This window comes from Palaemon carinicauda, chromosome 17 (genome assembly GCF_036898095.1).
Source record: "Palaemon carinicauda isolate YSFRI2023 chromosome 17, ASM3689809v2, whole genome shotgun sequence".
Lineage (NCBI taxonomy): Eukaryota > Metazoa > Arthropoda > Malacostraca > Decapoda > Palaemonidae > Palaemon > Palaemon carinicauda.
The window spans coordinates 48,988,141-49,112,707 of record NC_090741.1 but is presented as its reverse complement, the minus strand read 5'-3'; the positions used below and the strand labels follow the sequence as shown (position 1 = coordinate 49,112,707).

Below are 124,567 nucleotides of genomic sequence, written 5' to 3'. Positions count from 1 at the left end.
GTGCCTGAGTGTACCCTCAAGCAAGAGAACTCTAACCCAAGGCAGGGGAAGACCATGGTACAGAGGTTATGGCACTATCCAAGACTAGAGAACAATGGTTTGATTTCGAGTGTCCTTCTCCTAGAAGAGCTGCTTACCATAGCTAAAGAAATCTCTTCTACCCTTACCAAGAGGAAAGTAGCCACTGAACAATTACAGTGCAGTAGTTAACCCCTTGGGTGAAGAAGAATTGTTTGGTAATCTCAGTGTTGTCAAGTGTATGAAGTCAAAGGAGAATATGTAAAGAATAGGCCATGTGTTTCATACACGTTCATATAGATTCGCTATTGTTTTTTTAATATCTGGCTTTCTCCCGCACTGATAATGAAACCTATTTAAGCTTGCCATCCTATGTTTTAGATTGTTTGAATTCTTGTGACATTCTTGCTCTCAACTGATGGTATATAAGCTCGTTATCTGTTGAATAAACCTTAGTTGCATTCACCTCGCCTCTCTGTTAGAACCTAACAGTTAAGTTGCCACAATATAGACCCGGTTTAAAGGTTTAAAGGCCACCCGTGAATGGCATAGGCAAGGGACAGTGACTTTGTGCTATCAAGCAGTACAATGTCCTAGAGACTAACCATATAAACATATGATCAGCGCCCAAGCCCCCTTCTCCACCCAAGCTAGGACACAGGAGGGCCAGATAATGACTACTGATGACTCAGGAGGTAAACCTATAGGCTCCCCCAAACACCCCACCCTTAGCTCACAAGGATGTTGAGGTTGCAGCGACCAAAGGAACTAAACGAGTTTGAGTGGGACTCGAATCCCAGTCTGGCGTTCACCACCAGTCAGGGACGTTACCGCATCGGCCAGAGAACCTTTATAAAGACACTTGCTTTTTACACCTGCTACTGTTTAATGACCTAAATGTTCACTAGCTCAGGAACGTGGGATGGTACAGTATCTACTTAACGCCCTCAACCTGACCAGTAACCCCCCCCCCCTCTCCCCCTCCATAATCAGTTTCGTGTCATTTCAATCCCTTTTAACAATCTCTTCGATGGCCGTCCAATAGAGAAGCCCTTCTGGAGGTTATATTTCATCGCAGTGGATGAGCAAAGTCGTTTTTAATTAAAGTTGACCTTTGATTTGATTCCAGGTTCTCTCTCTCTCTCTCTCTCTCTCTCTCTCTCTCTCTCTCTCTGTATGGTTTTAATCAAAATCTTCAAGTAGTGGATCTATGCAAATGACCCTTTTCAAATATGATCTCTCTCTCTCTCTCTCTCTCTCTCTCTCTCTCTCTCCGTATGGGTTTAATCAAAATCTTTAAGTAGTTGATCTATGCAAATGACCCTTTTCAAATATGATATCTCTCTCTCTCTCTCTCTCTCTCTCTCTCTCTCTCTGACATTCATAACAAAATCTTGACAACACAAATCAACTCCAATTTTCTTCTTTGTCTGCATCTTTTCCCACTTCTATGTGGGGTCGATGTTTCTGGTCAGCTTTCTCCATCTACCTCTGTCCCACACTTCATCACCGGTTAATCCCTTTGATCGAAGGTCATCTTTTGATACAGTCCACCCACCTTTGCTTTGGTCTCCCTCTCCTTCTCGTTTCCTGTACCTCCATTTCCATCACTCTCCTCCCAATATACTGTTCATCTCTTCTCGTGACATGACCATACCACCTCAGTCTACTTTCTTGGATTTTATCTGATAGTTTTCTAACTCCTGTGGTACCCCTAATTACCTCATTCCGTATCTTATCTCTTCTTGTCACCCCCACACATCCATCTCAACATTCTCATCTCTGCCACATCCATCTTCTTCTCTTCTGTCTTCTCTCCGCTCCATACATCATTGCCGGTCTCACAACTGTCCTCTGTACCTTTCAACTTAACCCCTATTTTCCTGTCGCATAGTACTCCACGCACTTTATTCCCAATTCTTCCATCCTGCTTGTATTATGTGGTTTATTTCTGCCCCCAGATCACCATCCTCTGCAACTGTTGATCCTAAATACCTGAAATTCTCAAATCTTTTCAATCTCCTTGTAAATTAACTTCCCAATTCTCCCCATTTTTCAATCTCAAATACTCTGTCTTTTTCCTGCTGATCTTCAATCCTCTATTTTCCATTTCTCTTCTTCACTCCTCCAGTTTCTCTTCTACTACCTCTCGCCTAGTGCTACACAGTATAACATCATCAGCAAAAAGCATACACCAAGGAGACTGATCTCTAATACCTTGTGTTACTACATCCATGACCAGATCAAATAGGTAAGGGCTCAATTCAGACCCCTGATGTAGTCCCATATTTACTGGGAAACTTTCTGTTAGGCCTATACTGCTCTTAACATTTGCCTCTGCCCTCTCATACATATCTTGGGTGATTCTTACGTATTTCCCAGGGACTCTCCCTTTTCTCTCATACATCTCCGCAGCTCCTGACGTGGTACTCGATCGTATGCCTTTCTCTGTGTCAATGAAGACGATATTTAATCCTTTCTGTTTCTCCAGATGTTTTTCTATCATCTGCCTCAAGGCAAATATTGCTTCTACAGTCTGTCTTCCAGACATAAATCAAAATTGTTCCTCACCAATTGTTGTTTCATCTCTGAGTCTCTTCTCAATGATCTTCTCCCATATCTTCATAGTATGGCTTATCAATTTCATGCCTCTGTAGTTGCCACATTCCTGGATGTCTCCCTTCCCCTTATAGATGGGAATTCTTAGGCTTCTCTCTCTCTCTCTCTCTCTCTCTCTCTCTCTCTCTCTCTCTCTCTCGCCATTTAGCACAGGCAATGGACTTATCATACAATATTTAAAAAAAAAAAAAAGTTCAATTTTTAAGTGTACGTGGATTTAACACTGGCATATTTTCATCACCTTCCATTTATTGTTAACGTTATTGGGACATGTATATGTATGTATATAATATATATATACATACATATATATGCTGTGTGTATACACACACACACACACACACACATATATATATATATATATATGTGTGTGTGTGTGTATTGTATATATATATGTGTGTATATATACATATATGTATGTTTGTTTGTTAGAAATTCCTATATATATATATATATATATAGTGTGTGTGTGTGTGTGTGTCTGTGTGGTATACTATATTGTTGTCTAGAGAAGAAAACGATAGAACGATTCATGATATGAATAGCAAAATTCTCTCTCTCTCTCTCTCTCTCTCTCTCTCTCTCTCTCTCAGTATGCGAATCGAAGCCTCGATGTCTCTTATAAACAAAGCTAGACAAAGAGAAAGCCGAGAGAGAGAGAGAGAGAGAGAGAGAGAGAGAGAGAGAGAAGTGTCATGGCGAGGAATAATTTGGTCGGTGAAATTGTTAGCGAATCAAGTGTGGGGCGATTTAGGTTACGGTCGACTTCTGATTCTTCTTTGCGCTCTCTCTCTCTCTCTCTCTCTCTCTCTCTCTCTCTCTCTCTCTCTTCGTAATTATAACCAGCTGGTTCGACAATTGATGGGGTATTGTGGTTTTGAATGGACCTCTGAGAGCTACCTCTCGCCCTCACCTGGGTATGACTACTCTCTCTCTCTCTCTCTCTCTCTCTCTCTCTCTCTCTCCCCGTACCTGAGGGGCGTCCAGAAACCAAGTTAGCGTGACAAGATATATATATATATATATATATATAGATAGATAGATAGATAGATATATATACACATATATATATATATATATATTGTATATCTATATATATATATATATATATATATATTTTCTTTATATAGGGGAGGATAGTTGAGCACCTGGCAGTCAGTCGACTCGCGTGGATTGCAGTCAGAGTTTGTATTAGTCAAATCCTCATGTAGACGGGAAATTGAAAGGCTAACATTGTCTGCAGTAATAATAATAATAATAATAATAATAATAATAATATACCTTTCATATATGTATAGCAAAGGGTTAAACCTTATATGTGCATATATGTATACAGTATAGAAAATATGATTGTACAGTATAATGAGCGGCTTGCCTGTATGTATGTACAAGGAATATATATATATATATATATATATATATATTGTATTCATGTATGTATAAAAGATATAATTACATTATATACTATGTATCCTTTGATACAAATATGTTCAAATACTATTCATGCAGTAATATGTGATATATAAATTTGGTCGTACAATATATGTTTATTTTTTTATATTGATATATCTATAAGTAACGTGTTTATATATTGTATATGTCATATATGTACGGCATGTATGTATGTATAAAATTATCTTTCGATAAATTAAAAGATATTAAAACAGAGGCAGATTATAATAATTATAATGATTATAATAATTATGATAATTATGATAATTCTCAATATAGTACTTTTATAGAGTCACAGGATGTGTGTGTGTGTGTGTGTGTGTGTGTGTGTGTATAAATTTCACACTTTTATGTGTGGGCACAAATCCAGCCTGTAGGCCTATGCCTAATTATGTATGCGTATGTCAATATATGCAGACATAAACATATTTAGCATGCTGATATATTCATACATAATCTAGTTATCAACACTAGAAATATCACTATAAGGGAAGGACACTCCAAAATTAAACCATTGTTCTCTAATTCTGGGTAGTACCATAGCCTCTATACCATGGTCTTCCACTGCCTTGGGCTAGAGTTCTCTTGCTTGAGAGTACACTCGGGCACATTATTCTAACATATTTCTCTTCCTCTTGTTTTGTTAAAGTTTTTTTGTATAGTTTATATAGGAAATATATATTTTAATGTTACTGTTCTTGAAATATTTTATTTTTCCTTGTTTCCTTTCCTCACTGTGCTATTTTCCCTGTTTGGGCCCCTGGGCTTATTATTATTATTATTATTCCTTTTATTTTCATCAACCGGGGTTGTGGTGGGCAATGTGGTAACGTCCCTGACTGGTGAACGCCAGACTAGGGTTCGAGTCCTGCTCAAACTCGTTAGTTCCTTTGGTTGCTGCAACCTCACCATCCTTGTGAGCTAAGGATATTGGGGTTGAGGAAGCCTACAGATCTATCTGCTGAGTCATCAGCAGCTATTGCCTGGCTTGGGTGGAGAGGGTCCTTGGACGATGATCCTATATGGTCAGTCTCTAGGACATTGTCTTGCTTGGTAGAGTAATGAGTCCCTTGTCTCTGCCTTTCATGAGCGGACTCTTTAGTTCCTTTGGTCGCTGTAACCTCACCATCCTTGTGAGCTAAGGATATTGGGGTTGGGGTGAGCCTATAGGTCTAGTTGCTGAGTCTTCAACAGCAATTGCTTGGTCCTAGCTTGGGTGGAGAGGGGCCTTGGGCACTAATCATATGTATATACTGTATGGTCAGTCTCTGGGGCATTGTCCTGCTTGATAGGGCAATGTGTCCCTTGCCTCTGCCATTCATGAGCAGCCTTTAAATCTTTAAACCGTCCTTTCGTCCTATCCTCAATGTCTCTCTTGCCTCTGCCATTCATGATCAGCCTTTAAATCATTAAACCAGCCTTTTGTCCTATCCTCTTCACATCAAATTAAAGGATATCCTCCCCGCGCTGCTACAATACACACACACCCTTTAATCCCCCAAAAGGAACCTCAAATAGGATATTTGAAACAAGAAAAAAAAAAACCTCTCCCCAATCGGACAGGATTCAAGCGAGCCATTAGTATTCCCCCTCCTGATTCGCGAAAATCTATGATTCATGACATTTGCCTTTGAACTGTGGATTAGAAGAAGGATTAATCCTACAGCCACTCGCGAAGGAGGAAGCTGTGAGGAGGGAAGTTGTCCTTCGCTTGAAAACCGCGAGTAATTGAACCTTTGGGAAATGGTGTTTGAAATATTGTTATTTCATACGACAAACTCTTTTCTCAGTTTAGAATGTGGTGGTATTTGTTCTCTGTTTTGGGGGAATGGTCTAAATTCTTTATTATTATTATTATTATTATTATTATTATTATTATTATTATTATTATTATTATTATTATTATTATTATTATTATTATTATTATTATTATTTTAAATCTACAATGCATATATTATGGATTTTAATACCCAAGATTATTATTATTATTATTATTATTATTATTATTATTATTATTATTTTAGATATACAATGCATATATTATGGATTTTAATACCCAAGATTATTATTATTATTATTATTATTATTATTATTATTATTATTATTATTATTATTAGTATTATTATTTTAAATATACAATGCATATATTATGGATTTTAATACCCAAGATTATTATTATTATTATTGTTATTATTTTTATTATTATTATTATTTTAAATATACAGTGCATATATTATGGATTTTAATACCCAAGATTATTATGATTATTATTATTATTAGTAGTAGTAGTAGTAGTAGTAGTAGTATTTTATTTTTTTATAATCATTATATTATTATTATTATTATTATTATTATTATTATTATTATTATTATTATTAGAGACTAGTGATATATAATGTAGGATTTTGGGTTGCATCCAGCTTCTGCAAAAGTCCTGGAGACCCTGATACTTTGAACTTTCCTATTTTTCTCTCCCATTATCTTCCACTCTTGACGTCTGCAGTCAATAAATTAGCTAAAAAAATAAGGTTTTTATATTACGATGAGCATTGCTATAAAAGACTCCATAGAAAATGGAATGAAATACATCCCGTTTTCTATGCGTCCAAAACTGGCCTTGCAAGTTGTATAAAGTGTTAGTGCTCTCATTTTCAAGGTAAATTACCCCTGATTGAGTAATTTTGGTTGATTTAAGGAAATTTCTAGAGTAATGGTACCTTCAAGGTAATTTCTTTCATTAAGTAATCTTTTGATCATAGAGTAACATTATGTATCTAAAATTTATCTTTAAGATTTTTTATAAAATAGAGAGCTTTTATTAATCATGATATAATTGGTTTGCGTTTTATGATTTTTTTTTTTTTAGTATTTAAGGTAATTTTTTTAATTTGAGGTAATTTCTGAGGTAGTATTCATATTATTCATATATTATAGACTCCAATTATTATTGAAGTAATGGGGTCTTTTGACTGGCCAGACAGTAGTACATTGGATCCTTCTCTCTGGTTACGGTTCATTTTCCCTTTTGCCTAACACATACACCGAATAGTCTGGCCTATTCCCTACACATCCTCTTCTCTCCTCATACACCTGACAACGCAGATTACCAAACAATTCTTCTTACTGCACTGTAATTGTTCAGTGGCCACTTTTCTCTTTGTAAGGGTAGAAGAGACTCTCTAGCTATGGTAGGCAGCTTTTCTAGGAGAAGGACACTCCAAAATCAAACCATTGTTCTCTTATCTTGGATAGTGCCATAGCCTCTGTACCATGGTCTTCCACTGTTGGGTATGAGTTCTATTGCTTGAGGGTACACTCGGGCACACTTATTTCTCTTCCTCTTATTTTGTTAAAGTTTTTATAGTTTATATAGGAGATATATATATTTTAATCTCGTTGCTCTTCTTAAAATATTTTATTTTTCTTTGTTTCCTTTCCTCACTGAGCTATTTTTCCTGTTGGAGCCTCTGGGCTTATAGCATACTGCTTTTCCAATTAGGGTTGTAGCTTAGCAAGTAATAATAATAATAATAATAATAGTAATAATAATAATAATAATAATAATAATAATAATAATAATAATAATAATAATAAGAAGAATATTAATATTAATAATATTAATAATAATATTAATATTAATAATAATATTAATATTAATAATATTAATATTAATAATAATATTAATGATAATATTAATATTAATAATAATATTAATATTAATAATAATATTAATATTAATATTAATAAAAGTAATATATTGGTAATTATAATCTGTTAAAGTCATCTTCATACCTTTAATATGATTGATTTTATATGGCAGGGGAATATTACCTGGATGTCTTTATAATTTATCAAAAAATAAATAATAATGAATAAAACTTAATACTTACTAAATTGGCCAGTAACATGTAACACATTATTTATCACAATAGCAACATATAGTTATAAATTAATTCTAAATTAATCAGGTCTTATGAAAGCCATTTAACTTTTAAAATGACATCTATGCTTTTATGGTTTTAATTGAATATTCTTTTAATTTTAATTTATAATAAATGATATCAGCGTCAATGACCTTAGATGTCAGGACGCCAGAAAACCTCAAATTCATCAATCAATTAATCATCATAGGTAGTAGGTTGGCCAGGGCACCAGCCACCCGTTGAGATACTACGGCTAGAGAGTTATGGGGTCCTTTGACTGGCCAGACAGTACTACATTGGATCCTTCTCTCTGGTTACGGTTCATAGTGTGGCTTATTCTTTACACATCCTTTTCTGTCCCCATACACCTGACAACACTGAGATTACAAAACAATTCTTCTTACTGCACTGTAATTGTTCAGTGGCTACTTTCCTCTTAGTAAGGGTAGAAGAGACTCTTTAGCTATGGTAAGTAGCTTTTCTGGGAGAAGGACACTCCAAAATCAAACCATTGTTCTCTTATCTTGGATAGTGCCATAGCCTCTGTACCATGGTCTTCCACTGTCTTGGGTTTGAGTTCTCTTGCTTGAGGGTACACTCGGGCACACTTATTTCTCTTCCTCTTATTTTGTTAAAGTTTTTATAGTTTATATAGGAGATATATATATTTTAATCTCGTTGCTCTTCTTGAAATAATTTATTTTTCTTTGTTTCCTTTTCACACTAAGCTATTTTCCCTGTTGGAGCCCCTAGGCTTATAGCATCCTGCTTTTCCAGTTAGGGTTGTAGCTTAGCAAGTAATAATAATAATAATAATAATAATAATAATAATAATAATAAGAAGAAAACCTCACTTTCTATTTGCTACAAAACCAGTATTTCTGCCTTTTAAAATGTATGTCTGTCACTTTCTTTGTCATTAGTCTGCATTACACAGTTTATGGTAGTGACTATAGTCTATTTCTTTTAGCGAGGCATATTTGTACCGACTCGCAGCGGTGCCCTTTTAGCTCGGAAAAGTTTCCTGATCGCTGATTGGTTGGACAAGATCATTCTAACCTATCAGCGATCAGGAAACTTTTCCGAGCTAAAAGGGCACCGTTGCGAGTTAGTGCAAATCTGCATCGCTAAAAGAAATAGACTATAGTTTCTATCTTTCATCTACCGAGTCCCAGAACTCTTTTATTATTATTATTATTATTACTAGCCAAGCTACAACCCTAGTTGAAAAAGCTAGATGCTTTAAGCCCAAGGACTCCAACAGGGAAAAATAGCCCAGTGAGGAAGGGAAATAAGGAAATAAATAAATGATGAGAATTAATTAACAATATATCATTCTAAAAACAGTAACAGCGTCAAAACAGATATGTCCTACATAAACTATTAACAACGTCAAAAACAGATATGTCATATATAAACAATAAAAAGACTTTATGTCAGCCTGGTCAACATAAAAACATTTCCTACTTCTGTTTTGCTGTTTCCTTAAATTTCCAACCTTCAAGAGGTGGATCTATCACTTCTGTGTTGTGGAACAAGTCCCAAATTAAAGATCACAATTGTAAAATAAAGTTTTATTTTGTCATTAGAAATGTTCCCTCCCATAAAACTGGTTACTGAATATCCACAACCTCTGTAAAAACTATTACAATATACATATTCATACTTGAACAGATATACAGAGAATTGCAAGCACATAACTTGGGTAGATTATGCAGACATTCTAAGCCACTTCTCGGGTTATTACACATTGGCTACCGTTGTACGTACAAAACTGGCACAATTTTGTACACAAAATATATCAGCATTTCTGGGTCAACCTGTGACGGCCGGTGAAAGAGTCCTTCTTTACACTTTTTCTGATTTAATCTTCCAAATATACCAGAGAAAGATAAAAGCATGGAATGCAGAGGTTACTACCCCACGCGAGCACCTCGTGGGTGTCGTGTATACATCAGGGCGTGTGAAAACCACTATTCACAGGCAGCATTATAAACCGAGTGAAGTTCATGATAAGAACGCACTACCGTTCTGTTTCCTTCTTGTTTAAGCACACAGCCATGTCTAACAGCAGCATTCAACATATACCTGATGATTTCGCATCACCCGCATAATTCGTCACGTATATTGCTTGGCTAACATTGATTGCTACATTACTTTACCTATTTCCTATTCATTGGAACATTTTGGGAAATTGTATGAGCGAGATCCCCATACATCATTTATTTATCAAAGTACCGTATTTAAAGTGAAGAAAATATACTTTTTGTGGTATAAAGAGGAAGATACAGTGAACCACTTATCAGGAAGATTTTATAATCATGTACTTAAATAACTTGAAGTCTTTGTGCTGAAGATACTTGATAATAAAAGAGGGGGGATGTGAGCTTACTATGTATGGAGAATCGTAATGGAAAATTATTCGGACAGAAAAGACTAATGTACAGTAGCTAGAAAAGACAAAATCACAAACAGGGTTTAAAATTGCTGAAATCATATATCTCATCTCAAATCTGTGATGAAGACAACCATATATAAATATATATATATATATATATATATATATATATATATATATATATATATATATATATATATATATATATATATATATATATATATATATATATATATATATATATATATATATATAAAAGCCATAAATACCTCTAAATATCATATTCTCTCTGCTTTGAGATCAGAGACCCAAGGGGAATTAACTTTATGTTAATAGCTTATGATCAGCCAAGGATTCGAACCCAGACCAAGTCGAAACTGAGGTTGCCGTCGAACTCTTTACCATCAGACCCTGAACAGAGCGAATTTAATATTAAGATATATATATATATATATATATATATATATATATATATATATATATATATATATATATATATATATATATATATAATGCATATATAAAAATAAGAAAATGACCAGAGCATTACCGTAATTTTAAAATTGAAAACAATACAACACTTCAATTAGTTATTATGAAAATAAAAAATTAAATATCTAGTAAGATCAACATAATAGCGAGCTTCTTATAGGCAAATCACAGCAAAAGTGAAAATAGTGCCCTTTTAGCTCGGAAAAGTTTCATGATCGCTGATTGGTTGGACAAGATAATTCTAACTAATCAGCGATCAGGAAAATTTTCCGAGCTAAAAGGGCACCGCTGCGAGTCGGTGCAAATTTGCCTCAATAAAAGAGAGTAGCCTGCTGTAATATCAACAGCCTAGTCCTGCAGATAAGAAAAGAAACCGAGAAATGTCAAGTTCTTCAGAATTATATGTAATATGATGCTTTACTAAGAGCGTACACTGTACTGTCTGTTGCGACTACTCAATATGGAAACTGACAAAATGGTGTAAGCAGACTATGGCACTAAACATTTTCCGGGAAAGGAAAAGGTTGACTGTCCCTGTGTAATCACAGACTATAATTCAACACTATCACAATAGTCTTAGCAAAACTACTATTCTTACATGAAATACAAAAAAAAAAGGTTAAATTACTGTATTCGAAACGACACGCACATATGATAAAATCCCTTCAACTATCATTCAAGTTTTGAATATCATAAGCAAAGATTTTTTTATAAAATAGATTAGAAAACGTTCAGTGCTACTCAATCGTTCTTCACTAATTGCGTGTGAACAGGATCCTAAAATGGTATTGCAACAAAAAGCCACCCTGATTGAAATGTAAATTTTCTTTCACAAATGAACGGAGAAGGATATATTTTACATAAAAAACAGCAGTCATGACTACTTGCAAGCTTATACTACATATTTGTTTTACAAGCTTTGGCTTTGACACAAACAATTACTTTGTATTTATGTTTTACTATCTATGATTCCCATTTTATGGGTCATGAAAATCGTAATGTATAAAATCTAACAACCGTGTAATAAAAATATGTCAGTAATTAAAGAACAGTCTTAAAGTAATAACCAGTTACAAAGAGATGGAATAGTTCATATTATAAGGAGCATAGCATAGATCCCTTCCAAGTAGTATACAGTAAAAATGACCTCAAAGTACAGTATTTGGTTCATTCAATATTTCAAGTCTTGTCTAATGAAATCAAATTCATTATGCTTTCCTGTCATCTTGGTTTCCTAAGTCAGCATCTCTTCCACGTTAATTTTTGAAGTCAGCAAAGCAGACCTTACTCCAAATGAATTTAAGAAATAAAACACTTGAGGGCTGAAAGACATTTTGTCAGTAATCAACCTGCCCACTAAAACAAGCTGTAGTTAAATAACTGGCTTATCTCATAGCACACCATGAAAAATGACATACCCCTACTACCTTAAGGTTCATCAGTCCATAATGGCAAGAAAGAAAATATAAATCAGATACTCTTCAAGTAAAAAAAATGTGTATACCACAGGACACCAGATTACAGAAAGTGCATATATATATATTGTACTAGTGAAAGAAAGGCTAAGGGAAACTAAAAGAAGCTACTTTTTATGAGGGTAGTAAGCTGAACATGATACCGATGACTTTAACCATTAGATCTGAGATTCATTTGTAACTTTGTTACAAGCAATGGTTGCAACTAAGTTGAACTAGTGCACATTAAACCACAAGAAAACAGCATGTGAGACTTATTAACTATACAGAAAGAAATGTTAACCCTCTAAATAATAAACTTAATAATTGAAGAGTTTAGTTTATGTACTGTAGAATATAGAAATTTATAAGCAATCATAGTATGATGTTACAGAATAGTTTAGAAATTGTATATTTCCATAACCCTTACTCATTATTCATATCAAGATGCAGTTTTGTCCTTCAGAATGTAATGCTTATTGTGGAGCATCTAACTATCCCCAAATAACTACAACCACATATTTTATTCTTCTCACTTTTTTTTTAGTAGGGACATGATAAAATGGCACCTCAACAGATCCATCATATTGGTAGCAGATAATCTCATGGGAAATGGCCTTACATATTGTGTATAATAATGATAACAGTAATAATAACAATGTACTGTACAGTACTAGTCATAATAAAGAATTTGCACATCAGTACCAATAACTGAAACCAGTCAATGTACAAAAAAGAAATATGGCATCACCTTTTTCTACGACTTGTTCGAAGAATAATGAGCAAGGCCACGGGAAAAAGGTTTTAAGTCAACCAATCTCATTGATCACACTAAAATGGGGGCTAAAGTACTCTTTGAGAATAAAACTTAAGAAAAACAACATACTGGGCACACATTGAAATTATTGGTTGCATCGTGTCATCAACTTGAACAGCTGAACTCTTATGAAATTACAATTTCGCTTATAAAAAGTATTGTGACAAATTAAAATACGTACTGATATCAGATCATAACAATGAACCATAAAAAGGAAAGATTATCCATTATGTGTGAACAAAAGAAAGTGAGCAATTGTGCTCAATTTTTACTCCAATGGGTAATAAAATTAATTCGCAAGGGTACCATCCACTGTGTATGTACTGCAATCTCTACCGTATACACAAAGAATTTGATTATGCCAGATGTGGTACAGTATTACATAAAATACAGGTTTTATCCAGAGACTATGGTTAGAACATATGACAAGTATCCATACAGCATCATTCCTTCTTGATTTACTTCAGTGAATATTGTATGTACATATTTCTTTACATGTCACACCTGAATATATGCGAGTACAGTATATCCTTTCCTATACAAAGATAATTTCCCTCACCTGAGATATTGATAATTTTTCTGACTAAACACACTAGTTAAGAAGTTTCATATCCCCTGGTTCTAATTACTTCTTCAGACCATACATACTTCAAGGTTGACACAAGATACCATTGTATACTATAGTCCATTTCTTTTATCGAGGCAGATTTGCACCGACTCGCAGCGGTGCCCTTTTAGCTCGGAAAAGTTTCCTGATCGCTGATTGGTTAGAATTATCTCGTCCAACCAATCAGCGATCAGGAAACTTTTCCGAGCTAAAAGGGCACCGCTGCGAGTTGGTGCAAATCTGCATCGCTAAAAGAAATGGACTATAGTAATTTGTTCATACAATATAATCCAAGAATCATTATACTCTCTAAAAATTATGATACAATATCTGACTGTATTAGGCCATATAAACGCTCTATGGTGTAGAATTTGTATGTGCCATACTGTTATTTATAAATAATTGTAATCCAATCTACATATAAGACAGGGAAACTTTGGCGAAAAGTAAGTTGAAAAAATAAAACATTCATTCACAATATGCAATATACAGTCATATATTACATGGTAAAATTGTTCTACTGTTGTACTGTACTTCAGTACTAAGATTATTTTGCATTTTCCGTACTCCCATTCAAACTCTCCTGTGGTTGCTCTCATCTTACTTTCAATTTTGTTTAAAATAAGAATGATTTTCTGTACTTATTTGTTATATGCATCAGGGATTCACAGTCCTCTATAAAAGATAATACTTCAAAAGTAAAATATCTCATTGCAACATTGTCTTTATTTTACACTGATCAGTAGGTCTAAAACATTATTGCTGGTCATTTTTTTAGTTCTCATAACCATCGAACTCATCCAGTCAACTAGCAGGGCCTAATAACTCCGCCAGAGATCTGTACTGGTTTCTTTCAACATTTGCTTCAACTCGGCTGCCCAAAATATCCATCACCTCTTATGGTTTTTATGAATTTTCCCATTTTTATGTGGATTACCTTAAATTCACCTGACTTTTTTATATGAATTACCTTAAAATTGCATACTTGGCTTCAACCCAGTACAAGTTTAATCCTCAATAATTTCTTTCTAGTATGTTTAAATTGTATGGAAAGTAAAATTTCACCAAAAATTGGGATTTTGTAGTTTGAAATTTACTGATTAGACCAACAGATGACAGATTGACCCATATTCTGGTTTCATAGTGCCATGATATCTCATCTCTTTTTTTATGAAACTGTTTTGTCTGTTTAAGTGTTTTTCTATAGCCCAAGATAGGTACAGTACTTTACTTTTGTGTTATGGTTAAATCTCTTTTTTTATGAAACTGTTTTGTCTGTTTAGGTGTTTTTCTATAGCCCAAGATAGGTACTTGACTTTCGTTTTCTGGTTAATTCACCAACACAAATACTTAAATATATTATCCATCATAGCACAAACATCCACTGAGCTGCTTCTAAACAAGAGAAGCTCTAACAAACCTTTATTTGCGTGGAGTTTGAACCTCCGAGAAGAAAGTACAGTAATTTATATTGAGCAATACAATCAGTTAAACAACTTCATTTGATCAAAATACTGTACATGGCCAGCTCTCTTTGAGAACTTGTTTATCATATTGAACTTAGACCAATGAATTAAATTCCTAAAGAGTTTTAATGGGTCGACTCAAAGAATGAATTTGTAAATGAAGAAGCAGATATAGAGAATAACAGAGGATTAAAGGATAGCATTTGAAAGGATGAACATAGCCGTCATCTAAATCTTAAGTTATCCTAGACCAATGAATTAATTCCAAAAGAGTTGTATAAGGTTGACCCAAAGAATTAATTTGTAAATGAAGAAGTAGATATAGAGAATAACAGAAGATTGAAGGATAGCATTTGAAAGGATGAACATAGCCGTCATCTAGATTGTAAGTTACCCAAATGATTTAGAACAGCTTGTATTAAGTACAAATGCTACATGTCAGCAGTTATCTGTTAATAATATAATGAATATTGAATTTTTACATTCAACGGGTAACACTACAGTAGAATTTACAATATGTCCTTGAACAGAGCCTGTATTAAGTACAGTACTGTAATGCTACATGTTAGCAGTTATCTGGTAATAATATAATGAATATTGAATATTTACCATCAATGGATAACACTAGATTTTACAATATGTCTGTTTCATTTCAGGCTGTAATTGCAAACTAATGGAATGATTAAACGAGTCTACAAATGACCACCCACAAACAATTATAGCCAAAGTTTTGAAGAAATAGAAAAGTGAAAATAATTTTGTTATATAGTATTTACTTGCATGAAAAATGTGTATTAACAAGTGATATTAATGAATTGTTACATGTTAAATAATTACTGACTATTAATATCATAAATAGAGTAAATACAGCCCAAAAGATACTAGATTCCTTTTTCAAAAGAAGCGTTACTCCACAGGCTAAGGATATAAAGAGAACATTCACTTGGTAGAGAATTAAATGCAAAATGTCTTCTTTAGAAAATGACAAAAATTGCTTTAAAAAAATGTCTTTCCAAGGCAAATATTACTAGAATACCTAGGATCATAAAGATATTGTTCACTTAAAGAAAATTTCTTTCTCTTAGTCTAAAGTAAAATGACCTGAAGGTGTCAGAAGAAACAGAAAATAAGCATGTTGCCAAAGACCTAAAATCATGAGAGCTTTATCAATCTACAGTATTTAAAAATGATATTTAAATACCCTGATCTTCCTCAAAATGAATGTTTGACATACTGAGAATGCATCCTGAACTGCACATTAAAGTTCATTATTTTTGTTCGTGTTTTAAATCACTCATAATAGCATAAGTCTAAAAATTGAAAAACAAAATCCACTGAAATGTTTTTGTAAATGTGTATTAAAGGGATTTTGACGAAGGAAAAATCTATTTCTGGGGAGATACCTGTGATGCCCGGTGAAAAGGTCCTTCTTGTCACTTTTCTGATATAAATACTTCCAAATATACCAGAGAAAGTTAAAGCATGGAATGCAGAGGTTACTACCCTCGCGCGAGCACCCTAAGGGCGTCGTGTATAAAGATAGGGCGTGTGAAAACCACTATTCACAGGTCGTCTTCCATTTAGATAATTCCTTCGCCAATAAGGGATGAGCCGCTACAGCGGCACTAACCATACGTCTAAAATTTGGAAAACAAATAAACTGAAATGTTTCTGTAAATGTGTATTAAAAGAATACAGTAAAGATACAGACAGCTTTCCAGAGACTGCATAACTCTGTCTTGTGAAGGAGAATCAAACAGGGTCTAGAAAGCTCTCTTTGTATTCTTACTCTTTCAATAGCACTAGAAATTAGATGTCTTTCATCACTTAATGACAACAAAATCTGGGTAAATATCAAACATAGTGATCTTATTTTGACGACAGAATTACTTAAAATATTAGACGTACTGCTGTTAATTTACCTTCGTAAAGTGCTCCAACCCAAGCAAATCTGTTAATTGCATTGTCTTGCAAATTTTAAATCTAGTAAGTAAATAATTGAGTACTTAAAAGTACCCAAGGCTTTTAAAATTTCACTTATAAAATGAGAACACGGGACAACAAAGTCTGAGAGGTCAAATGTTAATAATCAGAACATGAATTTATTTGATAACTTGCTCTGAGCAAAGGAAGTGTGAATTTTGTGAATTTTGTTTCCCCACTTCAAAATACTGAGAAAGAAAATGTTTTTCACAAATACGAAAGTAACCAATTAAACTGTCTTGCAAAACATATATGAAAAACCTATGTTAGAATATAATATTCAGAAATACCTTGAGGATACACAACTGGAACAGTAAAGAAACTCCTTATGAAATAACTTTAATATAATCTTTAAATAAAATACTTTTCTTAGAATGAAAACTCAGACAAATTATCAACAGATAAATTGCTATAACTTTTATACAATATATAAAATACTTTTCATAAGAAAATGATATATACAGTTGAAAATCAAATGAAAATCAATTACAATGTTACCATATTCAGACCTCTATTAAGAATGTATAAACTACATAACTGTCATGACGCTCCTTTCAATATACAATCATTCGATTTCATCTTCATCCATTACATCGTATGTACTGTATGCATAAAAAATTCAATATGACAAGCTTATGAACAAATATGAAAATCATATACAGTATTTACAATCCACATCCAGTGTGGAAGAAACAATAATTGTGTAAAAGAGAATAGAGAGAGATTTCACAGTTACCAATGGCTATACAAACTGATGGCTGAGGGCTGTTTCGAAGCGTTTCTCTGCTTCGTCCTCTCCCGAAACAGCTTCTAAAGAAACAGAAGTCAGGTCGTCTCCGCTCAAGTGTCTTACTGCCGATCCTATCATACTGCTGACGACACCCACTAACCCTCCTGTGAGGGAAACATCCTCGCCATCACTTTCTTGGGACCCAGATGGCTCTTTATCCTGGAATAGAATTTTAAAATATTTAAAATTTAGTATCGAATAAAAGTGGTTCATACTAATGGCTACACTCGCTACCCCACCCTGCCTCCATGAGGGAACTGTCCTTACCTTCACTGTCTTGGAACCTTAATGGTTGTTCATCCTTGTGAAAATTGATATATTTAAAGTTTAGTTAGAAAACACAATAGTGGTTTATTGAGATGAGAAAAGCCCTCTGTATAGGGAAGGTAGTATAAGAAGGAACAATAAATGCTAATACTGTACGTACCAAATTGTTTCTCAAACAGGAAAAGACAAGAAACAAATGAGGCTTAGGATTCCAATGAAGATTGGGGATTGTAAGAAGAGTTTTTGGGCTCAAGCCATGTTGTCGTGATGGAAGTTCCTTAAAGTAGCTTCCTAAGGGATATATGTACTACAGTGATATTCCCAGAGAATTTTACCTTTAGGTATCCAGAATTCCAACTCCTGGCGCGAATATCCTTAAAATTTCTCCAAAGGATATCGCATAATATCAGCGGACGCATTCTTGACACGCTTCGCTCAAAATCCGTTTATTAGTTACTTATAAGACTACGAAAGCTTTCAGACATTTTTGTGAAAAATTTCTTTACAATTTATACTATAGATTTTATATACATTAGGATGGAAGTGGCTGCATCAAGTTAGTTGAGACTACAGTACAGGAAGAGGAAAAAAATTGGAACACAAAATATTTAAAGTATCAATTTTGCAGCATGGGAAAGTGGAGGAGAAAGATATTTACATTAAGTAATTTAGGGGTGAAAAAAAATACATTTATTATCATGAGAGCAATGTACGAGGACACGGAAAATAAGCCAACGACAGATGTAAGGATACTAAATAGAGTGAAGAGGTGTGACTCTGTGCCAGCAGTAGCTGCTCTGCATAACATCAAAGCACCTCCCTCTTCCTTACAGCAATTTCACATCTTATTGAACTTATATACAGTGTAGCCCAAATAATTTGTTAATGTACGGTTCCTACAGGGACTCCGCCGATAAATCTTTCATAAGAAACTATGCCTAAGATGTTCAGTTTTTCCCCTTTACTTTTCAGTGGCTGACTTTTTATTGAAATTATATAATATTAAGTCCATGATTTAGTAGCTACTATATCCTATAAATGTTGTACAGAAGTCGTAGAGAACTTATTTTCAGGTGCCTGGCTAAAGCACAACTTTTTCCCATCAAAAATTTAGAACTGCCCATCATCAGTAGCAACATCCTTTTATTACTTCCTGGTATTGTCAATATTCTCTCCAATTTAGAACTCTGTAAGAATATAGCCTTAAATACTCTACGGCTTAAAATTTTACTGATATCTTAAGTTACTGAAAACTTTTGTATTGTAAACCTCCCACAGTTATTTCTTTCAGACACACCTGTACAATTTACAGAAGTCTTAGCACAGTATATGGTCAAACGTTTTCAGTCCCTCACCAGTAAGGGGTCCTTGCTTGCAGACTTACATTGTATCTTTTTAGTATGATGTAAGCCGCCATACTAACAGTACCTTTTATGTGTTCCTTCAGCTCTTGCTGCATTGCCCAATTTTTCAAACGATATCTTGCTCCATTTCTCGCCCTTCATTTAACCCTAAGAGATTCCAGAAGTGCCACAAAGCTTGTCTATGGTAAATCACATTTGAACTTCAAGGGGACGACATTATTTTTTTTATTCAAAAACTGCTTGCTGCAAATTGATTTTTCATTGCATAATGCTGATCATGGCATTATTTTAAAGTTAAATATCTGGGGTTTGTTACTGTATGTTCAAATATGGAAAACATCAAACAAAAATTCAACTTAAACATTTTTTCATACAAAGTCATATAATGTCAAAAAAAAAAAAACTATATATGAAAAAATCTTTTGGGTTGGTCCTTTGAGTCAAGAAATGGAAACTCAATTGTTCTTTCAACTATACATGTATTAAAAATCAGTTTAAAAGTAGTTGCATACCAAAATCCTTTTTTTGCATTTTTGCTGGCTGTAAATTGTACCATGATATTTCCTTCATTATTGTTTTTTTACTGCATCTTTGTATTGAAGCGTAGTAATCCAAATAGAAATATGGATTTCAAAAGACAAAGATTAACTGCATTATTCCTTTTAACTACTAAATAGCATTATTATACTGCACTGTGTTTATCCATACTAGTTCTGGTATCACACCACTGACACCAGTCAGTTTTCCTGGTACAGTACTGTACTCTATCTGATTTTGCATCATTTTGGCCTTATGGGCAATTTTCTGCATGAGTCTATTCAATTGTATGGTTCAAAGCTCCTCAAATGTTGTGCTTGCATACATTGCTGTGCTGAAGGGGAATGAAGATGGGGGGGTGGGAAGATGTAAGGGTAGAGATGGGGGTATGTTGATGAAGGAGAGGTCTACTTGGTGAGGGATCTATGGTCGTGGTTCAATCACGCCCCAGTTTGGTATACCGACACTCAATGAGTGAGCGAGCTAGGTTTATTCCTGGCATTCCATGCATCTCTTTTTCTCTGGTATTTTCAGCAATAATTATGCCTTAGAAATGGTGCTAGAGGAGCATTTCACTGGCCGACACAGGTCCCTTGCCCAGAAATAGATTTTTCCTTCGTCAAAATCCCTTTTCTAGCACAGTACCGAGACAACAATTGTGCAAGTCTGCACAGTCCTACAGTGCTGTATCATCATCTCCTCCTACGCCTATTGACGCAAAGAGCCTCGGTTAGACTTCGCCAGTCATCTCTATCTTGAGCTTTTAATTCAATACTTCTCCATTCATCGTCTCCTTCACGCGCTTCATAGTCCTCAGCCATGTAAGCCTGGGTCTTCCAACTCTTCTAGTGCCATGTGGAGCCCAACTGAACGTTTGGTGAACTTATCTCTCTTGGGGAGTTATAAACTCCAAAGAAAACTCTTCGAAATAATCGCTTAATGCTTGAATGCTAACTAAACTAATGTAAGCTTACCTAAGCAGGCTTATTCCTGTTGAAAATTTCTTTTATTTATGTTAGCCATTCTGTTTTCCAAAGAAAATTTTTCATCACAATAATTCTAACTATGTTTTTCTATTTTCAGGTGAGTGGCCTAGCAGTTTTCAAGCACTGTACATGCAGTGTTCTCTCGAAGGTAACAGTACTGTATAAAATTTGATAAAGTTGTTGTATTTAGAATATATAAGTGAAATGTAGTATCCGTTTAACTTATGCTTAGATCATTTTCTCATTTATAATGACTCATTTATTACGAGATGCAGATTTTACACAAATTACAAATGACTTTTTGTACACAATGCAAACTACACTTTCATAATTTTTTCCTACTTTTCATTTGACCCTCTCTGGTTTTATACTTTTATAACCCTCTAATTATTTAGGCCGCAAACCGCGTTAATATTCAAATCTATGTTGGACAGTTACAATTCACTTTCAAGTAATAGTTTTTTCTTTTTTTTTTTTTAGTGATTATCGATATTTTACGATGATGTAGCCAGGATGCGTCAGGCATGAATTCAAACACTGGAAAAGTAAGCTATAGGAGAGAAATTAAAAGAAATACAGGTATTTCATGAGAATTACATACCCACTCTAATGAAAATTTTCTTTAGTTACACAAAAGTAATACAGTACCACTCTCTAAGTCGGTTAAACTGGCTTACATCAGTTCCAACTTTGCGTCACCCATCCTTCAATATTAAACACAAAATTAAATCTACACTTCATCATTTTGTGCAACCTTACGTTGATTATCACAAAATAACGATGAAGAAAGGCTAAAAACCAATCGAAACAAAATTCTATTTTAGAGTTAATAAATATGTACAGTACATTCACTGTAAAAATGGTAGTATACACAGTATATACAGAAAATATCATAAATACATATAAACAGAAACATGCGTAGGGTTACAGTAAAGGCTCAGGCATGAACTTTATCCTGACTGAAGCACTGTTAGCTTCTTACTCTATCAATTTGAACAATCATTTCATGAATGGTTGTTAACATTACATTCTTAATGCATAATTTGTGACTGGCAAATATCAAATAAAAATAAGCTAAAATATCTCATTAATTAACTCAATACAAGGATTAAAATACGAAAAAAATGAACACCGACTAGTTTCAAACAGCTTCCCGCTCGTATCGGCTAGCAGAAGGCCTATTTCCATTCATTCTTATGCGGAAAATTGATCCGGTGTTTCAGCAATTCGGTGTTGAAACAGTTTTGAAAATCCATTTGATCAAAGTACCACTGCAATTCAAATTTTGTCCCTTGGGTCAGAATTTTAATAGTTTTGGATGAAATTGTTCAATAGTATTTCAACCTAGTGAAAACCTAGTAATATAGGAGATATTTGAATCTATTTATGACAAACCTTTTTTATTGGATACAGTTCAAACAAGAAACAACCCTGAATGTTGTGTGAAATCTAGGGTATTCACTTCTGAACACCTCTTTGACTCTGCCATTTTTTCACAAGTAGCCCCTCTCAACTAGGATGTTTTGGATGTTTTTGGCCTTGTGATAGGTGACTAAATCCTTTTAAATAACAGAAACTCGATAGTAAAATAGTACAATCTTTACTTGAACACACAAGACCCTGCCATTAACAGTGATTCCATATAATTTTGAGGCAAAGCTAAGCTATTATTTATTATTAATCATTCAATTTGAGAGTTTTTCCTACGAAATACAGTACAACATGTATAAAAAAAAAAAAGGTAGCTTAGCAACTAACCCTCATAATAAAAGGGTTTTGATGAAGGAATAACCGAATAGCCTATTTTTGGGGAGGCGCTGTGTGGTTCCCAAGGATTTTCCTTTTAACCCTTTTACCCCCAAAGAACGTACTAGTACGTTTCACAAAACTCATCCCTTTACCCCCCATGGACGTACCGGTACGTCCTTGCAAAAAAATGCTATAAAATTTTTTTTTTCATATTTTTTATATTTATTTGAGAAAATTCAGGCATTTTCCAAGAGAATGAGACCAACCTGACCTCTCTATGACAAAAATTAAGGCTGATAGAGCAATTTAAGAAAAATATACTGCAAAATGTGCTGGGGAAAATAATAACCCCTGGTGGTTAAGTGTTGGAAATTTCCAAATAGCCTGGGGGTAAAAGGGTTAAGGTCTAAAACAGGGAATATCCAATATTACTTGAAATGCCAAAAATATATTGTCTTCCCTGTCTCAGGTCAAATGATTCAACTTGCAAAGCATGTACTCTGTTTGTATAAGGGAGCTTCATATGTTGAGGCTCTTTTGAACCAGTCACAGCAACTTGAATGCTGAAATTCGTTTGAAAATCAATAACATAAAATCACTGAGAACCAATATTAATACTGGAGACAATATTATCTGGGCACTTAGTTTTCAACAAGACATCATCTGTTTATTTGGCATAACACTCCTATGTCCCTTTTCCACACAGCACCTCCGTTAAAAATAGGTCGTCCCTTTATCAAAACTCTTTTTGGGGGGTTACGGTGCTTTGTGGTTCCCAAAGACTAACACCAGAGCAACATTGGAGTAGACTCGTGTGCCATAAAGGACATTTCATGTATAACTAATAAAACACCCAAGTCATGCATGTGTGGGTGAGAAAAAAATAGGTCAGACACTCTCTTCATAAGAAAAAGAACTCTGGGGAAGGAGCTAGATGCCTGTCATAGTGCCTCTGCTAAGAGAGCCAGTTGATGGGCCCCTCTTCTACCTGATTTTCTCTTATAGGTGCCACGAAATAGCAGAGTACCAATGCATGCATGTTGAAACGCATTGATTTTTTTCAAATAATAACTTACGAATGCCCTGTGCCAATACCAACCCATAAAGCTCCGGATGTTCTGAAGTTGCATACAGGTATTAGCAAAAAATTGCCAATGGGGACCAGTTTTTCTCACGTGTGGGTTTTAAAGATGAAGAGAGCACCACCTTTTATTAAGGAAGATCAATAGAATATGAATAGCCCCTGTGGAAAAGGACTCGTTGGTCTGGGTATTTTGAAAAACACACCTCTGAAAATGTGGATCTCTTAAAACATGATTGCAGGGTAGACACTGGACAAAGGTTACCATCCCCAGACTATAGGGGTGTGGTATAAAGCGGATCTCCTCCTATGAAGAGGCTGTTCAATGATGGCCAAAAGTTAAAGAACAGAATCAATCAGGATCAGGAAGCACCCAAGATTGATGGTGGTAAACTCCAGTTCTCTATGTAATGCTGCAAGCTCACGGAGTCTTCCCCCCAAGGCTAATACTATCAGAAAAATAACCTTCAAGAGTAACTCTTAAAAAGAAATTAGTAGAATTGTCAAGTTTTCAATATTAAACTTACCCGATGATCATATAGCTGCATCCCTGCTGCCCGACAGAAAAAACCTACGGGCGGAATACGCCAGCGATCGCTATACAGGTGGGGGTGTACATCAACAGCGCCATCTGTCAAGTAGGTACTCAAGTACTCGATGTCAACAAAGAACCAATTTTCCCTCAGTCGTGCCACTGGCAAGACCTACTGAATACGCCGTCCCTAACTGGATTTGTTTTCACAACGATTTGGTGAAGACACTATTAAAGTTTTGAGCTTTCGCTATGCAGGGGTTTTATCTTCATTTCAAAACTTGAACTCGTTTTGGATAGATTTAATTATGGTGACGAAGAGAGTATGGACTCTCTTTCACTTTTAAATGGCCGACCCTTCCCTTAGACGGAAGTGTGTTTAGGTTTTTGGTAATTTTGCTTAACAAGTTATAGATCTATTTATTTTATATCTCTCCGCCTTTATAGGCCTCTTCGATTAACTTTCCATTTATTATAAACTTATAAAAAATTAATTTTTATGTTTGTTTATATGCGACCTTTCCTAATAGTAGGCAGTCCTTACTTGGAACCGAAGTTAATTAACATTGAGCCCGTCATATCGTATTTAACCTTTTAAGAATTTTATACTATTTTTAATGTTTTATGAAAGAATTTCTTTGATAGTCTCGTACTGTTTTCAAAGATGAACTAACGTTTAGTTTTTTAGTCTCCGCAGTTGTTGACGTTCAGAACGTTCAACATGCGCTCTATCGTTACGATAGAGAGAGAGTGTATCACGGTTTCACGTTGCAGTAAGAGTAAACCGATTCTAGCGTTTCGTTCATTCTTTCTTAGCTTAAATGGTTTAAATTCTAAATAAAGGAACTTTTTATTTGGGAAACCTTTCAGTTTTTTCCTTTTAGCAAATAACATGTTTTAACGATATATAATTGGGCTCTTCTCTCAGGTGCTAAGTCAAAAGAGAAGAGAGAGAGAGATAGAGACGGAGGGAGAGAGAGGAGAATAAACGTTTCGTTCAAGCGGGTACGTTGTTCTCGTTTTTTACTCTTCTCCCTAGTCGCTGTAGGGGAAGAAGGTAAAACGTTTCTAGAGTTTTATTCTTGTTCCCAGGCTTTATGCGGTGAGAGATTGTAAACGTAGTTTATTTGATCTAGTGTTTAGTCTCTTTTCCAGCCACTGAATTCGTTTTTTACTCTTCTCCCTAGTCGCTGTAGGGGAAGAAGGTAAAACGTTTCTAGAGTTTTATTCTTGTTCCCAGGCTTTATGCGTTGAGAGATTGTAAACGTAGTTTATTTGATCTAGTGTTTAGTCTCTTTTCCAGCCACTGAATTCTTTATCTTTATTTATGTTTTTCTGTTACATTGTAAAACTGTTTTCGCAATTACTACCTTTTAATGAAGGATAGGATTGCGTGTTTCAGGTAGAAATCAGTTAAAGTTTCGATTTCAGTGAAATAAGTGCAAACAGAAAATCAAAAGTGATAAAGTGATATGCGCAAAGTGTTACAGCGTTGCGTACGAGGGTTCGTCTGTTCGTGCCAGTTGTTCACCTAGTCCGGGACCTCTTACAAGCTCCCAAGCCCAGGGGAGAAGTAATGTCGAACGACTTATGGGTTCCACAGGCCTTGATCGACGAACAGACGTTTTTCCCTCCGTGGTTTCGGGCGTATCTACACACGTTGCCGACGTGAGATCGCCCCACCCACACAAAGACGAGAGAGCCCATTTATTCCTCGTCTGCGGAAGAGGTTTCTCGTAGAAACCATGGACCAAATCTTGCAGCATTTAAGTGCAAGTCGGTCCCTTCCGCGCAAGTCCAACGGCCTAGGTGTAGCCACTGGGTCAGTTCGGACTCGCTGCAGTCATCCGACGACTGCACACCTCCCAAGAGAGGCAAGGTGGTACCGCAACAGGCAGTAACTCCGTCTGTTGCCGCACCAGCTGTTTTAGACCCTCAGTCACAACGGACAGTAACTCCGTTTGTTGCCGTTTTTTGTAGGCCCTAAGTGGTCTTTACTGCAGTCTATGCAGACTCAGTTAGCTGCGGTTATGCAGGAGTTTCGTGCGGAGGCTCCGGCTGCGGAGAGCTCCACCTCCGATGCGCTATCGACCCTGCCAGACGCATGTTAACGTTAGCCGACATGCGGCTCCCTCCGTTAACATGCGTGAGCTACCGCATCAGCAGTGGGAAGGTGGAGTCAAGCTGCCGTGTTTTGACGCGATGCGTTAGTTTCCGCAACCCACGGCAGTCCCCCCCACGCACCACCACTCCACTTTGGTTGTTGCCTGCTCCCACACTCCGACTGCGGAGAAGGTTGACGATGCACCCGTTTGCCTACAACCTGCCACGGTTGTGCGCCCAGCATGGCTGCCTGCTCCCACATTCTGGTTGTGAGAGCTCCTCCACCCATGCGCTGTCGACCCTGCCAGACGCATTCTGACTCCCACAGACACACGGAGCACTCCGTTGCCGTGCGTGAGCTACCACAAGCTGCCGTGTTTTGACACGGTGTGTCAGCCTCCGCAACCCACTGTGGTTACCGCCACTCGCCCGCAGCAGACTAGTCAGTCAGGAGTTGAGGCTTCCCCACACAGCTTTGGTTGTTGCCAGCTCACAGACTGTCAAGCAGTTACATGACGTTGCCTTCTGGTCTGCTCCTAATGCACCAGTGCTGTATGTCCTCACGCTCCTGTTGTGGTTGACAGTTCAGTTTTTGACAGTTCACAGACTGTCAAGCAGTTACATAACGTTGCCTTCTGGTCTGCTGCTTTTGCACCAGTGAGATCCTCACTGAGATAACCTAGCTTTTCTCGGACATGGTTCCTGTAGATGAGAAAGTGCTGTTCTCCCTCCTTCTGATTTTCCTTTGAGGACTCTGTCATTTGGAGAGGAGCCTTAAGCTGCTTAGCCTCCTTTGGACTTTAATTAAAGCATAACAAGGCTTCCAGGGATGGTAAATGGTTCCGCTTCAGTCGCTAACCCCGTCTGTTGCCATACCTGCTCCCATAGACCCTAATGGGCTTTGTTGCAAGACATGCAGTCCAAGCTTGTGTCCTTGTTAGAGGATTTTTTACGGAGAAGAACCTTCTAGCCAACAACCTTCCTACCGGTTGGTTGTACGCCCTGTTGACGCTGAGGTATCCTTCTCACGTCCGCCAGTTGAGATGGTTCCTCCACCGGTGCGACCCAGTGTGGGTTGCCGGTCGCACGTTGACGTTAAGCGACTCTCGGAGGTGGTTGTGGACGTTCAGTGTGTCACTAGGAAGACGTTCAACAACCAGCAGAGGTGACTTGTTGTGACGCAGTGCGGCAACCTCAGCAACCCTGTAGGGGGCTGACTGCACAACCCAGACAGTCTAGACAGTTTCGGGTTAACGCTGTTCTTCCTCGCGTCCCCATGGTTGACAGTTCACAGACTGTGCAGCAGTACCATGATCTTGTGTCCGGCTCCGTCACGCATCCACCAGTGCGACCGGATTCAGCGAGTCAGACGTTGCCCACTCCGTTGCCGTTTCCTCATCAGTTTCGGATGAGGAACCCTCTGATGAGGACATTGCTGAACAAGACGATCAACCCCCAGCCCTGCTATCCATCCAGGAGATGCTGAAGAAGGAACACTGCCCTGTCAGGCTGTGGATGAGTCTGGTTAGGACACTGTCATCCGTGGTTCAATTTGTGTCACTTGGAAGACTACACCTCCGTCCTCTTCTGTATCATCTAGCTTTTCACTGGAAAAGGACAAGACGCTAGAAGCGGTCTCGATCCCGGTTTCCGGAAAGATAAAGTCTGGTCTGACTTGGTGAAAGGACTTTATCAACCTTTGAAAGGGTCTTCCCCTGACTGTTCAGACTCCCAACCACGTTCTCTTCTCGGACGCATCGGACGTAGGCTGGGGGGCGACATTAGGCGGTAGGGAATGCTCGGGATTATGGAACTCGAGTCAAAGGACAATGCATTTCAACTGCAAGAAGCTTCTGGCAGTACGTCTGACCTGGAAAAGCTTCAGGTCTCTCCTTCAAGGCAAAGTGGTGGAGGTGAACACGGTCAACACCCTGCTTTGACGTACATCTCCAAGCAAGGAGGGACCTACTCTCTGACATGGTACGAGTTCGCAAGAGACCTCCTCTCCTATTCAACAGGTCTAGACTTTCCACTAGTTACGAGGTTCATCCAAGGCAACTTGAATGTCATAGCAGTTTGTCTCAGTAGGAAGGGACAAATAATTCCAACATATTGGACCCTCCACAAGGATGTATGCAAGAGACTTTGGGCCACCTGGGGCCAGCCAACCATAGATCTCTTCGCAACCTCGATGACCAAGAGGCTCCCAATACTTTGCTCACCTATCCCGGACCCAGCAGTAGTTCATATAGATGCCTTTCTACTAGATTGGTCACATCTAGATCTATATGCATTCCCTCCGTTCTAGATTGTCAACAAGGTACTGCAGAAGTTCGCCTCTCACGAAGGGACAAAGTTGACGCTAGTTGCTTCCCTCTGGCCCGCGAGAGAATAACTCACCGAGGTACTTCGATGGCTAGTAGACGTTCCCAGAACACTTCCCCTAAGGGTGGACCTGCTTCGTCTGCCACGCGTAGAGAAGGTACTCCAAGGCCTCCACGCTCTTCGTCTGACTGCCTTCAGAATATCGAAAGACTCTCGAGAACTAGAGGTTTTTCGAAGGAGGCAACCAGAGCGATTGCTAGAGCAAGGAGAACATCCACCCTTAGAGTCTACCAATCGAAGTGGGAAATCTTCCGAAACTGGTGCAAGTCAGTATCCGTATCCTCGACCAGTACCTCTGTAACTCAAATAGCTGACTTCCTCTTATACCTGAGGAAAGAACGATCTCTTTCAGCTCCCACTATCAAGGGTTACAGAAGCATGTTGGCATCAGTCTTCCACACAGAGGCTTAGATCTTTCCAACAATAAAGATCTACAGGACCTCCTTAAGTCTTTTGAGACCACGAAGGAGTGTCGTTTGGTTACACCTGGTTGGAATTTAGACGTAGTTCTAAGATTCCTTATGTCAGACAGGTTCGAACCACTTCAATCAGCCTCCCTGAAAGATCTCACCTTTAAGACTCTTTTCCTGATATGCTTAACCTCAGCTAAAAGAGTCAGTGAGATTCATGCCTTCAGCAAGAACATCGGATTCTCATCCGAAACGGCTACATGTTCTACAACTTGGTTTTCTAGCCAAACACGAGCTGCCTTCTCGGCCTTGACCAATATCGTTCGATATTCCAAACTTATCGTATGGTTGGAAATGAGCTAGAAAGAGTATTATGTCCTGTAAGAGCTCTTAAGTTCTATTTTAAAAAAAAAAAACCTTTACGAGGCCCGTCTGAAGCTTTATGGTGTTCAGTTAAGAATCCATCTTTGCCTATGCAGAGAATTCTTTATCCTATTTTATCAGACTGTTAATACGAGAAGCTCATTCCCTTCTGAATGAGGAAGACCAAGCTTGGCTGAAGGTAAGGACACACGAAGTTAGAGCTGTCACAACTTCCGTGGCCTTTAAACAAAATAGATCTCTGCAAAGTATATTCGACGCAACCTATTGGAAAAGCAAATCAGTGTTCGCGTCTTTTATCTTAAGAATGTCCAGTCTCTTTACGAGAACTGCTACACTCTGGGACCATTCGTAGCAACGAGTGCAGTAGTGGTGGGGGCTCCACCACTACAATTCCCTAATTCCAGAACCTTTTTAATCTTTCTCTTGAAATATTTTTGGGTTGTCCGGAAGGCTAAGAAGCCTTTCGCATCCTACTTGATTTGGCGGGTGGTCAAAATCATTTCTTGAGAAGCGCCTAGATTAGAGGTTTTGATGAGGCCCTTTAGTATGGGTTGCAACCCTTCATACTTCAGCTCCTAGGAGTCGCTCAGCATCCTATGAGGATCGCGAGGCTCAGTAAGGAAGACGTACTTAAAAAGGCAGAGTAATTGTTCAAGTCGTCTTCCTTACCAGGTATTTATTTATTTTATGCTTGTTATTTTGAATAACTGCTAAAATGAAATACGGAATACTTAGCTCATAATAATGTCAACATGTAATGCTGGTCTCTACCCACCCCCCTGGGTGTGAATCAGCTATATGATCATCGGGTAAGTTTAATATTGAAAAATATTATTTTCCTTAGTAAAATAAATTTTTGAATATACTTACCCGATGATCATAAATTAAAGGACCCACCCTTCCTCCCCAATAGAGAACCAGTGGACAGAGGAGAAAATTGGTTCTTTGTTGACATCGAGTACTTGAGTACCTACTTGACAGATGGCGCTGTTGATGTACACCCCCACCTGTATAGCGATCGCTGGCGTATTCCGCCCGTAGGTTTTTTCTGTCGGGCAGCAGGGATGCAGCTACAGTATATGATCATCGGGTAAGTATATTCAAAAATTTATTTTACTAAGGAAAATAACATTTTTGCCAAAAATTCATACACTATCAAGATACCAGGACACTGTTGGTAAGGATGGTCATTGTAAAGCAAAGGATAGAGTAATCTTGTGGAACATGGTCGAGTATAAATTCGCGTTAAAAGTCTACTGGAGAGGTTCTATCAATGCAGATTTATATGATAAGAATGTTAATGATTTAAGCTTCCTATCTTCAAATAGATGAACCAGAAAGAAATTGAAGAAATCTGGCGTTTTCTGGCACAGAAACCTCACCCTAAAGAAGACTACCAATGCCCTCCGTACTGACTGGTACTATTGTCTGGTGGAAAAGGGCCCCTAACAGCCCATCAAATAAATTACATTGTATGCGGAAAATATTCAAAAGGATATTCAAAACCTTTGCTGGAGGAAATAGATAAATTGAGGACCATTTGTTCCAATCTAGGTTCAAGATATTTCTTGCAACTCTTTCATTGTAAACGAATACATTTGGAGGTCTAAGATAATAGCGAGGATCTCTGGGAAGGAACTCTGATCTAAGGTCCACTAGTCTGCATTGAGGAACAAATCGCTCTCCTAAAGGAACTTGATAATTGAGAGAATCACTGCATTGAGAGTTCTTTAGCAATTGAGCAAGATCCTCTTCTCAGACCGCCTTGTTATTGATGAAAATTTTTCAATGGGAGTTCCTTCTCAAATTTAGCTTCTTTAACATTAGTTTTCCCCATGAGTTCCAACACATTTATGTGAAATGCTGTAAACTGAAGATACCATTTCCCAAACACACATATCTCCTCTGAATGATCTCCCCCAATCTGACTTGGATGAGTCTCTCTGAATAATCATGAAAATCGTTGGAGGAACTAATGGAATAAACATGAAGAGAGCTTTAGGTGAGGTCTAAGATCCGAGATATTTTTTTTGCAGCAACTGGGTAACCGAGATCGATTGTCTTGAAACCCCTTTTGAGCCACTCCTCCACACCCAAATGAGGTCTTTCAACTTGGTTTTTAAAACTAGGTTGACTACTATTGAAGTAAACTGAAGATGGCCCAAAACCTTCTCCAGTTGCTGCTTGGAGAAGTACTCGAGAAAGTAATTGACTCTGCATAAAATTGTTTCCTGAGAAACCTTTGGAAGGCTTAGAGTGGCTTTTGACCTGTTTCAGTGAAGCTGTAGCCACTGGAATATCTTTCTGGGATTTAGTCTTGATTTTCTGAAATTAGAAACCTAGGTCTTGAAGAACTTGCAAGACCTAATTTGTGTACTTGAGATATCATCTTTTCATCTCTGCCCAGACTAGCCAGTATTCCAAATAGGCAAAGACTTAAACTTCCTGCAACTGAAGGAGTTTGATCACTGACATCACTAGATTTGTGAATACCCGTAGAGCAATATTGAGGCTGAAAGGCATCACTTTGAACCTGTACGAACTCCTCTCGAGCCAAAACCCTAGGTAAGGAGCGGAGCTATACAGATGCAAGATAACAATGCAATGTTTGTTCATGTTAGAGATCAAAAGAATACTTTACTATTAATTTTATATATGCAAATAAATTGGTTCATTTCAATAACTTACTAGAAATAAATGTCATAGGAGTACAGCTTTATAAAAGTTTTGATAATAATTTAGATAAAGGACATGGAATGCCCAAACTTGATGCATTCATATGCATACAGTAGATGTGCAAGCATCATACATTTTAAAGATTTTAATTTCTATAAGCATGCCTGACTTTAGTGACACAGGGTTTCTATATTAGGAATTATATCCCTCATATTGTATATGTGTGATATCAATCTTTCTGTTGTGTAATTTCACATAATATGTACTGTATTATTATTATTATTATTGTTATTATTATTATTATTATTATTATTATTATTATTATTACTTGCTAAGCTACAACCCTAATTGGAAAAGCAGGATGCTGTAAACCCAAGGGCTCCAACAGGGAAAAAATAGCTTGGTTAGGAAAAGAAATAAGGAAATGAACTACAAGAAAATCTCTTCACCACACTGCTAAACAGAAGGCTCCTGGTGTTCTGTTGCCCATTCCAGATCCATGGGCAGTGTTGGATGAAACTCTCAGATGAAACACACATGAGATCATCTGGATTTCTACACCTTTCCCCTGTTCAGTCACGCCAGGTCTTAGATGAACCTGGTTGCTCCTAGAAGGCCACAAGCGTCTAGAAAATGCTCCCTCATGAGTTTCAAGCAATCTCGCCCATCCCGGGACCTCTGGACCCATAGGCAGCATGTAACCAGTGTTCCAACCACTCTTACATGTGCCCCGTATGAGCCTTTGGTAAAGTCATCAGACAGAAATCCGACTCTCAAGAAGGTCTTTTGTCACCCGTAGTGCTGGCAAAGACAGTTGGCGAGTTGCACAGACACGCTTGTATTAAATCGCTAAGAAGGTCGTAAGGTCTTTTAGTTTTATGCATGAATTTGTGGCCAGACTCAGAACCAGTCAGGCACGACCCAGGTTCGAGACTTTCTCCATCCCCTCACTTTATGAAGCCTTTGGTGGTAACAAAGAGGTAATAATTTTGTGTCCCATGAGGGCTCTGTTGTACTGTTAGGAGAAGACTCGATACCTCAGGCTTGAGTGTCAGCAACATTTCCTTAGCATAGGCAGAACCAGGAAAAATATTTCAATGAACAAAGTCTCATTGTGGCATTAGGAGACAATTTAGAGTATACATTTCGACCATTGACTGGGTCAAGGTACAAGTTTGAACTAGAGCTCATGAAGTCAAGGGTATCACTTCGACTTTAAACTCTGAAGAATCTTGCTGTGACAGGTGTTGGAAGTGCCAAACAGTCTTCTATTCAAGGGACTATACCTATAAGTCCTTCAACTCGATTGTTTTTGGATACTATGGTGGCTGGTCATATAGTTGTGTAGCCAGCCCAGCTACCATAAGGGATAAGAAGAATCTTGTTTATGTTGATGTGTTTGATGGGCGGTTTTAGATGAAGGTCGAATGACTGGCTCTTCTGTTTCTTCTTTCCTTCCCCTCACTTGGGTATGAAACATTCTGTTAAACAGTGGATCTGACATTCATGCTCTGAAGCTGCATTTCTGAGCACCATTCTTATTAGACTGGATCTATAAGAGGTAGTAGGAGGAGGAGGGTGGAATGAATATCAACACATTAGCCGTCATGAACAAGGTGTTTTATTCCAGTCTGCAACTCCCCTTCATGGGAGAAAGAGGCCTTCATTGACTGAGTACTAGGTACATAATCTAGTACTAGCCAGGCCTTATCAGCGTACTCATCCCTACGATGGGCTGATTGGAGGTTACTGGATCCTGCTCCTCACTCCCATATGGGACAAGGAAGACTGACATATTCCAGGGAAGAAAAAAGAACCAACCACTTCAGCTCTATGGAGCCTTCTTACCCACCAAAAATCAAGTTCCCTTATTTTGAAAGACAGACGGAAGACTTGTATATGCGTAGGAGCAAATGAATTTTAAAAGTAATTCATAATGTTCCTAGCTATACAGACCTGAGTCTTTTAAAGCTAAACTGTCTCCCTCAACCATCCCTCTCAGCCTTGAACTGAAGAAAAAGGGGTGACTTTTTGACAGGACAGAGGTGGGGAGGGCTTCTCGATAGTGCTCACCACCTGTCGTTAATTTCCTCTTTATAGGTAGTAGATTGGCCAGGGCACCAGTCACCCATTGAGATACTACTGCTTGAGAGTTATTGGGTCCTTTGACTGGCCTGACAGTACTACATAGGATCCTTCTCTCTGGTTACGGCTCATTTTCCTTTTGCTTACACATACACCGAATAGTCTGGCCAATTCTTTACATATTCTTCTGTCCTTAAATACCTGACAACACTGAGATTACTAAACGATTCTTCCTTGCTCAAGGGGTTAACTACTGGAATGTAATTGTTTAGTGGCTACTTTCCTCGTGGTAAGGGTAGAAGAGACTCTTTAGCTATGTTAAGCAGCTCTTCTAGGTCCCGGAAGATGGCCCATATAAGCCCTTGCATAAAGCTCTGGACAAGGATCTCACCCTGGAGACCGTCTTTCTCCTTGCCTTAGCATCAGCCAAGAGAATTATTGAATTACATGGTCTGTCCTACCTTGTGTCGCTTTCCAAAGGGTGAAAAGAACTATCTTTTTCCTTTGTTCCTGAGTTTGTGGCCAAGACAAAATCCGGCTATTACTTATCATAGATTTAATTCACAGTATTGTCTCTCAAAGAGAAAACTGATGATCCGGATAGAGGTAACGGATGATCCGGATAGAGGTAACTGATGATCCCGGATAATGTTACTCTGTCCCGTAATAGTCAGAAAATACTTAAGAGAACAGCCTCTTTTAGACCTAAAATTCTGAACTTATTTACAAGCACAGGCTGCTCCAAAAAGAAAATTTTCAAGAATATCATTTCTTTTTAATTGCACAAAGCCATAATGAAATCGTATAAATCCTCAGGGGAAGCGTCACTAGGCCCCCCCCCCCAAGAGCACATGATGTACGTGGTCTTGCTGCAACCTTAGCATTCTGCAAGAACCCTTCAGTAACCCAAGTTCTTAGTGCATGTGTCTGGAGAAGGTCAAATACTTTCACTTGTCACTACCTGAAAGATTACACTCACAGATCCATGGAAAATTTTCTTTAGGCCCTATTGTTGCGGCTCAGCAAATAATTTAGCTTACGCTCTTATGGAACACAATCCTTTATCACGGCACGTTATTCTCTTCATTATAAGGGTATGAAATGTGGATCATGTCTGAACATACTCGCAAGATGGCTCTTTGGAGTATACGCTGAATCACACCCTAATGTTGGTGTGAATAGCAAATTCTTGATTATGAATGTATAAACCGTATCTCATTATTGATATTTTGATGCCTAATTTTCATATAGCTTCATGTCTATTTTAGTCTGAACCTAGAGGGCATAGACACCACAACTTCACCTCTTCACAAGCTGGTTAGACTGTCGTCACAGACTTACCTTTAACTTCTTGGATAAAGCCTGGTTTTACTATTGTGATAGTCCTAGAGCGAGTGAATGTCTCTCAAGAGACTTTCTCCCCCCTTAAGAAAGTCTCCCATGTATTTTTCCTAGCTATACAAGCCTAGGTCATTTAAGCCAATGTCCTGCCTTAACCACTCCACAAGTCTTTGACCAGAATAGAGTAGAGCTCGTATCACAGCAGCTTGTAATGCTGACCAGCAGTGGAGTTGTCAGGTAACCTATTATGGGTACAACTGGACCCTGTCTTTTTATTTTTTGTCTGGCCGTAGAAAATTGAGATTAGCAGTAACTCATTTAAATGACCTTGGTTTGTATAGCTAGGAAAAATACAAATTATTAAAAAATTTGTGGTTTCATTACTATACATATAATTTATTTACATCTTATAAAAAAGGCAGTTGCCATAGGATAAAGTCCAATACTTTATAGGAAAGGTCTCAGAGGAAATTTTATATACATGTAACTAAGTTACACACACGTATATGTGGAAAGCAGGCAAGCGTGCAAATATAACATCAAAAGAAAAAATTTTGTTACAGCATGCAAAAAAATGTATTTCCTCTATGAAAGAATGGCCATATCCCCAATGCACATAAAGAATTCCTGTAAATGTTGGCATGGAAAGAAAGTCTTCATTTTGTCATTCCAAAATAGGAGATACTGTTACTTTTAATCTCATCATTCATATAATTTTATGACAACTTGAAACTCTCCATCCAAAACAGTTTCCAAGAAAAGACATTACTGTAATTATTAATATTATTATTACTTGTACTGTTCTAAATTTTAACAAGACCATCATGTTAAGAATTTCAAAAATTAAATAACAGTCAAGTGTGTAGGAGGTGGTTCTCCAGAAAGACAGACAGACAGATAGAGATATGCTGATATAAGCATACTCTACAAATGGACATTTTCATAAAGCTTTATCACAAATGAAGCTTCTTATGCTGACTCCCCTATTGTCGCTACCTCAGCAGTCCCCAAGGTGATCTGAGGTAACAGCAGGGCCTATCACAACAAAGTCACAATCGCTCGCCATTCATTTCTATTCCTAGCACGCTCTTTTGCCCCTCTCATATCTATCCTCCTGTCACCTATGTCTTTCTTCACTCCATCTGTCCTCCTGTCACCAAGGACTTTTTTCACTCCATCTGTCCTCCTGTCACCTATGTCTTTCTTCACTCCATCTATCCTCCTGTCACCAAGGACTTTCTTCACTCCATCTGTCCTCCTGTCGCCTAGGACTTTGAAGTGTCTTCACTCCAACTATCTACCTGTCACCTAGGACTTTCTTCACTCCATCCATCCACCTAAACTTTGGCCTTCCTCTTCCACTTCTACCATCAACTCTTGCATTCATCACCTTCAAGTGAAGCCACTCTATTTATGGAGTTCCCTAGTTTGGTGCACTGGTTAGGATATAGCTTTATGGAATAATTACTACGAAATGGTATAATCCCGCTAATCTTTCCGATGGAGTGCCAATGTATTTTTTTCTACGGGTCTTGCTAGCTGAGGTAATACCTGTAGAGACATATTTTTCTTCCTCAAATCATGATTATACTAACTGTCATTTTTCATTTCCCTTCTTCAAAAGCTTCTGATCATTACCCCTTCCATGAAATACCAAACGGCTTTCGTCTGGCCCCCCATCTATAAGAAAATGACATTGAAAAAAATGGTGTTACCTAGGACCCTTGCACAGTTTTTCCTAGACATGCCTAGTTTAAAAACTGATTGCACACCATACACAATAAAGGGATTTTGACAAAGGAAAAATCTATTTCTGGGGAGATACCTGTGACGCCCGGTGAAAAGGGTCCTTCCTTACACTTTTCTGATATAAATACTTCCAAATATACCAGAGAAAGTTAAAGTATGGAATGCAGAGGTTACTACCCTCGCGAGAACACCCAGTGGGCGTCGTTTATAAAGCAGGGGCGTGTGAAAACCACTATTCACAGGCTGTCTTCCATTTAGATAATTCCCTCATCAAAGGGAAGGGCCGTAACAGACCATACACAATAAAAGTTATTATATATAGTATACTATTTATAGACACATTTCTCTACTCATATCAAACATGTAAAACCATATTAATTTCAGACTTGCAGATAGTATTTCATTACACCAGAGAAATTCTGCACGTCTTGGAGTAGTCTCGTTTGTACAGTATTTTTCCACAAAAAATGCGCATACGAATGAAAATTCTTGCTCGCAGACCAGTACAACGCTCGTAAATCAATTTGAATTTTTCATGACTATACTTGTTCACTCATAAACCAAGGTACAATGTTAGCCATACATGTTACCATGAAGTTTTCCCTAACCCATAGTAATTTCGCAGTTATTCAAAAGGATATTTTTTAATATATTTTTCATTGTATTTCACTTGGGATAACAATCTCCTAAACTTTAGCACTCCTCTAGAAAGCCCTTTTATTTGCAAAGTTGGACAGCACTTCAGAAAAACTTGATAAATATCTTCATATTGCTTCTCATGAATGAGCTAGCGAAAGGGTACGTGGTTGGCTCCCCCCTATTGGCTTTTGCATGCAAGCTTAAATCCCACCCATAAAGACAAGAGACTGTAAAAGACCTATCAAATATCATCTCATCTCGATTCCAGAACTATACTCCCAGAATTGCAATGCTTGAGCATTTATTCTTTACCTACAAGATGCAAATTGAGTTTCTACTTTTTTTATTAGTATTATTAACCCTTTTACCTCCCAAAGGACGTACTGGTACGTTTCACAAAACCCATGCCTTTACCCCCATGGACGTACCGGTACGTGCTTGCAAAAAAATGCTATGAAAATCATTTTTTTCATATTTTTTATATTTTTTTGAAAAATTTCAGGCATTTTCCAAGAGAATGAGACCAACCTGATCTCTCTATGACAAAAATTAAGGCTGTTAGAGCAATTTAAAAAAAATATACTGCAAAATGTGCTGGGAAAAAAATAACCCCTTGGGGGTTAAGGGCTGGAAATTTCCAAAGAGCCTGGGGGTAAAAGGGTTAAAAACCAAACGACAACTCTGCTAGAAGCTATAGGGCCTCAATAGGGAAAGCAGCCCAGTATTAAAGAAGAAACCGAAAAGTAAAGAGTAAACTTTAAAAGAGAAATAACAAATTATGATAATAACAATATGACTATGACTAAAGAAAGGACAGCAGCAATGAGTTTTAAAATGGAGATTGAAGATGAAGATAAAGAAAAAGATAAGGAAAACAGATCCTCTTGGTAGACCACCAAGCATCATTGGCCCTTCTAATAAGACCACTCAAACCAAGCCTTTAAGAAAACTAGGAGGAAGAGCAAACTGACATTAGTGTGTGCTCGAGTGTACCCTCATGCAAGAGAACTCTTAACACAAAGCATTGGAAAGCCAAAACCCATCCATGGTACTATTAATTACTAGAAAACATTGGTTTGATTCCAGTCAACTTCACATAGCAAACCGATTGCCATACCCAAAGGTTAATCTACCCTTACCATGTGGGCAAATAGCACCCCAACTAGTTATAGTAGTTATACATTTTGGCGAGTGTGTAAGGTTTAGTGTCCTTGGTGTAGTCAGATGTGCAACGTAAGAGAAGAATGTATAAGGAATATGCCAGACTATTTGGTATGTGTACTGCAAGCAGAGAAAAAGAGGCAATACTTAATCAAACATTAAACTGTGTAGCAAAGTCCTTAAAAGATCATACAAATTCCTAGTCGTCGTATCTCAATGGGTAGCCGGTACCTTCTTGGGATTAAGCCATACAACCTTTATGTTCGATTTAAGCCTTTTCATAAGCCTTAACTTTCTCGGGACCAATAGCCCTCTGCAGGAAGAATGGTGCTGTCACTGTGCACTGTAGCATAATGAATATTATTGGCTAGCTTTCTGCCTTTTGATTTTCATCCATTACGTCTGGTCTCTTCCCGTTTGCAGTCCAACTATTTTACCTTTATCTTTCTCTAATTTTCACTTTTCAGCAAAGAAAAATCACTAGCAAATCCTATGAATTTAGAAACATTATTTGCTTGTCTTGTTAAATTAGGATTAATAATTAGTTAAGCAAGAGTATCCAGCTGTCAGGAGTATCCATCTGTCAAATCTCAGTAGCCTACAAAAAACTAGTAAATAAGTACTGTAGTATATCACAATCAAAGGTGGAGTATAACACATACCCCAGAATTTTACAAGCAAATCAGGAATTAATTTTTTTCGTAAACTCTTCCGAGAACTTTAGCAAGTTGACCCCTGTCCACACAATCGAGCATGCCCGACAGGCAAACAGTGATACCAGGCCACAATAGTTAGTGAAAATGAGGGTTGAGGACGTCAGAAGCGGGAAAACTAATGGCAGGGATCTGGCAACACTGTATGATGCCAGATCCCTGTCTGTGGTTTTCTCGCTTCTGACGTCATTAACCCTCGTTCTTACTAACTATTGTGGTCTGGTATCACTGTTTGCCTGTCGGGCATTCTCGATCGTGTGGACAGGGCTTTACAGAGAAACTTGCTCATAGATTTAAAGATTGAATTATGAAGATGGAAAGCTACCAGTATACAGAACATTAACCCTTTTACCCCCAAAGGACGTACTGGTACGTTTCACAAAAGCCATCCCTTTACCCCCATGGACGTACCGGTACGTCCTTGCAAAAAAAATGCTATAAAAATTTGTTTTTCATATATTTTGATAATTTTTTGAGAAAATTCAGGCATTTTCCAAGAGAAAGAGACCAACCTGACCTCTCTATGACAAAAATTAAGGCTGTTAGAGCATTTTAAAAATTTATACTGCAAAATGTGCTGGGAAAAAAATAACCACTTGGGGGTTAAGGGTTGGAAATTTCCAAATACCCCGGGGGTAAAAGGGTTAAAAACCTACCAAAATAAGCAACTTTGTCTTGTGAAAGAGTTGTCAAGTGAAGCAGACATATTATGGATATACTATAGTCATTAACAAACTCAAATTAATTTTAGTACAACCTTGTCAGAGGAACTTGAATGATTCACAAGTCCAATCTCTATAGTTTTCATGAATCAACTACAAATAGTCCAATCAAATGCAATGAAAAAAGCAAATACTAACACTGACTTTTCCAAAAATTCACTTAAATCTATTTAAGTCTATAAACTATCATACAATACTTAAGCACAACACTATCACATAATTTGTCAAACAATGGGATCAATATACTTTCTTTTATAGTGTAAACTATTTTACAGATCATGCTACTATAGAAAACATTCAACAATCAAAAGTAAAATAGTTTTAAATGATAATTTCTCTTCAGCATCTACCAAGATATAATTGCATATAGTTTAAAAAAAAATTCTTTTGAATAAATCTGACCTTCACTGCCATATACTTTTAATAAATATTTATCTATTCAGGTAAACACTATGACCAAAATTGATTTTTGAAGGTAATTTTCATGACACGTCTGTCACTTAAAAAAACAATCCCTTAAAATTCGTTAGAACTTAACACTTTTATTATCCATCTATCAATGTTTTCAAGGCAGATTTTCCTCTTTAAGGGGTTAAAAGGCAAAATATTTATCCCCACTGTCGTGTCTTTAGAGAAGGCAAAGAAAAAAGCCCTCTTAAGGACCTACTGAAAAATTAAAACAGGACGACTCTTACACGTTAAAAGCCCTCTTAAGGACCTACTGAAAAATTAACAGTCCAAGCACGATATGAAGATATGACTCTTACACGTTAAAAGCCCTCTTAAGGACCTACTGAAAAATTAACAGTCCAAGCACGATATGAAGATCTGACTCTTGCACAGTCAAGTCTTCATCATTATCCAAATCAGGATTACTTATTCAGTCACTTTGTTGAGCAGTGCAGTTTTGGTGTCTTAAGTCCTGTAATCTTTCGATGTAACTTTTTCTCCCTTTCCTCAGATAAAAGTTTGTTAGTTTCTTAGCATGTCACTAATCTTGAACAGGAGTGCAATAGTTTAAGAGCGTAGTTTCTTCAACTTAAAAGATTAATGCAGTTATTTTGTGTTCGGTAAAGTCCACTTAAAAAAAAATTGTGTTAGTATCATGGAATTCATTCAGAAACCAGTTTCTTGTAATGTTTATTGTAAATTATTACATAAATGTGCAATCATTAGTTCAACTATGAAGCACTCGGACTCGCATCACTATCTTGTTATTTCAATTTTAGAGACAGCTTACATGAAGAAGTATTAAAAACAATTAGTAAAAAAAAGGTTGTTCATGCATACAATATCAACACAAGGGGTAGCAAAAGCAACAAAATAAAACTGGCTTTGAATTATATTAAAAGAAAATTATACATGTTTTGAGACTTGTATTTGGAGCAACTAAGGGAACATATACCAAAGTATCTACACTCTAGAGCCTACAATTCATTGAGAAAGTTTTTCATGTGGCCTAGGTTGGATTTACAGTAATTCTATAACCTTTTGGGCGACACGTTGATTGGACTATCCCATGTGACGGAATGGCTATGAGAGCAGAGATAAATGATGAAATTTTATGGCCACAAGTATGTGTTCTTGCCTCATACATTAAAGTGGCTACTGTGATTACGGTACTGTGTCCTACAGTAACTTATTTGACCAGGTACATACAGTATATAGTGAATTTTTATGGCCACAAGTATGTGTTCTCGCCTTATACATAAATGTGGCTACTGTGATTACGGTACTAAGTTTCCTACAGTAACTTATTCGACCAGGTATATACAGTATATAGTGAATTTTTATGACCACAAGTATGTGTTCTTGCCTTATACATTAAAGTGGCTACTGTGATTACTAAGTTTCCTACAGTAACTTATTTGATCAGGTACATACAGTATATAGTGATGCATTTTCATGCATTTCACAGTACAGTACTGTATAATCTATTAAAATGAGTAACAAGAGAAAACTAAGCTGTCATTAAGACCCTGACCCTCAACCTACAACCTTCCTATCTTTGTGATTTTTTGCCCCATTTTGTGTCCCCCTTGGTAAATTTCTACAAAATATATGTGTATCCTTATATAGCATATTCTATTCCATAAGATTTAACTTTAAAAAGCTGTTTTTTTCCTTTTACTGTATACTGTATGTATATTTTGTTTGCATTTCCTCACCTCGTATACTTCACTAACCAAGGCTTACTCGACAAATTGACAGCAACTTGCGACATTGCTAAGGATTATCAAGCAACCCCACAACCCAGTCCTAAATCCATGTTCTAATTTCCTTATATTCTAGCCAATTTTATTTATTATATTATTGTATTCTTTGAATGTGGTTAAAAAAGTTAATTAACTTCACATTGGTCTATTATTCTTCTCTTAATTGATTACCTTTCATTTTCATTTGATATTCTTTTATTATATTCTAAATTCATCTGTTATTACTGTTCCCGTTATTATCATTCCTTTCTCCTTCTAATTCAGCTTCATAAAAATCTTTAAAATAGTTACTCTTCCTATTATTATCCTTCCTTTATCCTTAAAATTCTGCTTCATAAAAATCTTTAAAATAGTTATTACTGTTCCTATTATTATCCTTCCTTTATCCTTCTAATTCAGCTTCATAAAAATCTTTAAAATAGTTACTCTTCCTATTATTATCTTTCCTTTATCCTTCTAATTCAGCTTCATAAAAATCTTTAAAATAGTCACTCTTCCTACTATTATCCTTCCTTTATCCTTCTAATTCAGCTTCATAAAAATCTTTAAAATAGTTATTACTGTTCCTATTATTATCCTTCCTTTATCCTTAAAATTCTGCTTCCTAAAAATCTTTAAAATAGTTACTCTTCCTATTATTATCTTTCCTTTCTCCTTATAATTCAGCTTCATTTTAATCTTTAAAATAGTTACTCTTCCTATTATTATCTTTCCTTTATCCTTAAAATTCTGCTTCATAAAAATCTTTAAAATAGTTACTCTTCCTATTATTATCTTTCCTTTATCCTTTTAATTCAGCTTCATTTTAATCTTTAAAATAGTTACTCTTCCTATTATTATCTTTCCTTTCTCCTTATAATTCAGCTTCATTTTAATCTTTAAAATAGTTACTCTTCCTATTATTATCTTTCCTTTATCCTTTTAATTCTGCTTCATTAAAATCTTTAAAATAGTAACTCTTCCTATTATCATCTTTCCTTTATCCTTAAAATTCTGCTTCATAAAAACTTTAAAATAGGTTTTTACTTCAATAGTATACAGTACCTACCGAATGTTTTTCACAACTGTTAAATACCTTGCATTTTATATTAGTCCTAAAGAAGTACATATACTTAAAATGAAAACGCCTCATATCTCTGCTCAAGAGCCCTTATAATCCAATCACATATCAATAAGCTTTTTAACCAAAAAGGTATATAATCTATTAAAAAAATATACAAATTAAAATGTAATAACCTTTCACTCATTTGGGAAAACATTGCTATAATATTTATTGCTACGGTATAAAACAAATAAGCCGAGATACTAATCTCAAGGTTTCATAGGGCCTATGCAAAACTGCTTCAGTAGACAGCAAAATTAATACAATATGTGTGTATCCAGATTTATTTTCTATTTAAAATAGTGATGAAAAATATAAATGCATTTTTCTTAAATATTTTTATTTACAAAATAAGATTTAAAAAATTTTCAAAATTAAAAAAAGGCACTAAGATTGTATTGGAAAAAAAATAAAAACAAGGAACTCACTCCCTGTATTATTAAAATACAAGAAAGAAAATGGCATGGTAAACAAGAAGGAAAACGTATAAAAAAATAGGGTTCACAACAACACAAATCAGACTTCAAACAGCAGAAGAAGAAGAAAAATGAAAGAAAAAGTCAAGCATAGAAGCATCAAACTCCACACTAAAAAGGTGCTCAAAACCAAACAAAGTTTAGCAGTGAAAAAAAAAAACACTAATATAAATTTAAAATACAAATGTGGTGAGCATTACAACTTACTTGGAAAGACTTTCCCTATGTTACGAGGTGCGGCAAAACATTCTATTTCATTATCTAAAATCTTCTTTTCTTAAAAATTTGAAAGTATAAACTTTAAAGTAAATAATTCCTAGGTACTAAGACTGAAATTATTTATGGTAAACACTATGCTATACTTCAATAAGTTAAGAGTGGCAGATTTGGACCCCATAGATGCTGTATAACTAACGAAAAGATAAATACTCAATCGTATAACTAACAAAAAGATAAAAATTCAATCGTCTCATCATTATAAAACCACCGAGAGGATGGTGCAGTATAAGCAACATCAACACATCCGACTATTGCAAGCCATTTTATCTCAAACTATTTTTTATTCCAGTTTGAAAAACTAAGAAAAATCAGCCTAATACAATGAATAATTAAAAACCAATAACTTTCAGATTTGAGTAACTGCTGTTCACAGATATAAAAGGTCGAGTCCTCCAAGACCATGAGCATATACAAAATTAAAACCTTTTATAAAAAAAACCAAAGTGAAAAGGCTACACACAACCCTAAAGAAGTCTGTCCGCTAAGCGTGCCCTTATATATTTACTGTAATATTTCTAAAGACTACAAATTGGGAAAACAAGTAAAGTAACTACAAATTAAAAGGAAAAATACAAAAACATAGGAATCTGGAATCAAGTTTTGAGAGCCCACAGAAAGAAAATAAGAAATAAAAACAACTATTTTTCCATACAATCTAAGGTTTAGCATAGAAATTAATTAGGATACCTAGGAAAACTAATACAGTAGAATATTCAAATGAAAAAAAATTAAACTTGAAAACATCCTCACTGGATACTTCACTACAAAAGTGCAATAACAGTTTTGCACATCGTCTAATAATGCTGACCCTGCATGCGTGAGAAAATGTTCCGATGGAAAACTAGCCCATAACATCTATCATTAAGCTACAAGCAATTTTATGCATACTGCAGGGTGAGTACAGGAAAGTATAAAACAAGCAATACTTAACTGTTAGTACACTTCAGATGCTACGGTACTACAGAAAGAACTGAACAGTACAGAGGAAGGAATGAAACTTGAGGGGTTATCAAGTAGCTTTGAGTAAATGGCTTAAATTATACTATTTTACATTCAAATTTAGTTGAATAAGTCTGGTCCCAAGTTAATAAACAGACCACAAATATAAAAAGCATTAAATATAGCAGTAGCAGAGTAGCCTTACCGGCTAATCACAGAAACTTTGGAGTAGGGGCGTAGAAGTTACAACGTACGATGTTGAACATTCACCTTTGATTTTAATGACCTAATCATCTTCCCCCGAAAGAAAGCCATGTATTATCATCTGTCCTTAAGGTTACTGACAAATGATAACCAAAATTACCGACAAATAATAATCAAACAAGAAATTCTAAACGGGCTAAAATTTTTCACAAGGTATTTTAGGACGTTTCCTTTCGTTACCCAAATACAAAAAACTATATCACCATCTCATAAAAAACTCTATATCAAGTAATAAATAATAACTTGAATCGACATGCAATGCCAAATGACATCACGACGACATTAAAATGTTAAATCTTCGAAACTAACTTTTCCGTGCCCGAGACACGAGTAAAGCAAAACTGTTGTGACGTATGTCATGTGACCAACAGCATTTCCACGTTACAACCATTAGGGATTCTCTTCTTAATCATTTGTACGTTACCTATCGTAACATGATTCTCCAAAGGCCCGATCATCTTTCATATATCTCAATTTTTTTTCCTTAAGCTAGGTCAAAGTGACTAATTTCCTGAGCAATGAATCCAGGTAATTTTACGGTACAAGTTAACACCTGGAATTTTAAACAAGGGGGCTTGTGAAAATACAACCAGAAAAAACACCTAATTTAAATGCAAACGAATTGCACTATGCTTACCTTCATAATCAATATTCATTCAAAAGTCATTTATATATCTTTCAAAATTTTTTCTCAATTTCATTATCGAAAGTTTACCATCGTCTCAAAATTTTTTCTAAATTTCAATATCGAAAGTTTACCATCGTCCCTATGATACTCGTATTACTAATCATAATGCCATGTTAGTATGTTAAAACTCACTTTAAGTCGCAATAATAAAGTTCTCTATATGTAATGAATAAATATTACATCTAAGATGTCTAAAAGGCTTCAATGAGCAAAATAGAAAGCAAATTCTCAAGAAAAAAAAAAAAGAATCAAAGCAGGACTTCAACAGACATATCTGAAGTTGTGCATTGTAAATTATAGTACGGTACAGTATTAACATTTGTATCAAAATATAAATCATTTACATAACTTATTATATACATTATTCATCTATGATAGGTTTGCTCACGAGCTAAGAATGCCCATGAACACCAAATCGTGACAAAAACCACAGAAAATTTACAGTTTTATCCCACTTGAAAAGTACTAGATTAATAACTTACAATGCCTAACCAATAAAATGGCATATCAACATGATAATGCACTATCTATATAAAATATCTGTACTATACACCATATTTGATGTAACTAATAGTCTTTTCCCCACTTAATCACTAGAGAAAGGCACATGCTTTAAATATCATTCTTCCCCCTTATCGATTTGGTCATAAAAAAAACTGGCAGAGTTTCCAAATATCACCGCCAGTGCCACAGATAATTAGACAGTATTTACAGCTACCTGTATATCATAAAAAATAATTTTTCACATGCTTAAGCCTAAGATGAATATCACTTAAAATACAATTGTATGGTTTGCCGTTATAAAGCTATGACTGAATTAATGAATCGACTGCTACTGTAAGTCACTTCACCTTATGAGAAGGATCACTAGGAGCAGATTCTTGAACGGGAAGGCCTAATAATAATCTCACTCTGTCCGGGACGTTATTTGACTTTGCTATTTGTAGATAGATGGCTTCCGCTTTTTTCAACGTCGACTCGAGATCAATCCGACACGAGATGTCGTTGATGTGCTGTATGAAAAAAAAGGAAAACGTTGATAACAATTTATAATAGTTTATGGAACCCATTCACTAAATAAAGAACATTCTTTAACAACATTGGAAAACAGCACAGGAAAAACAAAGCCTAATAAAGACTCGGTACGTACCTTAAGGATCTCTGTGAACCCAAACTTATTTTCCATGATGGTGTTCTTTTCGGTATCGAGTAGCGCCACCACTACTAACAAGTGGAAATTGGGGCATGGCTGACCAGTCCATAGCACTTCCCATAACCTAAAAAAAATAAGTCTCTTCAGTAAAACTCAAAAAGTGGATACAATGTCACATTGCTTTTTCAAAATGATGATAATTATCAGTTCACAAAAAAAATATCTAGTTTACGAAAACCTCCTTAACCACCGATTCTCGGACCACAGACTCGCCCGGACATTGCTGAACAATTAATACCATTTCAAAATACAAGTTGAGAATTCACCTAAACAAGCCTATTAACCCTTTTACCCCCAAAGGACGTACTGGTACGTTTCACAAAAGCCATCCCTTTACCCCCACGGACGTACCGGTACGTCCTTGCAAAAAACTGCTATTTAAATTTTTTTTCATAATTTTGATAATTTTTTGAGAAACTTCAGGCATTTTCCAAGAGAATGAGACCAACCTGACCTCTCTATGATGAAAATTAAGGCTGTTAGAGCAATTTTTAAAAAATATACTGCAAAATGTGCTTGAAAAAAAATAACCTCTGGAGGTTAAGGGCTGGAAAGTTCCAAATAGCCTGGGGGTAAAAGGGTTAAACTGAAATAAAAAATTCTAAAAACCCCACTATGTCCCCACCAGGTACAGTAGGCTGCAGCAAAATTATGCCTCTTGAATGTGTTTCAAGTGAAAGGAATATTAGCCATAAGGCTAAACGGTTTCTCCCATAATTCCTTCATTTCCTTTTCATTTCTTGATTCACACATTTTAACATTCATTTCCGCAAGTTTATTCCTATACCCTTATGGATTTATGAATTTGAACTAAATAGCATAGTACTGGGGCCTGTAAGGCTTTTCAGCTCTCTAGTACAACTAGGGGAAAACTATAATCACACTATGAGGTAAATGTTAGAAAAGGTTGGAAAAATAGATGAAAGAAAGGAGATGAAGTAAGATATAAAACATGTGCAGCTATGAGCCAAAGACACTGCAAAGATCCTAAAGTATTGCCTACAGTGCACAGTCGAGGTGCACGGATTGTATTAACTACATACGGGGATTTAACTCTAATCCCTTTCTTAGTCCTTATTTCCTTTAGGTAGTAGGTTGGCTAGGCCACCAACCACCTGTTGAGATACTGCCGCTAAAGTGTTATTGTGTCCTTTGACTGGCCTGACAGTACTACATTAGATCCCTCTCTCTGGTTACGGCTCATTTTTCCGTTGCCTACGCATACAACAAATACAATGTCAGTTTAAGATTTTACAGTACTGTAAAGAACATACACTGCTATAATACATTTTGCCTTTAAATTACAATTACAGTTCATAAGAAAAAAATAATCCTTTGAGTTTATAACGCCTATTAACCATGGAATTCTACAACCCTGGGAGCTCTAAATTTAATGATTGCAAATAAGGAGGTTCTACTGTATAATCGTGCAAAGAGATATAAAATTTATTGAAAGAAGTAACTTAAATAAAAAAGGATGACAAACTTTATAAAATTCAGAAACTTATATGGTACAGCAGAACTTTCCAATACCGGACTAATTGAGGGGGGAAGGCCTGTCCATAATTGCAGATTGTCTATTATGTCAAAAATAGTTTCCAGAAGCATGAAATTAAGCCAAGTCATACAGAACTAGACCATCTAACGCAGGTTTATAAAAGGCCTGCGCTTCTTCTAATGCTTCACTCTGGTTGCTCAATTAACCCTTTTACCCCCAAAGGACGTACTGGTACGTTTCACAAAACCCATCCCTTTACCCCCATGGACGTACCGGTACGTCCTTGCAAAAAAATGCTATAAAAATTTCTTTTTCCATATTTTTGATAATTCTTTGAGAAAATTCAGGCATTTTCCAAGAGAATGATACCAACCTGACCTCTCTATGACAAAAATTAAGGCTGTTAGAGCAATTTTAAAAAAATATACTGCAAAATGTGCTGGGAAAAAAATAACCCCCTAGGGGTTAAGGGATGGAAATTTCCAAAGAGCCTGGGGGTAAAAGGGTTAAAAATAACAAATAACGAACTATTAAAAAATACAATACCTCAAAGTGCTGGCATAATTGAGCTCTCTCTTGAACCGCACCAAGAGCCACCGGAAGCAGAAGTAGAAGTTTGCGGACTCGCGAGCTTCAAGGTAGGACATGAGCTCTGGGTCAACCACTTGAACCAGATGATGTACATCCAATAGTTGTTGCTTCATCCCCGACTGGTCCATGTCAAAATTACGATACTGGAGAGTTGAAAGAAAAAAAAGCACTGATGATAAACTTAATGACAATATAGTTACTCAAGAACATACAGAAACATTATCAAAGCCACAGGATGATTTTATTCACTTGTACTGTAGATTACAGTCAGATACTTGCCACCATGTCCATATACCCCACAAAGCACCAAAAAGCCGTGGCTTCATTCTGTGTGACGTAAAGAATTGGAGCAAGGAGATCACTCATTCCCTGGACATAGCCCAAATCGAAGTTATACATGACGTAGGTCATCAGAATGTCGTGGAGTAACACAACGTTAGGGTTGTGCTCCCCTTCAAAGAAGGGATGGTTCCTGTCTGTTCGGTTCACGTCTTTTTCTGTGGAGTTAGATGTTTAGCTCAAGTTAAACGTGGTGTGATGAACAATGTTTCATCAATAATTGTTTGTGATCATTAAGCAATTTACAATGATAAAGTTTATCAAACTTTTTAGAAAATAATTACAAATTTACAAAAGGCACATGGACTTTCATCATTTCACTTTGTATAGGGGTAATTCTTTTGCTGCAAGAGTATCGTCCTTGCGACATAGAAAATATAAGAAGCACATTGATATCTTCCATAATCAAGCAGCTATCATTAATACATTCATCCAATACAATACAACAATTAGCATCTTATTACAGCATTGCTACAAGTATATAATGTACAAAAAAAAAAATGCAATAATTGAAGATTGTGATGGAACGGGCATGTTATGAGAAGGGATAAAGAACAGTTGGTCAGAAGCAAGGGATGTAGAAGTGGCAGGTCAAAGGACTTCAGAATGGCCCGGTAAATCTCAAAAAGTAGAAGAGAAAATATTTGCATTGCTACAAGTATATAATGTACAAAAAAAAAGGCAATAATTGAAGATAGTGATGGAAAAGGTATGTTATGAGAAGGGATAAAGAACAGTTGGTAAAAAGCAAGGAATGTAGAAGTGGCAGGTCAAAGGGCTTCAGAATGGCCCGGTAAATCTCAAAAAGTAGAAAATATTTCGAAGAGATGGAGCAAGCTCATTTCATGTCTATTCCCATAGTAAACATAAAAAATTCTACGATAGCAATGAATAATTAACGTAAAAAGCAAGGGATGTAGAAGTGGCAGGTCAAAGGGCTTCAGAATGGCCCAGTAAATCTCAAAAAGTAGAAGAGAAAATATTTAAAAGAGAATTGAGTAAGCTCATGTCATGTCTATTCCAATCCTCACCATAAAATATTCTACGATAGAAATGAATAATTAACACAGAAGTTCCTTAACTTACAAACATTCAGAGATGTTCAAATCCAAGTGGAATCATAAATCTTGGATGTTATATCAAAAGTTCATAATGAAATATTTTAATGAAATATATAATTCATAAACAACATTTGAAACATGAAACTGAACTATCCGTCGTCTTTTGCAGCTGAAAATCGTAGGCGTGCAAAATAGGTGAAGCCTAATTTACACCCAAAATTTAACAAAATTAGACTTAAAAAGGGATTTTGACGAAGGAAAAATCTTTTTCTGGGCGAGGAACCTGTGTCGCCGAGTGAAATGCTCCTTAAAGCACCATTTCAATGCTCCTTAAAGCACCATTTCAAAGGTATAAATACTTCTAAATATACCAGAGAAAAAAGTTGCATGGAATGCTAGAAATAAATCCAGCTCGCTCACCCCTAAAGGGTGTCGGTATTAAAACTGGGGCGAGTGATACCACTACCAGAGATCCCTTTCCAATCAAGACTCCTCCCTCCTCAAAATCCCATTCTTAAGTTTGGGACTTCAGTACTTTTATTATAAACCAACAAGATTACAGCTTCTTTTCTGTGCTTCATCATAACATTCCAATAAATCATTCACCTCAACTCTTCAATTGTGTATACATTTCATTGAAAAACATGCAAGAAATTAAAAACGTACCAATGAGACTTCGGCGTTCTTTGAAGGCACTAAATCTGCTCTCTTGTTCCAATGTGATGGTCTTCCACTGTTGTTTCATTGTGAAGTACATGTTCTCCCTCTCTCTCTTGTTCTCGTCTCTCTGCACGTAGGTCGAATTCCACTGGTTGTGATTCAACAGAAAGCACCAGAGTTCTCGTCGAAGGTTTGGATGGATGCCCTGAAGTGTAGGACACCGTTAAAAAATTTCTTTTTATGGAGCAATTCAACCATGACTACTAATGCAACTATACAGAATATTATGGGTCCACTTACAGGGTTTATTTTAACCCTTTTACCCCCAATGGACGTACTGGTACCTTTCACAAAACTCATCCCTTTACCCCCATGGACGTACCGGTACGTCCTTGCAAAAAATGTTATTTAATTTATTTTGCATATTTTTGATAACTTTATGAGAAACTTCAGGCATTTTCCAAAAGAATAAGATCAACCTGACCTCTCTATGATGGAAATTAAGGCTGTTTTTTTATATATTGCAAAATGTGTTTGAAAAAGAAAATGCCTGGGGGTTAAGGGTTGGAAAGTTCCAAATAGCTTGAGGGTCAAAGAGTTAACAGGTACAGTTGAACATTAAATCAAAATTATTACAATTGACAAATTTTGTAAAGTCTGAACATTTAAAACATTAATGCAGCACAATCCTTGGGTCATATAATAATTTTAATCAATAGAAAAAAGCCACAAATAGAATAATGAAAATTTGAATTTATTTCAATGATATCAAATGTTGAATGCTTACACATTTTGTATAAACCTCAAGGTTCGGATAGGCACTAAAAACAAATGCTTGCAGATTTTTTCAAACGGGGAAGGATTTGAAAGTTGGTAATGCTTTACAAAATCGGATTGCTTTCATAAGGAAGACGCACACTACTCGGAATGTCAAGATATGAATGAGCAATAACACAGTACAGACAGGCAATAAAAAATCTTCAACCAGTTTACAAACTGAAAGGAAAAAACTTCAATAACAAAAAAGTAGATTAACCCTTTTACCCCCAGGCTATTTGGAAATTTCCGACCCTTAACCCCCAGGGGGTTATTTTTTTCCCAGCACATTTTGCAGTATATTTTTTTTAAATTGCTCTAACAGCCTTAATTTTTGTCAAAGAGAGGTCAGGTTGGTCTCATTCTCTTGGAAAATACCTGAATTTTCTCAAAAAATTATCAAAAATATGAAAAAAAAAACATTTTTATAGGATTTTTTTGCAAGGACGTACCGGTACGTCCATGGGGGTAAAGGGATGGCTTTTGTGAAACGTACCAGTACGTCCTTTGGGGGTAAAAGGGATAAAATATTAAAGAAATAAATTATAATTAGCCTTACCCCTCTGAATATTCTTTGTTGTAATGGCTCCACATCTAAAATCCTTCCGTCATCTTCCACATACTGCTGAAATTCGTCGTGTGTCAGTGGTGACAGTCTGTCTACATCAGGCCGCTGGGCAAGTGTACCCTTCTTAGTTAGCAATTCATAACCTTTCAAAGATACAATTCTTGCATGAAAAATAACGCAAATCTTAAAAGAGGGTCTCTGTTTAAACATGTAATTTGCATATATGAAATAATAAAAGCTGAATAACAGGAGTTTCAATTTAAATAAGTACTTTACCTGGTTCCAAAACTTCAAATCCATTGAGACTGTGGAATATCTCCGCAACGTCGTCTTCCCCGTCCGACTCTCTCACATATCCATCCACGCCGTTATACACTGTCGGTAAAACGAGGATAGAAGAGTAAAAACGAATGTTTATCCATTATTATGCATATACAAATACCCTGTATCTGGTAAAAACTATTCTTGAGAGGCAACATTCTATAATACTGTTACCAATGTAAACCAGTGAAACAGGTTTCGGTCACTTTTTACGTCATTCAACATTACAAATGTTATATTTCTTAACTGATCAGTTTTCATTGGTTTCTATTCTAACCAAAATACATCACTACACATAATAAATAGTCTAATAGCAATTCTAATATTGCTCTGTAAGAGTGATTGACACATTTTGTTGAACCAAATTTATCTATAACTCACGAAGGGACCATCTCCCTTCCTCTTTGTTTTCTGACGAAATACAGTACAGCACTGTACAGAGTAAATGGTCCTATAGCAACCAAAACTCTGCACTGTAAAAAGTAATGGGACCTATAATAACCAATTACTCCACTTTTATGATAACCAAAATACTGCAGTTATGATGACGACAATACAGTACACAATTCTCAACTGTTATGATGACGATGACACAGTAGAGCACTGTACAGAGTAAATGGTCCTATACCAACCCAAACTGTGCACTGTAAAATGTAAAGGAGACCTACGATAACCCAATTATTATTATTATTATTATTATTATTACTATCCAAGCTACAACCCTAGTTGGAAAAGCAAGATGCTATAAGCCCAGGGGCTCCAACAGGGAAAAATAGCCCAGTGAGGAAAGGAAATAAGGAAATAAATGAGGAGAACATATTAACAATAAATCATTCTAAAAAAAAGTAACAACATCAAAACAGTCATGTCATATATAAACTATTAACAACATAAAAAACAAATATGTCATAAATAAACTATAAAAAGACTCATGTCCGCCTGGTCAACAAAAAAGCATTTGCTCCAACTTTGAACTTTTGAAGTTCTACTGATTCAACTACCCGATTAGGAAGATCATTCCACAACTTGGTAACAGCTGGAATAAATCTTCTAGAGTACTGAAATGTTTACTGGACTATTATGATAACCATAATATAGTACAGCACTAAACAGAGTAAACTGTCCTATAGCAACCAAAAATCTGTACTGTAAAAAGTAACGGGACCCATGATAACCAATACACAGTCTACAGCACTGTAGGTTAAATGGAGACTGATATAACCATAAAATTTTGGATACGGAAGATCAAGAAAACCCTTCCAGGACGTAGACTATACTCAGCTTATTGTTAAAAAGCCCTTTTTTAGGCATGGCCACAGATTTCATTCTTTTATGCATTATGATAAATAATAGTTACAGTGTGTGAAACCGATTGGGTATACAAGAAGTTACTCCCACTAAAGAGAATTATACAAGACAACTGTACATACATACATATACCAAGGCACTTCCCCCAATTTTGGGGGGTAGCCGACATCAACAAATGAAACAAAAACGGGGACCTCTACTCTCTATGTTCCTCCCAGCCTAACAAGGGACTCAACCGAGTTCAGCTGGTACTACTAGGGTGCCACAGCCCACCCTCCCCTGTTATCCACCACAGGTGAAGCTTCATAATGCTGAATCCCCTACTGCTGCTACCTCCGCGGTCATCTAAGGCATCGGAGGCAGCAGCAGGGCCTACCGGAACTGCGTCACAATCGCTCGCCATTCATTCCTATTTCTAGCACTAGAAAAAAAGAAGACTGTAAAATCAACTAAATTGTTAATAGCTGCTTTTAGTGGCCAGATTATCAGAATTTTACTTTAATGTGGCTGGTTCAAAAGTAAACGCTTAGTCTCGAAGGAGGGGGAGGGGATTAAAGTAACATGTTGAAGTTGAGCCGGTAGATACTATGGGAACAAATAAAATGTTTACATAAACCATTTAAAATCTGGGTCAAAACAGGTGCTGCAAAGAGACTAGCATTTTTTAAAGTGTCCCTACATGTCAAGTAGTAAATTAGTCACTTTAACAAATTCTTTTAAAAAAACCACTTACTTTAACTCATTGCTGAAGCCAGTCACTTTATAGTAAACTATTAATGAAAATTATATTATTCAGCATTATCAACTCTCAAAAGCATAAGAAGTTTGGTCATGTAAGCAGTAATGCCCATTAATTTGACTAGTAAACTTTAACCAAACAGAATAATCTTATAAATAAATAAATTATATAAAAGTGGTAGCAAGAATTTGAACCATTTGCACTGTATAAGTACATCCCTTTTATCCTCTATCTTTAGTTAGTCATGAAAGTCAATTCATCCTATGAGTAAAGATTTTTTTTTACTTTCTCTATCACTAAACTTTTCAGTACTAACTTCCTTCTCTGGATAATCAACTTTATGGATTTCTTCCAAGTTATCGCTATGGAGCGGCTGGTTAAAGGTTACCAACAAAAATATTAAGTCTACAAATCTATGTTACTCCCCTTAATTATGCTCCCCAATCCCTATATCCTCAGTGCAAATACATCATTAAACTAGAGGGGCACTCAGTAGAGCGCAGACCTCTGCCGCGGCAGCTTACTTCTTGACCTTGACTTGTATTAATTAGCTTGGATTTTCATATACTCGAATATGAACCAAGTTTGAAGACTCTGTGACAACGATGTCCAAACTTACGGCTGATTACATGAAGTGATTTGGACATTTTGCTTGACTGTGACTTTGTCCTTCCAAAATTTAATAGTTTCCAGTTTTTTACCCAACAGTTAATCCCTGCCAGTTTCATTACTGTACGATTAAAATTGTAGCCAGGAAGCTGTTGACAAACAGAGGGCAAACCATAACCTCCTAACTTCGTTGCCGCAAGTAATAAAATGTGTATCTTTGCCCTGACAAAGACAAAAGCAATAGCATTCATAGTTACAGAACAGCAAACATGACAGTTCCTTAACGACAAAAAGCCATTACTGTACTACCAAATGGCTTGAAAATTCACCCATATAACAGCAGTATACAAGTCTCATCAACCCACTCTTGATTGTTGTAGAAACTAGGAATGCAATCCTGTATTAGCTCACATTTACCCATGAATAATATCGCTTTCATACTTCTGTCAAGGCATAGTCCCTGTTGCAGTTATTTAACAATAACGGCTTGAAGAACTCTCTTCCGGAGATTTGGGTTAGGGAGACTATCATCATAATGCTTTGTATTGTATACATGAATTTTCAGCTATATGGGTAATAATTGTTGTATATTTTCAGTTCGTCGCATTGATCTTTTGACTATGAATTCTCTCTAGAATTCGCTGTCTTAACATTGAATTTGGCAAATGCCCTAAAATATATGTCAAGGAATTAGCGAGCACTAGCCTCGCTGCAAATAACTATTTTCCAAATATTAAAAGGATGAATGTACCAATATCTTTCAGGTTATCCTTTCAATAATTTAGCAGTCTGACAAAACTGTTTGATAATTTCTGTCCTACCAATGGGCTGTTTTGCCTAGTAAGGAGCAAATTACGGCAAATAACTAAATTCGCAAATATTAAAAGGATGAATGTACCGATAACTTTCAGGTTATCCTTACAATAATTTAGCAGTCTGACAAAACTGTTTGATAAATTTTGTCCTACCAATGTGCTGTTTTGTCTAATAATGAGCAAATTACGGCAAATAACTAAATTCGCAAATATTAAAAGGATGAATGTACCGATAACTTTCAGGTTATCCTTACAATAATTTAGCAGTCTGACAAAACTGTTTGATAAATTTTGTCCTACCAATGTGCTGTTTTGTCTAATAATGAGCAAATTACGGCAAATAACTAAATTCGCAAATATTAAAGGACGAATGTACCGATATCTTTCAGATTATCCTTACAATAATTTAGCAGTCTGACTGAACTGTTTGATAATTTCTGTCCTACCAATGTGCTGTTTTGCTTAATAATGAGCAAATTCAAGGATTACCTCATTAATCACAAGATATCATCCACTGCATCAACTAGAAAGATCCCAAAACTACACGAGACTTTTGAACACAGCAGCGAACACCCCATCAATCACACTGCTCTCATAACCTCTTACCATTCAGATGCTTTCTTGATTCCTTAACCCTTTTACCCCCAAAGGACGTACTGGTACGTTTCACAAAAGCCATCCCTTTCCCCCATGGACGTACCGGTACGTCCTTGCAAAAAAATGCCATGAAAATTTTTTTTTTCATATTTTTGATAATTTTTTGAAAAAATTCAGGCATTTTCCAAGAGAATGAGACCAACCTGACCTCTCTATGACAAAAATTAAGGCTGTTAGAGCAATTTAAAAAAAAAATATACTGCAAAATGTGCTGGGAAAAAAATAACCCCCTGGGGGTTAAGGGTTAGAAATTTCCAAATAGCCTGGGGGTTAAAGGGTTAATACCCAAGTTCATTCAGCTAATCCCTACCTCTTATGATGCCAGTTACATCCTCCAAAAATGTTCTTTCCATATTCAATATCTTTTTTTATAAATCTGTTATCTTTACAAATTGATATTTGAGCTGTGCACAGGATGATGAAAAGACCAGCATCCTGTTTTAAATATTTAATCACAGTAGCTTTGCATACAAATTGAACAAGTGACGCGACAAGCAAAATTAACAGGTTAACCCGAGATTCAGTTAAATGGCACCATTTCAGTCAAAACTGGAGCTTAATAAAAATATATGAATCCATATAAATTTCACATCAGCAATGTGTCACAAGCAAACTTTTAAAACTGTCAAAACCACTCACTAATGAGGACATAATAATGAAGGGAATTGATACCAAGCTGCAAAAATATTAATGTCACATATCTTACTCCCCTCTGCCAAGCAAAAAAAAAAAAAACAGTATAAGAAAAAAATTCAAACCTCCCATTACACAAACCACAACTATAAATGAGGGTAAAATTCTGACAGCAGTCATGAGAACAACAAAGATTAAAATTTGGTCATTCAGTGGTGCTACCAACCATTCGACTAATACAATGCCTGACCCTTTACGGTACAAAGATCAGAAACACAATGAGCTTGATTATCTGGCTGCAGACATACCTAAACTATCACTGTATAGAGAAAGGAAGGCTAAACAAGTTTAAAGAAAGTTTGATTCAACCCAGCAACATCTGTTTATACAAACTAAATCTAGCTGGCAAATGTACTAACATACTATACTTCAGGAGGGTATTAGGAATGGAATATTTGTAACCTCAACAAGTAAGAAAAGGTAGTACTGTATCTAAAAATTTGCATACTGTATTTATTTTCGGAACGAGCACGACAGTCTTCCTTAAAAATCATACTCACTCCTCAAATTACCTAATCCTCTTGTTGTTACAAGGGCCATCTTGGAGTACCCCAGGAAAGGGTGGAATATCCCAATTTATGGGCACTGATTAATCGTAAAACATCCACATATCTGCAACGCATCGAAGAGCTACTCATGACTTTGAGCATCCGCAGCTTAACTTTAATATCACGAACACACTTCCAAGCTGCACTATAATTTTATTATTGTAAATTCTAGCAAGACTCAACAATGACCTAGAAGCAACTAGTATCCTCCACTCTCTGAGCTGCACTAGAATTTTCTCCTGGATTCCAGACTGACTCATCCACGACCTTCACGCTTCTATGCTTCCAGTTCCCCCCCACCCCCCACCCCACCCCACCCCTTTCATTCAAGGAGATTTTTAACTGTCGTCACAGAGCATTTTATGCCAGTCATGCACTTTAATAACAGTCAAGAGCTTTCTTGTAGAAGTTTAGTGTATGAAGGTTATGTTTCTTAGCTAGGTAAACAACAAAACAAGATTCTTTATAATTACTTCCTTAAGTTGTTACTAATCTTGGATAAAATTAAGGGAAAATTAATTGATTACTCTTTACCATTACTGTGTACATATCTACAAACTGTATAAAAAACAAGCTACTGTACATTATAATCATGGTAATTAATTTAAAATAAAAAAATAAATTAAGATCAAAATACAAAGCTACATTAATAAAAAAAAAAATTAAGATACAAGTTAATAATATACATTTACTAAAAATACTACAAAATATCATTAACAGATTAACCATAAATGCTTAGTTGAATTTCTAAAAAAAACTACAAGACCATTGTCAGATAAGAAACAAATAACCTTCTGCCAAAAAATATTGAAATATGACACTATACTGTAGTCAATTTATTTTAGCGAGGCAGATTTGCACCGACTCGCAGGGGTGCCCTTTTAGCTCAGAAAGTTTCCTGATAGCCGATTGGTTGGAAGTATTTGGACAAAAATACTTCTGACCAATGAGCTATTAGGAAACTATTCCCAAGCTAAAAGGGCACCCCTGTGAGTCGGTTCAAATCTGCCTCACTAAAAAAAATTTACTATAGTATAATTAAACTACGGCTTATACGCCACCAAACCCTATACTGTACTCTACATTCAAGTAGAATTCTATGGTATATCACTCGCAGAAATATCCCAAGTAGAAAGCTGCCCCCAGGAACTTCCATCAGGACAACATGACTATCTCACCCAAAAAAAATTTCCGATGTCAAAATCCCTTTACTTATCTTTTTTTTTTTTAGTACACCTTCGGTTCACTTTTAAACCTTTCTCCACTTAACATGCATTTCCTTTGAACTCATTCAATTTCATATTCAAAGTTTCACAGGACAAATTTTACTACACATATAGACATGGACTAGCAACAGGAATGTTTATAAATCTAATTTTGATCCGATTCAAAAGTATCATCTCCCCATAGCATTTTCCCCCCATTAATCTTCCATGAATTAAAGTACCTTCAAAAAATGGACTCTAAAATCTATTTTAACTTTTGTCCTGGAAAGTTTTAGTGATGGGTATGAGTCCCTTGTCAGGCTTGGAGGAACGTAGAGAGGAGAGATCCCCTTTTTTGTTTCATTTGTTTGATGTCGGCTACCCCCCAAAATTGGGGGAAGTGCCTTGGTATATGTATGTATGAACTGACTATAGGCAAGGACGGTCTGGTGTAGTATCATCTACGGCTAAAACTAGGGTGAACACCTTATAGCCCCTCTGGGAACAACAGCCTTTGCAAAGACTAAACCTACTTTAACTTTTATCTTGGAAATTTATAGTGATGGATATGAACAAACAGAAGTCAAGGACGGTCTAGTGTAATAATATCTACGGCAAAAACTACGACGAACACCTTCCAGCCCCTCTGGGAACAACAGCCTCGCCTAACTTACACACGGCGTCATAGAATTTGGAGAGCGTGCTGACAGTAGTAGTGTAGGGATCCCTCTTCCAGTTGTTGAAGAATCCCCACACTCTCTGCTGGGTATTTCCCCAGGGGATTCCGCTCGGCCCACCTCCCCCTCCCCATCCGCCAGGTCCTCGACGGTCAGGAACCAAGTTCAGGGCTGAAAGCTTCTCGTCGCAAGTGTTCAGTTTCTTGTCGACAATCAAATAGAGGTTGCTGTCCTTTTCAGATCTGGAAAAAAATATTTGAAAGTGACAGGTTTATGAAATGAGATTTACTTTCTTGCATTTATACCAAGAATTAAACTCTACTTTAAAGATTATCATTATTGCATATACAAATAAACTCTCTTTAAACAGAGGTAATAAACTATGCATGACAAGGCTACCCATTTCATATAAAAATTACATCACCGGGGAACATATATGGAAAATACAAAGAGAACAGCATTTACGAGGAGTCTTTCCAGTCATCCGCATTGTACTTTTATCTGAGCCTACTGGTGAAGGTGCGTCCTCTACTAATTCTGATGGAGTGTCTCCCAATCAAAGATACAGGTGTACAGTACTTACATACTAAAGAGACTACCAGTCTACTTCACCCTTCCTGAAGAATTAGTTGCTGAATTTCCATGGTGAAACCAGTGTAGAAAATAGTTATTTTTCCAGATGAAACTACGAAAAAAAATAGTGTAAAACAGTTCATTTCCCAGGACTTAGCCACACTGTCCATTATTTTTTTTAATTCCTTGGAAGACAAGATAACATTCCATCTAAAAACCAATTTCCCTCTAGCTGGATCAATTAGGACATCCAGGTATGTGCTCTGCACCAAACCCAGACCTACTCCAACAACTGTCCGTGACCATCGAACCTGCGTCTCTCTACGGCACCTTCATAAAGCACGGAACTCTTTCTACTATCCTCTCCTGTTAAAGAGAGTAGCTTAAAAGGGAGAGTAAAATTCTCTCCCTCAGAGTCGGAGGCATTCATTAAATTTCCTTGGGTTCATCCTCTCTCAGGTTAGTCACCAGACTTTTACCGAGGAATCTAAAAGATTCACCAAGTCCTGAGTGGAGACAGACTTGGCCATTTTGAAGGTCAAAGGCAAACTATTGCGTACAGAAAAGATTTCAGCACATGCAAAGCCTATGGTATTGTAAAGTTCACTTGATTTATGCCTTATTCTAGGAGCAACAAATGGTATAAGACTGTATCAGGAAACTTAATCATCTTGAATTAATTGAAAAAAAATCAAGTATCTTCTTAATGCAGGCAAAACAAAAATGAGCATGCCTTCTGGCAGGCATGCTCAGACTCTTGCTGCTCTCCTCCCTGTGGACTAGCAGCTAAGTCTCCTGTCCCCGGAAGGTCTTCCTGGGGAGACACGTGGACGTTCTCCCGGGGTCTGGCTGGTTCCTGACGAATACGTGAAGAAGACTTCGGCAACGTCTTGGAGTCCTTAGGTTCTGTTTCTACCTAGTGCTTCACCTCTGTAGATTCTTAAAATCCTCCTGACAAAAAGACACCCTTGAACACAATACTCTTCCCATCACTGGATTTTCAAATGAGGGAGGATTCTCGAAGCTAGTCTAACTTATCAGACAATCAACAGCTGCACTATTACTCATTCTATGGAAAATTATACTAAATCACTAACAATTGCCAGTAGCTTATTCAGCAATCATGATATTAGTAGGTAGTAGGTTGGCCAGGGCACCAGCCACCCATTGAGATACCGCTAGAGAGTTATGGAGTCCTTTGACTGGCCAGACAGTACTACATTGGATTCTTCTCTCTGGTTATGGCTCATTTTCCCTTTGCCTACACTATGCACCGAATAGTCTGGCCTATTCTTTACAAATTCTCCTGACAACACTGAGATTACTAAACAATTCTTCTTCACCCAAGGGGTTACTGCACTATCATTGTTCAGTGGCTACTTTCTTCTAGGTAAAGGTAGAAGAATCTCTAGTAACAGTAAGCCGCTCTTCTAGAAGGACACCGCAAAATCAAACAATTGTTTTCTACTCTTGGGTAATGCCATAGCCTTTGTACCATGGTCTTCCACTGTCTTGGGTTAGAGATCGCTTGCTTGAGGGTACACTCGGGCACACTATTCTATCTTGTTTCTCTTTCTCTTGTTTTGTTAAAGGTTTTTATAGTTTAAAAAGGAGATAATTTAATGTTTCCGGTTTTTAAATATTTTATTTTTCCTTGTTCCTTTTCTCCCTGGGCTATTTTCCCTGTTGGAGCCCCTGGCCTTATAGCATCCTGCTTTTCCAATTAGGGTTGTGGCTTCGCAAGTAATAATAATAACAATACTGTTGCAATGGCTTCCAATCTTGGATTAAGTTCCTTCACTGTACTTAAAGGATGTAAAATCAGGATCATAAACTTTTAATCAGTTATCTGTTTATCTGTTTTAATTCAGTTATCCATTTTCACTATTCAAAGTATATTTACTTATACATGACCTTTTCTTGTACTTTTCCTTTCCAAATTTAGATCCTATTCTATTTGTTTTGTTTCATTTGTTGATGTCGGCTACCCCCGAAATTGGGGGAAGTGCCTTGGTATATGTATGTAAGTAAGTTTGATATGAATATCCGATGCCTTCCAGAATGTAAGCGCACACACACATACCAAAGGCACTTCCCCCAATTTTGGGGGGTAGCCGACATCAACAATGAAACAAAACAAAAAGGGGACCTCTACTCTCTACGTTCCTTCAGAATGTAAACAAATCTTCTAAAATTAATCCATAATGCTGTACAGATACTCACTTCTTCACATCAACATATCTCAGCAGAACTTCTACGAAACAATGCACAGACCCACTGTGAAAAGCTAGCGCCGGATGCGTGGTACCATCTCGCTGTATGAGAACCAGCGACGTGTTGTCACCAATCTGCGGCATAAAAATCGAAATGTCAAATTGTTGAACTAAATGTTGACCAAACAGGAAAATATTCTACTACAGTATTCACAAGCCATTGTATGCCACGCCTCTTTATTCAACCTACAGAGTTCAAAATGGGCAAAGACCCTCATATTCTTGACCTGATATTGCTGCAAAGTGAAAAGCAAACCTAAAGTATTTCATATTAACCCTTTTACCACCAAAGGACGTACTGGTACGTTTCACAAAACTCATCCCTTTACCCCCATGGACGTACCGGTACGTCCTTGCAAAAAGATGCTATAAAAATTATTTTCTTTATTTTTTATAATTTTTTGAGAAAATTCAGGCATTTTCCAAGAGAATGAGACCAACCTGACCTCTCTATGACAAAAATTAAGGTTCTTAGAGCAATTTAAAAAAAATATACTGCAAAATGTGCTGGGGAAAAAATAACCCCTTGGGGGTTAAGGGTTGGAAATTTCCAAAGAGCCTGGGGGTAAAAGGGTTAAGGACAACAAAAAAGCTTTAAGAAAGCAATGGATTGTGCCTCGTGCAGATATGTTAATCAAGTGATTTTACAGAAATTGAGGCCATGTATAATATGCAAGGAATGAGATTTCAATATGAAGGTCAAATATGTAAATATGGCACCCAAATTAGGCAAAATTAACATCATAATTTCACAATTTTTTCTTAGGTTTCTCTAATTATTTACAAAATACAAGAGTACTGTATTAACCCTTTTACCCCCAATGGATGTACTGGTACGTTTCACAAAACTCATCCCTTTACCCCCATGGACGTACCGGTACGTCCTTGCAAAAAACTGCTATTTACATTTTTTTCCATAATTTTGATAATTTTTTTGAGAAACTTCAGGCATTTTCCAAGAGAATGAGACCAACCTGACCTCTCTATGATGAAAATTAAGGCTGTTAGAGCAATTTTAAAAAAATATACTGCAAAATGTGCTTGAAAAAAAATAACCCCTGGGGGTTAAGGGCTGGAAAGTTCCAAATAGCCTGGGGGTAAAAGGGTTAATAAGACACAAGTATTATAGCAAAAGCTAAGTGCAACATTAAGGACTGCTAACTTACCCTGTAACTACGAAGATCAATCAGTTCTATGCAAATCGGCCGGACATACCGACGTGGAGTTGATATTTCAACAGAATCTGAAAATTTGACCACAACTTTTTGTCAGTTTTCTATAAAACATCAATAACTGTTATAAAATAACCAATGTACAAATATTCCAGAGTCAAATGCAAATTTATTAATATAATCCAGTTGCTTTATTCAAATACAGTAAGCAACCAAATACACCGCAGCTTACCCGAGATATTATGATGTGTAAAAGTGACAGCAGCTGTATTTATCACCGCCCACTCGCTCTCTGCCGAGCATTCATCATCCGAACACCTCCACTCCACGACGACACCGTGACGCTAGCGAGAAAAATTGATAGTCCATTAAATTATTGATGGGAATATACAGGTAATCAGTTTTCAGATAAAGTAACATAAATATGAAAACTACATTTGTGAAAATTACACATGTATTTTACATAAAGGGAATTACACTATACAGGTAATTAATGCTCTGATAAAATAACATGACGGATACGCAAGCTGCCGTACGAACTAGCTTATGTATAAACTAAAGTCCTTTCAACATTAAAAAAAATTCAGTAAAGCATTTCATAACGCACCTTCTCTAAAATTCTCAGTTTTCCACTAACGGAGAGTTCCTCTTGCGAAGTCGGAAGAGTGTACACCTCATCTTGCTCATACACAAGCTGCAACACAGTATTGTACTGAAACAGAGTAGTGTTTTAATATGGGGGTTATGACCGAAATAAAAAGCATGAGGCCATTTCAGATATTAAAGCATTCAATCACATAAGCATTGTAAACACACTCATGGCCAAACCACCACAAAAATAACGATAATGCAGTAAAATTAAAAAACAACACGTTTGAAAATCAGTGCATTCCATTATTACAAATATTATACAGCACAAAACATTGGCAGGCATGTTAGAGAGCAAATGTTACGGTAGCTCACAAGATGGATATTAAATAATATTGCAAAGTACTAAAAAAATTTTAATTTTGATTTTTTCGTAGTTATATAAACCTTCTTTGAGCACTCTCATTTATTCAGGGAGTGTTCAATTGTATAGCAAAGAGACAAACCCGAGTAATTTATTGGGTTTACTCCCAAGTCGATTTTCTACAACCAGACTAAAATGAAAAAAGGTGCCTAAACTGGTAATTATAAAAGGTTACAAAGTAACTCCACTGCAAGCAGTGCTACACTGGTGTGAGGCAGGCTGCATTCTATCCTGGTAAAAACTTGTGGAATGGACAAGGTGGGACCTTTGTATAAATGATTCAGGTTTGTACATACTGTACATCATACATATACCAAGGCACTTCCCCCAATTTTGGGGGGTAGCCGACATCAACAAATGAAATGAAACAAAACAGGGGACCTCTACTCTCTACGTTCCTCCCAGCCTAACAAGGGACTCAACCGAGTTCAGCTGGTACTGTTAGGGTGCCACAGCCCACCATTCAGGTTTGTATAGCTTGGAAAAATACAAATTGTTAAAAAAAATTTGTAGTTTATTCCTATGCAGATGCAAAACTCCGAGTCGCCCTTAGAAGAGAGGAAGTCTGTTAAAAGGAAGTCAAGCTGTAGGTTATGAATATGATTCAAAATTCTGAGTCTTCCTTATGAATACGATTCAAAATTCTGAGTCTCCCTTAGGAGGGAGGAAGTCTGTTAAAAGGATGTCAAGCTCTATGTTATGAATATGACTCAAAGGAACCTTTTCCAAAGGATAATTAGTAATCAAATAAAGACAGTTCAGCCGGCTTGTGAAGTCGCGGCGAAAGTGTCGATAAAATAGCAGGTTTATCATTGATATGACATTTGGCTGTTGGATATATAAGATCCAAGTGAGGCAGTTGAGATCTTGAGGTAGAGGCTACCTGGTAGTCAAGCAAAGTCAAATTAGGCTTACATTCATGAGAAATGTCAACACGATTACGTGATAAGTCAAGGATAGCAAACTCACGGCATGAATCTCTACAACATGGAATGGTGTCCTAGCCATTGCACGGAGGAATATGCTCATATGCTCATGCACTGGAATGGTGGCTTGTGCAGACATGCCAGTCTAAGTAAGCGGTGGAACCATGATATCCGCTGTTGATATGCGTGGGGTCAGCGCACAAGAAGAGATGGTGGATGAAAAGCCGTAGTTTGTTTGAATGGGAAGGAAGCAGTGGTGCCATAATAATATAGTACAACGGAAATTAGATTTTTGGACACTAACAAAGAGGTCCGAACTGCATCAACATAAGTGGAAGAATTCTGGGTAAAAGATAGTGGTCTTTCAACAGGGTCGCCTCGGTACGGGGGAGAGGGGGGAATGGTAGTCTCGGACGATGAATGTGTTGTTCTTGCATGGAAAAAGGGGAAGACTGCAGATGTTTTCACAGGCGAAACCTTAAAAACCGAAAAGTCATCCTATAGAAACTTCGCCATAAAGGGCTCACCACTAAGGAAACTATTAAGAAGCAAAGATAATCTGTGCAAGTCAGAATAATCAGGCACCAAAGACACTGGGACGGGATCATACTCGGTTCATGGGGAGATAATACATTCACAAAATTATCAAGAAGAAATGGTAAATTATGGCCATCACCCTCGGTTACCGGAATACCCGAGGGCCCAGGAAAAGGAGGAATGGAGTGGGGAATATCGACAGTCGCAGAAAAGAGCTTGCGTTTCATACTGCTAAGTGAACAAGCCGAGGAAGGGGAACGATTTTTTGTAGCTAGTTTCTTGCGACAGGAACCTTTCTCCCACTCTGAGGACAGCCACCCCCTAGAATACTAGCTTGAAGGTTCAATGGAGCATCTTTTACTCCAACACGAAGGGCAGAGGGGATGTGGTTCTACCTCGACCAGACTCATGAAGGTGCCACAAGGACGACCTTCATGGCCTGAGCAAGTCCGCATAACACTAGCAACACTAGACATAATTAATAAGGAAATAAAAAGGCACAGAAAGCCATGCAAGGATAATCCAGTGTAGAGTTCTGTCATAATCAGAGATCAGTAAGAGAAGAAGCTGCTTCTCAGTACGACCAGGAGAATATTCGAGCTTGCCTCCCAGAAGAGCATAGAATTGCGCAGCAGTGGAGTAGCTTAGTAACCTGTTACATATTACAGTTACCAGTTGAGCACATTTTTGTCTGGTCGTAGTCAATCGAGATAGGAGTAAACCCAATAAATGACTCGGAAATTTGTATACGCGTAGGAATCAAACTAGCTTTCATAAAATTCCAACAAACGATAGCGGAGGAAAGAATACGATGTTAACTACATACTCTTGTTAAAAAAATTTAATAATGACTATTAAATATTCTATCATCAAGATATTTTTTTGTATTTGTGAAAACTGCCATGCCGAAGTGCATGCACATATAATTGCAAAGCATACAACAAATTGGTATAACACTGTAACAACTGAAACCATATACTGTACAGGGGTATATCAACGGTACAATCATTATTTCACAATACAATATATTGTCATGCAGGATTCTGTTCATAAAATTACCAAAAAAATCTTGGATTAACTACACCACCCCTACTGTACAGCAATTTATTATTATGTTAGTATATGTTAGTATTATGTTAATATTTGGCGAAGTTATAAACTACATTGGGAAAAAAGGATGCTACTAGATTAATATATACAGTATTTAGAAATAAAGAAACTAAGGTTGTCAGTTGAAATGGGTTCCGTTCTATACTAGAAACCTTTTATACCTGAAAACATTAACCCTTTTACCCCCAATGGACGTACTGGTACGTTTCACAAAACTCATCCCTTTACCCCCATGGACATACTGGTATGTCCTTGCAAAAAAACTGCTATTTACATCTTTTTTTGCATATTTTTGATAATTTTTTGAGAAAATTCAGGCATTTTCCAAAATGATGAGACCAACATGACCACTCTATGACGAAAATTAAGGCTGTTAGAGCAATTTAAAAAATAAATATTGCAAAATGTGCTTGAAAAAATGAAAACCCCTGGGGGTTAAGGGTTAGAAAGTTCCAAATAGCCTGGGGGTAAAAGGGTTAAAGATCATTTCTAGTATACATTCCAAGGGGGAATCTATACAGCACTGTGGCCTGATTGGTAACGTCTCTGCCTGGTGTTTCCCAGTCGGGGGTTCGAGTCCCGCTCAGACTCGTTAGTGCCATTAGTGTCTGCAACCTTACCATTCTTGTGAGCTAAGGTTGGGGGGTTTGGGAGAGCCTATAGGTCTATCTGCTGAGTCATCAGCAGCCACTGCCTGGCCCTCCCTGGTCCTAGCTTGGGTGGAGAGGAGGCTTGGGCGCTGATCATATAATATATGGTCAGTCTCTAGGGCATTGTTCTGATTGCTAGGGCAATGTCACTGTCCCTTGCCTCTGCCATTCATGAGTGACCTTTAAACCTTTAAAACTGATTATGTGACAGTTAATATCAAGATGACAGAAATCTATGTTTGCTGCCACAACAGCATAGGTTTTTTTTTTTTCTTTTTTTTGAGGGACAATGGCAGAAAAAAAAAGAGAAATTAGGATGAACAGAAGCATTAATGGTAATCACCAGTGGGAGGTAACTGCTACCACCTTGCCAAGGAATGGCTCCCTTATTTAGGTTCTGCGCTGTATAAAGTTCAGCGAACATGTACCACACATTTCTACTTCTTGTTTAAGATTTCCCAGATTTAGTAAAGTTTTACCTTTGTACTAGGTACCGTATATGTTAAATTACTGTACTGTAAATTTACTTTCAACTTTCTAAGAATTGACTACTGTAGATGAAATTCCTAAGTATATATGTGTTAATAACATTTAACCCTTTTACCCCCAGGCTATTTGGAACTTTCCAACCCTTAACCCCGGGGGTTATTTTTTTCAAGCACATTTTGCAGTATATTTTTTTTAAATTACTCCAACGACCTTAATTTTGCGTCATAGAGAGGTCAGGTTGGTCTCATTCTCTTGGAAAATGCCTGAAGTTTCTCAAAAAAAATTATCAAAAATATGCAAAAAAAAATTTAAATAGCAGATTTTTGCAAGGACGTACCGGTACGTCCATGGGGGTAAAGGGATGAGTTTTGTGAAACGTACTAGTACGTCCTTTGGGGGTAAAAGGGTTAAACACATAACTAACACTTGCTAAAAAATGTGAAAGATCACTCAAAACAATTTTGCCCATATTAACAAGCATACATTATGCCAGAGTACTTTTCGCCTTAAATTTCTTTACATATAGTAAAGTATACCAATTATAATTCAAGGGCCATTAGAATCAATAACATCAACCCAAGAAACATCCTGTTCACATACAAATTAAGCAATCAAAATAAACCAATCAAAGTAGGTGATAAATTTGTTAGTAACACGCTAAGCAAAAGCTGGCAAGCATTGTATATTACAAATAGAATTAAAAATTGCAGTGCTATACATTACACTTACCATAAACTCCAAAATAAGAGTGATGATTACAGACTTAATAACAACCTAATGTCATAGGAAGGGCCTATTTCCACAAATATCAACATAGGCATTTAACTGTTATATAACCTTAGTGACAGCAAGAAAATTTGAATTCTTTCTACTGGGAAGGCAGGCAGACATTTTACTTATAACTATAATAAAATTTACCTTGTAAGTTCATATTCTTGAATATGATACTTTTGGATATTATAGAATGGATGGTATCGTCAAAGCATACAGGCGAAAATAAAAATCTAGGGGTGTATGTATGATAACGGCCAGCTGCATGTATGACGACGCATGACTAAGAATACGGCAGTATAAGGGGGGTCGCAGGGGGGCATTAGGTAAGTAGTTAAGGACAGGGTTTGTAGGTTAGGTTAAGGGGGGAGAAGCTTGCAGGAGGAACTGGCCGCTGATATACAAAGGATCCAAAATCTATTCTTAGTAGTATAATAAGAGGGAATCTTACAGTTCATGGAAGATACTTATAGTACTACCATGCATGATAATATTCATGAGAAACATATTACTTTGAAAATTGTCATAGAGGTTTAAGTGAACAATACTGCATATACTTTCCACCAGCTTAAAATATTGTCATAATATATATTTAATATGTTTTGGGTAACTTAAAAAATCACTAATCTGATACCTAGGCCATAACGCAGAAGTCTTAGGTCTGGAAATATAAAATCCGCTACAATACAAAGCCTCTACAATAAACAAAAGCGTCCCACATAAAAAATTAAAATACCAGCAGAGCCACACCAAGACGATGTATGTAATATTTGGAATAATATATTTACCTGAATACCTTTACATCGAGTTAGAATCGTCTGGGGTGAATGTAGTTTGTTGGGGCAGGCGATATCTTTCTTATTTGTCATATCGATTTTCGTTATGGGAGCCGTCCTTAGTTGACTAGCTTAGGTTTAACATAGATCAAGAAACCTTCAACTAATGCAATCCGAAAGAAAAGTACTGTACCATATAATCATACATCTAGTACCAAAACTAATTTTACCCCTTTTTATGTCTTATTCAAATACTAAAATGGATTTACGTTTTCAAAAGCATACTAGAAGAACTTAGTAAAATTGTTAAATTTTCTCAACTATACCCAACCCAATATCACGTAAACCAAACCAAATGCACCTTCAAGCTCATTAGCCCTAGTACCTACTGCTAGCCAATAGGAGCAAAGCTTTAGCCACATACCCTAGCCACCAGTCAAGGGTATCACTACATTTCCCTTAACCCACCCTGTGGGTTTTACTTTGAAATCAGATAAGCATATATTATTTTCCTAATGCTGTGAAGTAATATACTGGGTGATGCCGAGACATCAACAGCCATTGCCTGGCCCTCCTTGGTCCTAGCTTGAATGAAGAGGGGGCTTGGGTGCTGATCATATGTATATATGGTCAGTCTCTAGGGCATTGTCCTGCTTGATAGGGCAATGTCGTTGTCCCTTGCCTCTGCTAGTCATGAGCGGCCTTTAAACACAGATATTGTAGGTCCTGTAGGGCGTAGGATTTCCCTGCGCCTTAAAGTAATTAACGATTGTTGATGACATGTTGAAGGAGTTACCCTGATCGTACCTTTTATTATTATTATCATCACTAGCCAAGCTACAACCCTAGTTGGAAAAGCAATATGCTATAAGCCCAATGGCTCAAATAGGGGAAATTAGCCCAGTGAGAAAAGGAAATAAGGAAATAAATAAATGAGAACAAATTAACAATAAATCACTCTAAAAACAGTAACAACGACAAAACAGATATGTCATATATAAACTATATAAAGACTCGTGTCAGCCTGGGGTCTAGTATTCTACGGTAGCAAATAGCTGTATTAGCTAGTAATTTTGCATGTCTCATGATTAAGTTATCTATGTATTCTGACATACCCTGACAAAGAACATCGAAAGTAAATTACGTAGTAATTTAAATTAAATACCTAAGACGACCGGAACAGTAACAACAACAAAACAGATATGTCATATATAAACTATAAAACGACTCATGTCAGCCTGGGGTCTAGTATTCTACGGTAGCAAATAGCTGTATTAGCTAGTAATTTTGCATGTCTTATGATCTAGTTACTAATACATTCTGACATACCCTGACAAAGAACATCGAAAGTAAATTACGTAGTAATTTAAATTAAATATCTAATACGACCGGTAAAGTTGTACTGTATTACAGGGTCTGATTTCGAACAGAAAATAACAAGTCCTGCCATGGAAGACCAACGCGAAGTTACTAATGCCTTCTGACATACCCTGACAAAGAACATCGAAAATGAATTACGTAATAATTGAAATTAAATACCTAAGACGACCGGTAAAGTTGTACTGTATTACAGGGTCTGATTTCGAACAGAAAATACCAAGACCTGCCATGGAAGACCAACGCGAAATGATTAAGTTACTAATGCATTCTGACATACCCCGGCAAAGAACATCGAAAGTGAATTACGTAGTAATTTAAATTAAATACCTAAGACGACCAGTAAAGTTGTACTGTATTACAGGGTCTGACTTCGAACAGAAAATACCAAGCCCTACAAGACCAACGCGAATTGAACAAAGCAAAGTTCTCCCTGTGTTCTATTCTAAATGTAACAAAGTGAAAACCAATTCAGTCTGACGCGGTAAAGTTGTACTGTATTACAGGGTCTGATTTGGAACAGAAGCCCTGCCATGGAAGACCAACGCAAATTGAACAAAGCAAAGTTCCCCCTTGTGTTCTATTCTAAATGTAACAAAGTCAAAATCAATTCAGTCTGACGTCTAAGAACTATAGAACGTTTCATATAATGCGAAACTTCATCGTTCTTTCAATTTAACGTCAATGACGACCAGGCGAACTCGCTTCAATGTCATTGCTCGCATCTTCCATTGTGACTGGCCCCGATTTGAACGGCTAAATTCACTCGTCATTCGCAAATAAATCCCTCGTCTCGTTACTATATCGATTAAATATTATCTAATGTATACATTAGTTGGTTAGAATAAACTTTTCGATGTTAAAAGGCGATTTAAAACCGATAATTCTTCAACTTACTAATTCTTCGTCCATCTTTGTTTACGTCCTACAGGTGATGATGACTAACATAGAATTGAGGGTTCGTTCATAACATTTCGCGGAGGGCGTAAAAACGTTCTTTGAATTGTCCGTTTATGCCTCTTTCCTCCTTTTTAAATTATGATTGTTATATGGAATTAACACCATAGATGCTTTTTTATTAGAAGAAATATAAATATAATATTTCAATTTTGTTACAATTTATATTTTCACATAATTCTTCAGATTATGCAAGTAACAATTTCCGAATAGCTTAACTACGATCTGTGAATTGTCCGTTTATGCTTATTTCCTCCTTGTTACATTATGATTATTATATGGAATTAACACCATAGATGCTATTCTATTAGCAGAAATATATATTTAATATTTTAATTTTGTTACAATTTATATTTTCACATAATTCTTCAGATTATGCAAGTAACAATTTCCGAATAGCTTAACTACGAAGTCAATGTAATGAAAACGAATGCGTTCAAACTGTGTGAGGGATTTTCGTTATGGAATATAGTTACTGAACAGGCTACTATGTTGGGTGGATTGGCCAATCATAATACGGGAAAATAATAACATTGCCTGTGATTGGTTGACAAAATGCAACGACATTATTGTAGTAAAAATCTACTGCGATGATCAGGGTTGCCAGTTTGGCCTTTTTTCAAGCCAAAAAAACCTGAAATGTTGCCTTTTTTTTAATTGGGTGGCCTTTAGTAATATGAAAAAGGGCGTGTCTTAAAAACTATATATTTGCCCTTTTTTTCTACTAATTAATTAGCCTTTTAAAGCTTCTGTTGATTAGAAGTTGGCCTTTTCTCATTTAGAAAACCTGGCAACCCTGGCGATGATTACTTATCTACAATGTGATGGCTCCCTCAAGGATGTAGATATCACGTGAACGTCCGTAGAAATTAGGGAATATTTTTCCTCTAATTTTCCAAACAATAAAGTATATAGGACCTTCTGGCATTTATATATATGATAAAATCCCCCTTTCTTCATAACAATAAGCTCCTGACTAAATATACTTTTGAATTACTTCTTCGATAAAAATATTTTTTTTGTAATTGTGGAAATAAACACAATGTTCTTCACTATCTTCATTTAAACACCATGATTTTCTATGTATCTATTCATTCTTTTGTAACAAATACCACATGGTCACATAGTCTATCCATATATTGATTAATCTGTCTATCTGTAATCAAATCTACGTTTCATTATAAAATCATAAACTAGAAATTGCAGAGTAAAATAACGAAGACCTACTTAGTGTTTCAAATATGGTTATTTTTGTTCAAATCAATAATGATAGTTATCACCATAATTACTGAAGAGTTGACGATTAGTATTATTTCCTAATATTTTCTAATATTTCCTATTATTTTCTAATATTTCCTAATATTTTCTAATATTGATACTATTCCCGTGACCAGTAGAACTAATATTTTATCTAATTTCTCTTCCCCTTTTTCATGTTTTGTTAGTGTTTATAGTTTATAAAGGAAATATTTATTTTGATGTTACTATTCTTAAAATATTTTATTTTTCCGTGTTTCCTTTCCTCACTGGGCTATTTTCCCTGTTGGAGCCCCTGGGCTTATAACATCCTGCTTTTCCAACCCGGGTTGTAGCTTAGCAAGAGATAATAATAAAAATAATAATAATAATAATAATAATAATAATAATAATAATAATAATAATAATAATAATAATAATTAATATCCATGCCTTTTAGGAACAGAAACCACTTCTGCGTAAAACAGGAATATGGAATAAGTTGTTTTGTTATTTATCATTATTTTCTATATTATCTTAACCTAATAAACAAATATATATTTTAAATATGCCACCCCTTTTGCCGTTACGTTATTCACAATCACAATATATCTTTGTTTAGCTTTTTTTATCAGTGGTGAGTAATATTATCATGACAAGCTATAGTCTGTCTGATCCGTTTCCTTCATATAAACAAAGAGAGTCTCAGGCAGTTTATGTAGCGGTAATTTGCGGTTAAAATTGCGGTTAAATTTGCACTTGGTAACGAGGGGAACTCTTGTTAAAACTAGATATCACGGTCACGCAGTTAAAACAACCACCATTTTTTGAACGCTGGTTTTCAACACATTATTATTATTATTATTATTATTATTATTGTTGTTGTTGTTGTTGTTACTGTTTTTGTCATTATTATTATTATTATTATTATTATTATTATTGTTGTTGTTGTTGTCATTATTATTATTATTATTATTATTATTATTATTATTATTATTGTCGTTGTTGTTGTTGTTGTCATTATTATTATTATTATTATTATTATTATTATTATTATTAAATGCTAAGCTACAACCCTAATTGGAAAAGCAGGATGCTCTATAAGCCCAGGGGCTCCAACAGGGAAAATAGCCCAGTGAGGAAAGGAAATAGAAATTTTATTATTATTATTATTATTATTAAATGCTAAGCTAAAACCTAAGCTAGAAAAGCAGGATGCTGTATAAGTCCAGGGGCTCCAACAGGGAAAATAGCCCAGTGAGGAAAGGAAATAAAAATTTTATTATTATTATTATTATTATTATTATTATTATTAAATGCTAAGCTACAACCCTAGCTGGAAAAGCAGGATGCTGTATAAGTCCAGGGGCTCCAACAGGGAAAATAGCCCAGTGAGGAAAGGAAATAAAAATTTTATTATTATTATTATTATTATTATTATTATTATTATTATTATTATTATTATTAAATGCTAAGCTACAACCCTAGTTGGAAAAGCAGGATGCTCTATAAGCCCAGGGGGCTCCAACAGGGAAAGTAGCCCAGTGAGGAAAGGAAATAAAAATCTTATTATTATTATTATTATTATTATTATTATTATTATTATTATTATTATTATTATTAAATGCCAGGCTACAACCCTAGCTGGAAAAGCAGGATGCTATAAGCCCAGGGGCTCCAACAGGGAAAATAGCCCAGTGAGGAAAGAAAATAATTTTATTATTATTATTATTATTATTATTATTATTATTAAATGCTAAGCTACAATCTTAGCTGGAAAAGTAGGATGCTCTATAAGCCCAAGGGCTCCAACAGGGAAAATAGCCCAGTGAGGAAAGGAAATAAGAATTTTATTATTATTATTACTATTATTATTATTATTTGCTAAGCTACAACCCTAGCTGGAAAAGCAGGATGCTATAAACCCAGGGGCTCCAACAGGGAAAATAGCCCAGTGAGGAAAGGAAACAATGAGAAATAAAATATTTTAAGAATAGTAACATTAAATTAAATATCTCCAATGTAAACTATAAAAACTTTAACAAAACAAGAGGAAGAGAAATAAGATAGAACAGTGTGCCCGAGTGTACCCTCAAGCAAGGGCTATGTGTGTGTGTGTGTACATACATTTATGTATGAAGTTATGAAAGGGAAAAATGGAAAGAAACAATCAAAATTGTTAGTCTGGTGAAATCAGTAGATCAAACTGCTAGCTTAAGTTCTTTGATTTTCCATGTGTGGCTTTTTATAGTATATATATATATATATATATATATATATATATATGCAGAAGAACCACAGGTAAAATGAAAATACGGAATATACACTTAAGTCCTGACTAGTTTCGTGTTACTTCCTCAGAGGACTAGTCAGGACTTAAGTGTATATTCCGTATTTTCATTTTCCCTGTGGTTCTTCTGCATCTGAGCATCACGTTTTCCTGTGATTTTTACGCATATATATATATATATATATATACAGTATGTGTGTGTGTGTTTGTTTATATTACGTGTCAGCTGTCATAATGTATACATATACACACATTATGATATACTTAGGCCTAAACCAAAAGTAAATTGAAAATAACGTTAGGATGAATGAAGTAAGAATCCCCTCTCTCTCTCTCTCTCTCTCTCTCTCTCTCTCTCTCTCTCTCATCGGAAATGGGAAATCATATTTGACATTTCGTTATCACAATTTTGATATGTCATGTTGTTGTTGTACAGGAAACGATCATTTAAGCTTTTCAACCACATGAATGAAAATAGTTTCAGCTTTAGACTTCATGACCATGTATATGCCTACCTTAGTTAATTATAACAAATGTGTATATATTCACTGTCTTGGGGTAGCGTTCTCTTGCTTGAGGGTACACTCGGGCACGCTATTCTGTCTTATTTCTCTTCCTCTTGTTTTTTTTTTTATTTTAAGTTTTCATAGTGTGTATGTGAAATATTTATTTTAATGTTGTCATTGTTCTTGAAATATTTTATATTAATTGTTAATTATTTTTCTTGTAGTTTCCTTGTTTCCTTTCCTCACTGGGCTATTTTCCTTATCTCACTGCAGCGGTAGAAAAAAAAATGATGGTCAGATCAGTAATTTAATTAAAAAAAAATTTATTGTTGTTGTTGTTATTATTATTGTTGCTGGTGTTATTGTTTTTATTATTATTATTGTTGTTGGTGTTATTATTATTATTATTATTATTATTATTATTATTATTATTATTGTTGTTGTTATTGTTGTTGTTGTTGTTGTTATTATCATCAACATTGTTGTTCTTCTTCTTCATATTATTATTATTATTATTATTATTATTATTATTATTATTATTATTATTATTATTACAGTAACTAAACTACATTAACCCTAGTTGGAAAAACCATATAAGCCCAATGGGTTCAACAGGGAAAAATATCCCAGAGAGGAAAGGAAATAAATACGTTTTATATGAGAAGTAAGGAATAAAGTGTCTAAAGTTATAATCTTTGTAAATATTATGTAGTTCTAAGCCTATGGTTGCAAGCTTTTAGCTAGATAGAATAAAAGGTGATGATATGGAGAGAAGAGGATGCCTTTGAACTGTTCTTAAAATATTTTATTTTTCCTTGTTTCCTTTCCTCACTGGGCTATTTTCTCTGTTGGAGCCCCTGGGCTTATAGCATCTTGTTTTTCCAACTAGGGTTGTAGCTTAGCAAATAATAATAATAATAATAATAATAATAATAATAATAATAATAATAATAATAATAATAATAATAATCTCTTCTTTCCCTCCGTTATCTCCTACATAAACTATAAAAACGTTAACAAAACAAGATAGACTAGTGTGCCCGAGTGTACCCTCAAGCAAGAGAACTCTAACCCAAGACAGTGGAAGACCATGCTACAGAGGCTATGGCAATACCCAAGACTAGGGAACAATGGTTTGATTTTGGAGTGCCCTTCTCCTAGAAGAAGAAAATATAAAAATTAGAATAGATATAGAGGCATTTTGGTTGAGAAGTGAAGAAGAAAGGATTAGTAGGGTAGTAAAGAAAGAGAAATTAATCCTGGTAGTGCATTAATCTTAACACGGCGTCACTTTTACTCTCAAACGTACAATGAAAGTAACAGCTGGACGTTACGCCTTGTTACGCTCTGTTGCGCTGACGTAACAAACACCAAGGGCAAATCATCATATGGAACGCTATTGTATACATGTTCTCACGGTTTCAATCTATAGAAACCGCTATAGATGCCAAAAACGGTTATTTAACTCTTTTTATAGTTTATTTATGACATATTTGTTTTTGATGTTGTTACTAGTTTATATATGACATGTCTGTTTTGACGTTGTTACTTTTTTTTAGAATGATTTATTGTTAATTTGTTCTCTTCATTTATTTATTTCGTTATTTCCTCTCCTCACTCGCCTATTTTTCCCTGTTGGAGCCCCTGGGCTTATAGCATCTTGCTTTTCCAACTGGGTTGTAGCTTGGATAGTAATAATAATAATAATAATTAAACTCGATATTAAAAAGTTGTATAAAGATACAAGTTCATTAAATATGCTGCTGTTACCGGGGAACTGTTCTCACATACATATGTGATTAAATGTATTGATTTAAATACACTGCTACTACTATTACTACTACTATTATCATTACTACTGACCTCAGAACTGATGTGAATGACTTTTGTTTTCATAGTTTATCTGTAGAATAGTATTGGGATATTCCATATATGTGGCTCTAGCTGCTTAGGATAGTTCAAGCCTCCGTTTACTGCACAAGGAAAAACTGACTTTTAATTCAATGGACCTTGATGTCATCCACGTCAGGTAGAGGCTCTCTCTCTCTCTCTCTCTCTCTCTCTCTCTCTCTCTCTCTCTCTCTAATGATATTAGTTCCGTTTTTTCCTGTTTCGGAAATAGGTCTATTCGGAAATGAGAACTATAAAGGAAATTGTTACGTGAAACATTAGGTAAATGAACTTCATCTCTCTCTCTCTCTCTCTCTCTCTCTCTCTCTCTCTCTCTAGGTCTATTCGAAAATGAGAACTAAGAAGGAAATTGATACGTGAAACATTATAGTTTTACAAATAGGTAAATAAGCTTCATCTCTCTCTCTCTCTCTCTCTCTCTCTCTCTCCGTTTGTTTTCCTTTTTCGGAAATAGGTCTATGCGAAAATGAGAACTATGAAGGTAATTGATACGTGAAACATTAGGTAAACAAACTTCATCTCTCTCTCTCTCTCTCTCTCTCTCTCTCTCTCCAATAATATTAGTTCCGTTTTTTCTCCTGTTTCGGAAATAGGTCTATTCGAAAATGAGAACTATGAAGGAAATTGATACGTGAAACATTAGGTAAACAAACTTCATCTCTCTCTCTCTCTCTCTCTCTCTCTCTCTCTCTCTCTCCAATAATATTAGTTCCGTTTTTTCTCCTGTTTCGGAAATAGGTCTATTCGAAAATGAGAACTATGAAGGAAATTGATACGTGAAACATTAGGTAAACAAACTTCATCTCTCTCTCTCTCTCTCTCTCTCTCTCTCTCTCTCTCTTTCCCAGTATTATTAGTTCTGTTTGTTTTCCTGTTTCGGAAATAGGTCTATTCGAAAATGAGAACTATGAAGGAAATTGATACGTGAAACATTATAGTTTTACAAGTAGGTAAATAAACTTCATCTCTCTCTCTCTCTCTCTCTCTCTCTCTCTCTCTCTCTCTCCATTATTATTAGTTACGTTTTTTTCCTGTTTCGGAAATAGGTCTATTCGAAAAATGAGAACTATTCAGGAAATTAATACGTGAAACAGAGCATTTTTACAAATAAGTAAACAAACTTTATCTAGAAAATATATAATAAAAAGATAAACTTTAAGTTAAACTAAAGAGTTTATTACCCCCCCCCCCCCCCCCCCGAGGTCCACAAAAAAAGGAACCTTAATTTTTCTCTGTTTTTTCCTGTGAGATTCTTTGTATTCCTCTCCACGGCTCTTGAACACCATGTCCTCGACGAAGACTCAACAGTGATTTTTTCTTTAAAATCAACGTAATTCTACTTTTAAATACCGAGAATGTTTAAAAATGTCCTTGTTTAGTGAAGTTATAACTCTGCCATTAAACCGGAGGAAGAGAAATTACTTAAAGAAATTAGCGTTTTTTACGGCTATCTGGTTAGTGGTGAGTTTCAATCTTTTTTTCCCGAGGAGTTGATTACGTGTCCTGTTTCTCCTTTTTTATTATTAATATATATGTCACGAAGAAAATTAGGCCTAGGAGAAACCCGTGATGGCAATAACTGGGATTTTAATTGTAAAATAGGTAAATATTTATTCATTTGCAAAGGAAAAGGTGGATTTTGAAGAATTTTAAATATGGACGGCTTCACAGATGAGCCGTATAACAGTTTCTGCCTTTTTAATACAATCTAAATTTTAGTAATCATGAAAAAGGTATTTTAGACAGAAAATAACATGCAAATATATCCATGCACTGGTATTTAGTCAACTGTATTGAGTGACAGCAATATTATTAATAATAATTAGTATGGCATACTATAGCCACCTCTAGATATGCATGGTTCGCAATGGTAAGGTCCGTTGGTACCCAGCTAACAATATTACCTCTAAAATGTCTTCTATCTATGTTTTTAAAGTTTTTATAGTTTATATAGAAAATATTTATTTTAATGTTACTTTTCTTGAAATATTTTTTCCTTGTTTCCTTTCCTCACTGGGCTATTTTCCCTGTTGGGGCCCCCGGGCTTTTAGCATCCTACTTTTCCAACTAGGGTTGTAGCTTAGCAAGTAATAATAATAATAATAATAATACATCTAAGGCAACAGAGTGAATTATGGGGAATATATATATATATATATATATGTGTGTGTGTGTGTGTGTGTATCGTAGACATGAATATGGACATGTCTGAGGCCTTTGTCCTGCAGTAGACTAAGAACGGCTGCATTTTGTTATTGATATATACAATAACAAATGCAGCCGTTTCAATACACGCACTAATATATATATATATATATATATATGTATATATATATATAATATATATATATATACTATATATATATATACAGTATATATAATATATATATGTATATATATATATATATATGCAGTATATATAATATATATATATATATATATATGTACATGAAGTTTGTTTAACAATTAATCATAGAATAGAATATCATTAATATAAAAATAATTTATTGCTTTAAAAACTAAATAAATAGCCTATATTGATCATACCGTTGTAAAGGTTAAATAACCTTTGAAACTGAAAATTTACCCGTTTATGCAAAATATCTTCTAAAAACATTAGAATTAAAATTTCTTGCATTATATAATCCCTCTACTGCAAAATTTTATCTATGTGAAGGATAATATTGGCTTGATTTCGTAACGGTTTCCAAATTATATAAATAACAGATTAGATATATGTGTTATTGTCTTTTTAGCGTCAAAGATGACATGTAATGCAATGTGATGAATAATTAATAATCATACAGTATTGTTCTTTTCTAGAGTGTATTAATCAAAGAATATTTTCTTTATTGTTTTGTATTTCTTATAGTAATGTCTTAGTCTGTTTTTAGTATTATTTCACACTATAGATTTCTTAATGTTTACCTTATGGAGAAGTATACGCCGTTAATGTTGTTCTTACTTTTTGAAAAATCTTTCTTCTTTCCTTCATTTGTATTCTAACGTGATTCTTCCATTGCATAATGAAGATATACAGTAAAATGTGTTTATCATTCTGCTTATATCTTCACCCCCCTCTCTCTCTCTCTCTCTCTCTCTCTCTCTCTCTCATGGAATCTTGGTGATAAGACTTAATTATCATTCTGCTTATATCTTCAACCCCCCCACTCTCTCTCTCTCTCTCTCTCTCTCTCTCTCTCTCATGGGATCTTGGTGATAGGACTTAATTCTTACAGATATTTACAGAAGGTTTATTCAATGATCTCCGCCAATGATGTTGGAAGAAGGTTATGTTTTCGCCCCTGTTTGTGTTTGTTTGTGAACAGCTTCCTGACCACAATTTTAATCGTAGGGTAATGAGACTAGTAGGGATCAACTATTTTGTAAAATGATGGAAATGATTGAATTTTGGAAGGTCAAGGTCACGGTCAAGCAAAATATAATTCACGTAATCAGCCTTAAGTTTGGACATCGTTGTCACAGAGATTTCAAACTTGGTTCATATTTGAGTGTATGGAAATCAACGCCAATTAATGCATGTTAAGGTCAAAGGTCAAGGTCAAGCAAAGGTCAAGAATAAGCTGCCGCGGTGGAGGTCTGCACTCTACTGAGTGCCCTTCTAGTTCTTTATGTAACCACCAAAAGAATTTAAGAAAAAACGTCATATGTAATTTTATTCTGCAACAAAAATAATAACAACAATAACACTGATATTAATAAAGATAACATAATGTTTATCATTTTTTATTTGTATATCAACCAATATATACTGAAAACATGATAAACTTCCTGGTAACCTCAGGAACTCATTTCATACACTTTGAGAGGTAGAAACGATTAAGGTATTTCATAAAACGCCTTTCAATCTTTCAGCTTTCCGTTTACACGGGTCGAGGAGGCCTAATACACGTGAGGAATGATGGCCCGAGGCACATACACGTTGGCGTCGGTCCCACCCACAGCGATGAGAGCGAGGAACACCAAGTAGCGACGTCCGGAGCTTGGAAGGAGAGGCTCCGAGGACCGCTTGAAGCAGATGATCCGCGAGTCGTCGAGACGCTCAGAGATTACCATCTTCACTCGCCCAGCTCCGGTCTTTACAATTTGGACACCTACGAGAACAGGCTGAGATTTGAGGTAGAGAGAGAGAGAGAGAGAGAGAGAGAGAGAGAGAGAGAGCTCCGAGGACCGCTTGAAGCCAATGATCCGCGAGTCGTCGAGGCACTCGGAGATCACCATCTTTACTCGCCCACCTCTGGTCTTTACAATTTGGACACCTACGAGAATAGGCTCAGGGCTGAGAGAGAGAGAGAGAGAGAGAGAGAGAGAGAGAGAGAGAGCTCCGAGGACCGCTTGAAGCCGATGATCCACGAGTCGTCGAGGCGCTTCGAGATCAACATCTTTACTCGCCCAGCTCCGGTCTTTATAATTTGGACACTTACGAGAATAGGCTGAGAGAGAGAGAGAGAGAGAGAGAGAGAGAGAGAGAGAGATTTACAATGATCAACTGTTATCTTGTTGCACACACTTGAAAAAAGCCGCAATTCTAACCGGAAAGTCTCAGTAAAAATATACTGTTCTCAGCCATATTTCAGTAAAATAGAGGCGACCGTGATTTTTACCCTACTTTGTTACTATCATTTACAGGTTGGTGACCGTAATATGACTCGTTTACTTCAATATATCCTCTTTTAAAACGGTATATGCTTAGCAAACATATATTCCAGGATTTTTACCGCTTTTTAATGCAAATTTTTAACAGTGCACATATTTCATAGTGTTATACTCCATTTCACTATTTTATATCTCGGACGACGATACATTCTTTTTAATATCATTTCTTTACTTAACTGGAACTAAATGAAGGGATTCCTTGTTGTTCTTTAAGGACCAGAGGTTATTGGAATATCTGTTTTCCCAAAAGTATACAGCCATGGAAATTTCTATTTTCCAAAACAACGTTTTTGAAATTACTGCCCTCAAGTATACACATTTATATAAATTTCTGTTTCCTTAAACATACTGTATAGCTTCACAATCATGGAATTTCGTTTCAATAAACAAACCAGGACTGGAATTTGTAGCAAACATAACATGGGGATTTTGAATTATGTTTTTGAAATACAGAACAAGAATAATTCCCGAGATTTTTCGTATTTTATGGAGTATGGGAGATTTTTTCCAGAATTCTTAGTTACAGAACGTTTTGGTTTTCAAAATCAAAATTCATTTGAATATCTGGTTTCTACATTATGAATTCTTTTGAATTTTTGTTTTCCAAAACGTGGAGATCGAAATAAATTTTGTTGAACATAGACAGAAATCTGTTTTCTAAAATAAAATGCCCTGGAATTATCTTTGATCCATTAAATTTTGGGAATTTATGTTTTGCAGTGCAATGAGTTGCCGAATCATATACTTTTCCAAGTTATACTTATAGAATTATCTGTTCCAGAACATGGAGTCCTGGAAATTTCTGCACCAGCGAATAATCGATCTGTTTAAGGACAGTCCTCCTGGATTCTTCATTGAAGCTGGAGCCCTGGATGGGCAGTATCTTTCCAATACATTGCACCTGGAAAAAGTGAGTATTTTTATCATATGTTTTGTTTATATGGGATTGTTCTTTACAAATTAAAGTTGCATTGACTTTTTGGAGAAGAGTGCTTTTATCTCATGTTTTGTTTATTCGGGATTGTTCTTTACAAATTAAAGTTGCTTTGACTTTTTGAAGAAGTGTTCATACATGTATAGTAAAGGGGCTCATGGCCTTTATAAGAAAAAAAAAAAAGAGTGCTTTTATCTCATGTTTTGTTTACTCGGGATTGTTCTTTACAAATTAAAGTTCCTTTGACTTTTTGAAGAAGCGTCCATACATTTATAGTAAAGGGGCTTCATGGCCTTTACAAGAGCACGAAGAAATGTATGAATAACGAGGGTTATATGATGGTTAGATTTAATAGGCTAATAAGGTCTTGAGAGAGAGAGAGAGAGAGAGAGAGAGAGAGAGAGAGAGAGAGATCAAAGACCCCTAGATTCATACATTCCTAAGATGTGGCTCTAAAAGTGTTGATTCTTATTGTTGACTCAACGAACTGGGTTATATTACAACAGTTTTCGATTATATTATTTTTTTTTATCAAAGAACTATTTTGCTTTGATGAAGAAACAGCACGGGATAAGGAAAACTTGTTCGTGTGTTCCTGTAGTAAAAGATAAGGTAACATCATGCCTGGCGAACCTCTTGGGGCGCTGCCCCTTGCTGTTGTTGTCCTGCTCTTTAAAGGGAAGAATAGTTCCTTCTGCAACATTTTTTCGTAGTCTTTCCTAGCTGGGATTTTTGTGGAGGCTATAGATCTTCCTGCTGAGTCATCAGCAGCTATTCCCTTGTCCTAGTTTGATGGGGAAAGGGTTTGGATGTTGATCATATGTATATATGGTCAGTCTCTAGGATACTGTCATGCCCTTTCCTCTGCTATTCGTGAGCGCCGTGTAAACCTTCAAGAAAGTACTTGGCTAAAATAACTATTTTAGCTGAAGTTAATTTTGATATCTGGTGATCATGAATATGGATCTATACGAGCGAAGAATTACAAATTGTGAAAATGTTTTTTTTCTAAATCAGTTCCTTGTTTATCAGTAAACTGTTTACCACATACAAACTTTAGATGAAGTTAATTTTGATATTTGGTGATCAAGGGTATTGATCTATACGAGCGAACAATTATAAAGGGTAATTCTTTTAATAAATCAGATCCTAATTTTCCGTAAACTGTTTATCACATAAATGACTATTTGATCTATTTATAGTAACGCCCTCGAACTGAATTTCTTAATTCCAGGAGTATGGCTGGACTGGGCTACTAGTCGAACCCAACCCGAGTTCCTACAATGAATTACTGAAGAAGAACCGTCGCTGTTATTCGTCCAATACTTGTCTGGCTGTAACTCCATACCCTAAGGTAAAGAAGATATGAAGAGTATTATGTAAACTTGAGAAATGAGGAAGAAATATCATAGGGATACTGGTGAATAATATTAGTTTTTTTTATGAAGAGTAAACTTGAGAAATCTGGAGGAAATTTTATAGTGATACTGGTGAATAATATTAATTTTTTTTTTATGAAGAGTAAACTTGAGAAATCTGGAAGAAATTTCATAGTGATACTGGTGAATAATATTAGTTTTTTTTTTTATGAAGAGTAAATTTGAGAAATCAGGAAGAAATGTCTTAGTGATACTGGTGAATAATATTAATTTTTTTCTTTTTATGAAGAGTAAACTTGGGAAATCAGGAAGAAATGTCAAAGTAATACTAGTGAATAATATTAGTTATGAAGAATAAATTTGGGAAATCAGGAAGAAATTTCATAGTGATACTGGTGAATAATATTAGTTTTTTTTTTTTATGAAGAGTAAACTTGAGAAATGAGGAAATGTCATAGTGATATTGGTGAATGATATTAGTTTTTTTTATGAAGAGTAAACTTGAGAAATCAGGAAGAAATGTCTTAGTGATACTGGTGAATAATATTAATTTTTTTTAATGAAGAGTAAACTTGAGAAATCAGGAAGAAATGTCATAGTAATGCTTGTTTTTTTTATTTTTTTTATTTTATATAGGAAATATTTATTTGAATGTTGTTACTGTCCTTAAAATATTTTATTTTCCTTGTTTCCTTTCTCACTGGGCTATTTTCCATGTTGGGGCCCCTGGACTTATAGAATCCTGCTTTTCCAACTAGGGTAGTAGCTTGGCAAATAATAATAATAATAATAATAATATTCAACCTTGTTTTCATAACCATTACTGTCTCATTAGTGTTAGTTCTCCTATGTATTCTCTTCTGATATTACTCTTCAAAAACCTCAGTTTGGTCATCTATGCTTTCTTCTCTTCTATTTTCCTTATAATTTCATTTGCCACTTTTCTTTTTATTTCTTTGTGAGTTCTTGCTTGTTAAACGTTCTTACTTCTTCAATATTAATATATTTATTGAATATTTCTCTTGATAATTTTTCCCCAACATTCCCCACATGGTTCTCTTATTTGATCTTCTACTATCTCCTTAACTAGTCGTTTGTCATCTGATGTTATTATTATAGTTATTACTTGCTAAGCTACAACCCTAGTTGGAAAAGCAAGATGCTATAAGCCCAGGGGCCCCAATAGGGAAAATAGCCTAGTGAGGAAAGGAAACAAGGAAAAATAAAATATTTCAAGAACAGTAACATTTAAATAAATATTTTCTATATAAACTATGAAAACTTTAACAAAACAAGAGGAAGAGAAATGAGATAGAATAGTGTGCCCGAGTGTACCATCAAGCAAGAGAACCCTAACCCAAGCATCACCTTTTTTATACACTATATTATTTTCAACTGGCCATATTCCTGTTTTTTGCAATTAGCCCCCAAACCATATGTATGTCGAGTACTAGTAGTAGTAGTAGTAGTAGTAGCAGCAAAGATTTACCTTTGAAACATCCTCTCCAGGAGATGGTTTTGGAGATGATGGACACCAGGGAACAGGCGGCGACCTCGCAGGCCATGTGGGTCATTCGGGGTGGCAGTTTCCTGCAAGAAGGCGCAGGAAGAGCTCAAATGTACCAGGCAAACACACATCTCAGAACCTATGCGGTGGCTCAGTGCTTTCCCTTCATCACATACTGGAAGGCGCTCAATCTTACGAAGGTTAGTGCATCGTAGCTAAAACTGATTTCTGATGCATCATGAGGCTCAATACTACACAGAATTCTAGAAGTTTTATTCCAGCTGTGACCAAGTTGTAGAATGATCTCCCTAATCGGGGAGTTGAATCAGTAGAACTTCAAAAGTTCAAATTTCCAGCAAATGTTTTTATGTTGAACAGGCTAACATAAGTATCTTTTTATAGTTAATATATGACAGGTCTGTATTAATGATGTTACTGCTTTTAAAATATTTTATTTTAATTGTTCAGTACTTTTCACATAGTTTATTTCCTTATTTCCTTTCCTCACTGGGCTATTTTCTCCTGTTGGAGCTGTTGGGCTTATAGCATTCTGCTTTTCCAATTGGGGTTATAGCTTAGCTAATAATAATAATAATAATAATAATAATAATAATACAGTGTGTTTCTTCAGAAATCTGATAAATTTGTAGTAGCTCACTGGAATCGGAAGTTGTAACGGCTCTCTCGCCTACGTGTTCAATCCTATCCCATATCCTTCGAGACAAGGTTAACTTTATTCGGGGAAGGATAGCCGTGGCTTGTGTAAAGCACGTCTCTGTTTGATACACGATATCTCTCGGGATATCCAAGGGAAAGAACCCTGTGATACTTCTTAGGTTAAATTCTCTGGTACATCACTCTCAGAAATATCCCTAGTAGAAAGCTGCCTTTGAGGAACTTCCATCAGAACGACATGGCTCGAGCCCAAAAAGGGCGGTTTATATTGTTACATTAGCGGTTATCACCTTGAACGGTTTGGCGACCGCTGGTTTTGCCTAAAATTACACTGGAAAAGTAGAAATGAGTGTATAATCAGAGAGAGAGAGAGAGAGAGAGAGAGAGAGAGAGAGAGAGAGAGAGAGAGAGAGAGAGATTGATAAGCTTCCAGGCTGTAAACCTAAAATCTTACAAGAGAGCCGTGGATGCAAAAGACTTACACCCTCTCCACACTGGAAAAGTAGAAATGAGTGTATAGTCAGAGAGAGAGAGAGAGAGAGAGAGAGAGAGAGAGAGAGAGAGAGAGAGAGAGAGAGAGAGAGAGATTAATTAGCATCCAGGCTGAAAACTTGAAACCTTACAGGAGAGCCATGTTTGCGAACAACTTGTAGTACAAACTCTCCATGTTCCTCCTACAGGTTGACCTCTTCTCCTTGGACGTCGAAGGCGCCGAGCAACAGATCCTGAGCACGATTCCGTGGGACTCCATGGACATCAAAACCTTGATCCTGGAGCATTACGGGTCCTCGAGCGAAATGGACAAAGATTTTGTTGAAAGTATAGAGACAAAGGGGTACTCGCTCTATGATTACAACGTTGATAAAGATTTTATTGGGGATTACATATTTGTGAAAAAGGAATTGACTTGAAATATTATCTCAAGACTTTGTTTTATATGAATGATGTATTTCCAAGTTATTTGTGTATTCATGTTGTCATTTACTTGATTGTAGATTTATTTATACATTTTGTTATTATTTATTTGTTTATTTATTTCTCCATAAAATATAAGTTCTAATGATAATAAAGTTTATAGGAATTTTAATCTTTCATAAGAAATTAAGCTCTATATCTATAATGTCTAAACACTAAGTAATTTATTATTATTATTATTATTATTACTAAAAGCTAAGCTACAGCCCTAGTGGGAAAAGCAGGATGCTATAAGCCCAGGGGCCCCAACAGGGAAAATAGCCCAGTGAGGAAAGGAAACAAAGAAAAATTAAATATTTTAAGAATATATAACAGTGGGGCTCCAACGAAAGACAACACTGCAATGAATATCGTATTCACATATTAGCTAACAAATCCTGGATGAACTCTCTTTGAGGTAAACCTCCTCAGGATTAGCACTTCACATACATGCTCTCTAGAGGCACATTCAACTACCTTAAAAACTTGTAGCGAAGGTTTTAATGTTGAACAGGCAGGCACGAGTCTCTCTTCATATGTATTCTAACGTTGTTACTGATCTTAAGATATTTTACATTCTCTACTCATTACATTTAATATAGTTTATTTATTTCCTTTCCTCACTGGGCTATTTTCCATGTTGGAGCCCCTGTGCTCACAGCATCCAGCTTTTCTAACTAGGGTTGTAGCTTAGCAATTAATAATGATAACAACGAAATATTAAATCTCTCTTCATAGTTTATAATTGTGAGATCTATTCTAACGTTCTTACTAATCTGAAGATATTTTATATTCATTAATTGTTATTTCCTTTCCTCGCTGGGCTATTTCCCTTGTTGGAACCCTTGGGCTTATAGCACCCCGCTTTTCCAATTAGAATTGTAGCTTAGCTGATAATAATAATAATAATAATAATAATAATAATAATAATAATAATAATAATAATAATAATAATAATGATAATAATAATAATAATAATAATGATAATAATAATAATAATAATAAACATTGCACTATTCACCTTTTTCCTTAAGGTATTCATGTGCATTCTGGATACAGGGGTCCTTTGTTTCCAATACCTCTTCAATTCATCTGTGCAGAGCTTTCCAGATTTTTATTTTTTCTCTTGTTTTAACACTTTTGGATCATATACTTTCAGTAACTTGCCTTACTCCATCCTTTCCACATAACCAAATAAAACTCAAAATCATCTGTTCCATTCTTGCACACATTCTTACCTTCACCATACTTTTACTTATCACAAGAATTCAAGTTTTCGGTTTTATAAACACTGTGCGTGCTACTCAAACATGTTTGTCTTAGTGGGTACAAACTACTTTCGCGCATTCACTTTCAACTTTTTTCTTGAGGTCAAGGACAGTCAAACTCAACTTTTTTCTTGAGGTCAAGGACAGTCAAACTCAACTTTTTTCTTGAGGTCAAGGACAGTCAAACTTTTCGTTCAGGTTGGACATTGGAAAATGGATTATGTGGCATTCTTGCTTCACTGCTTGTTGTGATGTTCATCAAATTCCTGCGGTGTTAATGTCTGCAGTCCAACGCATAGTGCAGGTATTGATAACCTTTCCTTGTGTGTGTGTATAAATATATATATATATATATATATATATATATATATATATATATATATATATATATATATATATATAAAGTATGTATGTATATATATATATATATATATATATATATATATTTATATATATATATATATATATATATATATATATATTTATATATATATATACATATATATATATATATATATATATATATATATATATATATATATATATATATATATATATATATCAGACCTTGAGGTGGTGTATTAAAAACACAATAGCGCTTTTTCTTCCGGCTTGTTGTCATATATATATATATATATATATATATATATATATATATAATACATATATGCATATTATATAACAAATGCAGTTATTTGTAGTCCACTGCAGGACAAAGTCATCAGACATGTCCTTAGTTATGTCTGGGTTTTGGCCATTTTCATCACCACGCTGGGCACTGCAGATAGGTAGTGGTGGGAGACTTTAGTCAGATCGCTCAGAACAAACCATTCTAGTAAGGGGGCCCCTGACTAGTACAGCTTTGCTGATCATGGCAATACCCAAACCCTTTCCCCACGTTAAGGTATCATTACTGTACATACTAGTGTACATGGTCTGTTAAGAATGACGGCTAAATATTTAGATACCGGTAGATATATACACACACAGGTTCAACCCTTCGCATCCCCTTACCGTTTCCTTTTGGGGGTATCTCCTCTCGTCAGGGTATGACTATTCTCTCTCCCTCCTTACCTGATGGATGGAGAGAGACCGAGTATTTATATGTCTGGCAATGCAACTAAGTGTGGTTTGAAAGATATATGTATGTATATATATATATATATATATATATATATATATATATATATATATATATATATATATATATATATAATATATATATTTATATATGTATGTATATATAACGGATTTTGAGCGAAGCGAAAAATCTATTTTTGGGTGAGATAGCCATGGCGTCCTGATGGAAGGTTCCTTTTTGGTAGCTTCCTTGGGTATAATACTACTAAGATATTCCCAGAGAATTTAACCACAGGTTATCACAGAATTCTAACTTCTGGAGCGAGTATCTCAAAGGTTTCCCTTTAAGACATCGTAAATCAACAGGGGACGCATGTCTAAACGCGCCACATAGCTATCTTCACCCCGAACAGAGTTAATGCTTCGGTGTGTAAGGGTAGAGAATAGCTGGGAGCCGTTCCACAGCCAATCTCACTCGTGGCTACTACTGATACTCGAGACGTAAACAAACGGGCGCCATTGCTCAAATGACGTCACGCCCGTCTTCATCCTGAAGCCAGTTGCTTGCCCAACACCATGATACAGTAGAACAGGGTGGGATCTAAAACTGGACGAAGTAGCAGGGAGGGTCCATCAGGACGCCATGGCTATCTCACCCAAAAATAGATTTTTCGCTTCGCTCAAAATCCGTTTTTTGGGCTCAAGCCATGGCGTCCTGATGGAAGAATACCAGAGAATCAATGTATCGTGGTAGATTTTCCCCTAATAGTAAGTGCCAAGGCATTGACAAAGCAGCATAGCAATCTTTAACAAGGAACCATAGGGAAGAAGCATCCTGCCCCCCTTGGCAGAGAAGTTCCCATGGGCCATGCCGACGTCAAAGTGGTATTGAAGGGCTATTCATCCTGATAGAAGAACTTGAAGAACTTGGAGATGAAGCCGAATGTTTGGTATTTGTATAGGAACATTCTGAAAATTAGACCAGTGGTGGTTGGGCACTGTGTATTTGAGAGTGGTGGTTCATCTCCCTGGTAATGAAAGTAAGTATTCGTGTTGGAACCTTACATAATCAGAGTGAATATAAATTAAGAGTTAGCATCTTAATTTCTTCATAACCATAAGGAAAAGGGGGAATAATAAAACTATGACAGGCATGTATTTCATAGTAAGTAGGAGCTGATTGAGACGCACAGGTAATAAAATAGAAATTTTATTTCACAATGCAGAAATTAAATAATTTACAGCAATAAGTAAAGTTCATTTACAGTAATTATAATGTACATAGTAATAAAGACTTGCTCTTGAATCTGAAAAGGAATTTCAAGTTTATTAGTAGGCACTCGTTCTCGAGGAACGCAAGTCTTTGAATAAAAAACACGTCATGCTCAAGGCATGTGGCACTTGTGTGACAACTATGACATTTCACCTGGGATAAGAACAGTTATAAAAGCACTAAGTGTTTTCGACATCACTATGAATCGCTCGAGGGTCAACATAGGCACCCGAAGAGTTAGAGTCCCAAGTAACTCACTGTTCTACGCAGAGTTAGGTGCAGGTTTCATAACACTACCTGCGGCTACCACAAAATGTTTGACTTCGTGCACTTGTTTCGCATAATGTTTAAAGAAAACTCGCGAGGACTTCCAACCCGTGAAGTTTTTAAGGCTTTCAAAGTCCATGCTCTGAAAGAAATTCAGAGATGATGCCACTTTTCTAGGATCATGACCAGCGGGTGTACTGTTAGGATCCGCTCTGCGAATGAAGTAGGTGATTTTCGCTCTTAATTGTTTCAGTGACAGGTCGCTGCCCGATGTTTCTCCTTTGAAGAGTTGGCCTCCACCAAAGTTTGAAGTTCTGCGAAGATAGACCTTAAGGCTCTCTACTGGACATAGAGAGGCATCCTCCTTCAGGGGGCATATTCTCCAAGGGCCCCATCTTTTGGTGGGTAATTCATTTTTGGCGAGAAACGTCGGATCAGGGGAGAGGGTAACTTCGCCTGTATCGGTAAACAGGATGTGTCCATCCTCTCTTGATAAAGCCACTATTTCGCTGACTCGAGCTCCTGAAGCGAGAGCAAAGAGAAATATAACTTTCTGAGTCAGATCCTTGAGAGGGCAGGAATCATTGTCCAAGTTGGAGGCGAAATGGAGCACCTTGTCTAGTGACCAGGAGATCAGTTTCGGTGGGGGTGCTGGGCGTAGGCGAGCACATGCTTTCGGCAGTTTGTTGAAGATGTCGCTGGACAGATCAATTTGGAAAGCATATAGAATTGGTCTGGTCAAGGCCGATTTGCAGGTTGATATCGTATTGGCTGCTAATCCCTGTCCATGAAGGTGAATAAAGAAGGACATGCAGAAATCAATCGTGATTTCATTAGGATTTTTTGTCTTGACGAAGGAGACCCATTTCCTCCAGGATGATTCATATTGCCGTCTTGTGGATTCGGTCTTGTATTCCTCTAGGAAGTCCAGACTTTTCTTCGAGATCCCAAACCTCTTCTTTGCGGCTAGGGAGAGAAAATCATGAGATGAAGGTCCTTGATTTTCGATGATGAAGCGAAGACAGTCGACTTCTGTACATGTTGAGAGAGAACTGGGCCCGGAAGAGGGATCAGCTTGGGCTGCAGCTCCAGGACCAGGGGGTACCAGTTGCTCCGAGGCCACTTGGGAGCCACTAGGGCCGCTGTCCCTTTGAAGGTTCTCAGTTTGGAGAGGACTTTCAACAGAAGGTTGGTGGGGGGGAACAGGTAGATCTTGGACCATCTGTTCCAATCCAGTGACATGGCATCCACTGCTTCCGCTTTGGGGTCCTCGTACGGGGCCACATACCGAGGAAGTTGATTGTTGTCGCTCGTTGCAAAGAGATCTATCTGAAGTTCTGGGACTTGGTGAGAGATGAAGGAGAACGATATTGCGTCTAGAGACCATTCCGACTCTATCGGGTTTGTCCGAGATAGAGCATCCGCTGTCACGTTGCGGAATCCTTGTAGGTGAACTGCAGACAAGTGCCACTTCTTCTTCTCTGCCAGACGGAAGATTGGGAGAAGCACCTGATTTATCTGGGGCGATCTTGAGCCTTGGCGATTGAGACAACGAACTACCACCGAGTTGTCTAGGGTTAGACGGATGTGGATCGAGGGTGGCGGGGATAACTTCTTTAGGGTTAGAAGGACCGCCATGGCCTCCAAGATGTTTATGTGGAACGTCTTGAACAGGGGAGACCAGGTGCCTTGAGCCTGTTTTTGGTGGGAGTGACCTCCCCAACCCTCCAGCGAAGCGTCCGTGTGGATGTTGAGTGATGGAGGAGGGTGTTGGAGAGGAATGGACCTTTTCAGGGCCTTTGCTTCTGACCACGGCTTTAGAAGAAGTCGTAGTCTGTTTGGAAGCCGTCTCTTGAGGTCTCTTCGAGCGATGGATGCCGAACGTCTCCAGACTCCCGCGGCATCCTTTAGCTGTGCGCGAAGCACTGGGTTTGTCACTGAGGCGAACTGCAGAGAGCCTAGAACTCGTTCCTGCTGGCGTCTTGAAATGCGTTTGGATTTCAGCAGTCGCTTGACAGACCCTGCTATTTCCTTCCTTTTCTTCTGGGGGATGGAAAGGCGGTGTGACTGAAGGTTCCAGTGGATTCCCAACCACTGGAACTTCTGAGCTGGAGAGAGGCGAGATTTCTTCTCGTTGATCTTGAATCCCAGGTGTTCTAGGTACTGGGTGACTTTGTTGCAAGATTTTACACAATCTTCGGGCGATGGAGCCCAGACTAGCCAGTCGTCGAGGTAGGCCATCACCTGGACGTTTCGGAGGCGGAGCTGTTGTACTATGGCGTCCGCCAGCTTTGTGAAGATCCGAGGGGCCACGTTGAGGCCGAATGGCATGGCCCGGAAGGCGTAGCTTTTCCTTTGGAGTCGAAATCCTAGGTAGGAGGAAGCGTGATGGTTCATTGGAACGTGCCAGTAGGCATCCGCCAGGTCTATGGAGACCGTGTAGGAACCTCGAGGCAGAAGGGTCCTTATCTGTTGAAGAGTCAGCATCTTGAACTTGTCGTTCGCTATGAACTTGTTGAGGGGGGATAAGTCCAGAATGACTCTGAGTTTGTCGGAGTCTTTCTTGGGGACTCAAAACAGTCTCCCTTGGAACCTGGTGGACTTTACCTTCCTTATCACCTTCTTGTTCAAGAGATCTAGGACATATTCTTCCAGAAGGGGGGTTGATTGTTGGAAGAATTGCTGAAAGGTTGGGGGTGGTTGAGTCCAACTCCAGCCTAGACCCTTCTTGACGATGCTGTGTGCCCAGGGATCGAAGGTCCAACGATCCTGGAATTGGCGGAGTCTTCCTCCCACCGGAAGCACTTCATTGCTTCTGGTGTCCCGAGGGCTTGCTGCCTCGGTCGCTAGCTCCCTTTCCTCCTCTGCCTCTGGAGGGACGGCGAGAGGCGTCTTTGCTTGCACCCTTGTATGAGCCTCTACCTTTGGGACGAAAGGTAGTTGACTGTTGCTCGAAGGCAGGGGTGAAGACCGGTGACTGTGACAACACCGGTTGGGGGACCAATTGAAAGGTCTGTTGTGGTTGGGCAACCACTTGGGAGGTAGCGGGTCCCGGAAACTGACGTCTTTGTTGACGTTGCTGGGGTTTCTGTTTTTGGGATTTCCTCTTAAGTTGAGGTCCGTCGTCCTGAGAGGGTTTCCTTTTCTTGGACATGCCCCACTTGTGGAGAAGGTTCCTATTCTCCGTGGCGGCTCTGTCAGTGATTTCCTTCACGAGGTCAGAGGGAAAGAGGTGTTTACCCCAGATGTTGGAGGAAATCAGCCTCCGGGGTTCGTGTTTCACGGTAGCACCTGCAAACACGAATTCACGACAGGCTCTCCGAGCCTTTATGAAGTGGTACAAGTCCTTCATCACGGTTATCAGGTGGGATTTGGAGAGTACCATGTAATGGTCTGGTACTCTGGTGTCACAGGCCATGATTTCAAGTTGGACTTGATGAGATAAGGATGCTGCGAGCCTCTCCTTCGTATCTTGTTCCCGGCGAAGGAGGTGATCGTTGAGCTTAGGGAGGTCTTCATTAAACTGACGTCTGGCGACGTCAGGATCTAGCTTTCCCACTACGAAAGTATGCTGGACATCCTTCCAGTTTCGAGCGTCAGGGGGAGTTACTATAGAGAAGGGTCTGCACTCCTCCAGTGCAGGGCAGGCTTTCCCTTCTTCCGCAGCTTTAAGGCACGCAGCTAAGGCCTTTTCCAGGAATGGAAGAGTCGCACTTTCAGGTGCGACATAAGTAGGGTGCTTCTTGCTCAGGGCCGGAAGCTTAGAGCAGGTAAAGCCCCTACTCTTGAATGTGTTGGCTAGCATAGCCTGGGCCTTTGCGAGATCAAACACTATCTCTTCCTTCGGTTCGGTCTCTTCCTTCGAGGCAGGTTCAGAGCGCAGACGGACGTAACAGTCCGGGTAGGCCTCAAAGTTTGGGAAGAACTCCACGTCTTCCAAGGGGACCGTGCCGATCTTATCGCTGACAAAGATCCTGCCGGTCGCGATCACCATATGCTCAGCATACCTCCACGGGTTGACATGTGAGCAAGCGGGGAGATCCTTAACCGAAATCCTCTTCGGTTCTCTGGATCCTATCATGGACCTGATGGACTCCTGATTCTCCTTCAACCTGTCGTCCATGACGGCTCTAATCAGTCGGATCAATTCTTGAGTGGAAGAAGAGGGATCCGGGGTCGAGGAGGTAGACGGAATAGACACTTCCGTCGGTGTAGGAGTAGGAGGGGGGATGGACGGAGGAGCGACCTCTTGCTCAGACTCGGCGTATTCCACCTTGTCTTCGTCATCTTCGGCTCCTTGAGCCATAAGCGTCTTCTCGGTGTCTTCCGAGACATCCGACATCTGTTCGTCATCTCCGGAATCCAGGCGACACTCGTGCATGGACTGAGCCATGACAACATCAGGTTCCACTGTAAGTTGGACAATGGGAATCACGTCTTTGGGTACCACTGAATCAGGGGAGGCCTTAGGGAACAGGAGTGACCTCAATTCTTCTGTGGCCAGGTAAGGGCCGGTGGCATTTTTCTGGAAGCCACGCACCCACTTGCGTAGCTTTTCACGAGAAATGTCTCTGACCTCCGCTGAGGGAGGGTTATGGAAGGCGTCAGTCATGTGAGCCTGGCATACCGTACAGTTCAGTGGATTCCAAAACTTCAGATCCCCTTTCTTGTCGGCACAAGGGGCGTGAGTCCTGCAAGCCGTATGCCCGTAAAACTGCGGGCGTTTCACAGCGCAGAAGGCGAAGTCACACTTCATCTGCTCTTCCTGTGGAAGATAGAGGAAATGAGTATGGGGGAGTCATAAGAATGGCTCTTAAACTAAGTTAATATTAATCATTAATTTTAACTTAAAGAAGGGTGTGATGCATAGAGAATGAAATAGTAAAGAGAACATACTCCATGCATCTCGCCCGGCTGGTTACCGTAAGCTTTATCCTTGGATAATCCGAGACCGAAGGCACCGGATAGTATTCCTTAGAGTTCCATAAGGCAATGGAATTCCGTGGAAAAACCAAGGGTAAGATTGGGACCGAGATCATTCGGTCCCAAACTAGGGGCTAGAGGGCCTCCTTTTAAGGTAACAGCTTCCGGCAACCAGCCGTGCAAAGATGCACGCAGCATGCTGGAATTAGAAGAGTGCAAAGAGACAGCATGATCCCTAACAGAACAGTACCAAGGTATTGATCTTAATAGTGGAAACAGTCCATCTGTTTGCGGTATAGGGCTACCAGTATCATATGATAGCTAGAAGGGGGTGCAAGTATTCTTGACGCCTCCGGGGGTTTCCGGCAAGCCGCCGGCATGCCGGAGGTCGCTCCGACAGAGTTTCTGGCATCAAGACAGACAATATGTAAGTCAAGAGTATACCAGGGTGGCGGCCGCCGGTACAACGGCGGCACGCCGACAGGGGAGCGGCGGCTCCGGCAGTCGGAGGATGCCGGCTTGGTGACTGGGACAAGGATGGTTATAGCGGAACCGGGTTGCCGGCAATAGATGCCGGCACTCCGGCGGCCGACCGGCGAGCGGACGACAAGCTAGGAGGGAGGAGAGCCGCCGGTAGGAGCCGGCGGCAGTCGGCAGTCCCCCGGCACACAGGGGGCTGTCGGCAAGGGTAGGGAGAGTCACCAAGGTAGGAGGCGGTTATCGCCGACGGTGGAGGCGGCAAGAGACCGGCACCCGGATAGGGAGAGAGACAGGGGGGGGGGAGGGATGCAGGAAGTTCATTCATGGACTCCGGACATCCCCCCCCTGAGAGGGTGTACCCATGATAGAGACAGGCTCTATCATCCAGGAGCAGGGGTCACAGAGGACCGGGAGCTAGGTAGCCCAAGGGAGGGCTAGGGGACACCCAAAGAGGGGGAGCCCCCCATATGCAGAACACATCTAGAGACTAACCCCATAGGACACTATGAAGGGTATATGTACCAGAGCGGACTGCACAGGGAAGCTCGGGTAGCCCTACTACTCCACCCTAAGGAGGAGTTGTAGGACAGGGGACAGGTGGGTATAGACTAACCTAAGCATAGGCTAGGCTATACAAGAGATAGGTGGGGAGGGGAGTAGAGAGAAGTCTTCCAAGGAAGGGTTTCTGTACCAGAGCGGCCACTAGGGAAAGGGAGGACACTCCCTAACCTAAGATAAGGCAGATCGGCTGAAACGGTGCATGGGTACAGTTTCAGCAGGGAACAGAGAAACCTTCCTAACCTAACCTAGAGCAGGGCTAAAAGTCCTGAACTAGGGAAGGTAGAAGACATATCGCTATCGCAGGATAGTCATAGACTAATCCTAGCCATAGAGGTAGGGCTAGCCTAACCTCACTCTCGGACGCAACCCTAAGGGGGGTTCATTCCCATAGGGAGGACTGAGAGGCGATAAATACTCCATTAGACACTTGATCCCTTTACTCAGAAAGGGAATCAAGGCTAATTAGAGGGAATGCCGAGGCAGGGGATGAAGGAAGCATATAGGGGTCCTACAAGTAGGTTAGGTTAGAAAGAGACACTAACTAACCTATCCCCTATATGGTCCCTGAAGGCGAAAGAACATTGCATCACGGTCGAAAGTATTGTAAAATAATGCCCCTATCTTCATAACTTAGTCTAGGATCACTAATAAAATCATGCATGAACACTTATGTACAGGCGCTCTGGCCTGGGGGCTATAGAAGCCGACTGGTATGAGGTCAATCGATGACCGATAAAAAGCGTCGAAGCACGATGTAAAAGTTCCTAGCTATGAAGACTAAATAAACTAATGTATTCGATTAGTAAATAAGGCCGGAAGCGTTGTTGTGGCTAACTAAATAAGGCATGCATAACAACAACGACGCCATAAAATGGCGGGTCCGGTAGAGGCACAGCTCTGCCACAAAACAGCAATTATCTCGAAAAGTAATATTTACTTTACGGCCAGAGCTTAACTAAACAATACTGGAACCTTGTACTCAACTTTCCAGAAGATGGTGAGGCTGAAGGTAACGACATAACGTAGATGCAACTCGATAAAAGGAGCACAGGGAAAATCCGTCTAAGTAGGGCAGCTACTAAGCAAAGGATGAAGACGGGCGTGACGTCATTTGAGCAATGGCGCCCGTTTGTTTACGTCTCGAGTATCAGTAGTAGCCACGAGTGAGATTGGCTGTGGAACGGCTCCCAGCTATTCTCTACCCTTACACACCGAAGCATTAACTCTGTTCGGGGTGAAGATAGCTATGTGGCGCGTTTAGACATGCGTCCCCTGTTGATTTACGATGTCTTAAAGGGAAACCTTTGAGATACTCGCTCCAGAAGTTAGAATTCTGTGATAACCTGTGGTTAAATTCTCTGGGAATATCTTAGTAGTATTATACCCAAGGAAGCTACCAAAAAGGAACCTTCCATCAGGACGCCATGGCTTGAGCCCAAAAATAGCATATGTTATGAGGAGCAACTGTCTCGCACAGTCTTGTGAGTTGACCAGTCTGTTTCACATCTGGGGAGTGGTCAATCCTTTAGATCTATCAGCAAGGTGTCCTACACCAATGGGATCACTTGCACTCTACACTTTTCCCTCCTTTCAACCTGATATCCTGGTGGATCAACAGAGTTCTGATTATGCCCAGGTGTCAGGAGTACCATGGTGGCTCCCAAATTACCACGAGATGAGCGTGATTCTGATCTGTTAGCACATTGAGGCAAGTATCCCCAGAAAACTGTGAATACTTCCTCTAATATGTGAAGTCGTTTATGGTTAGAGACTGTACAGTATCTCCTCTGTTAATATGTGAAGTAGTTTATGGTTAGAGACTGTACAGTATCTCTTCCGTTAATATGTGAAGTCGTTTATGGTTAGAGACTGTACAGTATCTCCTCCAAGCAAAAGACTTTGCGCAGGAGATGTGTTGAGATCTATTATGGACCTCTTCAGTTATCTAAAGAAGAGAACCTTTTTCTGCTATTGTTATCGTAGAAGGGACACTCCTCCAATCATCATTGCTCTAGCGCATGCTATGGTCATCCTTGTCCCTGTTTTTGCTAAGAGAAGCGCCTCTCAGTCGTTCTGGGGAAGGCTATTTCTCAGCTTTAAGCGAAGTCCTCCAACTGAGAAGCTAGATCTATTCTCCTCTTGGAAGTTGTCTATGTTCATGAAGAGCTTCAAGTAGCCTAGTTGTGGCCACCCCTGGAATGTGGAATGTGATTAATATTCTCAAGTTTCTTATGAACCTTTGAGATAAGTGTCAGACAAAAGATCTGACTCTATACATTGTCTTTCAGCCACCGTAGCTTTGTCAAAGTGAATTGGTGAACTTTTGACATCTTGCATAGTCCCAGTCATTCCGAAAGATGAAAGGAGTTTGCCTTCGCTGGTTCCTGGGTTTGTGGCCAAGACCCAGCTGCCCACGATACTAAGTTCAACTCCTCCTCCATCTCTTCACTGGAGGCATCCAGGGGTCATCAGAGTTAGTCTCTCTGTCCTGCCGGTTTACTCTTGGTGTGGGTCTGTGTCCTCTCTCAAAGACTACAAGTTCTAGGTCTAAGGTCCAAAGTGTGTGTCTATCTGACCGACTGAGAGAGCTTCCCTTGCCACCTCTCAGTAGTTGTAACTACCTCGTTAGATATTAAAGAATAATCCTCGCGTTGCTGAATCATACTTTATGTAAAGGACAAAGGTTTCTATAGTTAGGAGAAATACAAATTACTTAAAACTTTTATGAATTTTCGGCTTGAGAGAAAATGTTAATATTATTTATGGTTATATAAAACTAAATAGAAATGATTAAAAGCTGTTATAGTATTATAAGAGGACTGAAAATTCACTTGTATAAGAAATTCAGTGTCATCTCATTTTCCACAGGTATATAACTGAATTTACTGAACAGTTTATGCTATTGTATAAGTTGATAGTACTCATTTCACTCATTGTCCATTTACAATTATACAAAGGTGAAAGTACCTGGACTGGAAAGACGTAATAGCACAGAGTTACATAGTGTAATGTCCCTCTTATGTCTGTTTAAAATACTGTATGTCATTTCTGACATCCAACTTACTTTGTTTTGTCTCATGTTACATCAATCTTTAAGTCAAGATAGTTAAGTAGTGTACTTCAGATGGAAGCTTGATAATTTTGGTGTCTTGTTTTTATAAAACGAAAGAAGGTTCTAAGTACTCGTTCATGTTCAGAACATGTACAGACGGTCCTCAACTTACAAACACACACACACATATATATATATATATATATATATATATATATATATATATATATATATATATATATATATATATATATACACATATATATACACACACACACACACATATATATATATATATATATATATATATATATATATATATATATATATATATATATATATATAAAGCTAAGGGCAAAATACCTAAAATGAATACCTAAAAACTAGCTTTGATATATTAATAGTGGAATTGATCTTCATTCTGTTGTGAACTGATGATCCCTGAGACTATAATAATTTTCAGTTCCGTATGTTCTGTAGGTCTCTAGCCTTACCTCAGAGTCACGGGTGAAGGCGTGTAATCTGATTTCCTAAATTGAAGGCCAACATAACTTCTATCTCGTTCATGTAGACCTTTTTCTAGTCTAAGCAGGCCATGAAACTTGAGACTCCAACATAAGACAACGAACAATTGTTACATTCATATTTGTAAACAATGGAGAAGAGAAACCTTGTAAATGTTTCTTAATTCTCCTTTGACGAGTATGGTCCATTTATTTTATAAATGGCACATGTAATATCTTTCTTAATTTATTTCTATATTTCATTTTAATCTATTGAATTAACTTTTACTATCTTAAACATATATAACACTAAATTTCCTATTAGGCTGTATTTTCTTTGTGTATTCACAGATTGTATCCTCCCAATAAAGATGACCCATTCGGAATAAATATGCATTCAAGATATTATGGCAATCTCTCTCTCTCTCTCTCTCTCTCTCTCTCTCTCTCTCTCTCTCTCTCTCTCTCTCTCTCTCTCTCTCTCTCTCTCTCTCTCTCTCATTATATGTCATTCCCATGTCCATTTCTTGTTCTTACATGTCAAAATGTCCTCTACTTTAGTTTGCTCTCGTATCCATGTTGCTCTTTTTCTATTTCTTGCTGTTATTCTTATTATTATTTCGATATGCTTTGAGTTGTTTAATGTACCCTATATTACATGAGTAATTTTAATTTATAAGAAAGACTGTGGACTTGTATCAAAAGCAATATTATATATCTGAAAATCTGATCAATTCTTTGAAGTCATGTGTTTATTTAAGTATTATATCCAAATACAATCTGCGTTGCTCTTCACAGATAGCAAAGAATAAGCATTGTACACTGTATTTTTTAATTCTTATAAAGAAGTAATTTTAATTTTTATATAAGAATAATGTATATAATATGTATAATTAAATCAAAAGAAATTACAACCCAAGTTATCCTTGACACATTTTCAACACTTCCAGAGTGAAGAAGAATCAAAACAAAAAAAATTCATAGAGATATAAAATAGTTTTTGTGCTTAGCTAAATTAGTTTTAGTGGCAGCCATGTTACCGAGATGTGAAATTTCAGCTATAATTTTCATTTGTATAATTATTAAAACTGTTCAATTTTCTATATTATCCACAAATTAGCAAATTGATTTAAGTTTTTTATTCATATCTACTTATATTTCGTTTAATAACTTCATAAGAATTCTTTATGCTAGATGCAGATCTCATTTTCGCTTCTCTATATAGTATACGTAATCCACTTAAAACGTGTGATACATTGTTTACAATTTAGTGCATCGTTGTTTAAGCGTAATTTTACATAAATACATCATAAAGGTAATAGTGACTGTTAATTTTGTGTATTAAATTTCATTTATAAGGTACCAGGCACCCAAAGTAAGCTGTTACTACTCTATTACTAAGATAGTAACTTACCGGCAGTGCCCTTTTGGCACTCGGCTTCCCATGTGGAAGCAAGATTTGATTTTGAGGTTAGGAAAATGCTATGTTTGATTACGGCTAACTTAGAATACGGCAGTGTAAGGAGGGTTGCAGGGGGCCGTTATCCCCCCCCTGTTAAATAAGTAGGTAAGGACACGGCTTGTAGGTTAGGGTAGGGGGAACGTTTAGGTTAGTTGGAGCCTTTGTAGGGTGACGGCCAGATCCCGTAGAAAACGGGAATATTCTGAACTGTGGCCGTCGTTCTAAAAACGATTTTGGTGGGAGAAGCAAACTTGAAAAACCCACCTAACTTATCCTAAAAGCCGTGTCCTTACCCAGGGGGCTTGCCCCCCCGGACCCCCCTGGACCCCCCCTTACACAACAGTTTCCTTACCAACGAGTACGACGGGAGAAACTAACTTAAAAAACCCACCTAACCTATGCTAAAAGCCGTGTCCTTACCCAGGGGGGCTGCGCCCCCCCCCCCCCGACCACCCCTTACATAACATATTTAAGATCCGTAGACCATTCCCAAACGTTTTTATTCTATACAAGATAACAGTCGGAGCGATAATAAGCAAATTAGGACGCTTGGCCGTAGCGCTACAAACTACCCCCACTTTTAATCCACATGGGAGGAACTGTCCTCTGATATACAAAGCCTTCAAAAATTACACTGGAGCCTTTGTAGTTTATGGGGACACGCCGAGAAAAATGGACAACTAACCCAAACTTCCCCTCCTAACCTGACCTACAAGCCTTGTCCATACCTTTTTAATGACCTAATGGGGGTCTGACGCCCCCTGCGACCCCCCCCCACCACTGTCGCTGTCTTACAAACCCCTTAAACCCAACCTAACCGAACCTACCCTCCTAACCTGACCTACAAGCCGTGTCCATACCTTTCTAATGACCTAAGGGGGGGGGGTCTAACGCACCCCTGCGACCCCCCAACCACTGTCGCTATCATACAAACCTAACCTAACCGAACCTAGTAGTTCCCAGGTCACAAGCCCCCGGACCCCCTTCTTGGGCTGAACTTAGAAAATATAAAATAACTTCATATTATGGTATATCGGATCATAGTAAATCACATCTTCCCCGTAAGGGAAAAAGATTGGGCTAGTAATAAAAAAGATATCGCCCTGTCCCGATAAACTTCATTTACCCCATTACACTTATTTTCACAGTAAAGAAATACCTAGTTTTACCCAATATTCTTAAAATATGGGGTGTATGTATGTATGTATGATAACAGGTGGCTAAGAATATGGTAGTATAAGAGGGGTGGCAGGGACGCGTTAGCTCTCTCTCTCTCTCTCTCTCTCTCTCTCTCTCTCTCTCTCTCTCTCTCTCTCTCTCTCTCTCTCTCTCTCTCTCTCTCTCTCTCTCTCCGTTAAGTAAGTAGGAAAGGAAACGGCTTGCAGTTTAGGTTATGGGGGGAAAGTTTAGGTTAGTTGATGTCCAATTCTAATGCATGCTGGAGGAACTGGCTGCTGATATACATAGACTCCTAAAAATATATGTTCTTGTGTATTTATAAGTACTTTGAGCTGTACTGATGCGAACAATTAGGGAAAACTCATATTTTAAAAAGTTCAGATATTTTAAGATTCCAAATATAGTGACTAAAAATGGGGGTTTGGGGGAGCCTATAGGTCTATCTGCTGAGTCATCAGCAGCCATTGATTGGTCCTTGGTCCTACCTTGGATGGAGAGGTACTTGTGCGCTGATCATATGTGTATATGGTCTGTCTCTAGGGCATTGCCCTGCTCGATAGGGCAATGTCACTGTCCCTTGCCCCTGTCATTCATGAGTGGCCTTTTAACATTTAAAACGGATACAAACACCTAACCTAAAATTCCTTACCGAACCTAACCTAACCTATGAGCGTTATACTTAACCTAAGACTAAGTCTTAACCCTATGTATGTGTCCCAAATAGCTTCATTCATGAAACTGGATTTTTCAGGTATATATGCTATAGTCCATTCTTTTTAGTGATGCAGATTTGCACCTACTCGCAGGGGTGCCCTTTTAGCTTGGAAAAGATTCCAAGTAGTTGATTGGTCAGAGGTGTTTTTGGTCCAAATACCATCATTGTTTTCAAATAATTATCAAGTAATTATTATTATTATTACTATCCAAGCTACAACCCTAGTTGGAAAAGCAAGATGCTATAAGCCCAGGGGCCCCAATAGGGAAAAATAGCCCAGTGAGGAAAGGAAATAAGGAAATAAATAAATGAAGAGAACAAATCAACAATAAATCATTCTAAAAAAGGCAACAACGTCAAAGCAACTATGTGAATCGAAACCTATTTACCAACCTAAATTTCTCCCTCAGATATAGGTTTTGTCAATAAGTAATGTTACCGAATAAATATATTAAGAAGTATCGTAATAGTGAGTCTAAATTTAATAACAACACCGGCCGAAGCCATTGACACGAGCTTGGTTTCGGGTGCACACTGCATAATTTTGTAATTTTTCTCATATTTTAACACAAACTTTGATAAATTGCACTAATCATGAGAAAAACATGTTATCATAAACTTTATTAGAATACCAGAATCTACTAAAAATGTGGAATTGATAAAACTCGCTATTAGTAAAAATTGCGAGAGTGTAAAAGGAGCATTCTCCTGTCGAACACCGAAAAGGGGTTGAAAGGGATAAGGACGGGTATTGCGTTTGTCGCTCAAATTATGAATTCATTTAATCGTGATTTTTATGCAATTTATGCAACACTACAGTATCCTCAAACCGAAAATATTTTTATTACCCCTTTTACCCCCAGGCTATTTGGAACTTTCCAATCCTTAACCCCCAGGGGTTATTTTTTTTTTTCAAGCACATTTTGCAGTATATTTTTTTTAAATTGCTCTAACAGCCTTAATTTTTGTTATAGAGAGGTCAGGTTGGTATCATTCTCTGGGAAAATGCCTGAAGTTTCTCAAAAAATTATCAAAAATATGCAAGAAAAATTATAGATAGCAATTTTTTGCAACGACGTACCGGTACGTCCATGGGGGTAAAGGGATGAGTTTTGTGAAACATACCAGTACGTCCTTTTGGGGGTAAAAGGGTTAATAAGATATGTATGTGTTTGCATGGATTACTCTGAATATCCTCTAAGGAAATGATTTATATTATCTTTCTTTAGTAACAATTTTTAATAAAATTTCTCTTTTATATTGAAATGATGATAATTGTATTAGATAACATTAATGTAGTGTTTTCCAGTTCCACTTTCTTCTATTTAAATAAGTTTTTATAGAAAGTTTGTGTTTCAGGTGCCGTTCAAACCATGAGTTTCAGCAGCTGCAAAAAGCTTATAGAAGTTGGAGACACTGTTATCCTATATATATCAGTCACTCATCTATATGCAATAGAGGTGAGTATAGTACTGTATATGATATTTAGATTTAGAGTTAAAATTCTGCATAAAAAATGCATTTGGGACTTAGTAATAATAAAAGAGTATTTAAGCATAAAAGATGTCTGTTCTCAAACTGATTTTTCAACTCCCTTGAAATGGTAATGGCATATATGTAAAAGTGAACTCTATTCTCAGTTATCCTGCTTACATACAAAGTCAATACAGGTTTTCTAAGGTTATTCATTGTACAATATTTGAAAGAAAAAGGTATTTAATATCTTATGTAGTTTATATTAGGCATAGATTTATAAAGTGCTGTGTTCGGACTAAGTTGATGACTTCTATTCAGTTACACATTGATAAAGATTTTGGCTTTGATTTAAAACCAGCCTTATTTTATTTCTATGTACAGTAATTTTAGTGAAAGTTTAAATGATAGGCATCTTTTGATTATTGTTGAATGCAATGCTGTACTTTACAGTACCCTGTATAATGAAATTATTTTGTTTTTCAGGTTAAACCCAAGATAATAAACAAGAACGGCACTGAGATCGACAACGTATTTCAAACTCGTTATGGATGCCTTACTGTCGCAGATCTAGTGGGAAAACCGTTTGGCTCAAAGATCACTCTTCCGAAAGGTTGGGTTCACGTATTATACCCAACGCCTGAACTTTGGACTGTCACGCTGCCACACAGAACGCAAATCCTTTATACCCCAGATATATCTATGGTAAGTAAATGTCATACATTTGGTTTTGTAATTTTTATTATATTTATCATTATCATTTTGAAACCACAAGTCTAATGGGAAGTCCAGAAAACTTCAGATCCAGAGATGACTTTTTAGGAAGAGTGGGGAAATGAATACAGTGTACTCTGTGGATTATAAAGATAATAAGGAAAGTATGTATGATAGAAGAGAATCCATGTAATGTAAGCACTGTACTTTGTTGGTGATGATATTTTCAAACTAGATTAACATTGGCTTTTATCTTGAAGCTATAACAGTTATCTAATTCACCATTATTACCCCGTAATTTATTCCTGAATGTGGTAACTGAAGTGAAAGCTATGGAAATTAAATTAATCTTTTACAGTATATTTGATTAATTGTATTTAAGATTTTCCAACCAGCCCATTTAGTCATTTCTAGAGTCCCATAGGTCTCATGATGTGTGGAAGGTTCTCTCGGACTTGAGAGAATGCTTGTCTTCCTAGTGAAGGTCACAGTAAATAGTAAAGTAGTACTCGTATTATCAGTTTCTCTCAGAAAATGGCCAGGTTTTGGGGGATATAAGAACACTAACCAACTTCTTGGCTCCTAAGAAGTTGTGGTGGCCGATGTGGTAACGTCCCTGACTGGTGAATGCCCGACTGGGGTTTGAATCCTGCTCAGACTCGTTAGTTAATTTGATCACTGTAACCTCACCGTCCTTGTAAGCTAAGGATGGGGGTTTTGAGGGAGCCTATAGGTCTATCTGCTGAGTCATCAGCAACCATTGCCTGGCCATCCGAGGTCTTAGCTTGGGTGGAGAGGGGGCTTGGGTGCTGATCATATGTATGTATGGTCAGTCTCTACGGCATTGTCCTGCTTGAAAGGGAAATGTCATTGTCCCTTCACTCTGTCACTCTTGAGTGGCCTTTAAACCTTTAAAGGTAGCTGATGTTTCTGAACTGGTGTACTGAGGTGAAAATCCTCCCAAGGCTCAGATTACAAAGATGCCATAGCAGATCATGCAGCTAGTCACAGCACAAAAATGTAGAATATAGCCCATCAGATACTCCTCATATACTTCAAGCATGGAATGTTGATGAGCACAAAGGTGTGAAGGAAGGGTTATGGGAATGAGGTATACGAAATGGTACAGAAAATAAAGGCAATAGATCGATGCCACAAATAAATGGAACAGAATGGGTATGGAAAATATAGGGCAGGTCACAATATACTACACAGCCCACAGTAACCTACTAAGGCCCCATCTTAGGTGCAGCTTGTAGAGTTGGGGTAACCTCTTTACATAGCGGAGAGATTTGCATAAGGTACTTGAAAAATTCCTTATAAATCAGTTTCAAGCTATAACGTTTGGTTCATTGGTATGACGATCTACTGTACTTGCTGACGTGGAGAGCAACTAATGTCATGGAGTAGTGTGTTACGCATTACTTTAGCTTTAGCTAGCCATCTGTGTTTATAATACGAATTCGGGATTTCAGCGCTGCTCTTTTTTGGATAGTTTTATGCCTTTATATTGCTGTGTATCATATCTGGAAAACATAAAAGAGACTTATGATGGCATTGTGCAGGCCACCCTCAGGAAGAAAAGGAAGGAATTATTTTATTGATTACTTATTGTCTACTAGTACAATACTGTATAAGCGTAGGTACACTTCTGTATAGGGTACTGTACAATAATTTATGAACGTAAGGGATTGTTTTTTCTTTAAAGTATATTATATGTACATAGTATGTTTGTGTGTACGTACATTATGTTATGTATATAAATATGACTTCTGACACAAAGTAAGGAATGGATCCTGTCATTCCCCAAGGACTCCTTTTATAATACAGAACTGTACAAGAGAAGTTTTGGGGGTGACCCATATCTTGGTCATACTATGGATTTCTTGAGCTGTTTAGATAGAACAGTATTAAATAGTACACAAGAGGCTACATACAAGTTTACTAAATTTGCAGTGATATTTAAGAAACAATTTTGTTCTTCCTGGGTTGGATGGTCCCAGATACATAGAAGCTCTTGATTTTGTCTCCTATTTTGAAGTTTAAGGTCGATCACATGCAGACCTGCTTTTGCTTCTTATCGTACTACCACTCCTTTTTTTCATGGGTCATCCCCTCTCCTTATTAGATATACTATACAGTAGTACCATGGATAATGATAGACTCTCTGTTGGTTTCAAACAGGCAGAAGGACCAATTACTTTAATTGATAAACATTCAAACAGGGGCCAAAGAACAACACAGTTTGGGAAATTTAGATAGGTAGATTTAGACTATATTAGGGCTTATGCGAGACTTAGTTCAAGCATATTCTTGCCAATCACCTCCCTCGCATAAAGATAATTCTCGGTGCGATAGGGAATTGAATTCTATATCTCAAAGTTTTGATTTAATCTATTTTACTTCATTTGTCTGAGGGTAAAGGGGTGTCTCATATAGGCGTATTCTTGCCAATTACCTCCCTTTCAAAAAGATAATTCTCGGTGCGATAGGGAATTGAATTCTATACAGGGTATCTCAAAGTTTTGATTTAATCTGTTTTACTTCATTTGTCTGAGGGTAAAGGGGTGTCTCGTATGGTATAAGATTCTTCTATATGAATGCTTTTAGTTACTGGAATCCAACATGTCAATACAATTGGAATCAGAGATAGAAAACCAGGTCAGGAGCTCAAATACATTATCCAGTCCCTGACTTCTGCCTCTGGACTAAGCGCTAATTATCAGCCTGAGTACGTTGTGTATTGCGATTAATAGTGTAGATACAGCTAAGTGGATTACCAATTAAATTTTGCAAAATCATTATTCAGATAAATCTTGTTTACTTATTAAGATTTAGGGGCTTCTGGCTAATAGTGTTGCATGGTATATTCAAGTAATTATTACTTTATTTTTGTATGGATGGCATAGTTTTCTCTCATTGTGTAGGATAATTACATGGTAGGTAACTTTGATACAATGCTAAAGAAAGGCCTAAGAAGAATATTGTAAGTTAAATGGCCAGGCAAGATTAGAAATTAAACTATAAGAGATTACTCAAGTGCCATATGTGGATGAGATCTTGGAGATGATTTGGACATGCTCTTTACACTCCCCAAGAGAGATTAGGTCACCAAACTTTCAACTGGTCTCCGCAAGGCACTAGAAGAGTTGGAAGACCCAGGCCTACATGGCTGAGGACTATGAAACGTGACGTGGGAAATGATGAATGGAGAGGTATTGAATTAAAATCTCAAGATAGAGACGACTGGCAAAAGCTAACTGAGGCCCTTTGCATCAATAGGCATAGGAGGTGATGATGATTATGATCATGATGACTAAAGAAAGGAGTTTTATTTTTATGGAAGGTAAGACCAAGAAATAACTGAACATCCTATAATTAAGGCAAATCCAAAAAGATAATCATGTTTATAATATGAGATGATCAAGTTGTCTTGAATGTTATTAGATTTTAGAATTAAATTTTACTATATTTTGTCTCCATTGGACACTCAGCTGCAAAAGAGTGAGGTAGTCAGCATGAAGAGGGGTGTCCTAATTCATGTATGTAGATGTGTGTTGTACATCAAGGTAAATGAACTCTTTAATCATGAGAATTCCACAAAAACCTATAACTCAGCATATTGTTGTAGCAAGATTGCATTTTGGTAGCGAAGGGAGTTTAGTTGTTTTTGGGGGCTCGAGGTGACAAGTCCCTCAACTGAGAGGGTAATTATGTACGGTGTACTTACGAACGAACCTTTTATAACAAATGAAGAAAACCCATATTCTGACGTCTCATTATCCGACAAGCATGGGTCAAGGGTGTGAGTTATTAAAATAAATGGAATTTCAATAAGATTTATTATTTCAATACTGTGCATACCTTATAGTCATCTATATCCCTCTTGCTTTTTCACTCTTAGGGTTGTCAAAAGATTTTGGGGGGATTTATACTGGTCTACAAAATTTTTTTGGTATTAATAGGCCTCTGGTGATGTTCAACACTTATCAAGTTTACTGGTCATCACTGGAGGGGAAGATAAGAAAGACAGATAGAATATTTCTTTTTCTTGTTGTTAGAGGTCGAGAAACTAGTTGCTTTAATGATGTTAACATGATAACCAATTAACTATTAAAGTGAATATTGAAATAATAAATTTTATGATTAAAATTCTGCTTTTATAACATTAATTTTTTTTGTCATCATCATATTTGGGAAACTTTACCCACTGTAGATGTTGTAATGAGATTTAAAAAACGGATTTTGAGCGAAGCGAAAAATCTATTTTTGGGTAAGATAGCCATGTCGTCCTGATGGAAGTTCCTTAAAGGCAGCTTCCTAGGGTATATTACAACTACAGCGATATTCCCAGAGAATTTACCTTCAGGTACCCAGAATTCTAACTCCTGGAGCGAGTATCCCTAAAAAAGACCTTAGGGATATCGTAAATATCAGTGGACGTATTCTTGACACGCCTCATAGCAATCTATACCCCGAATAGAGTTAACACTTCGTAGGGGTAAAATGGCAAGAAAACGAAAACGATAAGAAAGGGGGGAGCCGTTCATAAGGCATCCCTCCTCACCGCTTCGAAAGCGTGCCCTGCGCCGCTCACGGCGCCATCTGTATTCCTTGTAGCGATACACGAGGTGCTACAGATACTGTATGTAGGGAGGGGTCCTACTATCCTTTTCACTCATATTTATTTTGAAAAGGAGCAGGGCGGGTCCATCAGGACGACATGGCTATCTTACCCAAAAATAGATTTTTCGCTTCGCTCAAAATCCGTTTTTTGGGCTCAAGCCATGTCGTCCTGATGGAAGTATACCAGAGCATTACTGTATCTGTGGATTCTCAATACGTGCCGTACTCCTCAAGAGTGTTTCTTAGTCAACTTGACTGACAGACCTAAGATGTTACCGTTATACATCTTTTCACTAATCATAAGCCATGAGAGTGCTTCCTGCCCCCTACAGGGAGGAGTCCTACTAGACTCTAGAAACGAACGAAGAGTACATATACCTATGTATGAATCACTCGCTAGCCAGTACCATATAGTGGTCTCACTCTATATGAAGCGAAGTCTTACGGGACTACCGTATCCAAAAGAAAAAGTCCCGACCAGCACCCTGGTCGAAGAAAATTAGACAAAAGGTTATATCTGCGTAGGATTAAACTTGCTACTACCACCGTCCTCAGAAAGGGGTGGAGTCCTTATTGCTAAGGAAAGTATAAGCCAGTATAATCCAGGCTTTGCATTAAGGAATAGGCTATTATAGATATCCCCGATTAATATACATAGGCTAAATGCTCAAAAAACAATATGAAATCAAAAATATAGGTGAAGGAGACGCAAGGTTCCCGAGAACAAGTTTATTGAGAAACAATAAATAGGTATGGTCACCATAAATATGTACATATGTTAGGTGGATGACCAACAATTTTCACAAGTACTGTAGTGCATGGATGAATGATTATCTGAAAGAAAACATATGTGTCACTTACACATACCCCGGTATCCAACTTAACGTCCATGTTACTACTTTGCTGACAATAGCGTTGGCAAACGCTTGGCACCCTGTCTGTACTTATGTTACCATCACCATCACGTTGGAACAGTCATTGTGGGCTCTGAGAGCCTACACTACCAGTTATATCAGCATATATAACTAACTATTCACCCAAGAATCCAAGTCCCAAATGATTCCGCTGTTCCTCGCAGAGTTAAACAGCAGGGTTAACGACGCAACCAACTGCTACCACAGACCTCTTTAGCTGCTCCACTTGCTTAGCATAGTGGCGAAAGAATACCCTGGAAGACTTCCAGCCAGTGTATGAACGAAGGTGTTCAAAATCCATAAAATTAAAGAAGTTTAAAGATGAAGCAACTTTCCTCGGATCATGACCTGCGGGTGAACTGTCAGGATCCGCTCTGCGAATAAAATATGTAATTTTCGCCCTAAGTTGATTTAAAGATAAATTCGAGCCCGAAGTTTCTCCTCTGAATAATTGGCCCCCATGGAAGTCTGAAGTTCTACGAAGATAGACCTTAAGGCATTCTACGGGACATAGAGATGCATCTTCTTTCAGAGGGCAGATTCTCCAGGGACCCCACCTGTTGGTGGGCAACTCGTTCTTAGCGAGAAACGTAGGGTCCGGAAACAGGTTCAGTTCTCCCCCATCCAGGAACTGAACTCGACCCTCCTCTCTCGAGAGGGCCACAATCTCACTAACTCTGGCCCCAGAAGCAAGGGCAAAAAGGAAGATCACTTTTTGAGTCAGGTCCTTCAATGCACATTCCTCATTATCTAGTAATGAGGCAAAATGAAGGACTTTGTCTAATGACCATGAAATAGGCTTTGGAGGAGCTGATGGTCTAAGCCTAGCACAGGCCTTTGGGATCTTATTAAACATTTCGTTAGCGAGGTCTACCTGGAAGGCATATAGAATGGGTCTTGTTAGAGCTGACTTACATGTAGAAATTGTGTTCGCCGCCAGCCCCTGTTCGTGGAGGTGAATGAAGAAGGATAGGCAGAACTCCGTAGAGATCTCGTGCGGGTTCTTATCTTTGACAAAGGCTACCCATTTCTTCCATGCAGATTCGTACTGCCTCCTAGTAGACTTACACTTGTATTCTTCCAGGAAGTCGATACTATCTTTCGAGATTCCGAACCGTTTCTTCACCGCTAGGGAGAGAAAATCATGAGCTGCAGGGTTCGGGTCTTCTGTAATGAAGCGAAGACAGTCGACTTCTGGACTTGCTGGGACAGAACTGGGTCCGGGAGCGGTAGGAACTTCAGTCGTAGTTCCAGAGCCAGAGGGAACCATACACTGTTCGGCCACTTGTGGGCCACTATTGCTGCTACTCCCTTGAAGGATCTCAGTTTGTTGAGGACCCTCAACATCAGATTGTGAGGGGGAAACAGGTAGATCCTGGACCATCTGTTCCAATCGAGGGACATCGCATCTATTGCTTCTGCCGCGGGGTCCACATATGGGGACACATATTTCGGCAGCTTCTTGTTGTCCTTCGTCGCGAAGAGGTCTATCTGCAGTTCTGGGACTTGACTCAAGATGAAAGAGAATGATCCTGCGTCTAGGGACCATTCTGTCTCTATCGGTGTTATCCTGGATAGAGCGTCCGCGGTCACATTCCGGACTCCTTGAAGGTGAACTGCTGACAGGTGCCACTTCTTCTTCTCCGCCAGTCGGAATATGGCTAACATCACCTGGTTGAGAGGTGGGGATCTCGATCCCCGCCGATTCAGACATTTCACAACCACCTCGCTGTCCAGTACCAACCTTACGTGGATCGAGTGACGTGGGGATACTTTCTTCAGGGTCAGAAGTACTGCCATAGCTTCTAGAAAGTTTATGTGAAAGGTCCCAAATAGCTTGGACCAGATTCCTTGCACTTTTTTCCGATGGGAGTGACCCCCCCACCCTACCTTTGAGGCGTCTGTGTGGATTGTCACTGACGGGGGGGGTGGCTGAAGAGGTAGAGACCTCTTTAGACGACTGGCTTGAGACCACGGTCTGAGAAGAGAACGTAGCCGAAGTGGGACCGGTCTCTTTACATCCCTTCGCTCTTTCGATGCAAAGGTTCTCCATACTCCCGCTGCATCTTTTAGCTGTGCTCTTAGCACAGGGTCTGTTACTGATGCAAACTGAAGAGAGCCCAAAACCCTCTCTTGTTCGCGTCTTGATATCCTCTCGGAACCTAGAAGTCTCCTGACAGACCCTGCTATTTCCTTCCTCTTTGACATCGGGATGGAAAGACGGTGTGACACTAGATCCCAGTGAATTCCCAACCACTGGAACCTCTGAGCTGGAGAAAGACGAGACTTCTTTCTGTTGATCATGAAGCCTAGATATTCCAGGAACTGAATCACTTGTAGGGAAGCTTGCAAGCATTCTGCTCTGGATGCTGCCCACACCAACCAATCGTCCAGGTAGGCTACTACCTGGAACCCTTTTAGGCGTAACTGTTTGAGAGCTGCGCTCGCAAGCTTCGTAAAGATCCTTGGGGCTATGTTTAGTCCGAAGGGCATCGCCCTGAAAGCGTAAAGTTTTTGTTGTAGCTTGAATCCTAGGTAGGGGGAGAGACGACGACTTATTGGAACGTGCCAATATGCGTCTGACAAGTCGATGGAGACGGTATATGCCCTCTTGGGCAGTAAGGCCCTTATGTGTTGTAACGTTAGCATTTTGAACTTGTGGTTCACTATGAACTTGTTGAGTGGTGACAAGTCCAGAATGACTCTGAGTTTCCCCGAGTCTTTCTTGGGAACACAAAACAGCCTCCCTTGGAACTTGATGGACTTCACCCTCCTGATCACCTTTTTCTCCAACAGATCTTGGATGTACTCCTCCAAAACGGGGGTGGAGTGTTGGAAAAATTGAGGGCACAGGGGCGGAGTACTGTACCAACTCCAACCCAGTCCATTTTTGAGAAGGCTGTGGGCCCAGGGATCGAAGGTCCAGCGATCCCGGAAATACTGAAGTCTCCCACCTACCGGCGACACTTCACTTTGACTGTCCTGCAGTCTTGCCTCCCTGGCCGCGACCACCTCTGAATCCTCGTCCCCTAGAGGGGCGTCTTGATGACCCTCTAGCTGCTCCTCTGGGTCTTGCACGAAACGTGGTCGACTGTCCCTCGAACACGGGATTGAATGCAGGGGAAGCTGATGACATTGCTTGGGGAACCCATTGGAAGGTGGTCGGGGTCTGGGCTACCAGTTGTGGAACCGGAGGCAAAGCTGGCTGTTGCTGCTGTGGTCTTTGCTGTTTGAAGGACTTGGCTGGACGAGAGGAAAACCTTGACTTCTTCGCCTTTCCTTTCGGCTGAGGGCCCTCATCCGGAGAAGACTTCCTCTTAAGGGACAGGCCCCACTTCAGGAGAAGATTGCGGTTCTCAGTGGCGGCCTTGTCCACGATCTCTTTGACCACGTCCTTGGGAAAGAGATCCTTACCCCAGATGTTAGATGAAATTAGCCTCTTGGGTTCGTGCCTCACTGTGGCCGAGGCAAACACAAACTCCCTACAGGCTCTCCTTGCTTTCACAAAGCAATAGAGGTCCTTGGTTACTGTGGCCAGATGGATTTTGGCCATAACCATGAACATCTCTGGCATCTTGGGGTCGCTAGCCATCGTCTCCATGTTGGTCTGGAGAGACATCGAGGCTGCCAGGCGCTCCTTTGTGTCCAATTCCCTCCGAAGAAGGAATTCCGACAACTTGGGAAGGTTTTCGCCGAACTGCTGACCTGCAATGTCGGCGTCTAACTTCCCAACCGAGAAAGTAAGGTGCACCTCCTTCCAGTCCTTGTTATCCATTGGCAATGCCAGCGATAGAGGTTTACATTCCTCCAAGGACGGGCACGGCTTGCCAGCTTCAACTGCCTTGATGACGGCCGCAAACCCCTTTTGCATAAAGGGGAAGGCCCTAGCTGGGGAGGATACAAAGGAGGGGTGTTTCTTGCTCAAGGCGGCAACCTTCGAGTTTGAGAACCCCCTCTCCTTTAAAGCAGCTGTCAAGGTGGCTTGAGCCTTGGAGTGATCTAGGATAATCACTTCCTTAGGTTCCGTCTCCTCCTTCGAAACCGGCTCCTTCTTCAAACGGACATAGCAGTCCGGGTAGGCCCCTCTACTGGGCCAGAATTCCACCTCCTCAAGGGGAACTGAACCCAGTTTCTCCGACATGACGATCTTCCCAATCGTCATCGGCATGTGCTCGGCATATCTCCACGGGTTGGCATCCGAGCACAGAGGAAGGTCCTTAACGTTGAGCTTCTTTGGAGGTCCACGTGATGCTGTGATCTTCTGCATCTGGAGCTCCAAAGTAGCGGCCTTCTGATTATTCTCCTTCTGCATCTGTTGGATCATACCAACGATGGAAGAGAGAGCCTGTCCAAGCTCTGCTGGAAGAGCGGACGAGGTAGAGGGGATAGGTTCAGGGACCTGAACCGGCACGTCTGATGAAACGGGAACCTCTTCCTCCACAGCAATAGGATCTCGATCTTGCTCCTCGCCCTCTGCGAGGAGATCCTGCTCCGCACGATCAGACAAGTCGGACATCTTGTCGTCCAACTGGATGTCCTGCAAGGCGTCAGCGACATCCTCCTCCACTGGGATCTGGATCAGAGGGATCTCCGGCCGAGGCTGGGGAACAACAGCATCAGGGGAAGCCTTGGGGAAAAGGTATGCCCTCATCTTCTCGTTAGGAAGATAAGGTCCAGTGGTGTTTTTCTGAAAACCCCTTACCCAAACACGAAGCCTCTCCCTCGCTGCATCTCTTGACTCCGCCGACCTAGGGGATTCAAAAGCCTCTGATAGCAGGTTAGTACATACAGCACATACCTGCGGATCCCAGTAACGATGTTCATCATTGGAGGCTGCACAAGCTGCGTGCCTCCTACACGAGGTATGTCCGCAAAAGTTCTTACTGCGGACATTGCAGAAGACACTATCACACTTCGGATGCTCCTCCTGTAAAAGAAGAAAAATTTCCATGAATATCAAGTGAATTTTAATTCACATGTAACAAATGAGTATTCAACAAAAGAATAAGGGAAAGACACCTACTTGTGAAACCCACACAAACACCTGTGGAAGCCCACCGGCCAAGTCACATAGTTAGTCTTTACTAGAATAACCAGAGAACGTATTTCCGAAGGAAATTAGGTGTAGCTCACACCTAAGGTAAAATAATACCATTCGGCCAGGAATAAAAGAATTATCTTTTATCCTTGTAAGGCGACACCAGGTGATTATACCAGTAACACAAGTAAGATAGAAAAGACAGTGTTGTAACCTACTACATCATGAACTCCTTTGGTTGAATATACCACCAAGAGAGGACTGATACAGTACCTGAGGGTGGTATGCCAGCCGGCTACTGCCGCTCAGCACCCCCCCCCTTTGTTTTGGAAAGGCAGATCTCAAGTACACAACCTCAGATCACCTTTATTGGGGAGAACTCCAGAACCCATGCCTGAACCGGCCGGCAGTGGTTGCCAGACCGTAGCCACCCGGTTTGCACAGAGTTGCCGGCCATCATACTTAGTGGCCGGCAGACTGGGCAGTGTCGCGGGCCGGCCGGCAGCAGTAAACAAACCCTGCCGGCTAGCACCCACACACTAGGCAGCACTCGGCTGCCGGCCCCACTTGTAGTGGCCGGCAGATGAGCAATAGACCGGCCGGCAAAGGTATACATCCAACGCCGACCGACAGCAAGAGAACTGGAGAACACCCCTCCCCACCGACAGCCGGCCTGTAGGCCGGCAGCCGGCAAGGACAACACATACTAAGACAAAAGAGTGAGTGCCGGGTTAAGAGACTATAAGTCTCTGAGCCCGGCACCCGAAAGAGTGCCGAAAGGAAGGGGAAGACACTATGTCAAGCTTCCTAACCGCTGCTTACTGAATTTTCAGACGGCAGCGATAGAGGGACCAAGAAAGGACCGGGCAGCACTCACAGTAATGGTCTCTGCCGGTCGGCACACTTTGCCGGCCGACAGGAGACCACGTCAGTTCCTCATCCCAACCTAGGCTAGGCAAGGATGAAGACGACTGACACAATGAACGGAAAAAGAGAAGGGAAGGACAGAGGGTCCTATCCAACCTTACCTTGGTTAAGGGTCATTCCAAACTAAGACAGTTCATCTCAGTAGAGAAAGACCCGAGAGGGAGGCCGGCACTACTGGCTGCCTCCCACGAACCACGGCAAGGAAGGAATTGCCTTTCCAGAAAAGGGAATAAATCCCGAGACCGGAACGGCAAGGACAGTCTGATGAGTCACCGAGTAAAGGGGTCACTACTGGAACCAACAAGGTGGACTAAGGGGGGAACCCTTAGTGCCCGAGTCAATCGGCAAGGGAGACTCTGCCCCATGCCAGACAAACCGGGCTCAGACTAAACACTGTTGTACTGTCACCCTCTGAACCAATACTGTTGGAACGGGAAGGTACAGTACTACCCCAGCATAGATATATTTGAAGATTAATTCAAATAAACCACTAGAGTTAAGCCTAAGGCTTAAACAGAGGGAAAGGGTTTGCCCCTTCCCCTAAGAGAAGGGAGCAAACGGGGAACAGATAATATTATAATGACCTAAGACAACCTAGCCTAGGCACTAAGAGAATCGATTACCTAATTCACCGAAACTCATATCAATACTATCTTGGAAGGTACTCGAAAAGGACTAATATGTATAACGTTGCCTAACGCTTAAAGCAATAAATTCACATTTGGAAGACTAATTATCATGCAGGAAGTACATAGGCCAACAACTAGCCTACGAAGACTAGTGTTGGTAGCCTTGGTAATTTCGCCAGGCACATTACTATCGCATCATAACAGAATTCCTAAATAAGCTAAGTAGCTAATATTTAAGCGCAAAGGGGGCTGGGAACGTCGCTCTTGCTAACAAATAAATCCTATTCTAGCGAGCGACAGCATCCATGATGCCTCCAGCAGGCAACAGCTCTTGTATCAAAGATAACTCTTTTAATAACTTTAATTTTAACCAAGAGCCCACATTTATACATAAAAGAAATAATACTCAACTTATCCGAGGCAGAAGAAGTTGGAGAAAGCATTATAAACGAGAAAATTCCAAGATTAGGTAGTAAACAGGGAAAATACACCGAGTCGTAGAGCTACGCAAAAAGGAATACAGATGGCGCCGTGAGCGGCGCAGGGCACGCTTTCGAAGCGGTGAGGAGGGATGCCTTATGAACGGCTCCCCCCTTTCTTATCGTTTTCGTTTTCTTGCCATTTTACCCCTACGAAGTGTTAACTCTATTCGGGGTATAGATTGCTATGAGGCGTGTCAAGAATACGTCCACTGATATTTACGATATCCCTAAGGTCTTTTTTAGGGATACTCGCTCCAGGAGTTAGAATTCTGGGTACCTGAAGGTAAATTCTCTGGGAATATCGCTGTAGTTGTAATATACCCTAGGAAGCTGCCTTTAAGGAACTTCCATCAGGACGACATGGCTTGAGCCCAAAAAGTTATCTTTATCATCAAAGTCCTTTCTTCATTCTAGGTTGTAACACAGCTTGAAATAGGGCCAGGCTCGGTTGTGTGCGAGGCTGGCACTGGAAGTGGTTCCCTGTCACATGCACTGTTGAGAGCAATAGGACCGACGGGAAAGTTGCACACGTGCGATTTTCACAAGGAACGTGTTCAGGTACCAAGAAGTGAGATTGTTCTTTTTCTTTTTGAAATTGATATTTTACTTAACACTGGGGCCTTTTTACTCTGTATAATTGTAATAGTGTTGTATTGTTATTGGTGATTCTTAACTCTGAACCCTTTTACCCCCAAAGGACGTAATGGTACGTTTCACAAAAGCCACCCCTTTACCCCCATGGACGTACCGGTACGTCCTTGCAAAAAAATGCTGAAAATTTTTTTTTTTCCACATTTTTGATAATTTTTTGAGAAAATTCAGGCATTTTCCAAGAGAATGAGACCAACCTGACCTCTCTATGACAAAAATGAAGGCTTTTAGAGCTATTTAAAAAAAAATATACTGCAAAATGTGCTGGGAAAAAAATAATCCCCTGGGGGTTAAGGGTTGGAAATTTCCAAATAGCCTGGCGGTAAAAGGGTTAAGGATAATTCCTATACACCTTATTTGGGTGACTTACATAATTTTTTAGAAGTCTTCATGATAATTTGACTATGCGATTTCTAACTCATTATAGTGCATGATGTTTCGCTGTATGGTTTTACAATATAAACAGCTCTGTAAGACATTGTAAATAATGGAGATTCTTTTATATTTGAATATTATTAACCCTTTTACCCCCAGGCTATTTGGAAATTTCCAACCCTTAACCCCCAGGGGGTTATTTTTTTCCCAGCACATTTTGCAGATATTTTTTTAAATTGCTCTAACAGCCTTAATTTTTGTCATAGAGAGGTTAGGTTGGTCTCATTCTCTTGGAAAATGCCTGAATTTTCTCAAAAAATTATCAAAAATGTGGAAAAAAAAAAATTTTCAGCATTTTTTTGCGAGGACGTACCGGTACGTCCATGGGGGTAAAGGGATGGGTTTTGTGAAACGTACCAGTACGTCCTTTGGGGGTAAAAGGGTTAATATAGAAGATTTTGAATAGCCTTTCAGACATATATCTACACTATCTATATACCACTTGTTATTTTGTTGCTAAGGAATACGTAAGTAATTTTGATGTTCTCGTTAGGTAGCATTAGACGAGTTTACTCGCCATGGCTTTGGCGACCGAGTAACCGTATCCCATCGAGATGTTTGTGTCGAAGGCTTGGGAGTTGAAGGCGTGGCTGATGCGGTCTTTCTTGACTTGCCCAAACCGTGGGAAGCTCTGCCTCATGCCGTGTCAGCGTTGAAAGCCGATGGTGGAAGAATATGTTCGTTTTCTCCTTGTATTGAACAGGTATGTACCAAGGATTCATAGTGATTAAAGTTTTGTGTTACAGGAATACTTTTTTTTGTTGGAAGAGAGGTGGTTTTTATGGTGATTTTATAATCCTAATTGCCAAACAGTTGTCTTTATTGAATTCATTCAAAATTGATTATTGTATGTCTAAAATTTCATGTGGCTTTGATCAAATCCTTCAATTAAATAATTTATTAATTATTATGGTTGTTATTGTTTTGATTATAATCATACTGTCTATGATATGCAGTAGCTAATTTCCATTTTTTTATCATTATAAAATACTTTAAGCACACCACTGATCCTCCTTTCTTAAGAGTCCTTCAGCTTACTCTAAGGATATTTATTTAAAAGTGAACAATGAAAATTGAACCAAGACATAGTAAACAAAGTAAAACCATTGAGTTGTACTGACGGAATCCCCATTAGACTTCCCTGAAAGAATTATTTTTACAATTAATTCCCATAGGACTTCCCCGAAAGATGTTTTAAAATGAATTCCCAAATGATTTGCCAGAAAGATTTGTTTGAACTGAGGTGTGCAAGTTGTAGCAAGGCATATTTAAAGATACTGTATAGACAATTTGTAGAGAAGAGACTAGGGTTTATGAATGTCAAGCAAATGATGGAATATATTATAACTGAATACTGAAAAGTCAGGGTAAAAAAACTTTAGAAGATACTACATATATATACTGGAAGTGGCATGGTTCATAAGTTTGTTGGTTTAGTATAATTCTCAACATGTATCGGAAATCTCAATGAGTTTTTTATATATTGATATTACCTTAGAGCCTCATTTTTCTCGACAGGTATGCCGTACATGTGAAACGATGTCGGCCTCAGGCATGAGGGAAATCAGCACCGTGGAATGCCTAGCACGAGAATTTCAAGTCAAGTATATTTCCCTCCCTGTGTTACCAGATAGCAAAGATGTAAGTACGAAATTTTTTCATTCTATTTTATTAATACGTACTTTGGTTCTGTAGTAGTAAAATATATAGTATATGAATATATCCATGTTTTTCCCCTTTTAATTTAGAGGAAAAAATGTTTCTCTGCTGTTTCAGCAGTCAGTGACTCAAATAGTAAAGGGGGCTTTTATGATTCATCATCATCTCCTCCTACGCCTATTCACGCAAAGGGCCTCTGTTAGATTTCGCCTGTCGTGTCTATCTTGAGCTTTTAATTCATTACTTCTCCATTCATCATCTTTTATAATTAGCAACTGTATATTAGTGTATTGTATTGAGATTAGTTTAAAGATGGAAATGAAATACCTTTTATAGTATCTCTAGGGCTCAGATAAGAAATAGGGTTTTGAATTTTGTT

General features: G+C 37.8%; 3 protein-coding genes across 4 annotated transcripts in view; 2 read left to right on the top strand and 1 right to left on the bottom strand.

Annotated features, from left to right (window-relative positions):
* Window positions 1–17,527: 17,527 nt before the first annotated feature.
* Window positions 17,528–73,793, bottom strand: LOC137656738 (TBC1 domain family member 15-like). Of its 2 annotated transcripts, none has more exons than XM_068390978.1 (14): window positions 73,749–73,790; window positions 65,811–65,915; window positions 65,436–65,547; window positions 65,198–65,274; window positions 63,982–64,106; window positions 61,183–61,427; window positions 53,890–53,988; window positions 53,605–53,756; window positions 52,236–52,434; window positions 50,449–50,666; window positions 50,125–50,312; window positions 48,018–48,144; window positions 47,719–47,880; window positions 17,528–18,178 (listed from the first exon to the last, which is right to left on the bottom strand). In XM_068390978.1, exons 1-14 carry the CDS (start codon window positions 73,761–73,763, stop codon window positions 17,972–17,974), a joined length of 2,031 nt encoding a protein of 676 aa, XP_068247079.1. In that variant the 5' UTR covers window positions 73,764–73,790; the 3' UTR covers window positions 17,528–17,971. The 2 variants fall into 2 exon arrangements, with proteins under 2 accessions (XP_068247079.1, XP_068247080.1); XM_068390979.1 differs by having other exon boundaries at window positions 17,531–18,178; window positions 65,811–65,897; window positions 73,749–73,793.
* Window positions 73,794–83,632: 9,839 nt separating this feature from the next.
* LOC137656067 (protein Star-like) lies at window positions 83,633–89,834 on the top strand. Its single transcript, XM_068390242.1, has 5 exons — window positions 83,633–83,891; window positions 85,210–85,338; window positions 86,597–86,716; window positions 88,251–88,448; window positions 89,604–89,834. The coding sequence occupies exons 2-5, from the start codon at window positions 85,213–85,215 to the stop codon at window positions 89,832–89,834; spliced, it is 675 nt and encodes a 224-aa protein (XP_068246343.1). The 5' UTR covers window positions 83,633–83,891; window positions 85,210–85,212.
* A 14,652-nt stretch (window positions 89,835–104,486) lies between these two features.
* The window catches only part of LOC137656736 (tRNA (adenine(58)-N(1))-methyltransferase catalytic subunit TRMT61A-like), a 33,996-nt gene continuing 13,915 nt past the window's right edge, over window positions 104,487–124,567 (top strand). The window contains exons 1-6 of the mRNA XM_068390975.1: window positions 104,487–104,599; window positions 108,000–108,100; window positions 108,600–108,818; window positions 121,858–122,001; window positions 123,023–123,232; window positions 124,048–124,170. Coding sequence (XP_068247076.1) covers window positions 108,014–108,100; window positions 108,600–108,818; window positions 121,858–122,001; window positions 123,023–123,232; window positions 124,048–124,170 — 783 coding nt within the window. The 5' untranslated portion in view covers window positions 104,487–104,599; window positions 108,000–108,013. The remainder of the gene's footprint in view (window positions 104,600–107,999; window positions 108,101–108,599; window positions 108,819–121,857; window positions 122,002–123,022; window positions 123,233–124,047; window positions 124,171–124,567) is intronic.

Bases quoted from the DNA above. Each gene is read 5' to 3' on its own strand.
- LOC137656067 (XM_068390242.1), top strand. From the start codon at position 85,213: ATGGAGTCCTGGAAATTTCTGCACCAGCGAATAATCGATCTGTTTAAG. The intron at 86,717-88,250 runs GTAAAGAAGATA...CATCCTCTCCAG, and splicing joins CTGTAACTCCATACCCTAAG to GAGATGGTTTTGGAGATGAT. The intron at 88,449-89,603 runs GTTAGTGCATCG...TTCCTCCTACAG, and splicing joins AGGCGCTCAATCTTACGAAG to GTTGACCTCTTCTCCTTGGA.
- LOC137656738 (XM_068390978.1), bottom strand. The intron at 61,428-63,981 runs GTGAGTATCTGT...ATTTTTTTCCAG, and splicing joins AGATATGTTGATGTGAAGAA to ATCTGAAAAGGACAGCAACC. The intron at 52,435-53,604 runs GTAAGGCTAATT...CCTACACTTCAG, and splicing joins AACAAAGAATATTCAGAGGG to GGCATCCATCCAAACCTTCG.